Source organism: Drosophila rhopaloa, unplaced genomic scaffold (assembly GCF_018152115.1).
Source record: "Drosophila rhopaloa isolate 14029-0021.01 unplaced genomic scaffold, ASM1815211v1 contig_2, whole genome shotgun sequence".
NCBI lineage: Eukaryota > Metazoa > Arthropoda > Insecta > Diptera > Drosophilidae > Drosophila > Drosophila rhopaloa.
The window spans coordinates 6,601,788-6,723,683 of record NW_025335083.1 but is presented as its reverse complement, the minus strand read 5'-3'; the positions used below and the strand labels follow the sequence as shown (position 1 = coordinate 6,723,683).

The following is a 121,896-nucleotide window of genomic DNA, read 5'->3' as shown; positions in this document are numbered from 1 at the left end:
AAAAGTAGGTAAAAAAGTAATTTTCTACGTGAGGAGTAGTTGAGCTCCTGCAAAGCAAAATGATTATTTCTCACTATTCTTAAATTTGTTTGAAAAGTTTAATTGAATTAAAGTAAGGATTTTCAATTTTAAGAAACCTCTGCAAAATATTTATTTATATAGACATTTCCAAAGAAAAAAAATATTTAAAATAGAAAAAAAAGAAAATTGCATTTTAGTTATATTTTAATAAAATAAGCACTTGTTAGCCCGTTTAAGAATTTTCAAGTCTTATTTACAATTAAACTTTAGTATTTTTATAATATAAATGAGGTAAGCTTTCTTGCACAATAAATCTAATGATTTTCTCCAAAGGAACAGCGGGAGATATGCGAATCAGGGTTCATTGGCCACACAACACTTCTAGGCAAAAGGATTTCAGCTATTAATTACCCACTGTGGGTCATTTCAGAATGCAAATAGTAATTAATGCCAGCAAACTATAGTCAATAAACTAGAGAAAAACAAGTCAACAAAAAATATTCATTAAAATATGTTTTATTTGTACATTAGTATGTGAACCCTGTGGTTAACTATTATTTAATGACTATAATTAAAGGTGCGAATGAAATATTCAATAGCAAAGGATTTCTTAATTAGGTTTTAATAAATCGTTCAATTAAACATATAAAAAATATATATAACTAAGTAATTACTACATGTTGCATGAGATATTTTACTGTCCAGCTTAGGGCCATATAATTTAAAGGTATACATATACAAAATTGAATAAATTTTTTTTAAATCATTATTATGTTGAAAATATATCATTAGAAATGAAAATCATATTATAAATTTACTAAAAATGGTTTAAAAATTCATTCAATAAACAAATCATTTTTAAAGTGATTGATACATTTTTTATAAAACAAATTTTTTCGTAACATCTTCTTTGATTTTTCCTAATTAACTATTCTTTCCTGATTTCTTTGAGTGTGGTTTTTTGGGCACAGCATCCCTGGAGCATCTGTCACGGGCACGCGCCTGCGCCCGAACCACCCATCCGAGTAACGGGACTGTCAAAACACTGGGAGAGCGAGAGGCAGTAACCCAGTCAACCTGGAGCCTGCAGCCTCCGAGTTTTGCGGAACTCAGTGTGCGACGAGGAGCCAGCTGAAACGGAAACAATTCTGCAGTAATTCGCAGGGAAAGCGTGGCAATTGAAAACTCAAACAAAAACAACATCAAAAAACTGGGAGAAAACAACAACGGCGAAGAGCGAAGAATATGCAAGCAGCCGAGCGAGTGCAGTCGTGTGAAAATTGTTGTATCGAAAGTGCATAAAATGTGGCCCACAAACAATTAGCGGAATAAGCAGAGCACGGAGAGCAAAACAAAAGGCGGACTAACTAGAAAGCAAACAGGATGTCAAGGACTTGAGCAGGGGGGTGGGGGCACGGGCGCTAGAAGGGTGATACTAACTTGGGGACTTTGGGCGCATCAGGATTCGCAAGTGTCGGAAAGATGCGTACCTACTACACGGCAAAGGATATGCGAAAATACGGCGACTTGAGCTATGAGTAAGTACTGAAATGGGCAGCCCCCCCCCTTCATACATCAAAGGACAAAAAAAGGGGTGTGAAGGGGGTTGAGGACAGGTGTGTCATTGTGTGTCATCGCTTGTTTGCCTGGGGCTTTCAAGCCGAATGCCATTTCAACGCTTATCCTCTTCCTTCGCCCCTTAATCCATTCGATTCCCATCCTTTCCGTGTGTTTGCTCTAGTAAAATGCAATTCCAAGTGTCAATTGAAAATTTGTTTTTGTCCACAATCGGATGGATTGGAAAGAAAATTCTTTTGAATGGATTTCACCTGGCCCGAAAAAAAATGGCGTGCACTGAGCAAAAACTGAAAATACAACTTTAAGTCGTGTCTAATATTTCAAAGCAAACCCATGTTAATACTGTTAAGCCTTTAGATTTATATTTAACTTTTAATTCAGTTATTCAGGTATTTGGTATTTAATTTTGGTTACGACTATTTGAAACTAATGTTGAAAACTTAAATATTTTTAAATATTGTTTCATTTTATAATGTTAATATTTTTTAAGTACAATATCTTAATAATATATAGAAGAACAAGCATTAAATCTTATGTTAAATAGATAATACTATGTTCTATATGTTCTATTGTGCTATCAGCATAATAAAATGATTAAACTCATTTTAATTAAGTAACCCAAATCTTAAAAAATTTACCCTTTATTGCGTACTTTTTTCGCAGTGTGCTTTCCATTCTTACACTGCAACAGTATTTTGTTTGTTCATTTTGTATTGCCTACTTCTTTGGGCATACCTCGGCTGCATATTCATGAGCTGGCCCCGGCTTAAATCGGAATACATTGACAGCACTACGTTCTCCGGTTATTCTTGACAGAGGAAACCAACTTCTGGAGGGTGTGGTGGGTTGTAGGACCGAAAGTGGGTTGAGGATGGTCTAGGTGGGCAGTGAATTAAGGACTTTCGACTGAGTGGCCACTCGGAACGCTTCTCTTGTCTCGATTCATTATATTGTTTGTTGCCTTAATTAATGGCTGTCAGCATAAAAAACTGTAAAGCATAATATAGAATACAATGAACCTACCAGAAGTTTGCGGTAACCATAGAAAGGTCAGCGGTTGATGAAGGAGCTAAAGTGAATTTCAAAGTCAATGAACCAAACCAATTTATAAAATAATGGATGCTTTGCGAAGTTAAGAATATAGTTAGGCTGATTATATACACATTATTGAACTGTAAAAAAAATATGAGAAACGCCATTACCATCAATCTCAAATATAGTATAGTTTTTTAAAGATAAATTAAATAAATTAAAGATAAATTGATTTAAGTTTAGTTTGAATTTAATTTAATTAAACTTATTTATGTTTTCTGCACACTTTATTGACATTGCATTTGAGATTTATTTTTAAAAAATACTTTGTAGATAAATGGAATAGGAATTTAAAAAAATTGGGTGTTTAAATTTATAAGTTCACACACAATTTTTTGATACAAATTTAATGCTGCACATTCTTTAGTCTCTTTTAATATCAATCATTAATAATGCATTATTTTTACAGCATTATATCTGAGTTCCATTCATAACAAAATGTCTAGCTGAAAACAACTCAAAGTTACATTACGGACATTTTTTTTAAAGAAACCAATTTACAAATTCATAATAACTTGACCTGAGTTTTTTTTTACTGAAATCAAATAAGATACAACATTTTGTAACATTATTTGAACAAACTTTTTAAATTTTAGACTAAATATTTTTTTGTGATTAAAAATACTTTTAAAACCTATCGAATCCAATCAGACTTTCCACACGATTTTCAATGCACAATTTTTGACAGATCCCGACCTATTTTTAAACACCTCTGCATTGCTTTTCCTGCTAGACATACAAATCAAGTTAATCATTATCTTGTTGCTTTTCCACAGAAGCAAATACCTGCTGGATCCGAAGTTTATGACCAAGAGGGACTTGCAGCAATACTATCGCTACTACAACATGAACAAGAACCGTGGTCAGTTCAAAAAGATAGTGATTGTGATCTTCTGTCTCTGCGTGTTCTCCTACCTGTGCGTGGACTATAACCTCCGGACGAAGCTGCTCCGTTTCCGCGATGGCTTCGATTTCATGGCCCGCCTCGAGGACCACTACGGTGGAAATTTGACGACAGCCTATTTTGTGGACACTCCGGGCTGCCGGATGCCGCACTTCGAGGTCACCGACGACACCATCGCCCAGTTCATGTTCAAACCGCGTCAGTACAGCTGCAACAGAGCTCTGGTGCGGACCAGTGACACGGTGCCCGGGCAGCTGCACCTCAATCTGGACGCCAGTGAGCTGCTCGCCTACTATAACATCAGCGACCTATCCTCCGTAAACTGCAATTTCACGGAGGTTAAGCGGAAGACTGACTCCAGTAACAAGTACAGTCCGGGTGTTAGTTTTAAGCTGGACAGAGTAATGCAACTACCACTCGACCTGGAATTCTTTTGCATGTGGTGCTACGATTCCTCGGACAAACTGTTCCACAAGGACTGTCACTTTTTTGCGGTGGAAAAACCGCGGGTGAGACCTCCACTTAAGACCGGAACCGATGGGGACAGCTTTAACAAGAGCAAGGATGCACATGAGCGTCTTTCCGTGATGATCCTGGGCATGGACAGCCTTTCTCACCTGAACTTCCTGCGCCAGATGCGCCAAACATCGGACTACATTCGGAAGCACCTGTCGCACGTGGAACTATGGGGCTACAATAAGGTGGGCGACAACACCTTCCCCAACATAGTGCCCCTGCTGAGTGGCTTGGATGACCAGGAACTGAATCTGGCCTGCACGCCGAAGACATTGAGGTCCTACGATCGGTGTTCTTTCATTTGGAAACGCTACCAGCAGGCTGGCTATCGCTCCATCTTTGCCGAGGATGTGGCCCTGCTCTCGTCCTTTAACTATAACCAAAACGGATTCAGAAAACAGCCCACGGACTACTATTTGCGGCCCATGATCATGGAAATGGAGAAGAGTGTGGCCTTCAAGAAGGACCTCAACATGCACTTGTGCATGGGCAGTCGCCGGACGGCGGATGTTTTGCTGGATTACATGAAGAAACTGGTGCCTCGAATGAGCAGGGATTTGTACTTCTCGTTCTTCTGGACGGTCGCCCTTACCCATGACTACTTCAACTTCCCCTCACTTCTGGATAAGGCCATGTTGACGCAGTTGACGCAACTGCAAGACTCTGGAGTGCTTAATCGCACGGTGGTGATGCTGCTCTCCGATCACGGTTTAAGATGGGGCTCCTTTCGACGCACCTACCAAGGAATGATGGAGGAGCGACAGCCCCTGATGATGTTGCTGTACCCGCCCTGGATGAACGAGCGGTATCCCGAGGCGATAGCAAACCTTAGGTTAAATGCCCGCCGGCTGACCACACCATTTGATGTCCATGCCACGATGGTGCAGCTGTTGAATCTGGGGAATCTGGAGGCAGATCAGCTGCTGCGCAGATCAGCAGAGCTCGAGGAGCCGGACAGCACGCTGCCCCGTGGCCTCAGCCTGTTCCTGCCCATTCCGGCGGCGAGGACATGCGAGCAGGCGGGGATTGCCGCCCACTGGTGCACGTGTCATCAGCGCCAGGAGCTGGCGACGAACGACGAGCGGGTTCAGCGGGCAGCGCGGTATTTGGTCCGCCTGATCAACAACCGGCTGAAGGATAGCTCCCAGTGCAGGACCCTCTACCTGAACTCCATACTGCAGGCCCTGATTGCGGCGCCGCACTCGAAGATCGTGAAGAACATATCCACGGACTATGCGGTGGACATCACCCTGCGACTGCAGACGAAGCCCGGACTGGGTGTCTTCGAGTCCACGGTGCGGATGACGGGCTATACGACTGTCCTAACGGGCACCATCAGCCGGTTGAACCTGTACGGGAGCCAGAGCTACTGCCTCAACGATCCGGCCCTGAAGATGTTCTGCTATTGTCACAGATAAGGAGGCCATATAAACGGATTTTTTCCCGGGATGGGGTGTTTGACGTCAAAGACTTGAAACCCAATTAAGTAGCCTTAGCCATAAAACCTAGTTTATTTCTATGAAATAGTCGAAGTTTGTATAAATAATAATCCATTTTTAGCCTTTGCCGTAAGGAGTTCCCAATCTTATGCACCTACACACATAGTCACGGTAGAATAGCGGAATTAGTTTATTTCCCAATTACTTAGAGGACAATAAACCGAAAAAAAACTATTAATCGTAATATCCGCGGAATTACTTTGTGTATGTAAAATAAACAATAAACTATTGTTGATAGCGAGGAAAAAGCGAACTTATAATGGTGGTTTTTCAATGTAGAGGTTTATTTACTTTTAACCAATATCGGAGTTATGGCAGAATGACCGATTTGGAAAATGGTATTTGGATCAATTGCAAATGAAATGAATCAGGGCAAAGAATAGTAAATTGAACAAAAATGGCTTAGAATTCTCTGAATCAATATGTGAACTTCCAATGGCTGCTTCAAAGAGTTTTTACATTTTAAGGGGGTAATTATTTGACATTTATTTACCACCACCTTTTTTAAGTTTACCTAAAATGAAAACCGAAAGCCCTCGGTCTGAGTTTAAGCTGGGTGCTCCCTTATATTAAAAAAAGTCAATTACAAACACTTTTTTAGATTATAATATTTTTTAAAAACTCACATTAACAATGTTTAAATTGGCCAATATTTTTAGTTATGCTTTCAAATAAGTATTCTTTAAAATTATATATTTGATTGACCATTTTAAAATAAATAATAAACCAATTTAGGGATTCATTTATTTTTCAAAGCCTTCATAAAAATTACTCATACAACACGTATACCAGTTCGAATTTTAAACAAAAAAATCGAGCGCCCTAATTTAAATTTTGGATTTTTTTCCTTAATATTAGCTTTGTTGTCAATAGCGATTCGGTTTGGTGGAGTATTTGTACGGTTCAACAACAACCAAATTCAACAACCGATAACGATAAATGCAATCCCTGATGCACTTATTGATCTACGTTAAAATTTTAACATCGATAGTACTGAATAACTATCGTCTTTTGTTCCAGCTCTAGTTGTTATTGTGCATCGTTCTTATCAGTTCAGTTTCTTCGTTTTTTTTTTCGTTCGTTGCAAAAATGGATTAAATTGTAGATTTTATTTTTTTCGAGCACTTATAGTAGTAGACCAAATGCCACCCACAGAAACACTGCGACCGGGGGAACGCGGGGGAGCCGGTGGATCGGGGGGAGCGGGACCCGAGCAAACGCACATCATTAGGCAGAGCAGCAAATACTATGAGCACCGCGATTCCCAGGCCACGGCCATGTCGGTGGACTACACGGGTCAATGGGTGCTCCTCGCGGGACGCGGTCACCTGGCCCTGCAGCGCTTGGGACAGGACGACGGATCCTTGCGCCGGCACGAGCGGCAGTCCAAGTACGAGGTATCAGTGGCAGAATTTGCCATATGTCCCAGTCGCAAAGAGTACTGCGCCATAGCGGTAAGGCATAAAGAATGTTTATTTTTGGTCTATCTTAATCCATTCATTTTATCGTATTCCAGACCAGCCAACACATAGACATTGTGCGCTGGGGCGTTGCAGAGCCCCACTACGAGATGTCCTTGCGCGGGCACACTCGCACGGTGACTGACATCGACTGGCACAGCCAGGACCCGAACCTGCTGGTCAGCTGCTCCATAGACACCTTCTCTCACATCTGGGACTTGAGGGAACCAAGAAAACCAACCGTATCCTTGAATGCCGTCTGCATGTGTGAGTATTTTGTAAAGCATTGCAAGGCTTTCCTAGCACATTTTAAATTCCCTTAGCTGGTGCCACCCAAGTGGGCTTTAACCGCGTTTCTGGCAATCTTTTGGCTGCCGCCCACGATGGAGATCTACGCATCTGGGATCTTCGCAAGGGCAGCTGCCCAACACACTACATTACTGCGCATTTAAATAGGGTCCACGGAATCAATTGGAGCCACAAAAGAGAGACCTGCCTGGCCACCGCCAGTCAGGATGGGACGGTCAAGTACTTTGATGTTTGCAATCCACGCAGGGCCGAGAAAATCATCACCACCATGTCTCCCGTGTGGAGAGCTAGATACACGGTAATACATGGACCTTATAATAGTGCACCTTTAATTTGAATTTTATAATGCAGCCCATTGGCAACGGTTTGGTGAGCATTGTGGTGCCCCACTTGGGCCGCGGTGAAAATAGCTTACTTCTCTGGAGCAACAGCAAGCAAACGGATCCAATTTGCTCCTTTGTGGGTCACACCGATGTCATTCTGGACTTTGCCTGGCGTCCCAATCACGAGAGTTCAACAGAAATAGTGAGTATCAGAAGTATAAATAATATCTTCCTTACCATACATTGAGTTCCCTCTAGGAATTGGTTACGTGGTCCAGGGATCGCACCCTAAGAGTGTGGAAGATCGACGATAACATGCTTAAACTTTGCGAGCCGTCCGCGGAAGAAGAGGAATCCCGCTTTGAGCCGGACCTAAGTGAATTGAGAGTGCCTACTCCTCCGGAGTTCCTGCATCCACGTTCAATTTTGGTAGCCGCCTCGCTGCCGATTTCTACGGGTGACGGAGCATGCAGTACGCTGCCCATGGCCCGCTCTCCTAGCTTTGGAGGCGGTTACTATCGACGTGAGGAGCCCCACATGGCTAGATCTTTAACAGATCAGCCCACGTGCTCACTGCACCACGAGTTTTCGCTTCTCAACACAAACATGCCTCATGTGGAAGTGGACACGCTAGATGCTATAAAGCGATACGCTTGCTTCAAAATTTGCGCCGGCGGACACACTGTGATCCTGCAGGTTACATTTGCCACTTCATATCCGAGTCCCAGTGCTCCGCCAGATTTTCAGCTATGCCAAGGCACCACTCTCTCTAGCGAGGTGAGTGGCATTCTGCTTAAGGTTCTGCGTTGCAACGCCTTGCAGCGCGTCAAAAAATCGCGCACTTGTTTGGAGCAGTGTCTCCGCGCACTAGTTGGGGCCATGAAGAAAAAGGTTGCAGCTGTAGGAGGAGCGGATCGCAGTCAACTGCTCTTGCAATCGCCGCGTTTGGAAGGAGCACTGTCCAGCACCCTTCACGATGCCTGCATTCCATTTCCACGGACATCGGGGGTGCATTTTAATGCCACTGGTATGCTGACCACTTTTGCCCAGCCGGTGAACAACAAAAGGCTAACCCTGCGGCAACATTCTGCCCTAACTCCGAGGACTTTCTCTGCGATAAATGGCAGTGGGTTGCTTGGCAATGTAATGGCTACAGCCCAGCGGGATGCTAATGCCTCATTTTATCTCCAAGAGAGAATGATTTCGGGGAAACCTGGAAAACAACGAGCCATCCGGCAGATGAATGGAAGTCCGGTAGTTCACGTATACGACACCAGTAGCATGCTCCACATTAGTCGCAGCATGGCCAGGGAGTTCTCGCTGGATAAGCTGAACATAGCGGAGACGTGTCGAAAAAATGGGGAGATCTGTCGCCAGCATGGGCGCCTAGATTTGGTGCCCGTGTGGCTGTTGGCGGAACTTATAGCCACACCCCAAGTGCCCCATGAGACGCTCAACGAGCTGCTGTTTTACAAGGATCCGTTCAAGAAATCCTTACTAGAATCGCTGATTATGCATTATGCCAGTTCCGGTGATATACAGACTGCTGTCCTCCTGGCTTGCTTGTTTGACAAGTGTCCCACGGGCGGAAGTGCCATCATGGATATGGCCAGTCGACTTCCACCGCAGCTGAACTCGCAGATTTCCCCGTATCACACGGTGCTCCCACTGGACGTTAAGTCATCGTCCTCTTCCAACACTTGGCAGCAACTTAAGCAACTGCGGAGCAACTCTTGGTCCGACTCTTTGGATCAGGAGGTGAAGCAAGTCCAGTCTGATGCATATGCTTGCTCTTTGATTAGGCGAGCCAAGGTGCCACTGTTCGATCAATTTAAGCGCTCCTACGCCGAAATCCTTTTTGGTTGGCAGTTGCTTTCAAAACGGGCCCTGATTCTCAAACACACCCAGAATATGCCACCTCCCGTCCAGGGTGTGGAATTCGTTACCGAGTGCGGTTCGTGCGCCAAGCCCAAGCGGACGCCGAAGTGCGAGCCCTGCAAGCGACCAGTACTCTTCTGTGTCCTCTGTCGTTTGCCCGTGAAGGGAGCAGCCAACGCCTGTCTGGCCTGTGGACATGGCGGACATATGGATCATATGATGCAGTGGTTTGAGGTAGGTAACCTTTTTCTAAGTTTCACTATTGGTTCGTGCTTAGTTTCGTTTTATATTTCTGAACCAGTTGACGTTTTCACATATCAAAAGATTTATATAATATTTTAGATACATTTATTCAGAATTATTTATTTTAATTCGAAAATATTAGCCAAAAATTTAGCTGGTTAAATTTGCAACAATTTTAGAAAGTATTTAAAATAAACTACAGGGAAGTTTATTTACTCGATTTCTATGAATGTATAATTACTGCCTTAAAGGACTACACAGATTACGCATAGTTCCTAAAATGATTGAATATTTGATGAAAAGATCTTATTAAAACTATCAATGATATTGTATAAAGAATTTAATTGAAAAGTATGTAAGGTCAGACACTGGCCTCTTTTGGAAACGTTTCAGTAATTTCTATCTTTTTTTTTTAAGCAATACCAAAAAAAAAAATATATATATTTTTTCTTACAGAAACACCAAGTATGTGCAACCTGTGGGTGCAAATGCTTGGAGCGGACGTCGGAGCTGCTAGCCCTGCTCAGCTGAGCTGGATTTTGTCGCGTGGCCCTAAACTTTCTAAACATTTTCTCGTATCTGTGGATATCAAAATAGTTAGGTGTTTTTTAGTCGTTAAGCAAAAAGATTTTTGTACGATTTGCATACCATTCAGAAATATATGACCATTTACTAGCTAAGCTAAGGTGTAAGCTATATGGAGCTATACACATGACCAATGGAATGTGAGCACGAGACTTCGACAAAACACTATTTCTCGGTATTTTTCAAGTACATACATTTATTTTTTTATTATAAATTTTAGTTCTTTTCTTATTTTGTTTTTAGCTTAATATCTACGATTTACTTGTAGTTTTTGCATTTGCAATCATCATAATCATGTGTTTGTGTTGTTCGTCATACTCGAAAGTTTCCTTTCTTTTCGAAATCATTTTTGAAATACGTTTCTACAGCTCAGTTTCTAGTGTTTTTTTTCTTCAGTAAGCGTCATAATTATAAAAAGAAAATCTAAAGACACGAAACTAAAAAGGCAGCACATACGAACTGCTCGCAGATCGGTGCAAAAATTAAATTATAAAAAAACAATATTGCCATTTTGTAGGTAAATCTTTCTAAGGTTAATACAGTTTCGATAGTGACATTAACATAAGATATAAAGCCTTACTTAAAACAAAACACGCACAAAACAAATAAACAATAAAATTAAAGGCATAGATTAAATTGTAACTCTTTGAGGGATGAACTGAGAGTTTTTTTTTAGCAGGGATGAACTGCATTCTGTACTTAACTACAAGCGTGTATTAATTAATGTGTGTGTGGTCCTAGATTATCTATCTTGGATGGGGGACCGGGCCGGGCAAGGTCGGATTGGTAATCTATCAGTACCAGCCGCTAGCCAGGTTGTAGTTCTCTTGATATCATTTCAACTGGTCGCGGTACGTTATGATCGCCTTCATCAGAAGCCGGACGTTGCTGAACTGCGAGTTCTTAGGGCTGTTCTTGATAAACTGCTGGCAATTGCGATACAGCTCAGAAAGCACTTTGGGAGCGTGCTCGCGGGTGATGGGATCAGCCATGTTGATGGCCAGCAGCGCCTCGTTGAGGTACCTGTAGAAGAGAGATTTTACTTTGTAAATTATATACTCGTAGAAACTTAAAAAATGTATTTCATTAAAATTGTTTTACTGATTGAAACTAAAAAAGGATTTCAAAAAAATTTTAGATAATATATTTCTTAGCTTACCTCTGCTTAAGCTCATTGTGATTGGTCATGTCAGCGGATATCTGCTGAATGAGTGACAGCAATACCTTTTGCTCCAGCCTGCATCCCTCGGGAGCGAAGGCCTGGTTGCTGTCCGTGTGTCGGAGAGTGAACTCAACCAGGCCCAAGTCGTTGGCCAGCAAGGCCTGATGGAAGGCCTTATTAATCTGTCCAGCCAGCAAGAGCTGCTTGATGCTGTCTCTCAGGTCGTATGGTGGTGCCGGCGTGGCTGCCTGTGAACGCATAGCCATATTCTGGCTCTCCATGTGCTTGCGCAGCTCTGTTCGGATCGTTTCCTGTACCTGGCGTGCCAGCAAAATTTCCAAGCTCTTCACCTCTCGTTGCGTCTCCAGCATGGCGTCGGTAAGCTCAGTGCGGTGTTTATGCAGGCTGCTTTCGACTAATTGTTTCAGCATAGTTAGTTTGTTGTTCAGCTCCTCGGAGTTGGCGCCTACCGCTTGAGGCTGGGGCATGTGTTGCAGGTAGGTATTGAACTGGACCATGACTTGAAGAAAAAAGCGATACCAATAATTAATTAGAGAACTAATACAAATTATTTAACCTGATTCATGAAGGTTATTATTTATTATTATCTCCTGAGTTTTTAGTGCCTTTTTATACTTACAGTCCTTAATGCCCACGCTAAAGGCGTCATGCAGCTGTTTAAACATGTTCTGTGAGGACTTCTCATAAGCTGGAATCAAGGTGCTGCCCATGGATTCAATGAACGCGGTTTGGAGGCTGGTTTGGACACCAACCAACACAGACTTGCCAAAAGTATCCAAAAATTGCTAAAGGATAAGTAAGCTGTTAATTATAAGCTCCATAAAAAGAGTTCCTAAAAATGCATACCTTGCTCTTGCATACTTGGGCAATATTCTCTTTGACCGTCTTGTCAAACACGCTCAACTTCTGTACAATCTCGACCTGCATTTGGGCTTGGAGCTGATCCATCTTTGCATTCACCCGTGGGAGCAATTGCCGCTGCAGTTCCATGTTGAGAACGTTCCCAATAATGTCCGTAAAGTGATTCATTACGTACTGGTTTAGTACCTGAAGTACAGAGTCGCGTAGTTCACGATTTTGACTTTCACTGTAAAAGGAATTCATTTGGATTAAGGGATTCTATGCTTGGGAGCTGTTTCTTAACTAACCGCGCTGCCAGGAATTCGGTCAATTTCTTCTTGTGTTCGTTTTCGTAGCGCTTGAGGTACTGCTCCATCAGCTTGGACAGCTGCATCTCGATTTTATACGCCAGCTGATTAACATTTTTAGGTTCCAAGGAAGCATCCGGTTTACTATTCTGGGCTACCACTGCTTCCTGCTGTTGCTGTAGCTTGGTGACCTCGTGCTCTAGTTTGTTAATTTGCTTGGATTGGGCCTTAACCAGATCTGGAAAGAAATCAAGGGAAGTTTATGGATGTGTATTTTTTTATAATTCCTAATTCTTTAAATCAATCCCATATTATTGTAGGTATTGAATTGGTACTTTTTTAATCACTACTCACCGATAAGAAGTTCTAGCTTGGCATTCAGCTCTCCATTTCCATTTGAGCCATCCCCAGTTCCAGCATTGTTGTTGCTGCTGCTGTTGCTGGTGTTCAGCGTTGTGGCCGTGTTGTTGTTGCTATTGCTGCCCACGCTAGAATTATTGTTATTACCACCACCAAGCGTGGGTGGCACATTGCCATTGTTGGTATTCTGCACCGCCTGAGACATGATTTGGGCAGCATTTTGGAGCTCAGCAGAGTTGGTAAGGGATGGCAGCTTAACAATGGGCCACGTTCCATCCACAGCCTCCAACAGGGGCGATGAAATGGCCAGCTCTTCCTCCTCGTCGTCATCATCGTTGTCTAGATGCTCGAGCTCAGCTTCGTAGGCATCGGCATCCTCCTGAGTGGCCATTATTTCCTGTACCTCGCGACTCGGACTCGAACCACCGCTGGCCAAGTTCTCAGCCACATTACGCTCCGGATTTCGATCAATGGAAATGAACTTCTTGCGAGCGTCCAGCTTTTCCTTGAGCTTCTGCTGCTCACGGTCTTCAATTAGGGTGTTGTTCATTAGGTTGAGGAGAACCTCCGCATTGGGGTTTTCGGATGTCTTGGACGTTACTGTGGCCAGCATGCGAAGCGTTTGCAGAACTGCCGAATCAATCGATCTATCTTTCCCGCCGCCGGCTGCACAACTATCAGATCCTGTGGAAGTCGTGGTGGTGGAGGCTACCACTACTGCTGTGGCCGTAGAGGTTCCGCTTGCACTGAATGCATCTGGGGTCATGAGATTCACATGCTGCGGATAAGCACTGCTTAGTTGCGGAGACTCTGACTTGGCAGCCTCCTTGGCGGCATCCTGAAGAATGACCGAAGGGGCAGCAGCAGCCGCTGCCGCCACAGCCACTATGGCAGATGAACTGCCTGTTGAGGACCTCTTGGCGGATTTGGCAAAAAGAGCATCCAGCTGGACGGTGCCTGCCGATCCGTTATTGGGGGATTCCGGCTCCTGTTTGATCAGCAGATTATCCTCCGGCGTCTCGGAACGTTTGCTGCTCAGGCTGCGGCGCTCTGACTTTTCAGCCACCGCCACACACGGCTGGTAAATTATTTGACACTCCTGCAGGCTCTTCGCCTGCACCACAAACATGTGCAGTACAAGCGCACTGGTTGAGTTGCTATCGTCGTCGAAGTCATCAGGCTCCTCGATAGGATAGTAGCTCTCTATAGAGCTCTTCACCCGACGCATGCTGGCGTTCACGATAGAGAAAGAGAGAATGCCAGAGCTCAGCTTGAACTCGGCAACGTTCTGAATGCGTTTGGAGGAGTCGCTTCCGTCTCCGTCGCTATAACTGTCTACATCTCCGGAATCTCTACGGGAAGTGTTCCCAATCTGCATTACATAAACGGCCAGCGAGTCCAAGCAGGATAGCACCAAGTAGTTGGCACTGCGATCGATGCCCGCGATAAAGTTTCCGGGTTGCCCTGAAGACGGACTACTTGCCATCACGTTAATAGTCTGCAGACATTCCCAGAGAGAGCAGTTCCACAGCTTGATTTCGGTATTTGCATCGCTCGTAGTGATCACGTGCTGCCAGTAGGAACTAATAAAGAAAGTTATGTTAATTGCTTGATCTTCCATAACAAGAAGCGTTAAGCACAAAATTTTAAGACGGTAATAAAAAGTAACCTCATTATTCGCCCCCAATAAAACGTGATAAATCTGCTAATAATATTAGTTGTGAAACTTGGTTTACTTACTCTTCAACAGGCTTATTGATATTGTCCAGGAAAAATAGTGAGCAGACCTTCTTGCCATCATGTGGCTTCCATTCGTGCAGGCAACGATGGTTACGCACATCGAACAGATAGATTTGGTAGAAGCGGACCAAGCCATCAGCGCAGGCGGCGGCCACCGTAGTGCCATCCGGGGACAAGGCGGCGCAGGTGATTAGCGAGTCTTCCTCGATCTTTAGATATCCAGTTTCCAATGCAGCCGGTTGTATTTTTCCCCGCTGATTAGACAAAAAAAATCATATTAATATATTAATAGCTCAGAAATTAAAATCCAAACGCACCCCATGCTCAGAAACAATCATCTTGACATGGAAGCACTGAAACTGCGAGCTCCTCGACCAAATAAGCAGTTGATTCTCATCGTCCTCGTCGTTGATCGGCACAGCAGTGTTGGTGCTGCAGACATAGGGACACCAGGAGACCATGTCATACTCCGGCACATAGTTGGCGATTGGGTCCTCCACCTTCAGCACAAGATTGCACAGAAGATTGCCTTCGATTTGATCAACTTTGTAGACAAACAGCGAGCTGACATCGATCACAGCCAGAATGCGCTCGCGATCGGTGTGGGCGAACTGCAGATCTAAGACCTCGCCACTCATCCCCTTGATCAAGGCCCGCATGCTACTGCTGATGTTGCAGACGCGAACCATGCCCTCCATACCAGTGGCTTTGTTGTTGACTGTAAGTATAATGCAATTTTGATTAGTTTAGATAGGGGAATAGTTAAGTTTCCTCGCCAACGATATTTTCAGTAAACATTCAAAACTTGCAAGACAGACATTCAAATGGGACAAACCAATTTAAGCCAATACGCCCACAACTTAAATTGAAAATAGAGCAAAAACTTATCTTACATTGTATATCCCATAATTTTTAAGTTAGATTTGATTAAAAACGATTACTAATAGTCATGCGGATCTTTTATGAAAACATAAAACAAAGGAAAGATTAATAAGAAAATGACAACTCTTATTACTGCTGCCACTAATAAGAGAGAAAATCTTGCCCCATAAAATCTAATTGGCAATAAGGTTCCCGCGGTAGTATACAAAGCTCACCATTAATGGCGTAGGCAAGGTGCTTGCCATCGCGGTGGACGGCCACCAGATGTCCCGGGTAGTAGTACTTGCGCTCCCACTTGTAGTCGACAATGTTCTTTAGCTTGACCTTGGAGGAGCCGCGTGTGTGGACGCCGCCGGAGGTTAGGACCTTAGTCTGGTTGCTCCTGATTACACGACAGCACTGCTTCTCGTGCGGCAGGAAGTTGCTGGAAGGAATATTACAATATATTTTTACATACAGATGTTATAATATGGATGCGGAGATACTTACATGATTTCCACTTCCTGGGGCCCCACTGCGTTGCCATTGGCCGCTATCGGCTTGTCCTGGTCAGCGGTGTTACTCATCCCGGATGCTGCGTTGATGGCCGGAGCGCGGATGCGGACTTCTGCTGGCGGTGGATGGTGTGCGGAACTCGCTCTGCCACACCTTGGCGACTGGGGGGCAGACGACGGCGGCGACGGAGAGGCTGGGGGCGGCGTCTTACGAAAGATTGGCAAGTGTGCAAGCGCGAAGAGCGCGATTAACATTGACACATCGGCTGACTGCAGGTGGGAGGCGAAACGGCATGGGGGTACACATTAATTTTGCCAGTTTATACCCAGCAACGACTCGCACTAACCTGCCCAATCCTATCAATATGCAGCAGTTAAATCGCCTCGATTTCTCCTGCGAGTTGCACCCAGCCGGTACACTGAAACTCTGGCCTGCAGCAATTATTCGGTCGCCTTGCGAAACTAAACCATTTAAGTAGCTGTTCTTTGTAAACTCACAAATTTTCGCAAAAATTTTGCTCAATGCCGCAAAGCCTTAGAGATGTGTAGCGGCGTGTGCAGGACAATCGATAACGGCCAGCGTCTGTTATCGCCAGGGATGGACACTTTCGTATCGGCGGTGCTTTTTCGAAATCGAAATCAATGAAACTTCCGTTGCACTTTCGTTTTTATTACTTTTTTTTTAGCATTTCAACATCAACTTAATACATTTATCTTTATTCATAGAGATGTATATCCATCAAAACAATACACATTGATTACGCAGCCACGTAATAATATGCTTACATAGTGTTTCAATATCACTTTTTTCTTTTCATTACATGTCGTTTGTTTCGTTTTTCGTGTGATTGTGTGTGGTAGGTCTTTGAAAATGTTTAACAAGTTGAAGAAAAACTCATACATCTAGTGGTTTTAAGTATGCAAAAGAAGTGATATATGCCGGTATATCTGATAAATTCGAAGTTAGCATATACGTACACATTTAGTGGTCCGGGTAAATTAAATTTGTCTCCTGTTTCAATCTTATTTTCTTTTCCTTTAGTCGTAGACAGAAATTTTGGTAAATGTACATAATATCAAGTAGTTTGTGTATTCGTGTACACTATACAGATAGAAAATATATTAATAGGTATATATTTTTTGAAAAACCTAAGCTAAGCTTTCAAGGAAATTAGTTTGATGTCGAATTTTTACCTTTGACTTTTCTAATACTTAAACATTAAGCCAGGCTTTTTATTATTTTTCTTTTTAGGTTCGTTTTTGTGATTCTTTTTGTTTTCTAAGTTAGTTTTCATTGCCGGAATGAATAGAAGGGGACATTTTCGAGGCATACACACAACATTAATAAATAGCAAATTGGAAATAAAAATGCCCTCGCAGCAGGAAATATTACAGCTGGGATTGGACCACTTTGTGGCAGTTTCATTAATCACTAGGGTGAGGGTGAGATACGGGTGGCTGTCAAGCGAACAATTAGGAGAAGCGCATATACATATATCTCTTAATATACATATACATATATATATATAAATCGATCTGCATAAATATCTATAGAGGCGGCATTATTGTTGTTGTTCTCGCATGATTTGTTTGTGTTCTTGAGATTTAACTAGCCTACAAATTAAATTAGCAACTTCAATGCATAAACGGACGCGGTACCTGCTTCATCGGTTTTATCAGTTTAAAACTGAGCCAACTTTTGAGTAAGCAATTTGAATTCACGAAATATAAAAGTTTACTTATCTTGTGATCGTTTGTCCACAGACTGTGTGTAAACATTTTCATGAATAAGAAGCAATTTTGACGGAAATTTGGTTTGCTTACTCAAATGATTGCTCAGTCTTATCGTTGAGTAAATACCCCGATCAGTGAATTGTGCTTGCAACATACAGAAACAACAAAATAAGTGTTAAACATTAAGGGTGGATCGATTTGTTTGAATGAAAAACAAGTGAATGTTAGTCAAGGTTGAATTCATCACAACTTTTTTGATGTAATATTTAACTGTGCCATTTGTTAGAAAACACATTTAGCATTCACTTAGATATCGTAATATTCTTTTTTAGCATTTTTGGAAACCAAATAATTGTTATATAAAGGCAGTCTAAGGACCAATATAAGTCTAGTATGCAGTTTAGAAAAAAGATTTAGTTAATAGCTTTAGAAAAATGATAACACATTAAAAGGAATGTTAAATTTTTGGCTTTAGAGATAATAAAAATAGATGCAAGGTCTTAGACAGAAACGTGTCTCAAAAGTTGTCCAACAAGCAAATTGTCGAACAAATCGATTCACCCCAGTAAACATGATTATTTTTCGCTGCTCAAACGTTGGTATAAGCAGCACCTGCCGAACCAGAGGATCCACCGGTCACATTCGCTGTCACCGGGGCTGATATCGACGAGCTCGTTCGGCCGGTAGCATCACCGGCACTGAGTCCCTCCAGCTTGAGTCGCATCTCCTCCTTGCGCGTCTGGACGTTCAACAGCTCGTCGCTTAAATCGTTGCACAGGTGGAGCAGTGAATTGTTCTGCTCACGCAGCCTTTGCAACACCTCCGTGGTGCCGGCCTGACCATGTTTAAAGGACACGTGGCGCAGCGAGTCGCTTATGGCGGTCACCCGCTTCTCAAAGCTCTCAGCGCTGGGCAGCTGGCCGGATTGCGTGGCTAGTCCCAGAGCAGGAGCCGGCGGTGGAGGCTGTTGGGGCGGCGATTGCGATCCGCGCGGCGTCTGCGGCTTCCGGTAAACCTCGAAAGCGGAAACGCGCTGCTGAGCCTGCTGAAGAGTAATCCTCGTGGGCGGCACCACTGCTGCCTGTGGAGGAGGTGCTGTCGGCGGCAAAGAGTGTAGCTGCTGTTCGTCCACCTATAAGTTGTCCACAGATTAGGTAAACTTAAATACGGGTATGTGGATTACATTGTTAAGCTACTGAATTTGGAGACATGACACTAGAGGATCTACGGCCAATTTGAGTGGAATGCTTTACGAGTTGCATACATTTAGGATTGGACTTACGACGTTCGCGGCGCCTTCGTCGGCAAAGTGCGTGAAATCGGCAAACCCTGTTGAGGTTTGCATATCGAAGCTGGCCTGCGCAGTGATCTTAACAAAGAGTGGGGTTGCATATTTATATACATGTCACAGGTTATAGGTAGTTAAAAATACAGCAAACAAAGGTAACGAGGATGTTGGGAACTTCGACCGGCCGAAGTTTAAGATATCCTTGCAAAATCTACTAAATATTTGAGGAACTTGCTCTTACAGCAAATCATTTAAAGAAGGGACATATGTAGGTAAGGCTCGGACATAAAAAAAGGGTATACGTTTTTACATTCTTAATGAAACTGCAATATTTTTTTTTTTTTGCAAGGATACACCACAAATAATATTAATAGAAAAAAGGGATATGACGGACATTAATCTTTGTTTGTATCTTAGCCTAACACAATATTGCAGAGGATAGACAGGAGAAAATCTCCGTCCCCTGTATGGCTGTAATTCCAAGCCAAATAACACGACACAGATTAAAACACACAAGTACATTGTTGGTCAATAGGCCATAACTCACCTCCGCCTGCTGGGCACCACCCGTTGCGCCCATTTTAAACTTGTTTAAATCCAGGCTGCTGCTTCGCGCATGACGATGTGGTCTCGGCGGCGGCAAAGGCGGTGGTTCCTTCTTGGACGCCAACGATGACGCCACGAAAGCAACCTGTGGCTCCGAGGGCTCACTTGGTCCAGTAGATCCGATGCTCGGCTCTCGCTGTGGTGGCGGTGGCAATGCACTATTCTTGGCCGGCAGCTTTTTGGCCTGAGGCCGTTGGATGGCACGCAGATCGCTGCTCTCGCGATGGCAGCCTGTGGCTCCCGATACTCCCGTTGAAACAGCAGATCCAGATGACTGATTGTTGACTGTGGTCGAAGAAATGGCCTTGGGACTATCCTCGCGCAGAACCACAACGCTTTCATTGTCGTTGGATGACTCAGCCGAGGAAGCGATGGCGGTGCCTGAAAATGGGAAATATTACCATAATTTGTAAGATTCTTGCCGCCGCTAGCTTGCAGAAATATTTAACCTTGGTTTATTTAACTCACCTATGGGCGTCACTCTTAGCGGCACTGGGTGTAGGATCTGTGGATTGGAGACCACATCCTGGGCAGAGCGCTTCATGTCGAACAGGGCTGGTTTTAGCCCGGGACTAGAGACGGCAGGAGCAGCAGCTCCGGCAGCAACAACAGTGGATGTCTGCAACGGAGCAGCACTTGTTGTGGGAGATTCGCTGAACTTTGTCCACTGGGTGGAGGCGTTGCTCGCATCTACAGCATTTGCAGTAGATGAAACAGCCCCCGTCACCGCTTTTTCCACACTAGGTGAGTTCGAGATGCTGCGGTTCTTGGCCAAAGAATTCTGCGGTGTGGCCTCACGCCTGGAACTGTTGCTTGCCTGCGAGGACGTGGAAATGCTGCTCAGATTCATGATGTTCTTGTCGCTGGGCACGTTGGGACGCGGCTTGCTGGTGGAACTGCCGCCGCTGAGATTGCCGGCTATGATTGTATTGTCCGTGTGGTCGTCCTCATCGTCATCATTCAGATGCAGGAGATCAGCCTCAGGCGGCTCCTGAGGCAGCGCAGCTGACAATGAGGAGGTGACTCCCTGTCCACTGCCAGACGCAGCTGCTTGGAGCACGTTGGGATGCAGGCAGTGGGGCAGGCTGGTGGGCAACGGAATGTTGTTCCGTCTCAGAACCACCAGGTGCATGGCGGCCGTGAATTCGGACAAGCTCAGCGCTCCATCACGGGTAACGTCGCACAATTGCCAGATGTGACGCAACTCCTCTACAGGAATGCGACTCTTTTCGAAAAAGATTCTAAAAGGAAATAATTAGCGTCCGAAATAATTAAATAGAAAACTTTAATTTATTGAGTTTGAGAAACACTAAAAAAGATACGTTATTATCTGTTTGCTCACCTTGCTGCCTGGCCGGATAGCTGTCCATGTGGATCCCTTTGGACCGTTCTGAACTGCTTGTTATAGTACTCGCGCTGCTCCGGAGTTATCTCGTAGATGGTCACCAGCTCGCTCTCGTTATCCTCATCATCGCTGCTGTGGCGATCTGAGGACTCCTCCTCCGTGCCCAGTAGCTGGCGGTGCTCGTCGCCCAACAATCCCTGCCAGAGGGCCACACTGTTGGTGGGTGTGGGGCTGTCGCTGTTGGTGCTCCAGGCTTCGGGAGAACCACCAGCAGCACCGCCGCCTCGGCGTCGCTAAAGAGATAAGAAATGGACGCGGAACGGTCACTGACTAGCCTATTTGCATATGTCACATGATAAGATAGATTAACAAACCCCAACATTCTCGCGGCTGCTGCTGCTGACGATCCCGCTGCCATCCGTGCCACGTCCATGGCCCGTCGCCTCGTCCACGGATTCGTTTTGCTCCACCTCGGAGTCGGTGCTGGGCACATCAGAAGTGTCCTGCAGCTGCTCCTGCTGCGAGTTGCGACGCAGCGAGTTCCTACGATCTGTGGGCGGCGGCGGGGGCAAGGCAGCCAATCCATTTTCGACAGCCACCGGAGCTGTGACCGCCTCCTTCCAGCTAAAGTGCGGCAGTGGTAGCGGAAAAGTGGCCAAGATCAGCTCCTGGCGCAGCGGCATTGCCGCCTGGTGGGCGGCGATCAGCTTCAGGCATGAGTAGAACTGCGTCCGCGAGATGTGCAATGCCGTAGAGGGAATCCCCGCCAGCCCGGTGATCTGTAAGCCCAGCCCCAGATAATTAATCACTCACGATCACTCGAATTGGACCTACCTCAATCACAATCTCGTTGGCGATGTCTGCCGAGCGGAAGAGCTCGGTCGCCTTCAGCATGGGCACCTTGCCCGTCTTCTCCACGTCGCAGCATTGGAACAGCTCACTGTAGAATCGCGTCTCCGCTTCAGTGAGCGACACGTCCATGCCTGCCGCCTACTTGTTGCCGCCTCCGGTTTTGTTTGCCAAGCCGCTGGTTAGCGAGCCACGCCCCGTTCCTCCGACCCGGACCCGGAATCCGACCCGTTTGTTTATTTCCACGCTAGACCCAGCAGCCCAGTGCCAGTCCCCGCTGCCCCGCTGCTCGTCACGAAGTCTCTGCTGCTTTTCTGCCTTTTGCCCCAAGACGGAGTTGGAGGAGGTGGAAGATGGGAGCACTCCAGTGGCGAGGGTATCGCTAGCTTCTTGGTGCCACCACGGCCACGTGGATAGAGCACTCCACGGCACTGGTCGTCGGGCAACTCCTGCTTCCTCAAGCTGCGCGGAAGGCAATCAATTTATCTTTTTGTCCAGGTTTTTTCGCAAACTCTTTTGCACTATGTGTGCGCTGGCTGCCGATATCGATAGGTGGCGATATCGATTAGTCAGCTGGCGAAGCAGCCCTGTACCTGTTAGCGTGCCGTAGCCCTGGCTCCCGGTAAAAGTTTAGTTCTGCATGATGTGCAGCTTGAAGGGTGTCACGACGTTTTGATAATATTAAAAGCACTACATTTGGGTAAATTACAGACTTTTTAAGATCCGTTGCTCATTAAATTTACTTTTATATTAAAAAAGCGACTATTATCTCCTTATTTATCTTTAATAATGCAATTTCAACATGGTTATTTCTTAATCCTGATAACATGTGTTCATTTTAAAGGTCTGTTTGACTTTTCATTAGTTATAAAATTGAAATGGCAATCAAAACTATACAAATTTAATATTTCCTTCACATCATATATTTTAATAGGTATTATATTCAAACCTTGAGTAGCCCTGAGCCAGTGACGTACTTCTTTCCTGCGTCACCTTCATTTCTGTCCCAGTGATCCCCACGAACATTCTGTTATTGTTGTCTGGGGCTGAGTAGCTGCGACGCAATTAATTAGAGGATTTTAAAGGCTTCAGAGACACATTTTAGTTATTTTATAGCCTCTGAATAGCCTGGAATGTTCTCCAGAAAGAAGCCAGAGCCAGCGAAGCGAAGGCAACACGATTTATCGCAGGTAAGAGGAAAAACAAACAGACTAGGTTCGTCTATTTATTAATTATGAGTCATCGCCTGCACCCTCACTCTCTTTTCAGTTTGGCCTTACGGAAATCCCAGATGACTTTGATCCCAGCGCTGGATACGGGGACGACGATGGCGGCGACAGCGATCTGGAGGCGGAGCTGGCGGCCATCGCCGGCGGAGGAGGAGGTAGACCGAAAACCAAGCCCAAGGCGAAGCTGGTCCCTGCCAGTGACTTGGACAAAATGATTGCCGACAGCTTGCGTGATGTCAGCGACGAAGATGATGATGATGACAGTCTGGAACACGACTCGGATCTGCTGGGCGAACTGCGCGGAATTGGTGGCGTCGAGGAGACGGAGGAAGAGGAGCCTGCAGCCCTACCACCACCAGCTGACTATGACGAGCCCGTCCAGACCTTCCTGCCCACTACCACTGTGGACACGTTGGGCGTCATCAAGCAGCGCCTAGAGATGTACAAGCAGGCCGAGGCGAATGCCAAGGCTGCTGGCGATTCCGGGAAGGCGAGACGTTTCGGAAGAGGTCTAAAGACCCTGCAGGATCTGCACAAGCAGGCAGCAGCTGGCAAATCTATCAACGTAGATGATATTCCGCCGGAAGTCAGTGTAAAGCCTGCTGGCGGTCAGGCTCCTCCCGTGGCAGCCGAGGAACCGCTCGCTCCTTCCACTCCTGCTTCCCCGCCACCTGTTCCGAGTCGGGCAGCTCCAGCACCACCAACTCCCTCCTCGCCAGTCGCACCCATTACTCCTGTGGCCTCCACCACACCTCCAAATCCCCTAGTGGCACAAATGCGCAGCCGCCAAAACGAGTACAAGGCTGCTGCCCTGCAATCAAAGCGCAGCGGTGACACTGCTACTGCCCTTCAGTTCCTTAAAGTGGTTAAGCAGTTCGATGTTGTGGTAAAGATGTGTGAGGACGGTCAGGAAGTCGATCTCAGCGATATGCCGCCTCCGCCAGCTGAGTTCCTGGAATTCTTAAACAAGCTGAAGGAGGGAGCGCCGCCAGAAGTAGTTGCTGAACCTACTCCAGCGCCAGCTCCTGAACCAGCTGCTCCCGCTCCAGCTGCTGCCACAAACTTGATGGAGGCATTGCAGCAACGTTTGGAAAAATATCAATCCGTGGAGGCGGCTGCCAAGGCAGAAAACAATACCGGAAAGGCTAGACGCTTTGGAAGGATTGTAAAGCAATACGAAGATGCCATTAAGTTGTACAAGGCGGGAAAACCTGTGCCTTATGATGAACTGCCTGTCCCACCCGGTTTCGGTCCCCTGCCCACAGGGGATGCTGCTCCGGCCGCACCTACCCCTTCGCTGCCTACTTCCCCTACATCGCCTCCAGCGACGGCGAGTACTTCCGCCGGCGGAACTCCTTCCAGTTCCAGTACGACTACGCCTACAGCTCCCCGAAAGGCTCCTACACCTCCTCAAGCGAAGGAGCTTACCACTCGAACGTCTGGCAATCAGCAAAAAAACAATCTCGCCGAGCAGCAAATGAAACTTCTCCTTGAACGTCAAAAGGAGTTCAAGTTAGCAGCCATAGAGGCCAAAAAAGCGGGTGAGATCGATCAGGCCAAGGAGTACCTCAAGATCTACAAGGGATTCGATTCGCTGCTTAATGCAGCCAGCAGCGGACTACCAGTGGATCTCAGCACTGTAAGATTCGTGTTGTTTCTTCGTTTTTAAGCCTAAGTTTTCCATTATCTTCCAGCTACCAGTACCACCCTCCGAACGAGACAATCTTGAAGCCTCATTCGCCATAGTCTCTGCCGAGGAATGTGATCCGGGCGATGATAGCTGCGAGATTGGTGTTCGCATGGAGGAGCAGCTGGCCAAACAGCTAATGATGTGCAAAAATACTCGAGATCATCATAAGGCCATGGGCGATGTGGCAGGCATGAATCGGTTTGAAAATCTGGCTCTAACAGTGCAAAAGGATTTGGATTTGGTGCGGTACTCTAAGCGAAAGAATGAAACACTGCCAAAGTTTCACTATGAGAAACGTAGCTTTAACATTGTGCATTGCAACACGGATATTACGGACAGTGAGCTGGAAATTGTTGTGGTCCGAGGAATCAACTACAATGTGGCCAATCCCAAGGACGTAGATACCTATGTGCGCGTAGAGTTTCCCCTACTTAATGTAAGATTGTGACTTATATCATTGCTTTTAGTTAAAAATTAATTTTTTTCTCTTTTAGGATGAATCTTTTAAGACTAAAACCAATGTTATAAGGGACACTAGCAGTCCTGATTACGATGAGCGTTTTAAAGTTGACATTCAGCGAGCTAATCGTCAATTTCAGAGAATCTTCAAGCGCCATGGCGTTAAGTTTGAAATATATTCCAGAGGGTAAGTTGCTTGTAACTAATTAAGTTAGCACAGTTAATTAATCCGTACTAAGTCGCTTTCCATGCATATTAATCTCGACTAACAGATGTGGTTATGATTTTAATCAAGCGCATTTTAAGGATTTTCTAAGAGGGGTAGTATATTTTAGAAACTATATTCTGGTCTGTTCCTAAAGTAAATTAGGTTTATATTTAGTTTACTCATTAAATAAAGACACTTCCTTAAAATTGTCACCTTTAAAACATTCTAATCATTTTGGCATATAAATTTGATATTTAATAAATAGTTTTCAAATCTATGCATTATAGAATTCTAAACAATTTAATAGGCAATACATTACAACTGAAGAGGCACACTAAACTTATTTTAACTATTTTTAGTTTAACTTATGAATTGATTTGTTTCTTAAAATTTAGTTTCCCCTAATGATTTTCAAATAATTTAATTTTTTCCCCCGTAGTCAGCATGTTATTTTGGTCCCGTTTACAGTATCGTACCAGTCACGGCTTCAGCACACATATATCTCATATATGTATTCCCATTGAACTTCATTGATTTCCATGTGGAACATTTTAATAAAATATTTTTAAAATCTTTACGCCTCAAATCCCAACAAATCGCCAAACACTCATCCAATGCTACGCGTTTAATATCGTGCATATAAATAGCTGCAGTATAGATTGTTGTGGACTAAGTCGTAAACTGCCCCTGTGTTGTTTCAGAGGGTTCCTGCGATCGGATACGTTGATTGGAACCGTCAATGTCAAGCTGCAGCCACTGGAGACAAAGTGTGACATTCACGATACCTACGATGTAAGTAGTAAATAAAAAAATACAATAGGGAATTCAAGTTAATTGTTTTCACTTCCGAAACAGCTAATGGATGGCCGCAAGCAAGTGGGAGGAAAACTGGAAGTCAAAGTACGCGTTCGCAATCCGATTCTTACCAAGCAAATCGAACACATCAACGAAAAGTGGCTGGTTTTGGACACCTAAGGCAGAAATTGACTTGGATCCTTGGTTATTTGCGAAAAGCAAACAAAATAATATGTTGTTTTATTAGAAGACGTCTATTCGCGGTTGTTCTCGATTAAGTCACTAAGTAATTCCTTTGTATATACTCGTCACAGGAAATGAAAATGGTCTATATACGCTTTCGCCGATTCCTTTTCAGGATAAAGGCATATATGTATTACGAACACAACACATATAATAATATATCTATTTATATAATGTATATAAGATATTGCCGGCGTTAAGGCGTAGGCGCAAGTCCAGAAGATTGTGCCGGTGAAGTCAGTCCATTCCAAGAGAGACATAGAGAGTAGGATAAGGTCCACTAGCGCCTGGCCGAAGCCTGATTATGTTTGCTTTTACTTTGCCCAAATATGTTCTTTTGATTCCTAAACTGTTGAGCTACAGCTCCAAATATTCGACTATTTGCGAGAACGGGCTGGTCTCATTAAACGCATCCACTCCTCGAACTTTATAGAAACCTGTCAAGGAAAGAGAGGTACGGATATGGGAATATGTTTTAATGTTTTTGGAGATTTTCATCCAAAAAGTTATTGCAAGTGCAAAAATATGAGTTTTGAAAAAAAAATTTCACGTAATAAATCGTTGTTACCTTAACTGTCCTCTAATAAAATCAAATCTATAAAAATTTCGATTTTGAATAATATTCAGACTTAACTCAATTACATTAATTTAAAAGTTCCCATTAAATTTATTGAACTGTTCAGGAATCAGTTTTACCAATTGAAATTAACTTGGTGATTAAATTATTTTCTCTACTTCCTTCGTAAACGGCGTCAAAATTTTAATTTTTTGTTTACCCCTACTCACCATTGACGGATCCCTTATCCCCGGGCGCGTACTGAAACGACGGATACGGCAGGTGCCAGTCGCGGGAAATGAGCAGCCAGTCGGCAGAAGGGCCCAGGCTGTCGCGTTCCTTGAACCACACCTCGTAGCTGAGTAGGCACTGCGTGGATTTGGGGTGCTCCATCCAGCTGATAAAGACCTCCCGGTGGGTTACCTCCACGATAGAGAGTTGCTGCGGCCGGCGCAGCTTGGGCCACGATGCGGAACACACCCGGAGCAGCGCCACCCATGGCAGTGGGATGCTGGCGGAGTTGATCACCAGCTCGCTGTTGTACTGCCAGATGGGACCCGTCTTATAGAGCCTCGGAGTCTGCGCTCTTCGCATGGCTTCCCTTAAAGTGGCGTTGGGATAAACCGGACTTCCCGCCTGCTGCCACACGTGGTACGGATCCGTGGCCTGTGGCACCAGGAGCTCCGTGATGAAGGCCGACTCATTCGCTATGGACATGTTCAGCGTGTACTTGTGATGAAAGGCCGTCATCTTTGGGCCCGCCTCCTCGGGACTCAGAAATATGGTGGCCATGTACTGACCAGGACCGCCCACACCACCGGACACTGTACGAAGCACTTCGACGCTGTGCTTGGTGTCCATGTTGACCACTTCCACGTCCGCAGCTCGGCTGCCCAACTTCGCCAGCATTCCAAGAGCTGCGTATACGGGTTTCTGGATGAACTGTGAGTGGGGAGGATTGGTTTCGTTCATCTGGAAGTGGGCCAATAGTGTGCGCTGTGTGAACGCGTGGGGATGGTAGCTCAAGAAAGCGTTGTCATGACTAATAGACTCCAAGTTTCTCAGTGGACCGGCTGCAAGCTTGGCATGCCAGTACTGCATCACAGTGGACATCAGGGTAATTCCATAACGAACATCCGCCTGAAACTCCCGGGGAGTTTCCCATCCAGCCACGGGGTCGGCCTCACTAAGTGATTAATAGGGTACAATATTTAATTTATTATACATTTGTACATTTGATTAAAGAATCAAGAACGATAGTTTAATTTAATAATGCAGTTGTGGTATCAAGGAAATATTAACTTAATCGCCGAAATTCCTAAAGGGATCTAAATTCCGCTAGGTTCAAACATTTTTTAATAAATCCTTCCTGGCCAGTAACATTACCCAATCCATGACATATATCATTTTGCAGTTGCTTCGTTTCCATAACACTACAATATATTGTTTTGGGTTATTATGATTCACCAATATTATGCGGAATTTTAATTAAAGATCAAATAGACAAAAACATTGGTCCTACTAAAAGCAATGATTTAGGTAATGTAATTGTTTAGGACTGCATAGCTACTTCTGTAGTTAGAATTAAAACACGTCTTTAGTGACTGGACTTTTATCATAATAAGAACGTGTCGGACACTCTCAAAAAAGGTGATGAGATAACTTCAAAGAAATCTATAAATTGTCATAAAAAAACTTAGAGGTAATAACACTTGTAATTTTCTATAAACCACGAAAACCAAGCTCAGTTGCCGTGACCAAGGATATAATAAGTCTTTATAGATATACAAATTTAACAAAATTAACAGGTTTCGTTAAAAAATATTGTACTAAAAGTCTACAACTAATTTCTGTACCTTTAAAATGTTTGTTTGCTTAATTTAATTAATATATTTACTACATCAACTATTTTTAGTTACCCTCCCCTCTTTTGTAATAAATATCTAAGAAGTTATGAGCATTTAAATTTGAAAGCAATTGGTGTACGATTAAATTTTGTAGTTATAGTATATTCTTATACAATGCAATCTTTTACTTGCTACTCACTCATTGGCCACCGGCAGCTGCTGAAGATTGGGATACTCCTCGTAGATCTTTGCCATTAGGGACAACGAGCCATTTAGGATCTCAGTGGCAGTGCCGTCCACTCCCTTTCGGTGGAAAGTGAGTATATCTATTGGACAATAGACAACTCTTTGGCTACAATGCTCCAGCAGTTTCCAGCAGAGCGGATGGTTGTTGGGGTCCTTAAAGAGCCCAGCAGGACCTCGCAAAGAACGATACATGGACTGCTGGAGCTTTCCGTCGTGGGTGTCAGGATTCCCAGCTTTACTTAGACCACGACGCACCGCTTGAACGTAGTCGAGGTACGACTGAGCCGTTAAATTGAGTTTGTTGTACCCCCGAATGTCGGGTTCATTCCATGTTTCGTAGCGCCAGTTGGCCAGTCGGGAGGCTCCATGTCGTGCTGACGGGAAAGCTCGGATAAAGAAGCATTTTTGAGGGGACATACATTTCTTACCCAACTGGTGGTTCACTGTAGTCTTAACCAAATGCTCCCAGTAGAAGGATTGCTGCAGAGGGTTTTCCGAGAAAACCCCGCCCAGATTGCCCATCCACTCTAAAGCCGGAGACAGGCGCAGTTCCTCGTGCAGGAAATCAATAAAGTCATCGAACTTGGAGAAATCATAAATAGGAACTCCGCTGGGGTCATACTGCCAGAATTGGACTAGCTCCAGCATCCAGTGGATGCGAATGTGGGTCACCGCTCCCACGGGCAGGGCGGCAATCTGGCGGAGGTTGATCCGGAGAGCAGGATCGGCCAGGGCGGAGCTAATCCCCCCGTGATCGATCCGGCCGGCGGGACAGAAGCCCACGCCCGTCCAGAAGTGCGGCATTGGGTGGTAGACCACATCGCCGCTCGTGTAGTGGCCGTGGATCCTAGCGAAAGTCGCCAAAACCAGGAGGAGCGGCAGCATTCCGTGCGATGAGCGATGCGCTCGACTTTCTCTGCAAGATTAACGACGTTTTTGTTTTGTCTTCGATTTGTCGATGCCGCTGCTGATAAGAGTGGCTCTCTCACCTTCCCTCCTATCTCTATCTCTCGGTGTGTCTGTATCTGTCGGAGTGAGCTCAGCCGAAAGCTAAAGCCGTGACGTCACAGGCAATGGCACACAGTGGGTCAAGTGGATGCACTAAGTCACGCTTAACCTTTGAACTTGTTGAATGAAAACGTTTTATAAACCAGCGACTTATGAAATAAATAAATATTCCCAATCATACTGATAGGATTTAATAGAATTATTAAACTGAAACATTCCTAAGGCGAATTTTTTCCAACTTTACCTTACTTCATAATTTGTAGGGCATTGTTCTTTTTAATAATTACACGCAAAACTAAGCATCCATAGAAGTCATTTTTTATCATTAAAAGTAATGAACTATCAGATCTATCTTATTTAGCATGCCATAAACATTACCGTTTTAAACAACACATTTTTGAGATTGTAACAAGTTTCATTAAAATAGTCTACTTTGTTTTACGGAATTCAATTAATCAAACAAATCTCCAAAAAAATGTTGTAGTTTTATATGGGTCTATTTCTAGACTCGACCCACAGTGTGGCATGTGCCCGAAGCAACAGCGTGCCCGTTTGGCACTCTCTCTCTGTATCACTCTCTCCCCCAAAGGTAAAGTAATGCTGGGAATGACACAAAAAAATCAGCAACAGCCCAAGCCGCTTTGAATTGCAATCCCTCATTAGGGGTGGAAAAATACGTACACACGTAGATATGTATGTGCGAAGTGAAGTTTGTCCTTGTGTGGGTGCTATGGGGGCGGAAAAGGTGTGACAAAGATAATATTTCATGCATCTCAGTGATAATACACCCATAACACGCGTATGTCACATCCGAGGGTGGGCTGGTCTTCCGCTGGTTTTATATGTATGAAAATGTTCCCCATTCGTTTTTAGATTTATGGCATTTGTTTTGAGGGGATTACTAAGGGTTTAGGAAAAGGCTTATAAAAGGAAATGCAATATCGGATAGAAATCTAAGAGCTATTAAGAAGCAATTCTCGGAATTATCAGGACTATGGGGAACATTATAAAATGGAATAAACAAATTTTGATAAATTACCAATTGGGAAGTGATAAAAAGTTAAAAATCCAAAGGGGTGTACTAAACTAAAAAAACCAAAGTAAGCCCCCAAAAAATGCGAAGGAATCATAAAAAGTATTTATGGGGACAATAGTTACAACATTTTTTTGTTAAATTTTCTAATCGAGATTTAAGATGGCACGTCGCAGCTAAATATAGTCTTTCTCGAAAGTATGTTTTTTAAACCAGTGGGTGCACTAACTTAAAAAGTTATTTACATTTTCTAAAACATAATATCTAATCAAAGTATTTTGATTATTTTTTTTAAGTTTAATAATTTTTTTTAATTAGGATACCTTTTGTATTAATTATCAGAAAAAGGTTTTGTTTATTTTTTAAATAAATATTTAAGCTTATAAGATTACTTTCTGAAAATATAATATTTCATGTAGTAACGAAAAAAATTGTTTAAAAAATGATTGATTTTGGCCCTTAAATGCTTGGGTCAAAAGCTTAAATATATGATTGGTAACATTGTTTTAAAGATAACATAACAATAAAACTGATTCCGGAAGTGATTCAATAAATTTAATAAAAACGCTAGATTTAAGCCGAGGTTCGTTTAAGAGAATTTCACTCTATACATACTTTTTTATACCTTGTAAAAAAATTTAATAAAATAATTGATTCTTCAGTTCCCTTGAGTTGGCAATATTCAATAAGCCACAATGCCAAGCAATTACTCTAATGGCACTTGAAGTCCGACGACACCCGGGCCCGTGACCCCAGAGCACAATCAGATAACTCGGTCCCACTTAATAGAACGCCGGTCAATCCAGTTAGTCGTATCCTTTGGCCCTGTCAGTGGCTTGTTGGCCATGTCCCCGAACACTTGGGTAATCGAAATGCCTACACAAAAGGCACGCGCACATCCGTTTCCACGAAGAATATCTCCATACCGAACGCCATCCAGGGATGCCTTCACCAGGGATCCGCCGGCAATGGGACCTTCTCCTCCTTTAAAAAACCATGATCACCCCGTTTTCGAGGACATTCGCACCATAATGTCCGTGCTGAAGGCTAGTGGCTTGATGCCGATATACGAACAGGTTTCCAGCTACGAAGTGGGTCCTCCTACCAAAACCAACGAGTTCTACTCTTTCTTCGTAAGGGGCGTGGTCCACGCCTTGACCATCTTTAATATCTACAGTCTATTCACACCGAATTCGGCACAATTATTTTACTCGTACCGGGAGACGGACAATGTGAACCAGTGGATTGAGCTGCTGCTCTGCATCCTAACCTACACCCTTACCGTGTTTGTATGTGCTCGGAATACAAAAAACATGTTACGGATCATGAACGAAATCCTTGAACTGGATGAGGAGGTTCGTCGGCAGTTTGGAGCCAATTTGAACCAAGACTTTGGGTTCTCGGTGAAGTTTTTGGTGGGCATCGCGGCCTCCCAGGCCTACATTATTGTGCTGAAAATATACGCTGTGCAAGGCGTGATCACATCGACCTCTTATATACTGCTGGCCTTCTATGCCATCCAGAATGGGCTCACAGCCACGTATATAGTATTCGCTTCAGCTTTGCTCAGGATAGTGTACATCCGGTTCCATTTTATTAACCAGCTACTAAATGGATACACATATGGGCCGCAGCAAAAGCGCAAGGGCGGTGGGAGAAGGCGTCAGCGTGACAATATTAATAGTTACCCCAATCCCAATTCCAATCCCGCCATTATGGAACATTTCCCGGAAGACTCACTGTTCATATACCGCATGCACAACAAACTGCTGCGTATCTACAAGGGCATCAACGATTGCTGCAACCTAATTCTAGTTTCGTTCCTGGGCTATTCCTTCTACACGGTCACCACCAACTGCTACAATCTCTTTGTCCAGATCACCGCGAAGGGCATGGTGTCCCCCAACATCCTGCAGTGGTGCCTCGCCTGGCTCTGTCTCCACGTTTCCCTCCTGGCTTTGTTGTCCAGGAGTTGTGGTCTAACCACAAGGGAGGTGGGTAGCTATATCAGAGATAAGTTTATAACTAATCATCATGAGTGTTTTTATTTCAAGGCCAATGCGACATCCCAGATTCTGGCGAGGGTGTATGCTAAGTGCAGGGAGTATAAGAATATGGTGGGTTGCAAAACAAGTCGAATAAAGCTAATTGAATGACCCTCTTGCAGATCGATAAATTCCTTACGAAGAGCATCAAGCAGGAGGTACAATTCACGGCCTACGGATTTTTTGCCATAGATAACTCCACTCTATTCAAGGTATCCCAATCATTACCAGATACAGCTTTAAGCTTTTAATTATCTGCGTTTCAGATTTTTTCAGCCGTTACCACGTACCTAGTCATCTTAATTCAGTTTAAACAGCTTGAAGACTCTAAAGTGGAGGACCCAGTACCAGAACAAACTTAAACATAATAATTACAATATTTGACAAATATGTATTTATATTTTTTTCAAACTTTTCTCTAACTTTATTAGCATTACAAATATTACGACAATTTCACTATTCGCATATACGGGAGTCGAAGAAATCGAAAATTCTGTCTTTGTCAAACTAAAATGATATAGGCTGCCCGATAATACACTTGCCCGATAATACACTCTAAATGCATTACGTTGATTCTTTGATGCGGAATTTAAACATTTAAGAAACCGACGCCATTAAACACGTTAAGTCGTTTACCATTAGGGAAATACAAATAAAAAAGAAAAGGATTATCTATCTTTTGGAACGTAAGGTTATGAAGTCAATCCTTTTTAGTACTTATTACTAAATGGTCCTAACAGTTCAACACTTTAGATTTGCAACGCGTTTCCCCGAACAGGAATGAGCAAATGCGGTCCAAAATAAAGGCCCCGATAATATCCAAAATCAGTACACCGAGCAAAGTTTTGCGGAACTGAAAACAACCTCAATTAAAAAAAACGTACAAAATTGAATTCGGTAATACTTACTTCTGTTGGGAAATTGATTATCTCAAAGAATTCCGTCAGTTCGGGCGCCAGTCCCGTGGACAGAAGAATCACCAATGTCGCAGAAGCTCCGATGGCATACATCAGCATGCGGTTGGAGCGTAAGCTTTCCATGAATGGATGCCCCTGTTGAAATAGGTAAATATATTTCAGTTTTACATTGTGATTGATCCTTTATGGAATTCACCTTATAATTGACCGCAATGGTGGCCACTTGCAATGATAGGCAAATGATATACACAGTGCTGCTCACAATGTTCGGATCATATTTGGTCTTCTCCTCAGCATCCATGTCAATGTACAACTTTACTTTGCCCTCTCTACAAAATAGTATAATTATATTATAATCATTTTATAATTACACAATTATTTTGAATCCAAGAATACCTGGGTGGTGCCAGGATGTTGGCTTGGCTGGTCAAGTAGTAGAGCGTTCCAAAGTGCACTGCGAACTGGCTGAGAATGGTCGAAATCGTGTAGAAATTGAAGATGTTTGGCAGTGGGGCCACCTTGGACAGAGTTTTCAGTGGCTGGATGGAGAGTAAAAAGGAAGGGAAAATATTAGTTACAATCTTTAAATCTGAAAAATAGGAATCTTATAATTATATTATATTCAATTTGATCTTAATATTAATAATAAAATAACTAATTTAATTTTTTTACTTTATGACCTAGAAATATTTAAACGGAAGCGTTTTTTTTCCCTTTGTTGTTTTAAATTTAAGTTCGAGTTTACCCACCTTAGCTCGTGTGATAAAGAGAAAGCATGCAGCAATGAAGATGCCCTGCATGGTGGCCTGGGTATCGCTGAACTTAATGCCATCGATATAGAGCACGGACTGGCAGTAGGCCTGAATGAGAGCATTCAGGGCGAGGATTTTGAACATCTGGAGCGTGGTAACCAGCGTGCAGCGACCCTGCTTGATGATGTGGTTAACTGAAAAGTGGACAATCGAAATTAAAATATATCTTAATAAATAGAAACCATTTTACGCACCGCACGTGATCGAAGAGGACTTGCTGGTAAAAGGCGCCGCAATTGAGGCATCGCCCAACTTGACCATTGTCTGCTCCTCCATGTCGCGTAGTGCATTCTGAAGGCGAGCTTGAGTCTGGTTGATATGCTCCTGGCGCCGCCGCAGTGCCCGCTCCCTTGGCGTCAACTGTTGGTTAGCATTGGCAACTGCCTGAGCCGCTGCCGCAGCTGCATTGGCCGCAGCCGCTGCCTGCTGCTGCTCCTCCTCGGTGCGCTTTCGCTTCACAGGAGCACTGGTCAGCAGTGAGACGCCCACGTTGGCGTGCTTGAGGGCTCCCACATCGTTGGTGCCGTCACCACACATCAAAGTGCAGTAACCCAGATGTTTCAGCTGTGTGATCACGAACTCCTTTTGCTTGGGCGCGAAGCGAGCACAGACCGTTATTAGTGGCAGCAGATGCCGCATGTACTGTTGCTGATTTTGCTGCAGGTGCTGCAATCCCTCGCCGGTGATGCAAAGATCGTGCGTCCCCAGCAACAAAGAGATACCCTTGCTACCTCTCTTAATATCCAGATCGTAGGTTTGATCCCCGTCGATGGACACCCAACTCCAGGAGGTCCTCTCTTCCTGATCCGGCGGGGTCAGGATGAGAAGCTTCTTGCGTGTGAAACGCAGTTCTCGGGCCACATGGCAGGCGGTAAGCGGACTGTCACCCGTGATCATTACCACCTTGTGTGATGATTGAATGAGCTGCTTAATAACCGACTTGGAATCGGGCTTCATGGGACAGGAGATGATCACAAATCCGGCGAATATAAGATCGCATTCCACTTCTTCACGTTTCAATTCCCGAATCTGTTGAGATCCCAAGGTGCCGAACTCCTTAATTCCTAGAGCCAGAACGCGAGCTCCTCGGCGGGCGTACTCCAAATAAACCTAGAAGAAATAAGTAATTAATAATTGCGAACGTGGAAGTATAGTAAAATCAAATCTAAAGATTTATTAATTTAAATGTATCAAAATCGGTTATCATCATATTATCAAGAATATATATTTTCTTTATAAGGACGGAAACTTTTTTTTGACTGGTACACACTATTTAACGCATACATTACTATACCCGTTACAAAGTGTAAACGGAAACTTTTTTTTGACTGGTACACACTATTTAACGCATACATTACTATACCCGTTACAAAGTGTAAATGCTGCTACGTTTTGAAAAAATACAAATAAAATAATTAACTCACCTTCTCGTAGTCCGAGGGTACCTCGCGCAGCATCTTCTGGATGACCTCAGGAGCTCCTTTCACCGCTCCTATGTGCTTCACTTCGTTGGAGTAGGGAACCAGGTAGCCAGCCAACACCGACATCCGCTTCAGCGCCGATGAAAAGTGATAGCGCTGGCAGATCTTCAGGGGCTTGAACTGCGGACGCTTCGGAATGACGCTGTCCATCTTGGTAAGCGTCCAATCCACCGCCGCTAGTGTGGCCTTCTCCAGTGGATCTCCAACTAATCCGTCGTCCAGCAGCGTCAGTGAGTGGCAGCAGGCGAGTACTTGAACAGTATTCCCTGGCGCCTCCTCGATAGGCACACAGGCTCCGTTGGGAGCTAATCCAGCAATACCCTCCACCATTAGATTATCCGTGGTTAGAGTTCCCGTCTTGTCGAAGCAGCAAATTTGTACTTTCCCGGCGAAGGGAATCCTGAAGGGCTCTGTGCAGAACACAAACAACTTGGTTAGCTGGATCAGAGATGTGTTCACGGCTAGCGTCAGCTCGATAGGCAGATCCGGCGGGATAATGGACGTTAGGATGAGCGTGCACTCCAGGAAAAGCTTATAGCGATTGCGCTCCAGATCCTCGCTGCCCTTCACCCAAACATAAGATGCTGCGGCCACGGCAAAGACCATCAAGAAGGCAATAAAAGCGAAGGTCTCCACGTTATTCTCGGTGGCGCGATTTGCGCCGAACAAGATCGTCCGCAGAAGCCTGCCCTGCGATGTGTTGAATCCAGTGCGAATCACATAGCCAATGCAGCCACCATCAGGAGCACGAAGCGATTCTTTTGTGGGAGCAGTATGCTGAACAACTTTAGTGCCGCCAAACAAAACAAATAGCTTTCCATCTCCCTCGGCGTCCATTTCAATGTTCAAATTATCTAGGGACTCCAAAGACTCTTTCATCAGTGGCACAGATTCGCCCGTAAGCATGGATTCATCCACGATGCAGGAGCCCCGAAGGATGACCAGATCGCAGGGCACAATGTTGTCGTTCTGGGAGCGCGTCACCGACACCAAATCCCCGGGCAGCAGCTCATCGGAGCCGATGTGACGCCACTTGTTTTGCCGAAATGCGTAGATCAGGTAAGGCTTATTGCCCATCTTGCGGATCTCGGACATGTTTCGCAATTGCTGCTTGACAATGGTGCACTCGAATGCGACCAGCATGAAGAGCGTGAACAGGGAGTAGTACCAGTAGTCATCCATGCACCACAATCCGACGGAGAACACTTGGAACACAAAGAACGGCGCCGTGGCCCGTTCTATGAAGAGTTCGTGAAACTCAGGCACCACCATTTCCATTTCGTTGTTGCCGTAGGTAAGGGTGGCCCGCTTAATGGCCTCCTCCGTCTCCAATCCTCGCGATGACGAATAGCTGCTCAGCAGTCCATTTACCGGAAACTCGACGGCGCGGAAAGTCTTCCGATCCTCGTTCCAAACGTATTTAGTCTTTTGGAAAACCAAGAAATACTGTGTGGAGCCGTCCTCCAGCTTCGAAGATTTCACGGGCACGATCTTGGAGTTGCCGTTGTTGGCGGTGGGCACCACTTTAGCGAGCACGTTGGCGCCGGGCAACTTCACCCGGCGACAGGTGAGAAAGGCCAACACATGAACGCTCCAGTAGCAGAAGAGCAGGGTGAGGACGTGCAGAAAGGCGATGGCCACCACGGCGATGAATCCCACGTCATTCCAAGTCGTTGAATGGTCTGTGGTTGTCTGGTTTTCGCCGGAAATCTGGTCGGTCTTGGGAGATTCCTCGCCGCCAATCACGTGGATCCACAGGTAAAAGGCGGATAGGTAGAGCGGCACGAAAGGCAGCACCACGCCGGTCAACGGAGTGGGAATGCGCACATGCAGGCTCACATACTGCACCAGGTCGTCCAGCTTGGGAGGCTCCTTTGCTTTACCGGTCATTTCCTTGGCGTAATGGTCCGTGTCTCCTGCTTCGCCTCTCGGAATGTCTGCTCCTGCGGCCTCGGTCATCGGTCTAGGGTGAGTGTGGTCCTGTTACTTTGCGATGGCTGTGTGTAGTTCTGAGAAAATCTAAAGATCTTTTAATAATTTTAATGTCATAGCGGCAAAAGAATTCTGATGAAAAAAAAGCAACGTCACAACGCTTGCCCAACACTGACAGCCGTCAGCTGTTGTTATCGATAGGAACTTTTCTGTGTTGGGCAGGCGGTGCTATCGGATTTAAAATAATATAGGATTTAAAATTAGACAGATGTTACCAAATGAGGTGTAAAATCAGTGCACACTTGTATGATGGCAAACATCAAGTTTTATCTTTATAACAACCTTCTTCATCGAAATTATTGCTTACCTTTATTGAATTTATATGTAGGTTTATTCTACAAAATTATTAATAAATCACGGAGCCCGTAACCAAAGATGATCTCAGGAAAGTTTGCGCTGGATAAAATTGATGGTTTTTATTCAATAAATATTTCTAGGCTCAGCTTTGACTTAAAAAGTTTGGCGCTTATGGTGCAAGACTTGTATGATTTGCTTAATGAATGACGTACATAAATGCGACTGATGGAAGTTAACTTAATTTATTGCTTGAATTAAAAACTATTTTGTCAAAGTACAAATGCGCTTGTTTTTTAATTACTTAAGCTTAGTGATATAAATATTTATTTTCTTTTACCAGTTTATCTGGTCATTAGTTTTTTAGAACAGATACTGCTGTAACTAATTGACATTTTAACTAGCACTCGAAAATGGTTTATACTTCATCTGGTTAGTCTTCTTTCCTATTTATTTGTTAATTGGGGCATAAAATAAAGTAAAAAATATTTTCCTTATCCGTCAATTAAATACAATTACAAGTTTAGTCCTCATTTAATAAAGCAAACACCTGTAGATTTATTTGATGGAATAATAAAGTTTAGAACACTTAGCACAGTCTGAAAACGCACGCACAATTGCTCGTGAAAATATTTATGTGAGTACGCTTGAATAGGCACTTCTGCTCCTCATTCATCCAGGCTCTCCATTGGGGATTGGACATTCGGGTTTGGTCCTCCTGCCGCGGCGTACGCCTTCTCCATGCTGGCCTGCGACTCCCTCTTCGGGGTGGTCCGCTTGTGCTGGCTGGTGAAGCTTACGGTGATCCGCCCACTGCCGCGAACGGAGCTCATGGGCGGGCGCATGAGGGGCGTGGCCAGGCGACTGGCGGCCACCGACGACGGCGCATACTGAAGCGGATCGGGCTTGGTTGCCGCATTGGTCTCCTTGCGGACATCCACCACCAGAGTCTCGCGCACCGAGTTCTCCTGGAACTGCTTGACCCGCTCCCGCATGGCAGTCTCCCGCTTTATCTCCTTCTCGATCTCCGCCCGCCGCTTGTTCTCGTACCGCTCCAGAGCCTTTTCGTCCCGCTTCTTATTCCGCTCTACGATCAGGTCGGCGATCTCTAAGCGCTTCTGCTGGAGTGCCTCTTTGTCCAGCTTCTGGAACATCTCCGGCCAGAAGCCCTTCTCCTTCTTCACAAGAACGATGCGGGCTTCGTTCTTGAAGATGCGGCAGAAGCTGTAACAGATCGGTATTTCGTTACTAAGTGGCTGTTTAATATTCGAGCAAATCAATTTAAAAACAACAATTTTCGATTTGGTTTAGTATATAATTATTGTAGAAATAATTTGAATGAAAAATTAGAATTATGTATGTAGTTAGTTTTAAGATAATCACACACAAAAAAGCAACTAAGCTGCTAGACCGGAATTCGCACGCCAAATAGTTAAATTATTTTGGATACCTTTATTTCACATTAAAAATTTAATGAATTTGTAATTAAAACGTAATATAATATGCATAAGCTGAAAATAAATAACATGATTTTAACATTTTGTAACTCAATTTAGCCATGATAAACGTTAAGATAAGAAAATCCAAAATAACTGTTTGACTGGTAAATTATGAGTTTTTGTAAACACAGATTATTATTTAAATTATAGAACATTTAAATAGTTTAATATGGGAACCATTCGTAATTACATATGTACGTTATTTTTAAAAATTACTGAACATAAAATATCAATTCACCTTGCCATTTCGTCAATCTCCTGGGCTAGATGACGTTCAAAGAAAATGGGCGGATTGTTGAACTTTAAGTACTGCGGCAGGAGCACAACGTCCGGCTTACGGGTCACCAGTCGATTGAGTTCGATAGAGATCTTGATGTCCTCCTCCGTCTGCGAAATCTGCACCATGATGAGTTGCTTGCTTTCCCTGTCCGTTTCCGCTGATGTTGGTGTGGCTCTTCTGCTGTTGGTTCTCGACTGACAACGGGCAGGAACTTATGTTTTGGGACAGGCTGGATCTGGTGACTTTACGACGACAACTACGGCAGGGCCAGCTACCCACCCGACTGTTCACTTGCACCACATACTGGCCGTATTCCCCCTCGATTTAATTTGAATATTAACCGGGGTTCGAACCACCGAAACGAGCCGGCTGCGTTTTCAATCGACCAAACAACGATTGGTTGTTTGGATCCCCCGGTCCGGGACCCAGGACTCGCTCAACTCCCTGCCCACTGACCCACCTGTAACGTTTTTACTTGCATTTGCATTTTTCGGCAGGCAAGACAAGACCCGGTGGCCTAGTCCAGGAGAAGCGTACGGCTCCTGGCTCCCGCTCCTCTGATCGAATTAGTCGTTACTCCTGCACGCGAATCGAACTGCTATTTGCATAGGAATAGTCATCCATCAACAACAGCTCCCAGCGACATTGATTGGCAACGGGTTACTGTTTTTTTACTGCTCTGACGCCTGTACCCACATTACCTTTTATTTGCTTTATTTTATTTTTTTTGGGAACGCTTGCAATACAATGTAAGTGTAATTCCATTTGCTTGAAATAAGTACCTGTCATTCACTTCTAAACTTTATATGTTTGACACCCATAAAGTGCATGTGCCTGCCTATGGCTTTTTATACCCTCATGTTAACCATCCTATAACAAACCATCCTACAAACATGTTTATTAAATATTTCAAGTTTTTTTTTAAACTTAGGACGGGTCTATAAAAATTAATTTATTTTTGAACTAGCCATTCAAAAACAAACTTCACTCTTACTGTTCTTACCTTTAATTATTTACATTTCGATGTGCAATAAACTTATTTAAAAACGTCCAAATTATATTTTAAGTTTAAGGCGTTCTGCAATATTTTCAAACTTCACTGTATGCGATACGTATAATTTTTATACAAAAATATTCTTTTCCCGTTTTTAACCTTGTCAACTTATTGATTTTGTTCAAATAAACTTCCAAAACTAAAGCCATTAGAATGGTTATCTTATAAAAGTTTTCAATAGTAGTTGCATGATCTAATATTAAATTCTTATCTTTTGTTGAATCAGTATAACAACCGAAACATGAACATCTAATCCAAATTACAAACAAGCGTAGAATGCATAACTATGGAAACCACGATTTTTGGAAAGATTTTAACAGCTATATATTCACGGATTATTAACTGTAATTAGCACAATGCATAATGTCAGTCATAAAACTATTAAAAATATATATACAGCTGCTAAGAGCCTAAATACATATTACATTAGGTAACTATGGAGATAATAGCTAAAAAAAAATTGTAAGGCAATCGCATAATGTTCCTGAGCAGTGTGTGTTTATCTATTAATTAATTTCTATAACATTTGCAAAACATTTGTAGTTCCCAAATTGAGTTAAAAATATGTATATTTTGATTATCATTCGATCGAGCTTATTTCACAGCGTTTATTGAACTTTCTGGCAGGACTTTAGCCACTTTTCGAGGTTCCTTGATCGTGGTCTGGGGGCACTGCATCTCGCTCCAGCCAACCGGAACCATGGGAACTCGGGTCTTTCGGGCATCACTGGCATAGGCGATAACAACGCCGAGTTCATTTTCGGCAGTGGTCAGGAGGAAGGATTGATCCAGCTGGTTAATGACCCGGGCCAGGATCACATCGCCAGGCTTGAACGACTTGTAGATGTCCACCCGATCCTTCTCAGTTTCGCGCACATCCTCCTTGCGCAAGAGTCCGCGGTAGCTACTCTCCAGCAGGACATTCCGCACACAGAAAATGGCGCACTTGACAAACTTGGGAGTTGTGACAAGGACGCGTGCTGTGACCACGTCTCCGGTAGCTGGGATGGTCAGATGGAAGCCTGGTTTGTGAACACTCACCACCTGGCACTGAAATTGGTATGTAATAATTATTTTAATTCGTTAGACACCCAGCCAACTCACGTTTTCTCCCGAATCATCAATGTTCACGATTCCCGATTTGGAGGCGTAAATATAGCCATTCTGTTCGTAGGTACCTATGCCCAAAACTATGTTGTCCTCGGTCCTGCAGAGACGTTCTCCCGGCAGGCAGACTATGGTCTCATCTGCAAGGGCACTCATTTCTATGCCGGAAAAAGGTTTTAATTTAGAAAATAACAAAATAACAAACCAGCATCAACAAAAACACATGTGCAATAGAGCTGGGTAAAACTTAAGATAGTATCGATATATCACTATCAAGGATTAACTATCGATAAGAAGAAAAAATACTAATAACAAACATAATCAGTTTTTAATAAAAACCATTCATATTTAATATAATATGTGGAAAAAATGTAATAAACTAATTTTAGCTCTCTCAAAAGAGTATAAAAGATTGGCACACCTACATATGTGGGTGCGAAACGCCTAATCGACACTTTTGTGTGGTGCACCGCAAGAAGTTGACGGTTTTCAACACTTAAACCGAGCGTGTTTACGCCGGTGCCGCCAATAGTTTTCTGTTTCCCAGGATTTTTGTAATATTTTATTGTACTTGAAAGATGCCAACTTCCAAACTTCATGCTAACATGAGTTACCGCGAGGTCATCCCGAAGAACCTCAGTCCGGCGGAGTGGATCGAGGTGAAGATAAATACGGGTGAGTTGCCTTCATGATCACCGGTGGGAATTTTGATATGACCATTCATTTTGCTCTCGAATTAGGAACCCAGAGCACTCTGCAGGACCTCAAGACATTTGAAACCTCTGGCGGCTACTGCTACAAGAGCAGGAAAAACGTACAAACCAGGAATCGTTTCATTTATTGGTAAGTTTTCTTTGAAATATAAACACGAGACTTACCTTAATACTCTATTGCCTGCAGGCGCGCCTACCAGGATGTGCTGGAACTCTCAGAGGTCAGCTTGGACATCACCCTGCAGCGGAATCACCTGCGCCTGCGCTTCACCGACTCCGCCGTGCTGAACGTTTCACTCACGGAGCAGCCGAACTCCATCACCCTATTGGTGGTCACTGTTAGTAGTGTGCATCGCTATGTGTTCCCCCTGAAGATAGCTGGGCAGGATGGGGCCAACACTTCCCCTGAGGATCTGCTGTCCCAGTCCATTTTCTACGACGTCAACGAGAAGATCAACGATCCGAGCACCTTCTTTGTGACGGACGGCTTTGGATCAATGCCCAACGTGGCCGTGTCGTATCTTTCGAAAGACTCTCAGTCAGCATATTTTGCGGTGGCCTACCAAAGCAAACTGCTGCTTCACATCATGAACTGCGTCACCGGCAACACGGTAACCCATGAAGTCAAGGAGCCGCATCTGATGCCTCGGTTTCTTTCGAATCTCAAGGGGGCCCTTACGTGAGTCAATGAATCCCTCTAAAAACATTCCCACCCTTTACCCATTTACAATTTTTAAAGTGGCCGCTCGGAAACGCTAGAAGCAGCTACTTCCATGGCATTCAGCGAAATCGAAGAGGAGCTCTTCATCTTGGTCTTGTATCGCAGTAATGAGCTGAGATTGTGGTCAGTGAGTAGTCTACAGACTGTAGCCAGCCTTAACTGCTCTGCGGGATCGGGGCATGGAGGATCAATAGCTCAAGGACGTTAGTATATGCTCCTATATGCATTAAATTATAATGCCATTATAATGGTTCAAATCTCAAACCATTCCCAGAAATATTTTTAAAAACAAAATGTAACCATTATGGAACGCAGTTATTTATTTTATATATTTAAATGTACTTTTCTTTTAACTACTTTAATCGTTTTTCAGCTCAAAATAACCAGCTTCGAAAGATAAGCGATCAGAACTTTTGCTTATTTATCTCTCACGACACTCGAGCTGAGTTCATTTGCGTGAGCATAATGCCAGATTCCGACGAGGCCAGCGGTCTTAATTTGGTACAGAACTCGGTTCCGGCGCCACAAATGAATCTGGTTGACTTCGATGCCACATCCTCGCATATCTGGGCCCTCTGGAGCAACGCTGAAGGAGATTTCCACGTCTCTGCCATTTATTTAGGTTCAAATAACGCAATCAAATGGGTTTCCGCTGCTCTAGAACCTCCACCGGATCGCTACTGCCTGACGATGGAGCAGGGAGTGGATCCACGGGAATCTTATTGCTCCTATATCTTTCACCCTGGTCGGTTTGACCGCAATGTGATTGCTAAGGCTCTCTATGTAAGTATTATCAAATTGTTTTCTTATTGGGTAAGATTTTCTTAATAAAGCAAAGGAAAAAATCAAAGCTGGTATTTGGAAAGGTTGGTCATGATACTCGTCTTTAATACTCAGGTTTTAAGTTATTATTTCTATAACAAATACTTCTGTACGAAAATATATATTTTATTAGGACCCCAAGAAAATATCTTAGCTGTTTTTTAAGCCCTTCTTAAAATAAACAGATTTAAATTTTTCTCTTTTTTTTAATTTATCTACAAAAGTTCATATCACTTAAAAAATAAAACACCAATTTTAAGAAAACAATATTATTTATAAATTAAATTGTAAAAATCTACGAGTCTTAAAATTTTTATGAAATATATAAACGCATGATTTGTTTTCAATTTTTTAAACAATTTGTAATTTTCTTTCTTTTCACAGATGTTTAGGCGCGTTAACTTGCAGTTCGATGTGAAACAGCTTTCCATGTCAGTGCTTAAGGAACAGGTGTGTCAGGCCGTTGAGGACGAAATCCAAAACGAACTGAAAGACTTTGTGGTTACCGACGAGGAGTATTTGGAGATTTCTACGAGGCTGTGGGATCGCTTTTACTCCTGCTGCGAACAATACCACATTAAGTTTTCCGAGCCCACAGGACTCGCGGTCTTAGGTGGCATGGATGCAGTGTGTTTGGTTAGGCGGCAATCCTTTGCCCTGCTGCGCCCCTGTGAAGTACTGGAGCACCTTCTACTAATCGGGGAGCACAATGAGGAGGTGGCTACATACGTGGCTCCACTCTTCCGCAACGATCCCGAAATGGCCAAGGGCTTTGTTGACCTCATGAATGTGGTGACTCTTTTGGATAAGTTAATTTCGGAGGACATCAAAACAGATTTAGACAAGCAGCTGTATCAGCGGGAGTCGCCCATTGAGGTGATATCCAAACTGGTGTCTAGGATCACTGTAGGCGATGATAATGGCCCGATGATGCCAACGAGCTGTGTGAAACAAATTCACCAGAAGCTCCAAGAAATACCAAACCTTAAGCCCGCTTTGGAAATGCTGCTCGACGTACTTTGCATGATTGATCCAGATGCGCCACCGCATGGTAAAATACTTATCGGTTTAAAATTTGGAAATATTATTTTACCCAAATGTTTCTATACAATTCGTAGATTATTCCCTTTCTACACGCTTTTTGCAACCATCTGGAGCTCTGTTGGGCAGCGAATATGGACTTTCCATTTTGTCCGAAACGGTAAAGCAAATGGCATCAATACGGTAAGTTTTCAAAAAAACACATACTTAGTAACAATCCATTAAGATTTTTGAAAGGGTAGTTATAAAATTATTTTTGTTTCTTCCCTAGGTTTTCAGTTTGCCGAAACCTGTTGGTATTGCAGTACATGGTTTATGGCCAGGATGGAATGGACAGTGGAAACGTTTTAACGAACATAAATTATCTGAACTCTTACTTCACCCTTGTCTGGATTGCCGAGACGCCCATTTCATGGAATACCCCACCTGGATTGTAATAATATTCAAATAATTGTATTGATCAATGTCACATATTAATCACATCTTTCAGTGAGGCATCTATACAGCGGTTGAGCCGGGCACAACTATTTAGTGGTTATACACGGCCATATTCCAGCCATTTGCGTAATCTTGGCAATGACCAGACCACACTCCTCAGGCTGTTCCTGCAATCCAAGGGTCTGTTTAGCGCTCTGTCCATGCTTCTAAAGACGGACAGTATGCAACTTGAGTCGGAGCAATTAAACCTCCGACAGACTTTGCTCCAACTAGTGGGATACATAAATAAGATGCTGTAAGTATTAGGTACTCAGATAAATAAATATTTCTCGGTCTGATTTGTATACATTTTTCAGCTGGCCCGAGTCTCCGATTTACGTGTTTCCAGAGTGGTTGTTTGGCACCTGTCATCACATCATTGTCCAGGACTATGTGCGCATTTTGTCTAGTTGGTGTTCCGTAAAATCTCATGCCAGTAAGTACACTTTCGGGGTTAATTTATTTATTTACCTTTTTTGGTAATTTTTCTATGTTTTTCCTTAGGACGCTTTATGCTAGCAGTGTCTTTGTTGGATTGTGGTGAGGCCCACAAGGCCGTGCATCTTTTTCAACAAACGGCAACCGGCGTTGTGGAGGATGACTTCCTCTTCGAGCATGTACTTAAAAACACACCACTTTACAGTAAACTGCAGGAGTCCGTCACCCGGGGCGACAAAGTATCCGCTGAAGATACAAAACTTGCCATCGTTCACTATTATCTGAAGGTTATTCAGCTCTTTGAGCAGCATTCAGCGCTTGACTACGTCATTCAACTGGCCCATATGGCCATGAGTGTGCTGCAGCGTGATGATCCCCAATTGCCCATGTTTCAGTCGATTGTATTTAACAATCATCTGCAGTTGGGACACTATGAGGAGGCTTACTACGCTTTAGTATACAATGCCGACACATCAAGGCGCAAAGATTGCCTACGTCAGTTGGTCATTACGCTGTTCCAGAGCAAATGCTTGCCTCTGCTCATGCAGTTTCCCTACATAGGACTGCAGGATGAGTTTGAAAGCATTGTGGAATCCAGGGCGCGGTCAATGAGCATCGATCAGAACGACGTCTACAACTTTTTGTATGCATTCCATACGAACAAGGGTAACATGAGAAAAGGTTAATATCGGAATGTCTTAATATTCTTTGACAGCTAATGTAATTATTCTCTTTTAAAACAGCTGCTACGGTTATGTACGAGCAGGCCATGCGCTTTCAAGTAGACAGCGATGCCCCTAACGCGCTGGAGAAGCGCTGCTCTTCGCTCTTAATTTGTCTGAACTGTTTGCACTTAGTAGACAGCCGCTATAGGTGGATTGCCAAGCCCACAATTGGCGACGAGAGGGTTGCATCCATGGATCAGAATAATGACGACGGTGAACCCAAGGGTGATGACGATAAAAACAGTCAAGAGGTGATTGTCCTAGAGCTGGCCGATATTCGAAGGGAACTGGTGCACGCTGAAGCCTTACTTGAGCTCTCGCACTACCGCAAAGATGCTGCTGCTTATGAGCGGTCTTCACCAGAAGAGTTGTCCTACCTCCTAGCAAGCTGTGGGTTGTACACGGCCGCCCTGAAACTTTCCCGGGGTCACTCCTTTTCCGTGCTGCCTATATTTGAGAGTCTGACAGTGGCTTGTGTCACTGCCACCGAGGACAAGTCCGTGGATGCTTGGAACTGGCTTCAGAACAACGACATGGCAGGTTAGGTCTCCCTTTAAATTACACAAGTCAAATTCCTACTATTGTTATATTTTATCTTAGATCTCCCCCATCGAAGTAATGCTGCCGATATGTCCTGGACTTTGCTCCAGAAACTGGTGGTGGATAACGAGGCAAAGGACTCCACATTGATAAGAAAGAGCGTGGTTCAAAGGCTGCTTGTTTTGAATGCTTTCGTGCCTCAGTGGCTAGTGGACTCTTATAAGTTATCCCATTCCCGAGAGCTTCTCCAGTTGTTTGTCAAGCATAACCGCCTGCTGGAAGCCGCTGATCTAGCCTGTGAAATGATTGCCGGCATGCTGGGAGCAGGCAGCGAGTATTTCGATTTCAAACACTCGGTCAATGTTACAAATCCTCAGCTTTCCTTCCCCATCAACACAATCGATCTGCTGCTGCACGCACTAAAGATTAACGCCAAGGAGGATATTGAATATGAAATGGTAAAGATTTAAGAGCATATAATTTTTGGTCAAAGTTTGTCTAAGTTTGTCTAGTAAAGTTTGCTTACTAACTTATCAATTCCGATATATACTAAATAAAATCCGCTCTTTTAACTGTCATTTCAGGCGTACAACAAACTAGAGGAGGAGGTTCATAGGTACATTGATACCGTAAAGCGCACTACTGAGGACAAGATGAGTTTGGCTATCCTGCAGAGTCGAGAGGAACGACAGCAGCAACTACTTCATTAGTTCGTTTTATTCGGTTTATTTGATAAGTTTTTTGAAATAAAATCTAAAGTGTGTAAATGTGAAGCTCGTTAAAAATCATCCGTCATGATCAGCTCAGAAAGGAATTTTTTGTAGATGTTCATGAACTGAGCGACAAAGGCTTCCAGATGAAAGATGTGCTTGGCACCAGTCTGCATCCGATGTTCATACTCGGTAGCGAACTCGAGCGTCTTTGCCTTGATGGACATATCACACTTGTTCACCAGCTGCTCGACCAAACCGCGGAAAATGAGATTGGGCGGTACGCCCTGGGTCAGCAGCTCGTAAAGGCGTTCCCGGATCTTCTCCAGTTTGTTGGGCGTTTGCTCACTGATGATCTGGGAAGCTGTTTCGCGCAGAAACACCTGCCAGTCCAGGTCAGGAATCTCCTGGTTGGCGGTGAATGGCGCCTTGGCCACCTTTGCGGCCTCCAGCATCAGCAGAGCACGTCTAAGATTACGTTCCGACTTGTCCACCACTCGCTTGGCCAGCTCCACGGGCAGGGCGAGACCTTCCCGCTTGCAGGTGCTCTGCAGGATGGACACTATCTCCGTTTCATTGGGTGCGGCTACCCGGATGCCTAGGCAACGTGACCGAATGGCCGGTATGATCCGGGACGTCGAGTTCACCGAGATGATAATGCGGCACGTGGCCACATACTTCTCCATGGTGCGGCGCAGGGCGTGCTGGGCATCCTTGGTGAGCTCGTCGCCCTCGGAAATGACGATCACCTTGAATTCCCGCTGGCCACTGATCTCTATCTGATGCGTCTGGGCCACCTGTTTGATCAAATCAATCACCACCGTCCGGTCGTACATGCCGGCATCGGAGGGATTTACCTCCAGATGGTAGTTGCTACTGACTGTCATCACCTCGATCTTGCGGTTGGACGGCGTCGTGAACGTCATGGTCTCGCTCCTCAGGCGCTCAACGCCGGCTCCGTACATCTCCCTCAGCAGGCACATGATGCGGGTCTTCTTTCCGGCTCCCGAGGGTCCGTAAAACATGAGATGCGGAAAGTCGCTCTGCTTGCACAGGCTGCGCAGATTCTCCGCTTGCTCCTGTTTGAGAAACACGCAAAAAATGATGTTAAAACCAGGTGAGCTAATATTGGTTTGAAGGATCGTTTGCTCATTTACCTTGTGAAAATCCAGCTTAGAGAGTTCCCGCGGACGGTATTTATCCACCCAAAGTGCCATTACGTATAATCATGCAAGGATCTAAGAATAGTTAAACAAACAAATTTAACTCGCGCCTTTTTGCCCAAATACTGCTAGAGACGGAAGATTATTTAATTTGGAAATCGATTTATCGATAAAATCAATTAATAAATTAATTGTGGTATTCCCTTTACGACTAATTCCACAGAGTCCATACCAGTTGCGAAATTCTTTAAAAAGTTAAAAAAATCGTATTTCTTGATTCCTAAAAAGTTAATTTTACATAAATGTTGTTAAGCAGGTATTATTATATCGGTTTTCTAGACGCAATAGATTTATAGATCTGAACTAGAAACAAATAGTGGGTTTCTTAATATTTTTTTTATAAAAATTTCAATTTCTTTCTTTGTAACAACCAACCCGAAATGTTAATTAGGCCATTAAGAACCCGAAATATATTTGTTATAAATCATTAAAAAGACGAGTTTCCTATCGGCTCCCAGCAAATAGATATGAAAACTATGAAAGATACCAATATTTAAATAAAAGTGTATATAACTATTTAATATGTTCATATGTTTTCAAAAGTAGTTAGCAGCATAAAAAATCAATACATTTTAGCGAAACATCTGTTTAACAAAACTGGCAGCTTATTCCATTCAGTGCCAAAGTTAAAGTGTTATTTATAGTGTTGTTATCATTATATTACAATAAGTTTAAATTAATGTTTAAGTTAGTAACTAATAAAAGTAAGTTAGTAACTTTAAGTTTGCATTCAGGCTTATATGTTTTACAAAGCCGATCTGGCAGCATTGTTTTTTTCCCCGTGAAAAGTACCCGCGCAATGATAAAAAACCCGGTTTAGGGTTTCCCCAAAATAAGTCGCGGAAAACCCGACTGCTTTTCGTTTTGTCCTTGCTGGGAGCCGATCCTCCACTTTAAACACTCAAAAAGAATTGCAAAAACGGAAAAATTCGAAAAAAAAAGTTACTTCAGGCCAAGGAAGTGTGACCAGTTGCTGGGTGTTTGAAATTGCGGACCTGATCCGGCCAACCTCGCGAATCAATTTGGTATTCTAAATAGAAAAAGCTGCGACCTTACTGCATCCATCAGTTTTTTTAGTCGCAAAACTTGAGTATCTTAAAAGTAAGAAATCCGTGGAATTGAACAAAATTCGCGACGAGCACACATGGAAAACGGAGTGGAACATGGTGCAGACGATGCAGGCGAAAACCAGGTGGTAAGCAGCTCCGACGGCGAGGGCGACTGCGATGGCGATGGTGATGTGGAGAGGGAGGGGGACGTGCTGCAGCCGCCGCCGCCGCAAATAACAAACGATTGTGATGTAGAGGGAGCTAGGCAGGGGGAGGGGGAGCGTGGACTGTCGGTGACGGAAGCTATAGACGCCACTCCGGATTCCGGACCACCGCCCCTGGACGAAGCAGCACCTGGGGCCATGCTGGAGGACAACCTGTGCGACAAGGATGTGGACAGCGATGCTGGTGACGAGGACAACGACGATGAGGTAAGCACTAGTAAAATGTATTCTTTACAAAATATTTATTTACATTTTCCACATAAATCCTCTTCAGGCCAAGGAGAACTATGAGGGCTTCAATGGCACCGGACGCACCGTCACCCTGCAAACACTGATGGCCGCTAATGTCCTGCAGCCGGGCTTGGGCCTTATGACCATCGAATATCTCGGCCAGAAGTTCGTCGGAGATCTGCTAGCCGACGGCAAGATCAAATCCCATGAGACTGAAACCATATTCCTCACGCCCAGCGCCTGGGCTATGCACTGCAAGCGGATCATCAATCCCGAGAAGAAGAGCGGATGCGGATGGGCCTCGGTAAAGTACAAGGGCAAAAAGCTAGACGCCTACAAGAACACCTATCTGCGCAAGTGCGCCTTGCAAAAAGAGACGCCGCTTGATGACTGCGACCTGGGTACGTAAATGTTACCTGACCTTTCATGTGCCATCTGTGCTAATTCTATCCAATCCCCAGATGCCGAACGCAAGTCAGACTCCCCGGAGATTGTCGTCAAGCGAACTGTTTTCGCCCACAACACCGTATCGAACCGCAATGTAGTTCAGTAAGTAAACCTAGTGCAACATGAATATACAGAAGGGTTGTTTTTGAGAAGTCAATACTTCAGTCAATATTTTCATTCTAGATTTCAATCCTATTATTGGCATGAACAAATTATTAATTTATGAAATTTAAACTTTAAATGATTAATTTAAAGAATCTTGTTTTAGAGAAATGTAGTCAGTAATAAGACTATTTGTTTATTCATGCAAGTCTAATTTTACTTGTATGTAAGGTTGTACACTTAGGTAATGAATAAGATAGGTCGTCTAAAGCATTGCTTTTTACCCACAGTGACGCCAACATGCTTATTGAATCGGTGCCGTTTACTTCGGTGGGCAAGCTGCAGCCATTCCTCATCACAGTCAACTCCTCTGCTCTATTGCTGGCGGATTTTCACTGCCATTTGACGGTGCGCGAGGTGTGCGGCTATCTGGGGGGCACCTGGGACATGAACACACACAGTGAGTCCGGCTCAGCTTGCGATTCCCTCTGCATAAGAATTGCCTACAAGTTTGCTCATTTCAGCTCTGTCCATCACAAAGACATATCCTTGCCGCAGCACGCGCTTCGATCGACAGAGAGCCGGGGAAGTGGAGCGAGACATACAGAAGATGATGATCCAGGATCAACTGCTGTTGGTTGGCTGGTATCACTCACATCCCAGGTTCCAGGCGGAACCAACTCTGCGTGACTGCGACTCACAATTGGACTATCAGATTCGAATGCGCGGAGCCAGCGATCTCACCTATACGCCCTGCGTCTCTCTTATTATATGTAAGTAAAATCTAATGATTTGCAAACATTTTATGTTGTATATTAAAGGTTCAAGATAAATTACTAAAATCGGAAAAATAATTTATTTTTGCAGCCCCTTACTATGATGAGAATCCAACGCTGGAGTCGGTGGTTAAGTGCATTTGGATCGTGCCGCCCAACGAAAACAGGCAATCTATGGAGTACGGCAGGCCCATGCTGATGCAGTATTCGGTGCTACCGGACAAGGAGATACCCGAGGAGGTGCGCTCCGAGATCCAGCTGTGCGTGGACTATTACTCGCAGTACCGGAGCGAGGTGGTCAAGTTCCGAAACATCTATAACAACGACGTGACCTACAACGAGAAGCTGAAGAACACGCTCTACCCGAAGTTTCCCTCCAAGCAGAGCGACAAGGCGCTGTGGAACTGGATTTGCGCTGTGCTGGATTGCGAGCAGGAAGATGACTTCATTCCACCCAAGACCATAAAAATCATCGACAATGACGAATTAGAAGTAAAGGAGGAAGACAAGCCTGTTGTTTTGATGGATCTTAGCAGTGATGTAAAGATTGCTCCACCCAAGGAGGAGCTGTTCAGTGAGTCGATAAGCGCGTTGGAGGAGAGTGCGCGCAAGGCGGAGGAAGAGTCTAACGCACAGGCGGAGCAGAAGGCCAGCGAGCTGAAGGTGATGTCGCTCCAGGAGCAGCTCTGCATGCCCTCCGGACTAAATATGAACCCGGTGCGAATGCTTTCGCCTCTTGCCACTCCTAACCCCACGAGTCATCCGCCAGGACTGCCTAATTTGGTAGCTCCAACTTTGCCGGCAGCCACCAGTCAGCTGCTTCCACCACAAATGCCCGCAGCTTCCGCACCACCAGTCATCCCACCAATTGTAACGACATCGGCCCTGACCACCGCTCTGAGTGCCTCGCCGAGGGACAGTCCCATTACTATCCAATCGAACTCCGCCAGTCCAGCTAAGTTTGAGGTTCCGGTGAGGGCGTCACCATCGCCCGCGAAGTCAGACACTTCGTCGCACGCCTCCACCTCCCGCACCCGTAACTCTCCGGCGCCCAGTCCGGGCAAGTTCAGCGTCAGCGATATTGCTCGAAATAGTCCCAGCATCACGCCTAATAAGTATGAGGCGACCGCCGCTGCTTTGGTCCCTCCAGCGGCCGCTTGCCTACCCACGGCCAACGATCTGATGGCCGCCAGTTTGGCTCAGCTGGCAGGACAACTTCCTCCGAACTTCCTTCAAGGCGACCTGGCTGCTCTCTTCCAGCAGCAGCGTAAGGATTACGGCAGCTCCTCCCTTAATCAGCTGGCAGCGGCCGCAGCCAAGGTGGGGGGCTCCAAACAAAGCAATGCCACCGCTTCCTCCGGCTTGAGCGATCCCAATGTGGCAGCCGCTGTGGCCGCCTACTCGAATAGCTTCAATATGCCACTGCCCACGGGAGTAGGAATTGGAGGAACTGGCAACAATAACGCCCACAGCAGCAGCAAGTCTAAATCGGAGCGATCATCGAAGTCGTCGTCTTCTTCTTCCTCCTCCAACTCCAGCTCAACCTCCAATTCGTATAAAACGAAGCTGATGAAGGAGCTGGACGAACTAAAAAATGATCCACTTAAGATGAGCGAGCTCATCCGTTCTCCGGAATATGCTGCTCTGCTCCTTCAGCAAGCTGAAGCGCTGGGAGCCACTACCCTTGGCACTCTGGGTTTTGGATCCGACTACAGCTATCTGACAGGAGCGGGACTTGGAGTGCCCACTGCAAATGCTTTGACTGGTGGTCAGCCCTCAAATTCATCATCTAGCAAGTCTTCAAAATCTTCGAATGCTGCAGCGGCGGCAGCTGCTCTCAGTGCCGATTACAACAACCTTATCCAGGCATCGAAGCTACTCGGCTACGACTCCTACATGCAGCAAAGCAAGCAGAGCAACGACCTCAATGCGTTCCTCCAGCAGCAGATGGCGGCAGTGGCCGCCGCTTCGATTCCACCGCCATCTCAGTCTGCCTCCAGTGGCAGTTCCAACAGCAGTTCATCCAAGAAGCAGCAACAGCAGCAGCAACAGTTGCAGCAGCAACATCAGCAACAACAGCAGCAGCAACAACAGCAGGCGGCTGCTCAGGCGGATTACACGGCACTATTGCAGACCTACACCAAGTTGTTTGATCCCAACAACCAGTTCGCGGCGGCGATGTCCTCCAACAAGCACATGGCAGGAGCTCACAATGAGCTCTCCGCTCTCCTGTCCTCCGGAGTGGGCGTGTCAGGAGGTTCGAGTGGAGGTGGATCGAAGCAAAAGCAGAAGGACATACAGAGCGATATGCTGAATCAGCTGTTGCAGCTGGAGAAGCAGGACTCGGAGATCAAAGCGCTATTGTATCGTCAAAATAAAGCCGCGGCTGATTTGGACGCCCTGTTTGCCACGCCCTCGGGAGCTGTCGTGGGAGCTGGATCCTCAGCGAATGCCATGAAGTCGGGAAGCTCCTCAGGCAATTCTGCGGTTTCCGGTATTTCCTCACCCTCTTCCCTATCCAATCAAGCCGCTTACTACAATGCGTTGGCGCAGGAAAAGATGCAAGACTATGCTGCCTTCTTTCAGCAGCAGCATGGCAAATATGGCATACCTGATCCACTGTCTAAAACCACACTAGCGGCAAATAACATGTTCATGACTCCGTCGGCTTTGTTCAAAATTCAGCAGGAATCGCTGTCGGCCATGATGATGAAGCCACCCAAGTCCACGACGCCTTCATCGGCGCGCACACGCGAGTCATCGGCCTCGCCAGCTTTGGAGCGACTGACGCCCACCAAGTCGGCTAACAGTGGAGGAGGCGGCGGCGGTGGCAGCAGCAGCGGCATCAACTCAAACTCGGGCGGCAAGTACAACTTCAGTGCCGTGGACCTGGCCATCTCGAGTGTGCCCTCGAACACACCCTCTCCGGCGCCCTCCGACGGAAGCAGCAGTTCTTCGCATCGACGTCCCTCGCCGGACCTTAGCCGCCTCTACGGAGAGCTGGCACCACCTGGAGCACTCCTCGGCAGCGGTGGAGTGCCCAAGAAGCGCATGGAGTTCGCCTCGGTGGCAGATCTGGCTGCACCGCCGCCGGCCAAGATGCCCAAAAACAGCATGGGCGATGACATCCTGAACTTGTCGCACGACTAGAATAGATGAAATGGAATCCTTGCCAGCGCAATCGCAATCGCAGTCGCAGTATTTCCCCAACAGTATATATTCCCATACTTAATGCCGCGTAGCATCCATTAACATACCAGTGTCCGTCATTTTAATCGCCCAATCAGTATCTCTCGGGACAAATATTTTATTTTAAATCTTCCTTATTACTTATTTAAGTCGAATTCTTGCTAAGTGTAAAGTTCATAGATCAGAATTATGAATCTGATCACCAGCAATTTACAAACAATTACTTTTGAATACTTCTATTTTCAATTATGTTCTTGAACCCAGATATGCCGTGCATATCGAAACACATCATTACGATCTGTAAAGATTTTTTCAGACCTACGAGTGAATCTCCGCTTTTACTCATCTTACGAGCGCTGAATGTCCTTAAACGTTTAATTTAATGTACTCGTACTAATTTAGGTTTAATTACCGCATAAAAGTACTTTAAGTATTTTAATATACAGACAGCGCACAACACATCAACTGTATTGTATTGCCTACCGCATTAACTATAACTTTGAATCTTTGCCGCAATAAATTAAACGACTAGTTACTTAGTTTACGAAAATTTGTCTTTCTTGTTGTTTTGGGGATCCCTTGTTTCAGTTTTCTGTTCCTTGTTTAGTTTAAAGTAACCGAAATAGAAAACGGATTTGCATTAGTATTTCAAATTTATTTCTTTTCCCCAACTCAATTTATAATAGCAGTACTATAGTAGCCCTTTTAGATAAAGTAGTGTGAAGATATTTAAATAGGTATGCCCCTGATTTAAACCAGTAAAGCCGCTATGCTAAGTAAAACACGTATGATTCTCAGTTGTAAAGGTGCTGAGATTAAGTTGGGAACAAAATCAAAACAATCCACACGCATAAACAACTGGGGGCAGGTGTTTACCTCTCGTATCATTCGGCAGATTTTAGGGGGCTGGCTTTTTCTCGGAGACTAGTTTCTCCGGCGAGTATTCAAAACATCTGCTATCTAGAGCTGGAGAACAAGTGGCCTGACTGGATCGAGCATATATAAATAGGGGTCGCCTATGATTGGCAAACTTCAGTTATACTTTTAAACGCCGGGGGATCAGACATGTCGCAATATAAGGTAATCGTTTGGTAAAAAAGTGTGTCTGATCAATTTATCTGGAAGTGTATCTGTATCCAAGGTTGTAAGACATATTTGCAACAAATTTTATAACATATTTATAGAATCGGATTAGTGAATTGGTGAATTACTGAATTAATTTAACTGCTATGTAAATTAAAATAATTGTGCGAATACGAACACCAGCTTACGTAAAGAGTTTATTATCACTCCCAGTTATAATACGGATACGGGTATTTAACATAATTTTGTGTTCTTAATTTGTTCATTTTTATAAAAAATAAAGCAATGAGTTGGCAAATATATATCCCATTATTTTTCCGATTCAAGTTTTTCGGGTTGAATTCGCGCGTGCCTTCTTTAAATCTCCATTGTGGATATAAAAACAAGCTAACAACTTGAATAATTTTATAATATTATGCCGGTTTATTTAGTGCACTGTTTGTTGTTATTTATACAACGAGAATTTCTATTTTGGTTCTTATTTATGCAAATGTGCTATCTGCTTTCTCGGTCAATCTTCATCATCTGCATCTTTAAAGCTCTTTATGTTTATATGTTTGCTTTTATAAAACTTATCAGTTACCAAAATTCTTAAAAGTACAGCTAAGAAAAATTGTGTGGGTCTCTCTACAGAAAAAGAGATCGAGTAGAAAATGTATCATTTGTTTTGGTTCTAATTTTTTTTTATAACTATTCTATTTTAGTACCTCTCGGGTTTCGGGTCGCACTTCTCCTCCGAGGACGAGCGGTATCCCAATTCCTTGCCTGTTGGCCAGAACTCACCTCAGGTGTGCCCCTACAAGCTCTACGCCGAACAGCTCTCGGGAAGTGCCTTCACAGCTCCAAGAACCGAAAATGTGCGCACCTGGCTGTATCGGAAGTTGCCCTCAGCTGTCCACCTTCCATTCCAGCCCTTCGAAGGAGCCAAGTTCTTTAGGCAGAACTGGGATGAACAACCACCAAATCCCAATCAGGTGAATTTCATTTTACAAAATCTATATTTGACGGGTATTTATAATCAAATTCTTTGGTTAGCTTCGTTGGAAACCATTTGATCTGCCACCAAAGAATGGGAAGACTGTAGACTTTGTGGAAGGTTTGCATACGGTTTGTGGTGCTGGCGATCCCAGATCTCGTCATGGTCTTGCCATACACATCTACTCTTGCAATTTCTCCATGGATAACTCTGCTTTTTACAACAGCGATGGGGATTTCTTAATTGGTACAAATAATTGTCATTATCAGATGAACCAAGTATACTCATATTTTTATTTAGTTCCACAGCAAGGTGTTTTGGATATAACCACTGAGTTCGGAAGGATGTCTGTGGCTCCCAATGAAATCTGCGTTATACCTCAAGGAATACGATTTGCTGTTAATGTGGATTCCCCTTCCAGGTGAGAGCAATAAAATTAAAATTTATATGAACGAAGTTTGGTTAAAAATATTAAACATCTCATTTTCAGAGGTTACATCTTGGAGGTCTATGATGGACACTTTGTTTTACCGGATTTGGGTCCCATCGGTGCTAATGGTTTAGCTAATCCCAGAGACTTTGAAACACCTGTGGCCTGGTTTGACGATCAAGACAAGAAAGGTAATTAACAGCACACAATAAATCTGGAATTTAATATAATTAAATATGTATGATTCCTCAAAAGACTTCCAGGTAATATCGAAATTCCAGGGTAGCCTCTTTGTGGCAAAACAAAACCACAGCGTCTTCGATGTGGTGGCTTGGCATGGCAACTATGTGCCCTTCAAATACGATTTGTCCAAGTTTATGGTGATCAACTCAGTGAGCTTCGATCACTGTGACCCCAGCATTTTCACCGTGCTGACCTGTCCGAGCTTAAGGGCTGGAACAGCTATAGCCGACTTTGTAATATTCCCACCCCGCTGGTCCGTACAGGAGCACACCTTCCGTCCACCCTATTATCATAGTAAGTTACCTTAAAGATAAAAGTATAATTTCCTGACCATGTCCACCTATTTATTAGGAAACTGCATGAGCGAGTTCATGGGTCTGATTCTGGGCAAGTATGAGGCCAAGGAGGATGGCTTTGCTGCCGGAGGGGCGACACTACATTCGATTATGACCCCGCATGGCCCGGATGTTAAGTGCTTTGAAGGTGCCTCGAATGCAAAGTTAGTGCCTGAGCGCGTGGCTGAGGGAACACAGGTACGTCTGGCCAAAGGAAATTTCAAATATAGTATACAAATTTATATTTTAATTTGTGTTTAAAGGCCTTCATGTTTGAATCCTCTCTGAGTTTGGCCGTGACCAAATGGGGCGAGGAAACCTGTCAAAAGCTGGATGCAGCCTACTATGAGTGCTGGCAAGCCTTGAAGAATAATTTCCAAATTACTAAAAACTAAAATAATTTTACACACGGTGACAATAATAAAAGGACATGTAATTTCATAGGTAAATGTTTGTATTTGAAGTATTCTTTACCTACGGCACATAATTTCAATTCTATTGTCTAACTGAATTTCCATACTTGAGTTTTTTAAAAAATAAGTAAATTAAATGCAAATGGACGGACAAACTGGACTTTCATGGAAGTGTTCCATTAATTTGACCTTTTAAATTTATACAGTTAATAACGAATGTAGATTATTATATTATTATATTTTTAAACAAAAAACATATTGTCAAATTTAGTTCAGTAAGCCATTAGAATTTAAGAGGATGTTGCACTGTACAACACACATACATTAATGGACGCCAGTAAATAGTTCTAGCTTGATATTCACTACATCTCAAATGTCACTGAACAAATATCTTAGATATAACAAAGTGAAATCCTTATAGTCTAAATGTGATGCTTGGAGCAGATCGAGGACTTCGATTGCTGAACACTTGGCTGCTGTTTAACCGGCAAATGCATAATTGATTGCAGTTGACCTGCGTCGGCTCACTTATCTTCGGAAACTCTGAAGTGACATGGGAATTGGTCACATTGTCGTCTGATCGGCGGCTATATAAACACTTCGTGTCACACTTGCAGGATCCCAGTCTATAGTTATTCTGAGCTGGATTGCAATACTGGTGGAGTATGTGCTCCATACTTTCCCTTCCCGCGGAACAGTAGCTATCCAGAGTATCCACGGTACTAATGAGATCCGGTGTAAGCTCGGATTGGTGACGATTTGTCAGCCAATAGGTTCGCATGTCGCCCTTGCCCTAAATCAAAGATTGTTTTTCTTATCTATCAAATAATATTTGAAAATATTTGAACCCACCTTGATACTGGTCAGACCCCTTTCTATGCAAACATAGCTACCAATTAACTGCAGAAGTTGGTAGGTGGCCTCGGATATGTGTATCTTCATTGAATCCCCGGTGCTCTCCATCCTGGATGCTGTGTTCACAGTGTCTCCGAATAGACAATATCTGGGCATCTGAGATTTAGTTAAGGTTATAAACATAACATCAGGGACCATAAATAAAAACTATCTCAATTTAATGATTATTTTCTGAGTTTTACTTAGTCGCACCAAAGATGGTTATTATTATTCTGAGCGAATAAAATGTTACTTAAAAAATATCGATTATATTTTTAAATTAATATATTTTGTAATATTACTTTTTTCGATCAAAATATCTTTCATATTTATTGTTGGTTTGTCTTGATCAGTTGAAATAGCTAACATAAAAATCTTGTCTAATTATTAAAATTATTTTTAATAAATAAAATCTTGCTTCAAATAGAATATATTTCGTAATATTTTTTAGTATACGTTGCAAAACCCTATAAATTTTATAAAAAAGTCAAAATCACTGCACCTTTTGTCCCACAACTCCAGCTGCACATGGACCCGAGTGAACTCCAATACGGAGCTGAACAGTCTCAGTGGGCTTATGCCGAATTTTGAGATTCCCCACGGTCTCTAGGAGATGGAGAGCTAAAGAGGCTATCTCTCCTGCATGTCGATTTCCATTCTGCAGTGGCAATCCGGATACAACCATATAAGCATCTCCAATTGTCTCAACCTTAAACAAAAATTGTGTTTTAAAATATTTGTTATTGCTTGTTAGTACCTTTACTAACCTTATAGACATCGTAATTGGATATGATCGAATCGCAGCAGGTGTACCAGTCGTTCAGCATTTCTACCACCTCAAATGGGGTGCTTGTGGTGCAAAGTTCGGTGAATCCCACAATGTCACTAAATAATATTGTTACACATTCAAAGCACTCTGCCTCTACAGGATCCCCTCGCTTTAGGAGCTCAGCTACAGGTCTTTAGGAGATTAAATATTAATATATATATATATTAAATATTATGTTCATTGTTTTATATTATTTACCTAGGCAGCATTTGGTAAAGAAGCATGTCTGTTTTCTTTTTCTCTTCGTATAGTAAATTAGTTCGTTCCTGAACTAGACCCTCAAGATTGTAGGCATATTTTTCCATTATCGATAGCATGTTGTCAAATATATTGGGTTTTCTGGATTGGGTTAAAGAAAGTAAAAATAGTCCAAGGTTAAAATTATCGTCAGTGTCAAGATTTTCTCCAAAGATTGTCATTGTATTCAACCAAAAATAAGTTTTTTAAAAATCCGCAAAAATAACCTTAATGTTCGTTACTTACAAGCCAGCCTGGAGTTCCTTCAGATGCATGCGGACCAGTCTGATGTCGGGCCTGGCCTCCGGATCTTCGTCCCAGCACTGGCACAAACACTTACGGATGTAGTCCGGAATGTCCAGGTGAGTGTGGGTCAGAGCCGGACGAAATACGCCGTGCTGCAGCAGTTCCGGGCACTTGACAAACTGAATTATTTCTGCAAAAAAAGAAATGATTTATTTAAAATTACTCCCATTCTTTTACAGCTGGAAATCAATCGCATAAATACATTCGGAGATATAGGTTTTGGTAGTTTCTCCCTCTGTGTCATTTATCCTGCATACATATTCAACATGAAATCAACTCGAATACATCTACTGATAGAACGAAGAATTCTAATTTACTAAGTTGAATAATTGAAAAACAGTAAACAAAATGATGTTATAATTTGTATTTTTAGTTAGAGAACACTCACAATTTACAATTTTTTTTCAATTAATTAAATTTAAGGTTTACTTAAAACAAAAACGTAGTTTTTAATTTTCGGATAATTTTCTCACCAGGTAGGATGTCCACCTAACAAAGGAAACAACTACCAAAAATATCATAAATCTTTTTAGCATAAATAATGTTTAAAATAACTAAATTTTAAATGGCCTTCAACACTCACCCTCTTTTGAGTAGGCCGTATCCCCCCAAGGACCCTTGCGGCCAATCATCTCGTAGAGGAGAATCCCAAAGGAGTAGACGTCTCCCTTCTGGGAACCGCGTGCAGGTCGGTAGGCATCCCTCAAAAGCTCTGGCGCCATGCAGAGGGCACGTTTCAGTTCTAGTTCACTCCTGCAAATAGAAAGTTCTTTGACCTATTTGCATTGTATGAAAAGATTTCTTATTTTAGAAATACATTATACTAAAAGTGCAAAATTAAATAAATAATAAGATCAATGAATAGATCTCGAACTTTATTGCTTTACTTGTTGGGTTCTTCTTGGCCCGCATTTAGTTCGTGGAGTCCAAAGTCAGAGATTTGGCAAACCCAGCGGGAGTCGATGAGGCAGTTGCTGGATCGCAAATTTCCGTGGGATATTATCTCGGAGTCGTGCAGGTAGATCATGCCCTTCAGGATGTCAGAGACCAGAGAGGAGACAAACATGTGGTCCAGGTGCAAGTCCTCATTGGCCAGCACGTCCTCCAGACTGCCTCGTGCACAATACGTGGTGAAGATGATCACAGACCCGTGATCTGTGGATGCCCCAATGAAGTTGATAATGTTCTCATGCCGAACCTGTTAGAAAATCATATCGCTTAACTATATTTTCTTAATCTTTTATGGCTCACCTCTCGCATCAGTTTCAGTTCCTTGCGAATGGAACGAGTAATGTCCACGCTCTTTTTGTGAATCTTTTTCATGGCCACAATATTGCCCCGAAAAAGAGCTATTCAATGTGGAATATACAATACAATTTTATAAGCGACATTATTGCTTACTATATTTGTACTTATGTAGCTTACCTATATTTGTAAAGGACCTTTTGTTGGGTTCTCCAACCACTAAAATGCTTTGGCGACATATCTGAAACTAAAATAATAAGACAGTTTCATTATTATGATACTATATGTGGATAGGTAATGCTTCACTAATTTATTTCATTTGATTTTTTCAAAGCGATACTTACAATATTTTTATTACTGGGGTTGTTGTATTCGCCGAGATTAATGACGGTAACTTCCTTCATGTCCACTTTCCACAAAAGTCCTGCCAGTGTCTGTTCATAGCGGTAATGCCTCAAACAAAATATTCAAAATTGTTATTAAAATTTATAAACCCATGTAGTTTTACAAAAAATTAAATCCATTTTTGTGATCCGATGTTCTTCAAATTTTTTTTTAATGTTCGTAATGAATTTTATGAGTACTTGAACGATCGATTTTTTATGTAAACATTTTTATTTCACCGAAATAGATACTTTTGTAGGAATTCTAGCGTCCAAAAACTTTATATTTTGCATAAAACGTTCCCGTATGCACAAAAACAAAAAATTAAAAACGTTCTTTCAAGTACTGGATATTACTCTAAACCAATGAAATATTTGTATTTTTAAGGATTTAGTTGACCCGTTCGTCCTGGGGAATTATCACCGCTTGGCTTTTCCAAAAAAAGGTGTTTAAGGGAAACAGACACCCCTTAAAACCTTTTTCACACATTTTTGCATAAACATTGTCAACAATCTAAACTTTCAGAAAATATAATCATTCATTTAATAAAAAAAATTATTACATACGTAAAAAACATCCAAACTTTCCTATTTTTTTCGACAAAAAAAGGTATATACCCCCTTAAGCCTATTTAAAAAATAATCATACTTGATTAGCAGAGCGATGGCCACCACGACGACGAGGGCACTTAATGGACCCGTTACCAGATATCGCCAATCTAGTTTCTTTCGAGGACACAGTTCGCCATGGAAACCACAGAGGGGTTCTGCGAGCGGAGGACGGCCATTTAGCCACTGGATGGGTCTATCACTCTTTATGTAGCGGAACTCCTTTCGGATTATTCAAATAAATTGCTTTCACTACTATAATTTAAAATTAATGAATAATGAACTAACCGGTATTAGGGAGTGCTTGTTGTACGCAAAGAACCCCACTGGCTGCATGGACATCTTGGCCAGAGATCCGCCTGAGGTTCCACTGCCGACATCGTTTTGCAGAGTTATCACTGTGTAATTCCCCTCAGCATCCCCATTAGAGTCTATGTAGACCTTTGTAAGTACAAAATAAAATATAGGTTTTTATGAAGTTATGAACATAGTATTAGTAAAACTCTTATATATTTATATCACCACGCTTTACATATGTAAGTACTCACATCAAATCCTTGTATTGAATGATAGGACCTATTGAAAATATGACTCATTACCAAATTTCCATCGTATATATCACCGCCCTGTTTTAAAACTTCCGAAATGGCTCGAACATAGATCATAACACTATCGTAAAGATGTAGACCATATATGGGCACCTACACAATAAAAACATCGATAAAATGAATAATCTTATTAGCAATCTATAAAATAAAATACAAATTTATTTTAAAATAACTCAGACTTTTTTAATAATCTCCGATTTTCCTACCGATATGTTGTCAAAGACACGTTGATGATATGGCACCAGAAATGGAGTCTTTCGAGCATAATCTTTTATTTTCGAACAAATGTCGCTGCAAACATAAAATTGTACAAATAGATAAACTGTTATATAGAATATAATTTTAAATATTTAATTTTCATGCAAATGATTAACGTGAATTAAATAGATTTTTTGTAAGGGAATACCGCTTTTTAATATATTCTATGATCCTAATATTTTTAAAAAAATAATGAACATATGTGATTAAATCAAATTAAAATTAATCTGAAATAAAAATGTATAAATCTCCTCATAAAACTTCGAAGACATTCCTAAAACTACACTCACAAATATTAATTTATAAACTTTACAAATAACGCCTTTGAACCAAAAAAATAAAAATAATTGAGGTTCTTAATAATTTAACATTGAATTTAACATTATATTTGAGAAAAAATAACTGGTTTCTCGATACTTGACAAAATCAAGTGAGTATAATTATACTCAATATAATTATATTGGTCTTTGGTATGACCTTAACCGTGACTTCAACAATAATTTTCGTTTTAATTTTATTTAATTTTGTCGTTTAAAAGGCGATATTTCTATTTGAAGTACGATACAAATGAGAACCTATAAAAAAATTTAAATATAATTTATCTTGTTTTTAAAAAGAGTAAGCACTACTTTTACCAAATGAAAAAATCCAAGTGATCTTGGAAAATCAAGTTCCTAAAGATCGATTAGAAAGACGCAACAAAAATACGCACAGTTAGATAACTAAGAGTCAGATAAATTACCGAATATGGGGGTTTTGTGGATATGTCATGCTTATTTTTACAACTGAACGAAATGAGATTTTGTCCAGTGATTTGCTCTTTTCTTTTCTAATATAAGGATCTAAATAATCTGGAATAGATGGTGCATGCATTAGAACTCTATCCCGGACCGCCGATCCGCACAATGCACTTACTACGTTCCATAATGTTAACCCTCCGGTTGGAGTCGTAGATCTCGTCGTCCACGGAAACCACGATGTAGTCCCCGCTCTCCAGGAGCCTCCGATTCTGGAGGCCTCGCACAAAGTCCACCATGGCGATATGCTCCCCAATGAACACATAGACTGTTGGGTGTTGGGGTAATTCAATTTTTTTCAGTGCAATGTACAATTCAAATAAAGTTTAAAATCGGTGTTTCAATATTGTACAGTGCAATTAACAATAAAAATAAAGTTTGAATAGTTTATTTTATGTACCAGTACTTATTTATTTAATTTAAACTAATGAAAAAAGGTCGAATTTGGTCCATAATTAATGTCAGTAAATTGTATATTATTTTAATTAATTTTTAAATTAAGTATAAACAATTGTTTTTTTGCTTAAACACAAACTTCTTCCAATGCTTGCATTAAAAAATATTTTTTATTGAAATAGTCCTATACCAAACTTTATTTTATTTTCGTACATCATACAACATCAATCCTTACTGCGGGTTGTTGAATATGTTTCTTCGATAATTTTATCGATCTGCGAAAGGGTTTTGGTGGTCGGTATGTAGTCGGAGATATGTTTGAAGTGACTGATGGTGAAGTTTCTTGCTTCCGCCAGTTCCTGTTGTGCAAAGTCTCAAATAAGTTTATAATTATCAGGACGTCAGACTCACCTGAATTGCCCGAGCAACATCTAAGCCCCAAATGGGCTTTGAGCTGACAACTATGGCAAATTTATTCCAATGAAAGGCGTTTAGTAGACTAATTATACTTTTAGACACCTTTTAATATAATATTGTAATGCAATTAGTTAGAAAATATGTCATCCCACTGTCAATTACTAGAAATTACCTTGGAGGCCGGAGCCAATGTTCGAGCAAAGGTGTGAAACGTACTTTTGTTTGAGACAATTGAGTCGGAGCATTTCTAGAGAGCAAACAAAGCATTAACATGTTTAAACATTAAACAGAATCAAATAAATGGTTTTACAATTTCAAATTAGTTAGACTTATACTGTGAAGTTTATTGCTACTTTCACATGCAATTGCCAAATGAGGAAAAAACAAAAATAAAGTTTTGTGTTTTATTCTGTCAACAATTGAATTTATCTTTGCCTCCAGAGTTTATTTCACTTTTTATGTCAATGTGCTAATAAATTGGCATTAAAACCCCAAGGCAGAAGAAAAGTCCTTAAACTTTAACAAAATGGTCTGTCATATGTGAAGCCAAGGTATCCAACTCTTGAACTGGACCCTGGTGACCCAGATTTGAGTAATGGGTCTACTCACAAAGGAAAGCATCGGTGTGTTCCAAGCGGAGGCCAGAAGCGCCTCTGTGGTGCAACTCTCATCCGGACCGATGAACGCGGTCACGCCCGATTCACGCATCTGTGTCATCGCCCTGAAACGTTACACAGAACGGGTCAATTTCGCAGGTAAGGATGCAGGGAGCAATTTAATTTTGGAGTACCTAAGGGGCTTTACCCGGTAGGCGCTCATTTTGTGGCCTATGTCGACTGGTTTAAAGGCCAACTTCTTGCCCGGCAACAGGTACGGATTTTTGTTCACATCCTCGATGGCCAGTGGCAGTCCTCCCAGCGTCACCTAATATAAAGTAAGCCAAATTAAAGTCAGTAATGAGTAGTGGCTGGTTACGATGGAAACATGCTTCTTAAATGAACTCCCCGTTGTGCAATGCTACTTAATTTATGCATGTTGTCTCATTGTTAAAGGACCAAAGGGAGGGAAAACATAAGCAATGCAAGACAACTAATATTTTCACTTGGCTGCATCTTTGTCGGTGGGGGATAATTTAAGAATTTCTCGTTATAAATTTTTGTAATACAAAGAAAATCAGTTTCAGGCGCTGACAACTTTCTTGATAGAAATTAAAAAAAAACTTTTCTTGACTACGGAAACATGAAATTTATATTTATACATATCAAACCAAAAACACCTCTTAACACGGTAAAAAACTTGTGACGCCCACATCTTTAACATACAAAATTTATAATTTAAAATTTTTGGACATTTTACGTTAGACAATAACAAATACATTTCCTAAAATTATTAATTTTTTTATACAGGTATATTTTTTGCTAAACAAAAACCTTTTAGGAATTAGTGTTTATGTTTGGTTCATTGTATAATTCTTTTTCGTAACAAGATATTGTATCATAAATTTTGTATGTTGGTGTGATTGTCACATTGCTAGGCCTAAACAGGATTTGCCCGTTTATTTAAAATAAAATTTATTAAGACGTTAAATAGGGAGTGTGAACTTTTCGGCATTTTTTCAAGAAACGTTTGTTACTTTCAGCTGTAACAATTCCCAGTCGAACCTGAACTCATATGTGGAGAAATTCATGAGGAATAAGGTGGAATCAGAAATGCATCCCCAAATATGAATGATAAGCATAAGATTCAGGATACTTGTTTTTCCTTGGGATATTTGTGTAGCTGTGTGAGTGTGCAAAAGTCTGAAACTAAATTTGAATTTGCTAGCTAGAAACTTTTCCTTATGAAAACCGCGGTAAACGACTTCTTTTAGAAAGAATAATTGTAGAGGCTTTACTTATACAGTTTTAAACAAACTAAAGCGAAAAATAAAATAAATTGGATGAAATTTTTAAAAATTTCTTAGACCAAAATGTGCGTTTGTGCAATTTATTATGTAAATATAATTCTATGTTATTTAAAAAATGGCTATTAAAATTTTATATATTCTTATATTGCAATCTATAGGTTAAAAATTAATGATTTAATAAGAAGTATTTAAATTGATGGATCAGTTTACAACACACTCTCGGTTCGCTCCGTCACTACGTGGGCGGTCTTCCGAATTAAAGAGAGAAGTAAAAGTAGTAAGTATAAATATAAATAAATTTTAATTGAGATTTTGTAAGCATATAATTTTGGGGACCGCCAAAATGTAATATTTTAATTTCAATTTTAAATTTAGTAACAAAATATATAATATTAAGAGTACTTTTTTAGATAACACAGTTGCTAGATGTAGCCATCACACGGGCACAACTATCATTTCAAAGCCGAGTAGTTCGTTGATGCCCTGGGCATAGGCTCGCAATTCGTGATTCCTGCTTCCAATGTGCCGGGCACCTAACATCCGTAGGTTGAGCTTCACTGCGACAACGAGACTGGTGATGGCCAGGATCAGCAGGTTGCTCCAGAACAGGATCGACAGGATCATGAACAGCAGAAAGTGGTCGGCCTCCAGACAGGAGTCCTTGCCCAGGCACTCCCACAGGTGAGCGGGAAAGAGGCAGAGTCCCTGGACGACATTCAAGCACCAGGGCAGAAGCATCACTGTACTGCACTGCTGCCACACGGACAGAGCAGCCATCCGGAGTCTGGAGAGGAATCCGCCGAGGGGTCCCTTGGTGCGGAGGTGGATCAGACCGTATCCGTAGAACTGGGCACCCATTGCGAATCCGGAGAGCAGTGGACTGCAGGCCAGCTGACTCAACTTGCCCACTAGGTAAACTCGGGTCAGAGGTCGCTGAGGCTCCGGCGATGGGTCAACTTGGATTATAACCTCCAACATAGACAGCATCAATGTCAGTTGCAGCATGATGAATACGCAGAGGCAGCGATGCGAACGTATAAAGTTGGGAATATAATCGCGCATAATGTTAGCGTCAAAAATTACAAAATTTTGTAAGTATTTTTCAAATGGATTAAGCCAGACAGTCAACGAAACTGTTTAAAAAAAATAGCTAACTTGGAGCAGAAGTTTTTTTGTAATTTAAACTTAGAACCTTTACACTAAAGCTGACGTCAAATAAAACAGAAATTTATTTTCATTTAAATGTTTTTAAAATCATTAAAATATAACCAGCTTTAATTAGCTTTTGGCCCTAATTATTATTATTGGAACAAAAAAAGACATTTGTTTATTAATATTTATAATAATAATTTATTTTTTTCTGCCGGCCATACCATTTGGATTAGGTAAACTGTGGATGCTGATTATGAATAAACCATAATGAACTAATTATTCCTCTTTGAATAAACAGTATCGAAATCCCCTCCTCTTGTCACAGTATTTGGTTTAGTAAATTAAATTAAAAAGGTGGTGAGTCATAGAAAAAACCACTAATACCAATTAAAATACTGATTTATTTGTGGTTTTCGCCAGTCAATTCCAATGGAAACAAATTAAAATATTAAAATCGAATTGTCCCTCAAATTATGGTTTTTGATGGCTGATTGCGCAAATAACCAGACCATAAAATTGTGATTCATTTAATAGATGTGGCACCAATAATAAAATTTAGAAGTTGATTAATGTTATTAGTTCATAATGTTTATTAAAAAAACATTTCAATTTATATTAAAGAACTTGCACTGAATGTATAAGGGAGGAGTCTTTTTAATTGCACACATAGGCTTCTTTCATCTCCCACAAAAAAAATTAAAAAGTAATTAAGGCCATTGTTTTTTCACTCACAAATTTTCCAATTAACCATATCATAATCACAGGTCTACATATTTCTCTTAAGCAGCATTCACGTACCAGAATCTTAAAGGTCATGCTGCGAGTTTGGCAGGAAATTAAAATGGTTAAGCCACTTGTGACAGTCATTATTGAAATTTAGGTAGATTTCGTAATTATTAGGGCCATAAATTAACTTCCATTTATTTTTCGCCTTAAAGTCATATGTTGGTTAAACATTTGGATTTACAGACCAGTAGTAAGTAAGTGAGTATTAAACTGAAATCGAATTTAAAAAGACGTATTCATTTCATGAATTAAAGCTATTTAAGCAATTGTCATTTCAGCCGAAATTAGCTGACGTTATCAGCAAATTAGTACTTTAGTTTTTAAATTGTCAGATAGAACCGGCATGCACGTCAGTTTTTATCTTAACCTTAAGTAAATAAAGTATGTTTTTTCAACATCCTTGTAATGTATAGCTGTTATAAAATATCAAAATATACCTAATTACATTTAGCATTTACCCAATATGCACATATGTAGTTAGTGCTTCTAGGTCACTTTTAAGCACGGCTTAGAAAAATAGCATGAACGCTTTCCAATTAAGGACGAAGCTGTCATAGTAACTGTGAACCGTTGTTGAGATGAGCTTTAAGCTTAAGCATGGTTACAATCAAAGTGGAAATGTAAGAATTATTCCGTTTTTAAATATTCGCATCCTTTAAGCTTTTATACGGAAATATACTTTTTTGTAACAGGATGCTGATTTTAGATGAGGAGAAAGGGTAGGAAAAAGAATAGAGCCACCCACACAAAAACCAAAGAGGATTTGTTGCTTTAGTTTCTTGGCTTTGAAATTGTAGCCAGTACGCTACATAATATTTCGCGCGTTGAATTTTCATTATTAATTAATTACGACAAATATTTTAAAAGGAGTAATATCTAGTTAATCTAGCTTAAAGTTTCTGTATAAATCCTATTTTTTAAAAGGCAATACTTCTTTACCAATTACAGAATAATTAGAAAGGAATTGAAAGCCTGGCAGAGAAAAAGTTTTTCATCATCTTAAGTTTCTTTAATGGTGCCCAAACGAATTAAAGCTGTTTTTACGACCATCAATTAAGAAATCTCTTACTTCCAAATGTTTACCTTTCTAAAAATAAATTTCAAGCTTTGGGGTAATGATTTTGGTATAAATTAATTTGAGAAACAACTCTGTAAAAAGAAAACATCACTTTCTTTACTTAAAAAAACTAATTAAGAAAGTATGGTACCGACTTCTTTACAGATTAATATTTATTTTTCCAGCGAAGTCCATCGTTTGTCGTTTTAATGAAATAAAAGGTCAAGCAAGCATGAGTTTCCACTAAGGAAAAACATTTATTTACGAGAAAAACAAATAAGAGAACATAAATAATACTCGGGATAAACTGACCTACGGCCAACATGCGTTTACAGATCAATATAAAAGGCCTTAATTGAATTCCGCATTGCAGATTTATAACTTAATTTGGTTTCTTTATCGAAGTTGCATAAGTTTGCATAAAGTTAGTAGCTGCTAGTAAAAAAGTCAATAGTTGTCAATAAATTTGTAATATTCATTTTAATGAAACCCATCACTCCCATAAAAAGGATTTGGAAACCCTTGTCAGCTTACAGAAAACTGAATATATTTTTATGATCCGTATTTATTTATGTATATCTCGCAAGCCCAAAAAAATGTCGAAATATTGGGAGTCCTTTGGCTTTGGTCAGTTTATGATGAAGAGACGGACTTTTGATGGGTTTGCTTTTAAGCTTTCTATTTCGTGCAGATAAATTTGGGCCATCATAAAAAGTATGGAGACTACTATTCGCTTTTTCCGGGAACCAATTAAATTCAGAAAAAATGCATGCATGTATTTCTTTTTTTCTATCACAGACGAGATGAGCGCTGTCAATCCTCTTTCAAAAATATCTGAAAATCAAAACAAGATGGGAAAGCTGTTGGGAAAATAGCCCCAAGGAAAATACACTGCTGTTACTTTATGTTAAACTTCAATTTAGTCCTTATATTTAATGTTTCTTTCAAAGTGTTTTTTTTTATTTTATTGAGTTTTGTTTTATTAAATATAAAATTTTTAATGATCTATAAACACTGATTTACTTTAAAAACAATATGAATAGAACCGTGGCCATCATTGTTAGAGTATTGCAGTGAAATGGCTCAAGGGACACATGATGTGTTTGATTGGGGCAGCACAATCGTCAATCATTATGCTGAGCTATAAATTTCATGATATTTTTGGGACAGGTTGCGTTGACTTGTGGCCCAAAACGAGATTGGCATTTGAATTGCAAATGTGACAGATTGATGTTTTATTCATGAACATATATAATTACCGCAAGAATCAATTTAAAATAATTTTGGATAATTTTTGAGGAACTTTAGGCCGCGACCAGAGCTTCGCTTACTCACCCGCATCTGGGAGTATTCAGCCAGGAATCCAATATTTATCGTGTCCGACAGGCGACGCGTGGAGGCAGCTGCTCCGGAGGCCAAAGGATTGCTGCTGCTCCACTGACAGCCGAGAAGGACGAAGATGCAGAAGAGTGCAGTGGTGGAGGCGTAAAAGCGTGGCATCCTCAAAGGCAATAAAGTTTTATTTTCCACGAAACTGACACCGACACGGGCCACTGACAATTTGACAACCCGACTACCGAGCACCGACTGTGAAGCACTTAATGGTCGAGGATATTCACATGGTCCTGGCAGCTGCTGGTGCCCGAACGACGAACGGCAGTCATTTGTTTAGTCAAATCCCATTTCCTTTATCCCAACAGGTGTGCGTATATCTGGGTCCAAGATTCAACTTGTTGCTCCGCTTTTCCGTATTACGTTCCGGCAATTCAACACGCCCGTAGTCTGTCACAGACTGGATTCGTTTGGCAGTGGTCCTTCGCTTTTATAGCCTCCGTGCTTCGTGTCCTTCGGCGGGATTCGTTTCGGTTCCGGTTCGGGGGAAGGGGAGACTGAGTTTGGGGGCTGGGTCGCGCCAAAATTAAGTGGTCTATGAATGACAAAATCAGCAGAACCCGGGGATCAAAAACGGGACAAGTGGGCGGCCGGGTCAGCACGAGTATCACCGTCCGTGGGCATTTCGTCCATTGCCGTTGGTCAGTCGGACAGGATGCTAAGGACCTTGTTTATTTGTTCCTGTTGACGGCCAAAAATCATTTGTTTCAAATTTAGAGTGACCCCAATGATGACTTGTCAGACTTACAACGGAATCCATGATTGGGTCATGCCAGGTCGCTTAGATTCCCTCCTGTTGAGCACATTATTTCCCTGTTCCTGATAGCCATCCAATGACAATAATACCTTTCTACTGGCAGTCAATTATGGGAATAATCTTTTGTTTTTCCCTGGTTTTATTGCGTCACAGGCTTTAAGGAATCTACAACTAATGGTCTGGGCGCATTGCAAACAAAGTAGCTTGGGGTTCTTTTAAGGGGAAGTCCTTGTCTGGTTTTCAATATGGATAAATTCCGAAAAAAACATTTCGTTCGATTACAAAGCGTGGAGGTGAATTGTGTTTCAGAAAGCACACTTTTAATAAAACCCTAAAAAAATCGTTTGAAACCTAAGTATACATATTTATACATTTTAAACTGCGACCGTAAATAATAGTAATTGGGACTTATTTTTAAATTGACTTCAGTGGTTTGTTTTACTTCGTTTACCGATTTGGCTTGTTTTTAAAATTTAGCAATTATTTATTTTCCAAATTCGCAGGATTTTTTTTTAACATAAAAACACTAGTATCTTTTAATTTTGTTATATATATTCATTCATGGAAAAGGACACCCTTTATTTGGGTGCATTGCAGTAATTCAAGTTCAAGGACAGCGAACCTCCAAATTTGGTGGCAATTTTAGAGCTTTTCAGAGTAATCCGAACTTAGCTTGCCACGAGGACTCTTAACCGGAAATCCAAATGCAAATGCTTTATTGTACACTTTGCCATGTACAACGCAGACTTCTAGGAAATAGATGTCTTAAATATTGTCATGACTTGCGTTGTACAATTATCTACATGCTTTTGGTTTCGATTTCTAATTAAATTTCCGTAGGCTTCGCAAATGGCATCATATATCTTTTTATGTCATTTTCACAGCACCTGTCTCGAGTTTTTAATTTCAAGAGCCTCGTAAGAGGTAATTTGCAATTGAATTCCGATACACAATGGAAGCGGTTCAATTAGATCGACAGTACGGTTCATAATCGTAAGGCTATAAATGATTTATTACGTATATTTTAAATATATATTTTTGTTGTTTCTTCTATTACTTTGTAGTCCTTAAGCTTTAAAAATTACATAAAAAGACTTGTTAAAATAGCACAATGTACTAATAGGAGAATTTCATTACAAGAATTGAAAAACTAAACTCTATTTTGAAACGTTTTAAATTTAAATTAAATTGGTTTCAAAATTTAATTTAATTTTGATGTTGTTTATATCGTTGTACCGGAGTGTATCCAGTCAGCTATTCACCTAATATTTTGCCTAGAGTGTTGTAAAAGTCCAAGTTCAATTTCAATGCTGGCTTACAATTTGATTCCATTTGAGCCGACACGTAAGCTGATTGAATTGAAAATTTAATTTTAACTTTTGTCGGAGTGACTCCAGTTCCTCGTCGCCAATGGTTGGATACTCCTTTGTGTGTCGGCCAGAGAAGAACGATTATGGGACCATAACGATTCATATTACTCTTTGAGCCGGTTTGTTTGCATATGACAATACATTTTGCAAGCGAGTTGGCGCTTCCTGTACCGTGAATTATGCATTGACAGAAACAGTTCCTTTCCTGCTAAAATGAAGGCAGGACATGCGGAAACAGTTTGCACATTTATTTGAATATATTTGATACAACATTTTCCAGTCACTTAAATTCGTATTTATATTCAAAAGCCGATGTCACCTTAAATATCAAAAATTATTTGCATTTGTCACGATTTATTTAAATGTAAGCAGCTTCGTAAAAGTAATTTATTTTATTGCCATTTGCGAATAACTTTTTCACGCTCATTGAAATCAATTTTGCAATTCCAAAATTTGCATGCGAAATGTATTTTTTTTATTGTAAATTGTGTCTATTATTGTCCACTGATAACTGTAAAATGCTTTACTTTATTAAATCCTGATATACAAAACAGGACTCGCTTTTTAATATAAAATATATTTGTTAAATCGTAAAGTTTGTCCTAGAGGGATAAAGAGTAAAATAAGAAAGAAGTAATAAAATTAAATACAGTTTGTCTGCTAAATTTTGTAGTATTTAATAAACATAGAGGCAGACAACACAAGCAATTAAGAATGCCGACATAGCACTCTTCCCCTAATCTCCACAACTAAGTTGGTTTTCATTTTCCATTAGGCGGGGACAGTCCAAACAGAATAAATTATATATACTAGTATTCCCTGTTCAATTCTGTAATTGCTTTAGTTCATCAACAGAGCACTTCAAGTACTTTAAAATACTAGTGAATCGTTTGCAACCTGTCAATATTGTTTCAGTTGGAGGAATTCACTTTTGCTCAGGGCTTAAACTGCCAAAAATTGGCCAACAAAAGTTCTCATAACCGGTACATATTCATGCATTGCCATGTTAACACAAAAATAAAACTTGCTCCCAGGAAAACACAGACATGTATGCACGCACCTACAACTTCAAAATTACTCTTTATACAAAAATAATTTTTAGTATGAGCAATTATCCTATGCTGATTTTTAAATATGCACTTTAAAACGCGACTTTTTGAGCCACAGCAAAAATAAACTACTATTATGATAAATGATAATAATAAATAAACTCTATTATGATAAACAACTTTAAAGTTCCTGTATTTCGATGACAATTTTACGCTTAGATTAGTACTCAAGCCTTACATTTTTATACCCTTGCAGAGGGTATTATAATTTTGGTCAGAAGTTTGTAACGCAGTGAAGGAGACGTTTCCGACCCTATAAAGTATATATATTCTTGATCAGGATCAATAGGGGAGTCGATATAGCCATGTTCCTTCTGTCCGTCTGTCCGTCCGTCTGTCCGTCTGTCCGTCTGTTTCAATACCGTTTGCGAGTTCAGTTTAAAAGCTAGCGATCTGAAACTTTCACAGTCGTCCTAAAACAAGTGTACGCAGATCAAGTTTGAAAACCGCCCCGATCGGATGTCTATATCCTATAGCTCCCATAGGAACAATCGGATATAACTTGCAAGAATGGAAGATATTTCGCGCAGTGTAAAAGCTATTGACATAAATCTTTCCAAATCTTATTTTTTTATGCGTACCTTGATCAGAGTAAAAGCGCGTGACGATCGGACGTCTATATCCTATAGCTCCCATAGGAACAAAAGGGTAAAATCGGTTAAAATTTAATGATTTTTAGGATATTTCACGCAGTATACAAGCTATTGACATGAATCTTTCCAAATCCTATTTTTTTATGCATACATTGATCAAGGTGAAAGCGCGTGCCGATCGGACGTCTATATCCTATAGCTCCCATAGGAACAATAGGGTGAAATCGGTACAAATTTGATGATTATCAGAATTTTTCGCGCAGTGTGTAAGCTACTAACATAAAATTTTCCAATTCTTATTTATTTACGCATATCTTGATTAGGGTAAAAGCGCTTGCCGCTCGGAAGTCTATATCTTAAAGGAGATAGGAAAAATTGTTAAAGGCTGCGAAAGTATCCCTTTTTTTCTATTTGTATATGACATTTTTGCAGTATAAAAGCAATTGACTTGAAACGATGCAAATCTAGTTTACTTATACTTATACTTTATATACTGTATACCTTATTCCTTTCGCTACTTTTTCACTTTTAGCAATTTGTCAAAGTCTGCAAGGGTATTAAAACTTCGGCTTGCCGAAGTTAGCTTCCGTCCTCGTTTTAAATTGTCAGATTGTCAAACTATCAACTTTTGCTTAAAAAAAATTTTGGGAAATGAGATCTGTACTATTTTGCTGGCAATGAAAGTTTAAAAATTACATCCCCAATAAATAAATTGAAGGTTCCTCCGCGTACTATAATTTTTGAATGAATAAATCATTATTATTTTTATTTACAAATATCGTTGTAAGCTAATTAATAAATGCTGGCCAAAGAATAATGTGCTGAGGTTATAAAATTCGATTTTCATTCACTGGTAGTGGGCTAGGGCATCCTTGTTGATGACGCCCGCATAACTGGTGTATTTCGGCGAGGTTCCGTTGAGGGCGATAAACTGCTCCGCCACCTCCACAGCCACGCGAACCTGCGCCTCCGCGGTGCTAGCCCCCAAATGGGGCGTGGCCACCACCTTGGGGTGGCTAATAAGTGCCTTGGTGACCGCAGACTTTGGTGGCTCCTCGGGGTAAACGTCGAAGGCCGCGCCGGCCACTTTTCCACTCTCAAGGCCATCGAGCACAGCCTGCTCATCGATGATTCCGCCGCGGGCAACATTCACCACCTTGACGCCCTGCTTACACTTTGCCAGGGTCTCCGTCGATATGAGATCTGAAAAGATATAATCAATAATCATTATTATTTATTACTCCTTAAATAAATTACCTAAGATTTAAATATCACCTAAAAAATAATTGTTTACTTATACAACCATAAAAAGAAAAAACAAGATCTTAATTTTATAAACTCTTCTAATTATATGCCTGATTTGGTCTTTAATTATGTCATGAAATAACGATTATTATTCCTTGCCTTTATTATTTTACATTTTCTTACTCTGGACCAGTTTTACAAAAGAAAATTTGATTGCCTTTTTATTTGATCAGAGTATGAAAGTCGAGTCAAATAAAATAAATTTGTTTTTATATACATAATTTGTATTTTTACCTAATGAAATTTTAGCTTTTAATGTTCTTGAGTTGAGAGCAATTCGTCTTTCTTTAAGTTTATTTAGTTTGGAATACGGTATCCTAAATAAAAATAAGAAAGAAAGATAGCTTCAATTTTAGTTCCTATTTAAAAAGTTAAATTACTTTATGCTTCTATATCAGACCAGATAGAATTGGGAAATATTTTAACTCAGATTTTAAATTTACAAAAAAAACATATTACTTTAATTGAAAATTTATTTTCGTAGATTAACTTATCTTTTTTTGTTACCAAATAAATAAATAAAATTTTACACCATTTTGTCATTATTAATTAAAAGAGAAATTATGTAAAAGAACTCTTAAAATTAGAGAGACTTTGTCCAACAACCAAAGTGTAGCAATCAAAGGGAACTGATGCTATCGCTACAAACCTTGTAGTTAATCAGACAGAAAAGTTTAACTTACTTCTGGTGGCTGGGATCAGCGGTGTGTGCACGGTTATGTAATCAGCCAGTGGCCAAATCTCCTCCAGCGTCATCTTCTCGATGCCCGCCGCCTTGGCCTCCGCCTCCGTGGTGATGGGATCGTATCCAATAATCTGGGGAGCACTTGGAGTTCGATTAAAATTTAGCCCAAAGTAAATACCCAATCCAACGCACCCGCATGCCCCAGGTCTTCATGCGAATGGCGACCTCGCGACCAATGCGTCCAAGTCCGAGGACGGCCAGGGTTTTTCCGTAGAGTTCGGTGCCGGCGTACAGTTTCCTGTCCCAGCGACCCTCCTTCATGCTCTGGCCAGCGGGGACAACGGGACGGGCCAGGGAGCCAATTAGGATGCACGTCAGCTCACAGGCCGAAATAGAATTGCCACCCGGAGTGCTGAAAGCGACGAGAGTTTAGTTAAACATGCCCCAAATGGCTCGATAGACAGTGGCAGTGGGCTCGGTTTGGGTTTGCTTTTTGGGGAAAAGGGTGGCGTTTGTTGTGACTAGACAGCATTATGCAAATGCCGCCGAAAAGAAGATGGGAGCAAAATATGGCAATTTTCGCGCTTTGCTCCGTATCCTTGGCAATGTGGTTGGTGGGCCATCTGACATTGACGCGCCCAACACACAAACCCGATCCCCCAACCTCCTAATTGTTCATCTACATCGCCACAGTTGACACTCGTCGTTCCTTAATTATGCGTGTCAAACGGCGTCAATTGACCCAAGTCGTGGTTCTGGTTGGCGTTGCGATGCGATAGCAACTGCCAATCCCGCGATTCAGAATGCGCATAATTATTTGGGCGCAGGGCATTCGATGCTTACACTATGCAACATTCGTTTAATGCGCTTGTAGATTGAAAATATTCAACAGAATTTATATTTTAATAAATATATAAGCCTTGCATGCCAAAATTCTTTAAATTTAATTAGAAAAACGACGGAAATTTAGTATCTATTAGAACAAGCTTTTTTTAAAATTAACGAAGGTGTTTACAAACCCAAAAAGAGTTGTAAATAAAAATATATCTTAATGTTTTTTAACCCAAATTCCCGTTTCAATCAAAAATTGTATTGGTTTTAACAAAAAAAAAAATAGTGCACTTAAAGTCAGAACTTCTTAAATATATCCTCATTGTTTGTTTAATATTTTTTCGGCTTGCAGCAGCGATGTTATTCTATTTTTTTTGGAACTGTACAAATCGGAATAAAAATAAATATTACATTGGCTGAGAGAAGACTCTTCTTATTACTTATGGTAATTGTTCCGTTTTCCCTTCGAATTATAAACAAGTATTTTGGGTAGTTTAAAATCTTATACAAGATGGATAATAACTTGTTCGATTTCAACATTCGGTAAAAATAATTCCATTCAGCCCACACATACTGTTATTACTATAAAAATGCATATTATAAGCCACTTACACTACAAGTCAAGCCATGCCAATAGAAGTGTAAAGTTAAAATAATGAATGTATATTTTATAATAAAAATTGAGATATTTTTCGTGCGATTGTTTTTAACTTGAACCAAAAAGATACTCATTTTGCATAGTGTTGCGAGCATTCTTTTTCCCGCCGTGCATTGCACAAAGGGCTTAAGGAGCACTTACTTCAGGACAACGACATTGTTGGCCGTGGCTGCAGGAACATCGATGTTGTCAACTCCAGCCCCAGCTCGGCCAACAACCTTAAGGCTGCCTGCTCCGGCGGCTAGGACTTCCGCGGTTATTTTTGTATCCGACCGAACGATGGCAGCGTCGAAATTCTGGAACGGAGTAATTTAGTAATGAGCAACTGCGTAAACATAAATATTTTCCATGTAATTCCCTAAGCCATTTCGGGGACAAACCTAAGTGCTCCAATTACTGTTTTCATCTAGAAGCGACATTGATACCCCTTATCACTTCTTCAACCATAAGTATTTATCTTGGAAAATCTATTGGTATGCCATAAAGTTTTTGGTTCTATTTATTGGACCACTTGCCTACTTCCAGAATTTTTCGGTATAACTTGGAGCAATACAGTTAATGTTGAGCCGACATCGTCTGATCGGCAATTGCTTTGATAAGATTTATTCGATTAGGCCAACAAAAGTGCTGATAACATTGTCTAGCGCCGCAATCGGTCTCCCATTTAATTAATAATCATTAAACATAATTTTTAGTTAAAGTTTTAATTTAATTTAAATTTTCCATTCTGAAAAATAATAAAGTTTTTTTTAAATCTTTGGACTTAGACGATTATACACTTTACTGACTACTGGGTACCACATTTTTTAATGAAAATGAAAAACATGTTTGTCTTGCTAAATTGTTTATCTCGTTACCAAGGGCAAAAACATTTTTTCAATGAGAACGGCTTTTGACCCTTCAAATTGTTTTGTGCAATTGTGAAAATAACAACTCTCCTTCCAAATCAAATAAAATTGCAAATATGCATTAGTGCTACGTGCCCATACAGACGTGAATTGATTTAAATAGTAAAAAACATTCTTGTTCAAATTGAAAGCTGTATTCTTGCAACACGAAACAAATTCAAATAAATTGTTAGAACAAATGCTTTTGATTCAGTTGTTCTGGCATAGCTCAACAAAAGTGGGTTTAAATATTCTGTTAGACTTTTGTTTATTCGATAATAAAATTAAAGGTTGTTCACAGTGTTGAAGACGAATTAAAGTGCTCTCAATTCTGTACCATTTATTCCTCAATAAGGCTTTTACATTTTTAATTGCAAGCATTTTTCAATCCAGTTACTTGCAAAACTATCTGACTGTTACATTCTTAAGTTTTCGCCCATTCAAAGTGTGTGTCCTTACTCCTACAATTTGCTGTGAACTAGTGTAATCAAGTGCTTAGTTAAAGACTTCTTGAGATTTGTTGCCCATACTTAGCACCCACAATTACAAGCATATTTATGTAGTAAATGCACCAATATTTTACCTTACGGCACGTGTTTTTAAACCGCTCTTGAATTGTTTAGAGAGCTTTCAATTACACCGAGTTGTCTCTTACAGACATACGCACATTTGTGTGCACTAGCATTTGTTTCATCACTTACCTTAACTTCCTGACATAATTCCTCCACAGGGAGTTTCAGCTTGTAGGTAACCTTGTCAAAAACAAAAATAAATGGTCAACAATGTTGATTAAATTGTGCAATCAATTAAATGTGCAAGTGGGAGTATTTTCTGTTTGCCCAATACTAAACGCTTTTACATGCTTATAAATTCATTTACAGTGTGGCCTAGCTAGGAAATAATTTAAGGAATTTAATTTAACCAAATTTGTTAATCTTTAATTACTTTATCTTTATCTTTAATATTCAAATTGTGGTTTTAATGACAAACAAACATATTTTGTTCTTACAGTTTATACCGTTTTAAATTTAAAATAATAATAAATGCATTTTATTTTACGAATGAGCACTGTACCATACAGCACTTGTATGGGTGTAAGCTTAGCACATAATCGCATGTCACGTCAGGGGATTTAGAAAACTTACATTAATCCCGTGCTGTTCCAGCAGCTCCACGCAGGATTTGTCCACTGCATCGCAGACCAGCACTTTCTTGATATTCAGTGGCATTATTGATTTAAGGTTAAAAATGTTAATGAACAATCTGGACAACCGGTCGATTGTGTTTATTTTCGCCAATTACTTTTCTCCGCCAAATACGATCTGCGCCACTGAGCAAACAAATTGAACTGACTTTGAGAGCGGGAACGGCGGGCCATCGAACCTGACTTTGAATGCTTCTCCCAGTGCAGTGAGAATGTTGTTGTTCTGGTGATAGCCGACTGGAAAGATCAAAGAGCGGAGACCCACTTGGAACCTAAGTTCTCTCTTTCTCTCTAGAACGATTGGATTTTTTTGATGTGTGTGTGCGAGTTGTTTTCGAAAACAATAATTGCAAAAACAACAATTTTAACCCATGGTCAACCCTGTGATTAAAAACGTCAGCACTGTTGTCAAAATAAATAATTTTTGTTTATTTTTTTTATTTATTATACATACTCAACAATACTATTTATGATCTATGCGATATTTCCAGCTCCTACGATATATTGAATATGTTATGGTAGATAACTTAAAAAGCATTTATGAAGGGTTTGGTGAAACTTAATGACATCATGAAATGAATGACTGATTATAAAACTTAATATTTTGCTCCTGATGCTCGGTTAAAACTCTTTTAATACTTATTATTTTTTTCTTAGAGATTTTTAAATTCTTTAATTTTGGATAAGAAATTACCTACACATTTATTATTTATTATTATATTTATTTATTACCTTTTACCCTCCCATACATAAAACGAGTGCAATTTATTTTCAATATTTTTATTGTATTTGCTTTTATTTGCAATTTAGCTTTCATTTAACTACGTATTTTCCAAAAACATATTGTGAACAACATTTGAATGCGGAAAATGGAAACAAAAACAACAAAACTTGGCTGAAGAGATTGCAGAAGATCATCCATCATACCATTAAATTAGAGGAATATTACAAAGTTCGTAACAAAATAATTTGGTAACAATTGAAATATCATAAACTATTTACATACAATTCTTGGAAATTGCTGATTGGGTTTTAGTTACTGTTTCTCGTTTTTTACAATATGTATATGTTTTGCCTTGTATAAAATATTCTATATAAATTTGGACTTGGGTTGATGTTTCCACAATTAGTTTGCGTTTTTTTCTCTGGGTTATTCAATGTCGGGATCCTTTGGTTAATAATATTGAATAGGGGATTCTCAGGCGTGCTCTTGTTAATTTGTTCACTTTCTTTTTAAGTTTAATAAGGGATTTAGGCTAAAAAATAAGGTTTGCTTTTTATTAAAGTGGCTTGAAAAGTATAGAAGTTATTACCGCTAAATTTAATTATATATAGGCGTATCCTCTTTAAAGATTCAGTATTCTCGCTATAAAATTTGTTTGCATGTGTGTGTTTCTTTTAGTTTTTAAGAGTGTCAACAAATTTAAATTGCTTGGTTTTTGTTTTCATTTGTTTTTAATCGGAAATAAGATTTGATTATTACAAAAAAATTGCTATATATTAGAAGCAAACCTGTTTTTTTTCAAAAATGTATTGAGACTTTTTGTCCATCTGCTAGAAGGTTATGTAATGGAATATATGAATTTATCAAGTTTAGTTTTCCGAACCTTTCAAAGAATTTGAGTTGAGAAATTTAAGGCATCTTACAAAATAACTCCAACATATTCCTAACAGATCTGAAGAAATTTTCATGGCAAAGTTCGCCTTTCCGTTTCCAGAAAGTATTTAACAATATCTGGGATAATCTATTATTTTAATTCCATATTATTATTTCCATATTTTCGTTTTCACGCTTACAAAATGCCGGCTGATGTATCTGTATCGGTTTAAATTTTGTTAATTATAGTAAGAACATACATATTCATGTATAAATGTATATGTACTTTTATAAATGTGTGTATCTTTTTAATATATACCATTATCATATATTGAATTACCAGTTCTGTGAATTATGTGCAATACTCTAAAATACACATTCCCATCAACTGATCTTCTAAACTTAAGTATTCCGTTTGTCCCCTCCTTGGCTGCGAAGGAGCGTATCTAGTTTTGTTTTTAACTTTATGCTAGTATTAAAAAGTAATATTTCATTTAGGTTTAGCTAATACATAGATCATTTTTGTTTGCCACTTTTTACAAGAAGTGCTTGCGTGTCGTGTGTTGCTTTCCATTATTTTTCAATTTGTTGTTCCTCGTTAAAGCGCCTCCAGTGCCTTGGCCAAAACCCCATCCATTTTCCCTCAGGGAAAGGCATTCGTTCTCCAGAGCTGTATATTTTGAAATTAGTTTGGGAAAATGCCTTGCCTAATTTCTAAACCTTTCCCCTCGTGAATGTTGCTAACAATTTTTTTAAGGTATCTGTATTTGTCGTGCGCTGTTCAAATTTGCTTTCCAAAATTTAGTTATATCACCTTGTATCTCTTATATAAAAAAGTACTAGATTTGCTTTTATTTCCTGTCCCCAACACCGAACTACCAACTCTGTCCGCCCGGAAGTCTAACACTCCCCGCGAGGATTCGGCTGTAGTCCTTGGACAGTAGGATGGGTTCTGTGGGTGTGCTTACAGATCAACTAGCTACTCATCAACTCTTACTCGAGGTGGCGATCGATTTGAATGCAGTGCGGTTCATCATTGTTGGGCGCTAGCTCAGTTCGACAACTAATGATCGACAAATTTAGCATGGTGGTTGGAATTGTAAAAGGAGTGCTCGTTCGGAATGGGCCAGATCAACGTTTCTCATCTCGACATTACGTGTAGGTACTTACAATACTTGAACAATAATTTTGACGCAGTCGACTTTTTAGCGGTTGGTATATGTGAACAGGATGTTCTTGTTTTGGGCGGGGAAATGGAAGATTTCAGGGGTGGAGTGCGGCTGTGTAACTCGATTTGATGGTTTATAAGGCACTGGTAGTTTAAATCGCTATACCCAAACCTGGGTCATCGCAGTGATCTTTATTTCGATCGCGACCCAGGTTGGAGGCCTGTTCACGAGCAATCCAACTTCAATTTTGAACTGCAATCGCGAACTGTGCGCTTTGGCAGGTGTGTGGCATGATATGGTGTGACAAGGTATCTAGGTCGAAAGTATTGCTGTTGGAAGAAGGAAGTCTACACATGCATGTGCTTGCTAGACAGTGCGTTTCATTTAAGCTAAAATAATTACTTATACAAAATTCAAGGTCTGCCAAAGTTAAAATTAAGTTGAATATGACAAGGTTAAGACTAAGGTTAAGATGTGAAACTAATATTCCTGGAAGATACAATTTTTAATCAGTCACCAAATTTAGATATTAAGTAAAATCATTTTATGAATGATTGTACTAAAAAGATAAACAAAACCAATTGAGTTATTAAAATGATGTTAGGATATAATTTAAATTATTTATTTTAATTTACTAGCTTTGAAACGCACTGTGGTCTTACGTGGTTTATTTTCAACTAGAAGAATGCCTAGCAGATGGGCTGAAGAAAGTATCAAGACTTGAATTCTGTGTAGAGGAAGAATAGGATGGATGCGAGAAAAAGGCATCGGTTTGAGATTAAAGAGATTTCAATCGGTTCACAGTCAACGGAGTGTGTGTGTGTTGTGTGTTCGAGTGTGTTTGTGTGGCTCGACTTAGATTAAGACACGTTCACTAAATTATTAAAGCTGACACTTATTTATGTACTTAGTCAATCAATTGCATAACAAATACGAGACCCATTGGGGGACCAACAAATGTTGCTGGGTGGCTGCGGACTCCCTTAACTTTTAATTTTCAACTGTTGACTAGCTTAAATCTTAGGCTTAGACCATTTAATTTAAATTCACATTATTCAAATAAAATCTGATTACACTTAGCTATAGCATTTAAGACACATAAGGCCCCACTTGGCATTGGGCTGCTTCCTTGGTTTGCTTTAACGTTTGCTTTAACCGCCGCTTTAACGCTCACTTCAACTTTAACCAGCTACTTTGTGTGTTTCTGTTTCTGTTCGTGTTTGTGGAGTGTGGATTGTGTGCCTACCAAATTGATCTGATCATCGAATGGAACATTTACAAATGTGTCGTGTGTTTTGGCACTGCTGCATTTGCTTTCTTGCCCCCTAAAAAGTTACCCAAACCAAATCGACGCGGGGTGGCGACTGAAATCTCTTTAATAGAACCGATCCGTGCTCAGGATATCCTCCTCGTCCTCCTCCACGATGATCTTGTTGCGGATGGCGTGCGTGACAGCCTCGACCTTGCTCATGGTGGGACTGAGGAACTCCTCGCGCAGGGATCTAGGTGGGTGGGCGAAGGACGTGTCCTGCACGGAGTAGCGATACTGGGAGTGGGTGTGGGAGCGCGACTGACTGTGGGGGTGTTGGGGTGCGGCCGTGTACGAGTGGGTATAGTGGGATCGGGCCTGGGGATACGACTGCGGCTGGTGCAGCAGTGGATAAAGCTCTTGGCGAGATCGCACTCCCGGCTCCAGGGTGCTCTGGGAGGAGGAGGAGAGCCAGTGGGTGCCCAGGGAGGACTGGCGTGGCAGGTAGGACACGGGTGCCCGGTTGCTGGGCAGGGAGGATTGGCGGGGAAGGCCCAGTGGTCTGGACCTGGCCCTGGACTGTGATTGTTGTTGTGACTGAGATTGAGTTTGAGACTGAGACTGAGGCTGGTGTGTCATGTCAAGATCAAAACTATTGTCGCGTGCTTCCATCAAACCTGGCACTCTCGCATCGATCTGATCCCACCCCTATATCCACGATTCCTACATGGCATTAAGCATTCTCCTACTACTCCCACCACCTCTGTGCGGACTGTATTCATCGCGATCGACAACGGTGGCGCCCCGCGGCAGATCCCGGGGGTCGTCGATCCGGGTGGAGGGTCCGTAGCGGGAGCTGCTCATTCTCATCTGGGCCTCCTCGCGCTCAAAGTCCGGATCGTCCAGCAGGCGTCCGCCCCTGGACAGGTGGCCGTGGTGGGAGGCGCCGCTGGGACCGCTCCGCATCGCGGGATACTCGAAGTTGCGCTCGTCCAGCAGCTCGTCGCTGTTCATGTCGTAGTGCATGAGGTCCCGCTCTCGCCGCTCGTACCGCTCCCGCTCGCGGTCCCGCTCGTAGCCACCGCCGCCGCCGCCACCACCGCCTCCGCCGCCGGCGCCCACGCCACCACCGCGCTCCTGGTGGCGAACTGAGGTCGGTTGTCGGCGGCTGTGCTGGTAAGAGGTTCCTCCTGCAAGACGGGCAACACATTATGTTAGTAAGGTCGTAGTCGATATCATGCATTTAGGGGTAACGAAAAACGGAAAACAGAACCAGAACTAAAGCATTCGAAAAGGGGTCTATAGGCGAAAGTTGGGCGGAGATAACAGGCCAAACGTCTCCATGTCCGGAGATTGGTCATTTATGTGTTTGTGTTTTGTGCCATCTCTAGCTAAAGAACTATTGTTAAATTCTGACCTAAACTAATTTCATACCAAAAAGGTTAAGTTGGAGTTGAGCTCAACAAAAGTTGTATTAAAAACTTATTAATAATTTTCTTTGACTACATTTTTTTTCAACCAGTTTGGCTACAGCGAATTTTTGGTTTACTTTTAATTCGATTTGTAAAATACATGATCTTGTTCATTTTTATATAAACAATATTTTGTTTCCAAATAAATAATGAATTTTATATTCATTTAAAGTGAATTGTTATAAAGAAAACATAAGTTGGTTAATATCAACAATCCTACTTATTTTTATAAAAAAGATTTTGTGTATTTACTGAACTATATTTTAGTGGTAATTTAATCAACTCTTAAATCTAAAGTGTTAATGATAAACGAAACGCTTGGTTAGGATTCAAAATGGTAATACAAAGTCTTTATCTTTTATCGCTGAAAATAAGGGAAATAAAAACAGCAAACGAACGAGTCCTAGCGTCAGTTATGCATGGTATAAGTTTAGGGAAACAAGGATGATTTCAAGGGGCAGTAATAAGATAACCAAAATAGAGGGGGTCAAGTTGCACAAATAAGGTAACGTAAAACACATCACGGGGGTTCGGTACTCACTAAACCAGATCTAAACGATTTGGATGATTTGGTTTTGCAACTTGAAATGGTGATAACATAAGGATCGACAACAACGGAATACATGTACATATTATAACTGAGCTGATTCGGGTGTGGTTGAGCTGATCTAGGAAAACACCCGGAAGAATGTGAAAATCGAGTAGAAGAGCTTGGCGAAGATCGCGGCAGTTTAAAGGCGCACAACGCCCGGTGTAACTAAAAACACAAGTACAGAGATCAGTCGGTAAAACGCACGAATGGGTGATCGATTGGATCGATTGATGTCAGATGCTTGAGGAAGCGCTGGGGTTTCGACGATTGCGAGCGTTAATCGGTATTAGTCGGTTAGTAGAACTCAACGGCAAAGAGGTAATCTTAGTCAGCTAGAGTTAGTGGGCAATCTATGGGTTCTATGCATCTGTTATCTCGAGCATAATTCATCTGGAGTTCTTGGCAAAGAGTTTTACTTGTGGAGATCGTCGGAGATGTCGGTCGGTGGGTGCTTTTGCTTATTCCATTTCATTTGGTTTTGATTTTGATTTCAATTCGGAATCGATTGTCTTTTACTTTGTACTGTTGATGTCGCAGTTGTGTTGGTCTTGGTGGTTGGATTTGAACTCGTTTTGATCTATAGCATTGTTGTAAAGGGACCGGGTATGTCACGTGCTGTGAATGCTGTAAAGTGTGGTCACAAAAGAACAATAGAAATAAACGAAAAGTTGAGGATACCGGAGTTTCAGTATAGATATGTACAAAAGGTGTCTAGAAAGCTGGGATTTGTAAATATGCCATGAGCTGTAGCTACATACAATCGATGGGTGGAGATGTGGGCCGATATGTCGTTTTGGGGGTACCGAAGCTACTTTTGACCTGCATCTATGTACAATAATGTGTGAGAGTTGCAATGGACTACATATTCAACTGGCTTATATCGCGGGACAAGGTAGTTCTAGCTAAGCCTACGGGCCTTACAACGACCAAATTTAATCTTTCTAAATACTGACTCGAATCTAGAGGCATGTGATACTTAATGAGTTTACGTATATATTATCGGTAAAAAGGAAACGAAACGAAAAGAAACAGTATAAGCGAAATTTACCTTGGTCCCAATCGAACTCCCTATCCCAATCTCGTTCCCGCTCTCTCTCCCACTCGCGAGCCCTCTCCCGCTCCCACTCGAGGTCCCTCTCGCGATCCTTGGAGCTGCGATCTCGGTTGAACTCCCGATCCCAGTAATCCCGCTCCCTCTCGCGCTCCCGCTCCCTCTCCCTGCTATCGCGATCGCGATCTCTCTCCCGACTTCCCTCGCGCTCTCCGCCGGAGATGCCCATCCTGGGATCCTGCTCATCGATAAACTCCTCGCCATCTACTGCTCTCAAAAATGCCGCGCGGTGGGAAAGAGAGAGCCAGAAGGAGAATCGATTGGTTTATCGGTACAGTCATGGGAATTTGAATTTGAAAAAGACAAATTTTAGAATTGTATTTTGTATAATTGTGTTGAGTATGTTGAGAAGCAAATGAAAATTATTTACTGCTGATCTGATTTCCGGTATATGCATACATACAGCCGGTATATATATATACATATACTGATATGTGTTTAATGGGTCGGATAGTTTTCGTTTGAATTGGGGGTGAGACAATGGGTGACTCTGATTTCGATTTCGATATTGATTTGATTGAAATTTCGCAGCTTCTTGGGCCTGGGCTGGGACTTGGTGGAATCGCGCGAATGAAAATGGCAATGCGACCGTAAATGAGCCCGGTCGGACGGGCAGGTGTGCCTTTACCTGGAGGCGTCGGACCCAGACGCGCGGGATCGGCGGAGGGCGAGGCCTCCTGCGGCAGGGGGCGGGCGATGGGCGGCACTGCTCGTATATCCGGGTGGGTGGCCTTCCAGTAGGTCTGCAAAGAATCATATGTTGCTTTAATAACGTTCTATTTAAACAAAATTTTATTTAAGAAATTATATGGGGTTACTTCCATAACTCAAACCATAATCTGGGACAAAGAAAAAGGTATAGTTATACTGACTTCAAGTTATAGAATATGTTTCTAGTGCATTTACACTCCCGTTAGGCAATACAATTTGTTTGACCTATACAGACTTCGAGTCAGGGAAGCTCGGTTATGAAAGTTCAGCTGCAAAGCTTAAGACTTAAGTAGTAATATGCTCGATAACAATAATCAATTATTAATTATAATCATTTAATTAATATCTTATTGAAAAATAATAAACTTAACATAAAAATATATTTTACATTGTACCGTTATTAGCACTAACATTAAAAAAGGTTATTTCTAAGAAAAAAAATTTTAAGGTAAAACAGGTGAAAACAATTTTTATTCAGTAATAATTTGTCGATGTTAAAACATATAGGATGTTAAAACATATAAGTCCACACAATTAATAAAATATTGTTTATATATTAAAGTTCGTATTCAAATATATTGCCGATATTTAAAATTCGGATTTCCACTTTTACCATATACGTATACGTAATATATTTTATTGCGTATACGTAATATTTTTTCAATATATAATTGCTCCGGGAATGTTGATAAATAATTGTTTATGTAAAATTGTATTTTTGAATTATTGTTAGGAAATAATAAGACAACTAATAGGCATTAATCATTAACAATTACGAACTCACCTCCAAGTACTCGGCAATGTGCTCGCAGGCGTCTTCCAGCTGATTCTCGTCTAGGATTACATCGAACATATCCGGTGGACATTGGGCTAGCTTCTCGGCGGCGACCATTTGAACGGAGAGGTTTTTCGCCTGCGACTTGCCACGTGATTTGATCAAACGCTGTAAAACCTGCGTAAACGATCGATATTAGTAATCAGTAAGCTAAAATTATAAACAGTGAAGAACTCACCTTACTACTACTAATCTTTAAGTACACTACTGTTGGCGCTAATGAAGTTTTCGCTAGTTGTGACGGATGATTGATTGTATCACAATCGAGCACGACCAGCTGGAGCGAGCGGGCCAGCTCGAAGATCCGCTCGATCTCCTCCTGCACCTTGCCGAGGCAGTCGCTCCGGCTGGAGGATCGCTCCATGATGGCCCGCTTCGAGGGATTGTTCATGATGGAGCGCTTGGCCAGCGAGATGTCGGCCATCACCCGGGTGATGATGATGCGGCCCTCGAAGCGGTGCTTGAGGAAGTCGAAGAGGGCCTTCTGCATCATGTCGGTCACCTCGTAGCCCTTGAGACTGGGCCCCACTAGGACCACCGGGCGCATCGAGGGCACCACGTCGTAGGGACTGGCCGTCTCCTGCTTCTTGAAGAACGGCTTGCGCTTCTCCTTGTTGGCCGCCGCCACCGGGGTCTTGCCATGTCGTCCTGGTCCCATGGAATCTGATTCGTCACCTGAGCGTTAGTATCATGGCAAACAGGACGAGATAATGGCAACGGATGAGCGAGCTTATGATTGGTACGAGCCAGTGCGATCGATCAGTACGAATTGCTAGGCCAATTTATATATTATCGTAAATACGTAAGACGCTTGTGGGTTAGTCTATATATACAGTGTTTTGAATTGTCGCAGTGATTTCCTCTGCGATCGGTGGGTTTCGGTGTGTGTCTTGTGCCAGGTTGGTTCGGAATTTAAGGTTGATTTGAATTTTTGTCTCTTTTGTTTACCGGTCTACGCACCATTTAATGCTGTTCAAAATGCCAACTCGAGGGTGAGGTTTCTTCCTACGATAATTAACTTATTTCTACTCGAATATAAAGTGTTCTATTTGCTTAGACTTTACACAACTCTATAGATAATCGGTAACTAAGTACGGGTTTTAGTTAGTGGGATATTAAAAACTCTTTTTGGATTACATACAGCGATTAAATACGACAATAACCAGCGTGTTTCAGAGCTAGGAGTACATATTGTAAGGTTTACAGACAGATGTATTTTGGAATGAGAGTGTTTTTTACATTTGAAGATATTGAATTTATTACTTACGAAAATTAGATTGAGTTGAATTGTTTTAAAAGTTGAAATATAATAACTGGTTAATAAGTCTTTGAAAAATCCATTAAATTTCCTTATTTATATCTTATGTAGAATGACATAAGCTTTTAAAATTCAAATAATTACAAGTGAAGTAGCTTACTGCAAAAGAACCTTTGTTCTGAAATTAAGTCATTTTAAAGAACATAGGTATTACCCTAAAAGTATTCTAAATATCATTATCAAGCTAATGATTCGAAAGTGGTATCCCATTTTGATAAAGAGTTACATTTTTCAACAATTTCAGTTTTTATAGTTTCCTGAATCTCACTGCAAGAGCTAGCGATAAATTTTGCGATTGAGATGGATTTCTGAGGTTCTGATGAGAGACGTGGGCAAACCTGTTTTTTTCTTGCGCGGTGTTGTACTGTAGGGATCTTGGGTCGCGTTGTGGTTGTTCATTTTGTTAGTGTTGTCAACCGTTTGTGTTAGATAAAAGAGAGTTTGAGTGCATTTAATAGTGTTCACATTGGCTGGGTTAATTTACAAGCAGACCATGAACGAGGAGCTTTGATTTAGACAAACTAGGACGGAGAAAATTGTGGCTATTTAAGCTATTAAACAGGTGTGTACTTTTGTGTGTTTACAGTGGTGAATCGTGAAAAGGGTACAGGCAGTCTAGGCCGATCTGCAGAAGGATTCGGCTTTTCATGCTGGGATCTTGGACTAGCTCCAGGCCGATATAAAGACCGTTTGCATTACTAGGGTCGGATTCGCATCGGATTGCCAGGTGAACTCATCGTAAAGCATAAACTTGCACTCGTTTTATGGATGTCGCATGATATAATTAGATCAAACACAAAAGTACGAAATTACGGGAATTTAGCATGGCCCACTTTTTAGGTTCTGATTTGGTTCGCTTCAAATGAAAATCATAAAACACGCGTCCAATTACAATAAACATCGAAGAGCTCGAGTCGGGCTCTCGGCATCCGCCTGTCGGACCTATGGATGCTCATAAACATACTGGGCCTCCCGGAGGAGGCCCTTCTGTGACGATTTACAAAAGTAAACACATTACATAGAAGACAGCGAAAAAATATATAGATTGAAATTAATTCGATTCACAGAATTGAACAGATACGAAATAAAACCTCGCCCAAAAGAAATCAGGAGAATGAAATGTGTGTCATACCAGGTGTGGGGGGTGTGCTACCTCGAGATGGCTCCGCACCTGCTTGTCCGCCCGCACCAAGATTCCCGCTCGACGAGCCCTTTGTGCCATACAGTCTTGAGGGTCTGGTTTGGTTCTGGAATGGTTTCGGAAGTAGATTAGCACTGGCAATGATTACACAAGAGGTATTTCTTTGCATCCAACCTGCATGCGAATGTTGTCTAGCTTAGCGGGGCTGGGTATGAAGCCCACATCACAGCCCTCCTTGACCAGCCGGCCGATCCACCAGTTATTGTCGTACTTCTCTTTGATGTGCAGGAACTCCCGGATCTCGAACGAAACTGCGCCGCCCTGCACCGGGGAATCGTCGTCGATGGCGCCATCGTATGCTACGTTGGTTCGCACAGCGAACGCCACTGGTTTGCTCTGATAATGGAGGAATCGATTAGTAATTGGTTTTATATTATCTTCCGTTAAAACGCCACAAAATAAAAAATCATTTAATATGTATTGAGTTAACATATTTTTAACAAATTAATCTGTACTAATCTTTTAATAGATAGAGATACCTTAAATCTCCATTTGGATATGAATTCATTTAAATGATATTATGTTTCTTAAAGGTTCATTTAAAAATAAGTAATTGTCATTTCTATCTTTTAATAGAAAAACTTAGTAAACAAAATTGTATTTATGCTAAATAAATCAGCAAATATATTTACGTTTAATAAATTGTAATTGAGCTTAATAACATTTACAATAACATTTTGTACAAGTTATTAATCTTGTCCAATTCATTAATAATTGATTAAATTATTTTATTTTATTTTATGGCCATGTTTTGTAAGATTAAGAGTAAAGTAACTACTCACCCTCGCTTTATCCAACTGGCTTAAGGCCTGACGTTCCTTTTCTCGCCGAAGCGATTCCTTTTCCTCGTCTAGCGACAGATCGGATGACGGTTGTGAGTAGTTCGAGTCGGCAGAACCCTGGAAAAGGTAAGAAGAACGGTGGTCTGTAAATAACTTATTCTGGCTAAATAGGGCTGCACTTTAGATAAATAATTTTGCCTAGCCATCTGAAAATCAAAACAAATTAAATTGGCCTGCTGCCAAAAGCCCAGCCCAACCCAAGTGGCAAAACAATGCAGCGCACTATGTATGATTTTGATTATTTCTTGTTGCCGCTCATGAAGCAACAGTTGGTGGCAAGTACATGGGCCATATATAGCCAATGGAGAAGGCTAAATGTTTTGACATGAGTCAAGAGCTTGTATAATTACGTTTTCAAAGTAATTATGATTCACGCATTCAAAATTCCTTAGGGAAAACTTGTTCACTTTTTTTTTGGTAATGGTAATATATTTTGTTGGACCATTAAAAGCTAATCATGGAGTTAAAATTATATATGTGTAGGCCTTTTTTTTAAGGACTAACTCATTGCCCTATCCAAATAGAAATCAGAACTCCAAATTAAATTAGATGGATTAGCAGTTTTAATCTGGCTGCTGAAGTTTGGAAAAAATATCGGGCTAGATACGTTCCTTTGTCTTTCTTATACTCCTATGTACGATTTAAAAATACTTTTTACTCCATTATTATAATTCTATTTCAATTTTAATGTGCTATAAGTCGAATGTCAGGGTCCCACTCTCAACCCCTTGTGGAAAATATGCTTTAAGGGTCTAAGCTTCAAAGAGTATCACTCATACGCAGTGTTGCCTTTGAACAAATAGTTGAAAGCAAAAGAATAATCTTTGAAAACTTTAAAACTAGCTTAAAATACAATTTTTTTGTTTTCGAATAAAATTGTTGCCCACCAAAATGCAATAAAACGTTTGGTTTGTTTTACAAATGAAAATAGTGAAAATGTAAAACCAAATTATAAACATAATTTAAACATTCCCTATTTGCTCATCGATATAGATTATGGTTTACTATTTTTTTTTAATATTAAATCATTTCAATTCATAAAGATGAAAATAGTATTGTCAAAATGTTAACAATAAAAAAAATCACTCATATATATTTATATAACTCAGACTAGTTATTATCCTATGGATGTTGTTTTCAGCACCTGTGTGAATAGTTTGTTATATCCACTCTGGTAGGAGGGGTATCCAAGGCCAAATCGAGACTCTCGATGTTGGCCACCCTGAACGGAGGGTGCATCCGAGGAAGAGGCGCGCTGCACCATGGGCCTATCAGCCCGGTAGTCTTCTTCGAACGAAGATATCTTGCCGATGTTTCCGACGACCCGGTGCGACGACAACAGCAACAGCAACACCAGCACCACCAGATGGTGCGATGCTGATGATGGTGATGATGGCTGAGGTGGCACGACGTTGAGCTGGCAATGGTAACGTATGTATGTGTGTTCCAAGACTATTTTTACTATTAGCTTTCGGCGAGCTTAGAGTTGGCAAGACGAGTGTTTCGGGGGGATATTTTCGTACTTATTCGGAAGAAAAAAACTGCCTTTCTGCACACTTAACACGTTATGAAACCAATGCGAACTGGTTAGATTGCAATCACCATTAGTTTGTATGTTGTAAAAATACTATAAAAGCACACTGATTTGGTTGCTCAGGCATATACAAAATTTGTATGGCATATTCCACTTTCAACTGGTTTTTTTGGCAGGACACAAAAATTTAGTTATTGCACTTTTGCGTATGATTAGCATTGACATTGGCAATATTCTACGGTTAACGACTGTAATCATCGGGTTAGGCGGAATTCGATTTTGACACTGACACAAAAACACCGATACCAAGTGTGCGAGTGGGAAAGTCCGCGATAGAGAGGGACAGAGATAGAAAGCGAGAGAGAGAGAGAGGCGATTGTCAAACGGTCTGGAAGCCACAGGCGAAATAACTTTAAATTGTTAACTGGAAGGGATTTCCGCAGCCTTTTCTTGTCTTAATTTCAGCTCGATTTGCATATGGCTGGCGAATCGGAATTGATTCCGCATCGGTGGGGATTGGCCCCAGGGAAGTTAAAAATAGGAATTTATGTCAGTGGCGTCGGGTCGCGGTTCTCTGCTCACATCACTTTTTCTAGTATATGCACACAAAATGTACTGGAAAACTCGGGCGGAGGTGGGGGGTTGTGAACAGGCGAATAGGTCGCGAAAACTGATTTCCGTTGAGCGTTGCCGTGTTTTTGATTCTGAGAAAATCAACCGAATCCTTCCGTCTTTGAACCCTTTCACTAGCTATATCCTGTGCCGATTCGTGGGCTATCTTTAACAGGATTTCACTCGATCCACATCCTTTGATTTCGATTCGATTTGGACCCTCGCCTTTCCGACATTCAAACGGTTCTACTCCGCACGCAAACTGAATTGTTTCTGTATGTGGAAGGCGAAAAGTGCGCTCCGCTCTGGGAAAATCGTGTAGAGTTTTCTCGTCCGCTTCCAGTGCGTAAATGATCCACTCGTTTCGAGCGATATACATACATATGTAGATATATGGACATTCCCGCACACACACAAGCCATCACGAATGTAAACAAATTTAGTTTTCAAGTGCAAATTTTGTAGAATCGTCCCACTGTGCGACTGGAGTTGTTTGTGCTACAAAGGGTGAGATTTTCCACCCACCCAAACCTCCATAAAAACAAAATCTCCATTGAAATGAGCGCGCTGTCATCGCTGGTCAGCGGTATGCCTGGAAAATCGATAGCACCAGCACTTTCCCGGAAAAAACGGGGTGGAAAAGGGGGGTGGCAGTGCGTCCACCTGTTGGCAACCCCGACAATCGGCCGCGAGCGCCAAACGCTCCCAAAAGGGTTACAGCTGTTGGTCGCAGGCCATTCATACATCAGTATGAGTACGATAATAGCTGATTACAGATGTATGTAAGTGCAAAACGGTTTGTTCTAATGCTAGATTGTAGGTTTAACTAAATTTGATATGCCTCTTAAACATAAGGGGCCCTGGATTAAAGGTTTAACCTAATATGATATGTCTCTTAAAAGTTTAGTTATTTATCATTTTGATACTAAATTATAACTTGGAGTACCATTTAGAAAGCTCTTGCACAAGGTTTTACTTATGTATTAGTAAAGAGTTTTTAAAGGTGAAATGGAAACATTTTTATATCTTTCATTTTGTAGCTCTCCTTGTTGTTTCTAAATACAATTTCAAATGAATTAAAATATGATTGCAAAATAAATATTTTATCTTTCTGTTTGTTTTGTATCATTTTAACACCGCTAATCCTTTAAAACATTTATTTTAAATATTAACTGGAATACATTTAAATGGCAATGTTCCTCATATTCTAATTCCAAGAAGAAGAATATCTACAAAGAATATCTACAAAAATATTTCTATATTAGTTTAAAGATCAATGTCGGAAAATGTGCAATAATATACTTATAAGTCTAGTTTACACAAACAAGCATATAGATCGGCCTTAACATCAGGAACGCAAAAATGGTCAAAAATTTATAATTGGCATTTCCTAAAACGTATTTAAGATATATTCAATAGTCAATAGAAGTCAATTTGACTCCAATAAAAAGTCATAGAAAAATAAAATATTGATCTTTTATTTTTAATATTTCCGGCTTTTCAGTTTTTTTTTGTTTTAAGAGATAAGTTTTAAAGTTTATTTTGATTTGAAATAATAGCTCTCGCCATGTGAAAACTAAGGTAAATATAATCCTTACCAAGCAAAATTGTTTGGTTCTTTTTGTTCAAGTAAACAACAATTAAACCTGTCAAGCCGTAGTAGGTAATATCAGCCTTACAAAATATATTTCAAATTGGTAAAAGTTTTTTTTTTTAGGGATGATAACCTCTTTGTAGTTGGGTTTATTTCAATGTGTTTGCTTATCACACTGTGCCCATAACGTAAACATTCCGCTTTCCATTTTCTCACTTAAAGTGACAGGAGGCGAGAGAGCGCGATATTACTTCCAGACGAGCGGAGAGAGATTGACAGCTCACTGGGCGGAGAGAGAAAAAGAGAGAGGAAGCATGCGCAGGAGTCAATTCTCCACTTTTCCTCTGCGCAGGCGTCGGCTTTCACTGCTTTCTTCTCACTCTCGTTTCCTGGCTCTCCTCTCCCCATTTAACAGTTAACGGGGAAGGTCGCGGGCGATGGTCCCAATTTGCGTTTACACATTTCCAAAAGGCGATTCCAAAAACAAAAGGGGATCCCCCCTTAAATCGCTATTGCGGGGGTGGGGCGGGGTGTACTCGGTCGATTCTTTGTTTACCTTTCGACGAATACCCAAAAGCCCCATCAAACTTCGCAATGGGCAAAGTGCCCAACAACTTGTAATGAACTTTGGTTGCCATCGATACCTCAGCGCCACCCACATGCCACCCACCACCACCCTTTGTTTGCTAGTTTTTTCTGCGGGTGGGTCAACGCTCTGGATGCCAGTGCAATTTCCCTCCCAGCGCCCCTTGACAAATATTTTCATGGTCAGTTCGATTGCTTTCCACTTTTCCGGCTCTGCCGATGACCGCTCGTCAGCAAACCACTCCACATCCCCACCTGCCGTTTTGCATTGTTTCGCTGTCAGCGTTTGTAAGATGGCTTAAATGATCGCGGTGGCAATAAATGCGTTAGAAGGTGTTTGTTTCCTCCTCTGACAGTTAAATTAAAGTTGTACGCAACAATGGAAAATTAATGCATCTTATAACTTTCTAATGATTTCTGACCAGTTTATGTTTATACTAAAGTTATATTTTCATCTCAAGTGTGACACTTCGGAATTAAATATTTTCATATTATTTCGGTGGAGCTCAGCATTATCAATGACACTTCGGAATTAAATATTTTCATATTATTTCGGTGGAGCTCAGCATTATCAAAGGAATGGAAAGCATGCCATTTATTTGAAATAATACTTAAACTTTAAAATAATTTATATTTTATATCATGTGCTCTTTATGTAAAGCATTCACGTCACGAGTGAAAATTTGCAGAAGGGGAAACCGAGAATATGTAAAGTGGTTTACGAGTGCGGCAAAAATATCAACATTGACTAGGTTTATGAGCATGCCGTGCAGAATTCAAAGATGAGTAAGGCGAGTGATAGCCTCTTTGGCCCGCAAATTGTCTTTGAGAGAACCAAGAAAACGTAAAAAAACCTCACGAAAGAGTCATAGAAATACAGTGGGTATTAGAATTAAATAACTCGAGGAAATGTGTCATTTATTAGATAGCAAAACAAAATATTTTTAGATAACCATAAAATTTATAATTCTCTTTTTTCCTTATATTTATATTACAGCACTATTAGTCGAAGATATCTCAGAAATCTCTTAGGTTAAAATTCGTTTGGAATGCTTATGCTAATTTTAAACGAATTTCAACCAGAGATTTTTGTGTCACCACCGGACATACATTTTTCAGTTAGCAACACTTTTTAGTTTCTAGTAAAATTTTTTTTTAATTGAAGTACTTAGAGAATGTGAAGCCATCAGCTTTAATAAAATCAAGTGTCACAGGAAACTTTATTGTTAACGCTGTAAATATTGCAATTTGGACTCGAATTCTCTTAAATCACTAAAATTTTGACCCTAGTGCACGGAATAAGTGTAGCCATTTTAACTGCTTGTAATGTTATGCTTTTCAAAGAAGACATTTTAAGTCTGTACCAGGTCTAGTTAACGAATGAACTTTCTAATAACTATAATCAAATTATAAAACGTCTGTCACAATTGAAAGCAAAACTTTCTTGTTGATGAAACACCCCCACCATATTTTTCAGGTCTAAGCTTAGAAAAAATTAACCAGATGAAAAACAATAAATTAAAAAATATGTAATAATAAAAAGAAAAGTTGTTTTTACAAACTCTTTATTCTTCACTTTTAAATTTTAAATTATTTTTATCTATTTAAAGGTCTTGTTTTTGTCATTAAAGGGAAAGTGAATTATTTTTAAATAGAAAAACAAATAACTTAATAATTTATCGCCATTATTAATTTTCGGATCGGAAAACTGGTCGTATGAGCAATACCGCACCCGATAGTCTTTGGGTGATCGCTCATACGCCTGGTTGCCACTTCGTTCTGATACGCACTGTAGCCACTCCGTGTGCATGTATTTAAATGGTCGTGAACAGCCTGACAGGCTGGGCGAGCAGTCTGCGAGCGATCGAGTGGATAAAAATATACGGATTCCGCCCGGGCCCGGGGGCAGGGCCGCGACATTAAAATAGCGATGAGGGGGGGTTCTGATCTTTTACTTTAACTCACCCGACGGTTCTTGTTCCTAAAGGGCTTGTAGGACTTGCCCTTGAGCTTGGCCCCCAGATGCAGCTTCTTCATCTTGGACACTTGGAATCACAAACGAAATAGGAATCGAAATCGAAGTCGAAGTCGAAATGTGTGGTGCGTCTCGCGCGAATTGTCCCCACAAGTCAATTATGCAATCATTTTTGGAATCGCCTTTGCGGTCGCGCAGCAAAATAAACAAACACTCAGGCGTTATAGCCACTAATCGTTAAATGGCCAAGAAGCAAACACAAACACAAGCACACACACACGTATGCATATCAAATGGGGTCACAATAGGGCAGAGTTAGAGCCCGACACATGGCACCGATTTGAAAACGGGCACCGCCATCCTGCAATTTCCCCACTGCTGGAAAATGTGCACGAATATCGGGGGCTATATAGGCGATCCAAACGAGGGAACCACTTGCGACTGCTTTGGCCAGGCAATGTGGAGCAGATCAGAGCGGATCGCGGCGGAGACGAGAAACGACCGACCGCACAAGACAGCAATTTCGACTGACAATATTTTTGGCACCCGCGCCGCGTCCATTGACAAAAATCACCGAGAGCGGATCTGTGGGAGATTCAGTCGCAGAGACTCATTTAGTAATGGGAAATTCAAGAGGTGAAATGCTCGGCAAATGGTTTTCAATAATCTGTTTAATGACGGCTGCAGTAATAATATAAATACACCCGACGAGGTGACAATTCGTTGGCAGAGAAATCTAAGTATTCTTCTACTCGCGAGAAATTTTTACAAGAATCTTCGCTCAGAGATATAAATATTGCAAATTTAATGTTGGAACTGTTCGAGTATTTCTTCTTGAAAACGTTATTTAAGTGGGGATTCGCGTTCGAAAGCTTATAATATTTTAAAAATATTTTTAGTACAAAAATTTTATATTTTTGATAATCATTTAAAGTAACTTCAGAAAGCCTGTTTTGTAAGGAGTGCATTTGCGCCCTACCTTCTGCAGAGAAACAAAATAATTATTCTCTTCTTCAAATTCATTAAAAAACCAGACTAGTTTTAAGTTGTATGCAGAAAGCATAGTGATTCTAGTATTATAAGAGTAACATAAAATAAAATACTGTAAAAACAAAATTGACCAATTTTAAATAAATTCTAAACTGATAAATTTAGCATCTTTTTATGAAAGAATACTTTCATTCCAGGAATATGATAACTGATATTAAATTCGATTTATTTAATTGATTGTTCTTCTTGAAAATGTCGGGCTGAACAAAGAAAAGTAAAAGTGAAAAATAAAAATTATTATTTTTTTAAATAGCTTTATTTACAGTGGTATTTCCAGTTCAATTACAGTTTACACAGGTCAATCTACCGAATGTCCTTAAGTTATCCCACCACTAGAACTGTTGACCATGGATTCCCTGGCCCAAGCCGCGCAGTTCCTCCATGAGAGCCGCCATGCCAATCCTCTGCTGGAACTGCTCCCGCTGCTCCTTGTTGGGGTTGCCCACGTAGAGGGGCACGTGCTCCGTGTAGGCTCCGGAGGATCCGTAGGCGGCTGGCTCCTGGGCACATGGAATTGGCGCCAAGTTGGGCTGGCAGCTGAACAGGTAGTTCGTGGGGCAGGCAGGTGCCGGATACCCGGAATTCGGGCACGAGGCACCGACAAAGGCCACAAAAGCAGCGACAATCAAAGCAACGATCTTCATGTTGAATTCTGTGTTTTACAACTGTTACTTTACAACCTGACCGAGGCACTCTTATAGGGTCATGCGTGTGCCAAACTAAAACTAAGCATTTTTTATGAACGCTCGAAAAACTGCAGTGCCAACACAGAAAATTAAACTAGGTGAAAACTTGTGGAGATTGAGGTTTAGCGGTCTTGCAGACAATTAACACCCAATATGACAAAAATTCACTGAGTCTCCATGCAGTCTGTCCCTCTTTTGCACGTTAATCATAAAACAATTCAATAATTGTTCTTAAGTGCAAGGTGCTATTAAATTAATAAGAAATAATCTATTGAGCCGGTATGGATAGTATGAAATAAATAATTACACGGTTCTTGATTTATGTTAGAAACGAATATACATATATAATAAGAATTCATTCTCAAAGGTGTCCCAGAAATGACCAACAACCAAAAGTAAAATCCTATTGAAAATTTGTTTAAAAAATATACATTTGAAAAACCAAATATGGAAAAACTGGTTTCAAGACATTTTTTTCATATTTGGTTTTTTTCTTCCCATTTATAAAGACCATCGACAATTTTGAAATATTGAAGTCATACAAGTCGGTGGGAGTCTTTTTATGAAGTTGAAAGGACGTCCAGGACATATATTAATATGAGCATATACTCAAAAAAGCTGAATCAAGTTTATAACTGAATAAAATCGAAAGCAAAGTTGTGAAACCATAATCAAACTATTAAAACAAAACTGTGACACTTCACTATTTTGAAGTTTCGCTTTGGCATTTCCATTCTAACTAATTAAATTACTTCCCGCTCCAGGCCAGCTCCAGCTTCTGCTGAGCGTTGTGCTCCCGGAAAACTATCCGCGTGTGGATATTGGGCAGGAGTTGCAGCACATGCTTCATGTCCGCGGCGACTATTTTGGCCAGGTGGTTTAGGTCTGCCATCACCGGATAGCCACTGTGGACATGAAGCAAGGCGTTGTTGGGGCAATCGTCCACAATAATTGCAATTAAATGCTTTTCAAACTCCACTAATGCGATGGCCTCCCGCACCTGCTCAAACGCCGCCATGATCTGCATGGCCGTATATGTACTTTTCTTCTACATAGGTAAATAAATATATTTAAGTACATATGCATGAGTTTTAGATATTTGGGGCTACTTACCACTTCGGTGTAAACAACCTGTTTCACGGACCCGTCATCTGAGGTTCCCATCATTAAATTCTTTAATTAAATTGTTAAAAAAAATACACAAGACTTGGAACCCACCCCAGTCAGGTGTATGACGTCTACCATCAGGTAGAAACACCTGCCGTGATCCTTAAAACGATTTACGCCGTCCAAGTTTTTAAGGATCCCGCTTGGCCGGAGCGGATCATCCACCTGTGGGAGGTGCTTTTCCACCTGGGCGCGCAGGTGCGGCATGGCAAAGAATTTAAGCCTGAAAAGGTCCATTATATAAAAAACGCAAGTATTGTCACTTAAAAAGTTTAAACAACGGCGTAAAAACTGTATGACCACATTGGAGAAAACGCAGAAAGTCCCGTAACGCCATTCGAAATTGGCCAGAAAGCGCCTATATTTGCGTTAAACCCAAAGGTGGTCACACTGCCTGGACCTGAAATCTGTGTGTCGCGAAATTCTCCGTTCCGCCGCATTTTCCGCGAGAAAAAAGTGACGACGACGGGAGCCGGGGGTGGGGGGCAGGTCCCCGCGATCAGTTTTCCGTGGAAAGTGATCGAATACACCAGTTTTCCCGTCGCGTGTGTTACCCATGTGCAAAATACAGTGCTGCCAGACCGTCAAACTGAACTTTACCGGTTTTTCCCCAATTTCTCAGTTTTCCGAACTCGGCCACCAGCGTGAGGCCCCCCAAAAGTTGCGCCCCGCTCCCCCACACCCGCCACCACCCTGGGAGACCCTCAGAAAAGCGTAGGAAACGCTCCCAAGCCTCCCGACTCGAAATCAGACCCTCAAGACGACCCTCCCAATCCCGGCGTTGCCAGCCTCCCCATCCCGGCGTTGCCATTTCACTGTAAGCAGTAACATCGTATTACAGTTTTCTCATCAGTGTACACAGACTTGTGGCGACATCTACCAGCGTTTCACAGAACAGATCAGTCGCCTTAGCGAATACAGGAACCAACAATAAAATTTGGCTTTGGAGACTTCGTTTTTTATACAACTCAATTTTTAATTCAACAAGAGTTTCTAAATACTCAAAAATGAATAATAAGAATAACCAGTGAATCATCGTTGAACAGAGTAATAGTATATAACTTTTATTTTAGCATTTATTATGCAATGGTACCAAATTTTATAACCAACTTTTATTTCATATTGATTTATTTTAATATCAAGGTCAATATGACCCTTTTTTGTCTGTGTAGTCTTCTTTGCCACAATTGAGAAACAAATGTAAATTTTTATTGTCAATTTATGCCGTCTATAAGTCATAACTCGTGTTTGACCTGCGTTCAGTTATTATGAAAATCCTAATTGACCCAAAAGAATATATCGTAAATTTGTATATAGAGTGCATAAATTGAAAGTCCTTTTTTTAATGTATCATATGCAAACGAAATAAATTTCAGTTTCCTGGAACAATATCAAATACAGTTTCTTTTTAATGCTGTTCTTCGAAGAAGAACATGAGTAATTGGATTTAAAATAACAATAAACAATTTCTTTGTTTTCTTTTTCTTAATTATTTAATTTATTACATTTGCTTGTTCAATAATTTAGTGGTTAATGTTTATGCATTCGTGAATAGCCCCAATTGTGGCGATAGGTATACAATTTGTTGATGAAAACAAACCGTATCTCATGCGAAAGCCTCCTAAATTTGATATTGTTTTGGATCTAACTCCGGCCGCAGGTAACTTTCCCCCTAACGAAGGGAGGAGTAAACTTTAATTTGAGAAGGATCGCGACCGCTGGATTGGGACGGGCAATTACGCACATGCACCACATACTACACACTACACACTACATACCACATACACATACTACATAAGATCAGACCTAAATTTTAATAATAGGCTTTGTGCCGATCGATTGCCTGCCGCTGGCCTTCAAAGTGGGGCACCTTCGTTTTGGATGTGGATGTTGGCTGTTGGATGTTGATCCACCTAAATTCGAGGGGATTGCCGTTTTGATTGCCCTCTCTAACGGTAAACAAATACCTGAACTGTGTGTGTGAGCGGTCCAGACATGGCCCGAAGATATACATCTTAACTGGAACTCCAATTGAAGGTGCTCGTGCACTCGCAGGGGGAATATTTTATTCAATGGCCTTGGGATATGTCTTAGGTAGAGTTTTAATTGGTTATTGGCTCAGCAAATGATCAATGAATATTAAAGCCCGACTTTGGTTTATTTACTAAGCATAAAAGCGTTAGTTCCCCCTCCACTTCTCTCTTCTTGTCTTCTGCTCCTTTGTGTTCTCTTACATTTTTTTAGACAATGCCCAGGGATCGGTGGTTTTAATCGGCATTGGCTCGAGCCACCTGCCTTCGCTTAGACAGCGACTAAGTCTGACCCAGCTGCTCCTGCTTTGGCTCCTTGACTTGGTCCTGCGGCTCAGAAAAAGGAGGATCCCGAGCATACGCACACACGGAGACAAACACCAAGGGCAAAAAACAGACAAGCCAATAACATGTCTCGGTACTTAGCGGAAGGTCCGGCGCCGGATCCACCATGGTCCCTATTCCTTGGCCCACGGGCGTCATCCTTGCTCTTGCACTGAGAAAATTGAATTTTGAAACATAAGTTTGAGAAGGCTTGGCTATACATTTGTGTCTATATAGATGTTATAACATCACTAATCATTTATCTAAACTAACTATTAATCTGTAGAAAAATGTTAAATTATTTGCCAAATTGTAAAACTTTAATTTTACGTAAATCAAGATAATAACTTCACCAGAATTACCCATTTAATAAAATCTAATATTTTTGTTTATACGCAAAAAAATAATGAATATTTGGTATAAATAGGACTTTTTAAATTTGACTAAAATTTCAAATTATATAACAAAAATCATAAGTCATTCAGAAAATTTCTCGAGGAGTAGCTTTTTTATGAAATTTAAAGTGTTTACTTATACGTAAAACGAAATTGAATAGACTTTTAATAAATTGCGAACTTCTGCAAAAAATAAATAAATAAATACGGACAATCGGGATCTAAAGTTTTCTTTTGCGAATTTTTTTTCTAAGACCCAAGACTTTTATTTGTTAAGGTAGCTTACCACTTTCAACGCTTAACCAGCTTTCATATCTACAATGCTTTTGGATGTTGCACCAAATAATTACTGCTGTTATTTTTTCAGTGTTTCAAGGTAATACGTTTTGCGGAATCTAATTTGATTGGGCAAAAAAGCCGAATGTGTTGCCACACTCTGCCTGTGGTAATTTAAGACTCTGTTTCCTCGCCACCACCAACAGCAGTCGTCAATTATGAGATGGCAATAGGGATCCTCCGCTCGAGGAGGAACGTTGACGAAATGCCGAGCTTTGTTTTAAATTAAATTTAATTAGCGGCAGCTCAGGCGAAACACCTTCCAGGTGCCCGAAATCCAAGGTGCGCGTCTCTATAATTCATGCCTTCGGAACGGGGCACGTGTCGTCTTTGGCCAAAAACAGAAGCAGCTGCAAAGGCTCCAGCGGTCGGCTAACAAGGTTAAAAGCGATGGATAAGGGGGCTACAAAGGGGCTCGGGGGGCAGAGGAAACCAAGATCCGTGTGCAACCAAACCAGCACTAACAATGCCGTTATAAGTGGCCCATTAACACGGTGTCAACCGCCATGCAACAGCAATTTCCGTCGCTATTGCCATTTATCGATTTTCAAATTCCATTCAACGCGGATTTCAATGGCCAGCGGAGGGGGATGGGGAAGGGGATGAGGAAGGAAAGGGGGGGAATAGCACTCCTGGGATATAGTCGCATTGAATGCGATTAATGGGGCCAACTAGTTGGCGGATCCGGATGCGGATGCACAGGGTTCGAATGCTCGGGATGCAAGGATGTGCGGCTTAGGCTACTTGTGGGTCACAAACACAATTCGAGACAATTTATTTACTAAAACTTTATTTATTGACAATAAAATGAATTTCAGCTTATCGAAATGAGGCCGTGCACAAAAGCCTTCTAATAAAAACGGGTTTAAAGCAGATACATCCAAGAATGTTAAGTTAAATAAGTTTTAAAAATGGCTATTTTGTAAGTTGTGCAACATAAAAATATATTCCGATACCCTATCATTATCAATTAAAATTCTGCTTCTATTTTGTTCTTGACATCAGCAAGCAAATTCACGCCTTCGAGAGTAAATGAAGAAATGAATTGAATTATCTTAGTTGGACATTAACATATCAACAATAGATTTTTCAAATTTTGAAATAATAAAAATTAAATAAAATTACATATACATATGTGGGTTTTCAATACCGACTATTAGCAAATGTTAAAAATGCTGTCAAAAATAGTGATGGAATATATCGAGGTCATATTTGAGCTTATTAGTTCTGTATTTTCGGAGCTTATTAATGTTTAGTGTTAGGATGTGGTGTTACTGTTCAATGAGTGAACAAATATTCGATTTCCCTTTTTAAAACAATACTATGTTGCTATCGAATTGCATTTCCACTAAAGATTTTAAAGTTCATATTTTAGTATAGTTAAACGCTCCTTAAGAATTGTTTTAAAGCTTAAAGTTCTGAATATATTAATTGGGTTCATTACCTGTTGGCTCCGCAATTCTCACGGCGTACAAAAGTGCTGCAGTTGGCTCCTAAATGGAGCTTGGCTTTAAACGCGATTCCTTTTCCCCCTGTTTAGTGCCGATCCTCTAGCTACTGAGATCAGTTTGAAGACGTTTGGCTTAGATTCATCTGCAAAAGGTAAGAGAAGAAGTGATCATTAAGTAACCCAAGGGCTGGCTGAACAGGAAATCGAAAATACAAGTAAGAAGAGCCGCGAACACTATAAATATTTATGTGGCTATGCCTGCGTACATTCTTTGGCATTCGCAATGAGAATTTCAAAGTCAAGGTTAACTGAAACATTTGCCCGTTTCTCTGGCTTGTCTCCTTTTCGCGATCGCTTCTTTTCCCACTGTCCGCGGGCAAAACGCAAGTGCAAGTGTGAGTATCTGTATCTGTAGTTGTAGTTGTTGCCGTAGCTGTATCTGTATTTGTATCTGTGTGTGGGTCTAACAGCTACGCTGCACATGCGCAGTACGCAGTTCGCAGTTCGGGTTTGCGCTGCTGGAAGTGTTGTCCGCCGTCTGTGTCTGATGTGTCTGATTCCAGTCTGCCAGACGACGAGGACAACAACAACTGCAGAATTTCAAGAGTCCGTCCTAAGTCCTCGCAGCCCGCTGTTCACTTGATCGGACTCAAGTACAGAGCAGCCTCGGGAATTTTTGGCATTATGGCAGTATGACACTAGGTAAATTAAGGAACTTTAAGTCTCTTCAAAATTTTTGAGAACGGGTAACTTTAACATTAAGGGTTCTGAATATAAAAGATAATATTCCAGCTTATCAATTTGAAATTTTCTATTAGACTAACTAGTAGTACAGCCAACAAAGTAAGCCATTAAGTTGAATTTCTTATGTTATGAAAACTTTTTGATTAATTTTTCATTAAAATAAAAAATCAACATTATATATTTTAGATTAAACTAACTTTTGAATCTCTTTTGGTTCCTTTTATAATTAGTAGTAAGATCTTATGGTTTTAGCAATTTATAGACATTTAATTGTAGACTTGAATGGAACACTTTAACGTTTTTGATTTTTACGAAAAAAAGGACCAGTGTCATACAGACTTATTGAAGAACATCTCGTGCTGGTTGCCAAAGTTCTTATTGTTGTAGCTACTGTTACCGTCGAAATGGATGTCATGTGTTGGCCGGCGCAGTCGCGGAATTTAATTTTTTTAAACAACTCTCCGAAAAACTTGGGAATAAAGTGAGTTAAGAGGCAAGACGAGGCAAAAGTAAAAGGAAGAGGGATGCAACTTGTTTGGCGTGGCAGACAAGTCCCAGACATGTTCACATGCCATTAGATGCTGGTGCGCCTTTTTCGGTATCTCGTGGATATTGGCAATTGCATAGGGTTGTCACCTGCGGAGGAGAGAGCCAGGTAATGTCGACAGGGTTCATTGACCTGCCACACCCACCACCCCACCCACACGAGCACTAATACCTTCTCATTACGCCAAATTCCGTGCAAAGTGGCATGACTCGCCGAAAACCTCTCAGTCTTCCAATGCGAACTGTCCGAATCGATCAGCCTTGATGAGGGTCCAAGTGCACAGGTTCAGTTAAGGTCCACGAATCATTTTCCAATAATGCCCTTTACTTAGCCCCACAATTGTATTAAAAAGGTTGAGAATTAATCAGGCATGTTGGAGATAGCATTTGAATTTATTAATCCAATATATTTGGAATTAAAGGCCGTTTTCAAAGTTGGTTTATGAAAATGATTGTTCAAATTTGAACCGTTTTTTAACAATGCGTAATACTTATCCCCACAATTATATTAAAGAAGGTTGGAAACGAAACAGGCAAGATGGAGTTAATCTTTGGATTTGACAATCAAATATATTCGGAATTAAAGTCAGCTTTCTTCGGAGTTACTTAATAAGTTTTCCTCAAAGACAATTAATATTCTCTTTTTCTTAATTCAAAGTTTTTATAATTTCTAACATCATACAATAAAATGTAAAAATGTAAAAGTTTCATTTTGAAATATACAAAATATTTGTATATCCATTACTTCAATTACAAACTTTATTATTATTAAGAAAGTAAGATACAAGATAAGAGGTTAACAAAATTGAAGGAGCTTAGCCAACAAAATTAAACGTTTTCTTCACAACCGAATATATTGAAAACAGTTTAAATTATGTATTTTAATTGCAAATAAAAACCGTAGATGCAAAAAAATAGAGGAAATAATAAAAAAAAGTTATAAAATGTGCGCGCAAAAATGCCAGGTTAAAGGAACAGTTCCAAATCTGTATGCGAACGAAGATTGTAGCCTCCAAAGGCCCTGTTCTCGGACCCGCACTTGAAGCTCCCCAGTTCCTGCACTTTATGTGTTCCCTGCAATTAAGATTTTAGGGTACACACCCAACAACCTCAGACGGAGGAGCATTAAGGAGCCCCTCATTCGCAGGCCATTTGGGGGAATTCTGCGGTGGGGCTTTGGTCTTTGGGCTTTGGACTTTGGGTCTGTGGGCTGGATTCGGCGAAATATTTCCGCTGCCGTCGACGGTCCTGCATGTTAAGTGCGCTTTATATTAATTTTATAATTCATAATTGCATCATGTTGCTCACATTTCTGAGCCAAAACGCAATGGAATTTAATTAAGTTAACCCTGCAGGTGCCGACGGTCCTTTGTGTGCAGTTTTGCACAGTTTTTGCTGTGTTTTTATTTTGAAGGCCTCAGGTACTCGGCTTGAATTCTGATTAGTCACGGGTATATCAAAGGGTATACAGTCGTTCTGGATGTACACATACATGCATTGTTTATTGAATATCGCTTTTAATAAGTCAAATTTTAAACACTACTTGCTAGGTTTCATGATTTTTAAAAAAGAAAACTGTTACATTTTTGAACATGATCAATATATCATTAAAGAGCAATTCTATATTTATTATATTTTAACTGATTGGAAAAAATATGGCATACTTTTGGGTTTAAAACGTTTGTCTTTTAATTTTCCATTTTTGCGGTGAAGTTTTCGTTTAATTCGTTTCACAAAGCAGGTTAATTTCATTTAGAGCTCATATCTCGGATAACTTAAAATTTCGACTACGTATTCTTAAATATTAAACCATTTTTTTGAAATAAAAGTTGCTATGTTAAAAACCCCACGCAATAAAAATTAAGAATTGTTTTTTAATTATAGGTTGATTTAAAGTTATAGTTTTTTTTAACATTTTTAAATATTTCATAGAAGTATTCCCTCTTTTTATACCCTTGCAGAGGGTATTATAATTTTGGTCAGAAGTTTGTAACGCAGTGAAGGAGACGTTTCCGACCCCATAAAGTATATATATTCTTGATCAGGATCAATAGGGGAGTCGATATAGCCATGTCCGTCTGTCCGTCTGTCCGTCTGTCCGTCTGTCCGTCTGTCCGTCTGTTTCAATACCGTTTGCGAGCTCAGTTTAAAAGCTAGCGATCTGAAACTTTCACAATCGTCCTAAAACATGTGTACGCAGATCAAGTTTGAAAATCGCCCCGATCGGACGTCTATATCCTATAGCTCCCATAGGAACAATTGGATATATCTTGCAAGAATTTATGATATTTCGCGCAGTGTAAAAGCTATTGACATTAATCTTTACAAATCGTATTTTTTTATGCATACCTTGATCAGGGTAAAAGCGCGTGGCGATCGGACGTCTATATCCTATAGCTCCCATAGGAAAAATAGGGTAAAATCGGTTAAAATTTAATGATTTTTAGGATATTTCGCGCAGTGTAAAAGCTATTGACATAAATCTTTCCAAATCTTATTTTTTTATGCGTACCTTGATCAGGGTAAAAGCGCGTGACGATCGGACGTCTATATCCTATAGCTCCCATAGGAACAATAGGGTAAAATCGGTCCAAATTTGATGTTTTTCAGAATATTTCGCGATGTGTAAAAGCTATTGCTGTACATTTTTTCAAATCGTATTTTTTTATGCATACCTTGATTAGGGTAAAAGCACGTGACGATCGGACGTCTATATCCTACAGCTCCCATAGGAACAACAGGGTGAAATCGGTCCAAATTTGTTGGTTTTCTGAATTTTTCGCGTAGTGTGTAAGCTACTGACATACATTTTTCCAAGTCTTATTTATTTACGCATATCTTGATTAGGGTAAAAGCGCTTGCCGATCGGACGTCTATTTCTTATAGCTTCCGTAGGAAAAATAGTTAAAGGCTGCGAAAGTATCCCTTTTTTTCCATTTTTATATGACATTTTTACAGTATAAAAGCAATTGACATCAAACGACGCAAATCTAGTTTATTTATGTATATCTTATTCCTTTCGCTACTTTTTCAGTTTTAGCAACTTCGGCAAAGTCTGCAAGGGTATTAAAACTTCGGCTTGCCGAAGTTAGCTTCCGTCCTCGTTTTAATATACATCCCCACAGTAAATTAAAAAAATCAATCCAAATATATGCGAATGAGTGAGTTCTGAACAAATAATAATTAACTATTAATAATTCAGAATGACCCACATTTATTAGTCATTACAGAATTGATTGGACAGACGAAATAGGGCTTCATCCTGGCACCTCCTGAGTTGATTTTTCCTTGCTTCTTGACGCAAGCTTATGTCCAAAATGGAGGCTGCATGTTAGCATAACACTGACCAACTTGGATGAAGGTGGATGTGAAGGGACAGGAGAGGTTCCAATGCCCGCAGGCATCGCATCGGCCATCGCATGCTGAGTCAGATGGGAGTGCTCCTCGAGCACTTGGAGGAGATGGAGACGGAGATCGAGAATGGAGGATGGATGGACGTGGATGCTTGCACTTATTAATGCTTAATAAATGGCATTTCATTTCTTATTATTCCCGGACTCGGGACGAAACGTGTTGGAGGATTTTATTGCACTGCCTCGCCGACTGCAGTTGTTGTCGTGGTTAATGCGAGTCGATATATTGGCCATGACTAAGGATGCAGATGCACGAAGGGCCTGCAAGCCCAAGTTCGAGTCCGAGTCCAAGTCCAGTTCCACCAGACGGAGTCAGACAGTCGCTGTGTGCTAAAGTAATTATTTCATTTGAGCCAACAATGAGGCTGCAACTCTGAGTGCCGGCCAAGATCGCCGAGATGGATGATTGACGAGTGGAAATTAAAGAAGCTGGCGGCTGGAACTGTCCGCTCGCAGTTGCAGTACTAAAACAGCATCTTTTAACGACCCGCGTTTCGACCGCGTCCGCTTTAAAAGTACTTGGAATGTAAATGAAGCGGGTGCAACTCCGCCACTCCTCTCCACTCCACTTCACTCCACTCCACCCATCATCCCATCCGTCGACCAGCTCCATTTGCCCCGTTTCGAGGTCACCGCGGTGGTCGTTGCACCCACGCACTGATTTGCCAGACACCTGAATGCTCCCACCCCGATTTTATATGCAAATGCCCCATTATACCCCTCTGCGACATGCCTAAAACTTGACTGATTTCAATTGATTTTTCTTAATTTATTAACCAGACAGCCTGATGACTTTGGGGTTTCATACAAATTGTATCCTATTCAATCTGAAGTTGAACATTTAAAATGGTTTTTGTTGGTTAATTGCGACAGGATATGTAATTATTTCTTAAAAATTAAATTCCCTTTTAATATTTAATATTGAGGAGGTGTAACCTATATTTAAATAAGACAAAATCAATTTATAGAACGTCTTTCACGAGACCAATCACAGTTAAACTTTCACAATTAAAACATTCGAGACCAGGAGTTAAAGAAAATATTTTATTGTTTTTTGAGTATTACATAAATTTGCATTCATACAAATATCTATGCTTAATTTTGTTTAAAACAATTGGCTTTTAGCGAAAATAAGAGAAAGCTTAAGAAAGGGACAGACATTCTAATGTCACCTCAAAACAATTTTAAGCACGTATTCTCACATGAACTTGCTGTAAATCTTAATTAAAAACCATTATTAAGAAAGCTAGTATAAATATGTTGTTTCTGTAACCAAATTTTCAAATTACCCGCCCAATTTTTATCGGTCTATCGGCATGCGCACTAGCGCGCTGGTATTTTTCGGTATTTTCTTATGCTAAGCAAAAGAACAGCTTACAATGCACTAACGCCTGTTTCTCACATTCACACTACGTAAAAAAAAACGACGCCGATTTTAGCGAATTTGGCGAATTTAAAACATTAAAATAAGAGTAAAAGCTGAATAAAAAGTTTGTGCGTGTGTAGGAAGAGCAGAAGAGCAAACATCACAATCATTACAAGAACCGACAACGAGAAAATTAGCTGGTGGGCCCAAGAATGCAGCAGTCCACTTCCACACAAGCCACAAATGCGGCTTCTGGTGGGGATGCGCTGCTTCCGTTGCGCGCCTGCAGCACCGCCGGATGCAAGGTGGCCACCGTGGTGGACAAGACTAAGCGGAAGTGCTCCCAGTTCGTCTCCTCGCCGTACATAATGCCCAAGCCCCTGGTCGTCAACGGCCACACATCGATCTTCCAAGTGGGCGGCGAAATGGCCAAGATGGGCGACATTCCGGCTCTTTCGCAGGCCACCGGAGGCGATGGCGGCCAGCCCATATACCGCATAAAGCCGGGCACTCACGCGCACGTCATCAACTATGTGCTAATCGACGAGGGATCCGATTCGCTAGAGAAGGCCAGATCCGGGGACCAGGAGGCCATGCGTCTGCTGCTGGAATCGCAGCGGGAAAGTGCGGTGACCAAGCTGCAGAAGCTGATAGTCAACCACCGGGGCATCCCGGCCCCGACCGTCGCAGCCCATTCCTCGTCAGCATCAGCACGTCCTGCGGCCACCATCTCAACTCCTGGAGCCACTTCCGTGGGCAGTGGCAATGTAACCACTCCCCAGATTCATCCCGACTTCTCCATCGCCAGTGTGGAGGGAGCCGTGCCATTTGTCCGCGCAGTCCCCGCTCCCGTGGTGAATCCTCCAGCTCTAGTTCCTCTAGGCGCTCCACCAACTGCCAGTGTAGTTCCAGTAGACTCCGTGGATCGGCTGCAAGCCGAGCTCATCGAGCTGCGACGCACGGTGGCTCGGCTGGAGGAGAATAGTCGCCGCTAGTTAACCGACTTTGTTGTTCCCGCAAAGACACTTTAGTTCAACCAAATACGCTTAAGGTAACTAAAGGCGCCATAGATGTAATTAATCTAAGAATATTAGACATTATTAATTCAAATAAATTATGTATTTCGTAAATGTCCTTGTGTATTGTGCTCTAAAGTTGTTTTGGAAATGCATGTTTTACTAACCGAAATCACATTTTAAAGAGGAAGTGATAAAATTGATGAGTTCCAGTTCATGCAACAATTACAATATGTTCTAGTAGTCTAAAAAAATATAAAAAAAAACATTTTTTTCAAAGTTATAGTTAGTGAAATACATATACATATATATATAGTCTAAAAAAAGTCTTAGAGTTCAACATGCTTGCTGTGTGTTCCTTCTTTTATATTCGGATACATTATTATTTTTGCAGAAGTTTGATTTTTGCAATAAATGCTAATAATATCCATCATATGGTAGGTTGCGAGTAAAACGACTTGCAATTTTAGTGATGTCTTTAATAGTCATAAGTGGAAACGAGCAACTAATAAAATATTTTTATGCAAGTCTTTTGATCTTTTAAAGATTTATATTTATCCAAATATATAATTTTATTTTTAAGAGTTTATTTCTTAAACACTAAATTTTTTGACATATATTCCGAAAAACTCTGATCTTAAATGATAACATAGTTTTCCGTGGAAAGAAATCAAAAAAAAATTTAATTGTTTAATGGCAAAATGTTGGCATATGGGGTTTCAACATAAGCCTCTTCCCACCAGATTCGGTTGGAATTTATATTGATGTTCATACAGTTGATAGAGATTTTCGTGTAATCCGCAATATAAACGATCTTGTTTATTGAATTATTGCGTTTTCGTCAAACGGCGTGCTTGTAAAATCCTCTTGTTGTCAAAGTAACCTCATTTTCTGGTTTTCATTAGCTTTCTTTGGTCCTAGCATAATATATTATTTTTAGCATAATAGCATAATATTTTTATTTTTTTGCCAAATTGTATCAGTAACGATTCGCATATTAATTTCTGGCAGGCGAACGGGCCAAACATCAAAGCAATGAGGTTCAAGGTGGAAGTGCCGATCTCCAGAGGGAAGATATTAGCAGCAGTCAGGCGGTGTGCGGTCGATCCCAGTTTCCGATTCCTGGAAAGGTTTCACGATCCGCTGGCCACCGAGAGGGGAGACAAGAGGAGGGGCATTAAATCCAAATGGCCAACTGCGCCAATGGCGGTTACTCTCGGTTTTAGTCTTAAGGTTTTAGGCAAGTAGTGCGCAATCTGAAAGAATGACTTTGAAAGGTTGCTTGTGCTTCATCCTCTTCCCCTTGAAATCGCCATTTTTCGAAGTTAACATTTTTATGTTGGCAGAAAGTGAAGCGACCGAGTGAAGTCTTAAGGGGCCGTAAATGTGGCATTTTATGTGTCATCAACGGAGGCGGCGGCGACGGCGCCCTCGTTGCAAGCGCGAAAACCTTGCAATCGAACGTAAATTAATTTTTATTGGTTGCAAATGCGGAGACTGCCCCGACTCACTGTTCAGTCATCAACTTATCCCGATCCCAGCCACATGAAAGGTGTCCCGATGTCCGTTCTTCCGACAATGGGCAAACAAAATTACTGCGTCGAATCAAGCCTTCAAAATCTTAAGAAATTATATGTCTTAAAGGTAAGCCAGGATTAAGAATCATTAAATTAAGAATAATGAACAGAATTGGTTGCATACACCGAAAGTACAGTCGAGTCCCAATAACTCAAACTACCATCTGTCATCAAAAAAACTTCGAGTTATATAATAGGTTTACGTGCCTTTATACTCCCTATTGCCGATGCAATCATTTCGACTTTTAAAGAATAATGGAAGTTACAGCTGAGAATGTTCCCCTGTATTTTCCACTACTTAACATTTTCTAAGTCGTACAAGGTTATTTGTCAATACAAAGTTTAATTTTAGCAAAGGCATCAACAATACAATATGATTTAATAATACAAAAAATATTATTTTATAATTTATGCTGAAATAAAAAAAAATATATAAGAAAAGGTTTGGTACTTTGAGATCCATGAGTTATTGACTAATTTTTGAGAATGTTTTTTGATTGAATATTTATTAAAATGGTTTAAAAATACCTGATAGTTCCTTTGAACATCTTAAAAAAAGAAATTGACTACAGAGCATTATTTTTAGTTAATTAATTTTATAAGAAGGTTGGAGGAGTTTTCACTTAAATTAAGCTGGCTAGCTCGTTAGCGTTTCCCTATATTGATATTTGCAAAAGAGGTAAAATCGTTGAGTCAGTGACCACCAACTATATCAAAGGAATGTGTTTTTCTCCTGGGATAAGTAAACATATAAATTTATGTGTGTTTGTATAGGTGGGCAGCAGGTACAGGCGCAACTACTTAGCCGGCGAAGATCAGGACCCAATTGTGGGGACACGGCGGCCGAATCAAATTCGATACGCCAGCGAGGCTCCAGAGGTGATCCTCGCCGGGGATGTATAAAAAGTAACGAATGTGCGCAATAATAAAAATCATTAAAATAAAAATGTTTATGAGAAGGCATAAACACGACTTTATGGAGGGAGCGCAGAGGAGTTGGAGGCGGCGCGGGGGATCGGGTTTGGAGTTGGGGTACTCGATGGAAAGATGGTCGAGATGGCTGGACAGAAAGTCACCTGAGGAGCAGAGGGCAGCGGGACGCGAGTGTCAATGGGCAGCCGTGCCCGTGGACTTGGGAAGCGAAGGGTCCGCGAAGGGACACGAGAGCCAGCCGGCCGGGTTTTGGGATGCTAACTCATTTTGGCGGCGGCTTCTGCCGAGGCACTGAGACGGGACTTCGGCTTGAGCCCCAGCACCAACCCCTGCCCCAGGCTCCAGCTCCAGGAGCTGGGATCGGGAGCAGGGGACTGGCGGCGCGAGGAGCAGGCGCAGGCGCTCGGCTCAAAAATAATTTGCAATTTCTTGGAAATACTCACTTTTGCGCTGCCTGCGCGAACTTCGCTGCTGTCGTCGCCGGCGCAGCTTCTCAAGAACCTTTAGTGGATAAAAGGTGGCGGCGAAAAGTGCAAAGAGCACTGCGAGAAATACAGGTGACAATTTAAGGAAAAGTTAGTACTGTGCCAGAACAATTTCAATGGATGTCATTCGTTTGTACTCACAAATTAAACAAACTCAAACAATTCGAAGAAAAGTAGTGTATATAAATTTACAAAAGTTTGGAAAAAATTTCATTACATAATTTTAGATCATTAATAAACTCAAAAACAAATCTATTACTCAAAAACTATGGTGGAAGATGGTTTTTAGTTAAAATAAACAAAGGTAATCTAACGATACCTTAAAATGTATAAATAAGTATGTAGATGAATAATCAGACTTTTCCTTTCTTGTGATCTTTGAATGTCACAAAAGTAAGGTTTCCCAAGGTACCAAAACATATAAACATGGAAACATATATTTTTTTTAATTATTAATGTGCTTAGCAAAGCTCAAAGTCGTCGGTAAGAAAAAGACTAAATTAAAAATTAGTTTTTTCCCCGCTATTTAGAACTGGAAATGTTCAACAAAAAATGCTTAGCTAAATATTTAATACGGTTTTTTTTAACACCATTCTTTGTATTTACACGACCAAGATTACTCCATTTATTAATGCATTTGGGCTTTATTTCTTCCAGTGTAGGGAGGGTAAGCCGAGGTGGCCGTAATGAAAATTAAAATACGAAACACTCAGCCAAAGGTCGGTTTGCTCGGCTTGGTCGGGAGAGTCAGGAGCCAATGAGCGGTACAGGGTGGTGTCCCCTGGCCGAGGAATCCCTCATCCTCCTTTCCTTCCCCCCTCCCCCTCAAGGGGCTCCGGCTGGTGAGTCGCTCGGTCGGATTGCTTGTCGTTATCTTGTCATGTCAAAATGGTCTTACGAAAATGTATCTTTTGTATTCCAAGTGCAAATGAGCAGCACAGATACAAAACAACGTGCTCCCCCTGCCCCTCCCCACAGAGTGGATCACCATCATCACACCCCCCACCCCCCTCCCATCCCATGGACAGTGGTCAGCATTTTGTTTCGCGTCTTTTTCACTCTGCTCGATTTTTATTTGTTTTGCTCACTCGCAATTTTTATGCCTTTATTGTGTTTACTTTTTGCCTTCGCCGCTGCCTTTTCGGCCGCAAATGCTTTTAAGACTTTAAGACTTTTTAGTTTGTAGTTGAGCGTACAAATTTGTGAAGGAACAGGATCGCCGGTGTGCGAGTATCTGTATCTTTTGCAGTGACGCTCGCTCAGTGGCTGATGCCGATGCTGATGATGACACAACATGAAAAGGTAAAACAGGCTGAAAAATATTAAATACGCTACGTAGCTGCCTCTTGACAGCGGACGTAAATTTGCTTTTGCCAGAGCACCCCCCTCATCCCCCCCACCTCCCCTGCCATCGGATTGTTTAATTGCACATGAGATCGGCGGGTCTGGGATTGGGACTTGGACTTAACCAGGGACTGGAGCGGAGGAAGAGCCTCCGAGGATCGGGCGGCAATTAAAATAGAGTGTAAGTTAAGGATGCATAAAACGCTCATCTTTATGAAGCCCTATATTGTCATTCCCAGTCCGGCTGCTCGTATCCCAGATTCCCTGGTCGGGATGTAATGGCCCGATTTGCCGGTGGCAATAATGCATAGTTGGGGTTTCGTCGGATTCAGATTCAGGGAATTTAGATTCACAGATAAGTAGCTGATTGCTCTGACTTCGAGGACTTGGATTAGCAGCTCCTTTGGACGGGAAGTAGGTAAAGTCTGTTTAAACATGAGATAACTATCACAACTATTTAAACTTACGTCAGGGAATTTGTTCATAAGAATTCTGAAAAAATTCTTACAAAAAAAAAGTATAAAGGCTATTAAAAACTATTAGTAGAGAACAATAATTGATTCACTTAGGCAAACACACTTGAAAAGGTTTTATGACTTAATATTAATTGGCTAACTTTTTTTATGAATTGATTAGTAAAGTATTTAGAAATAATACTGGGTTTCTTCTCTTCCCCTTTTAAAGGAAGTCATTAGCCGTAATGAACTTGTATTTCGTTTATAAATCGAAATTTCCTTTCCTGCAATTTGTTACTTTCGCATATTTCATGTTCGCGTTGCTTGAAGGACAGCGTCGCAACTTCTCTCGGGTTCAATTTTGAAATGTGTCAAATTTTCGGGCAGATAAATGAAGTTAATTAAATTTTGAACGAGTCGCAAACGACCAAGTATTCATTCTGCATGTGAAGTCAAATTCAAATCTTGCATATCGCCGCCCCCACACAGACTTGGCAGCAAAACAATTCCCAAAACTAAGCCAAAAAAAAGAAATACACACATGCGGATGAGTTTAGAAACAACAACTTGCTCTCATTTCCCACAATTGCCCAAATGTAGTGCGAAATGAAGCCAGAGCTACACTGGAACAAATATATATGAAGAAGTGGGTCGGAAAAGTAAATAAGGTTTTGGATAGAATCGTTGGATTGCAAACTAAGTTAAGTAGTTCCTTAATAGTTCTTAAGTAAATAACATTTTAAAACATAATTTTTACGTAGTTGAATTTTAAATTATATCAAAATATAGCGTCATTATTAATTAAATTTTTAAAACATATTTTTTTTTGGATTTAAATAGATATGTTTCTGAGATATAGAGTATATTTATAAATGAAAGGTTTTCTATAATGTGTTTAGTTAAAGTAACAGAAATTATAGAAGAAATTATCAATCACTAATGTGATCTTTAGTAAATGAAAATTCAATTAAAATATTTATCAATAAAATTTTAATTTTTTTTTATTTAAAAAACTTGTATAATTAACCTTTTTTAGAGTGCACTTTTAAGTTAGGGATCGTTTCCTGCAGTGCCCCACAAAACGGAGGCAACAAAAAGAGCAACAGCATCGGGAGAATAACAAGTTGCAGGGGCTGTCAGCATCGTTATTCGCCTTCCCCATCTTCATCTCCGACCTCGTCTTCGTCCTACCGCATTCTAAGTTCTATTGGCACAAAGACCGAGTTTTGCTTTGCGGTTCTTCGCTTTGACTTTTCCCATGTATCTCGTCCCGAGTGTCTGCGCTGTGCAGATACGGATGTATCTGTTAGATACGCTCCGCACACACAGATGCAGCGAAACTCGTTTTTTTGCGATCTGGGTTTGGGGCAGCGTTGATAGGACCTGGTACTCCCAGGCCCCCCCCTCTTTAACCCCCCATCCCGCCGAAGTCCCCATCACTTTTGTAGCGCCTTCTTCAGCCGGCATAGTTTGCATTTTCAAGGTCGATCTGCACATGTATCTGTATCTGACGCTGGTTTCTTCTGCTGAATTTCGCTCAAGCCGGTGGGGGTGGGGGGAGGGGGTAGGGGGTTGTATCCCACACATATATCTCATGTGGTCTAACGAGCCTCGGCCTGATATTGCAATCTGCTGCCAAGTAATCTCGACCTTTATTGCTGTTCTCATTGCAGCTCAAATTTGTTCAGACATTTACTCCTTCTGAAATAAAGAATCTTTTTTATTATATCCCCCCGAAAGCCCGAAGATATGCGCAATCCCGCCATCGGAT

At 41.2% G+C, this 121,896-nt stretch overlaps 20 protein-coding genes across 43 annotated transcripts; 8 read left to right on the top strand and 12 right to left on the bottom strand.

Moving 5' to 3' along the window:
• Positions 1-1,147: 1,147 nt before the first annotated feature.
• Positions 1,148-5,851, top strand: LOC108044175. The gene is made up of 2 exons (XM_017123072.1): positions 1,148-1,559; positions 3,468-5,851. The coding sequence occupies exons 1-2, from the start codon at positions 1,504-1,506 to the stop codon at positions 5,527-5,529; spliced, it is 2,118 nt and encodes a 705-aa protein (XP_016978561.1). The 5' UTR covers positions 1,148-1,503; the 3' UTR covers positions 5,530-5,851.
• Positions 5,852-6,637: 786 nt separating this feature from the next.
• On the top strand, positions 6,638-10,503 carry LOC108044165 (GATOR complex protein Wdr59). Its single transcript, XM_017123060.2, has 6 exons — positions 6,638-7,064; positions 7,127-7,337; positions 7,394-7,677; positions 7,731-7,904; positions 7,961-9,814; positions 10,280-10,503. The coding sequence occupies exons 1-6, from the start codon at positions 6,753-6,755 to the stop codon at positions 10,352-10,354; spliced, it is 2,910 nt and encodes a 969-aa protein (XP_016978549.1). The 5' UTR covers positions 6,638-6,752; the 3' UTR covers positions 10,355-10,503.
• Positions 10,504-10,584: 81 nt separating this feature from the next.
• On the bottom strand, positions 10,585-16,780 carry LOC108044164 (enhancer of mRNA-decapping protein 4 homolog). The gene is made up of 11 exons (XM_017123059.2): positions 16,563-16,780; positions 16,211-16,485; positions 15,937-16,145; positions 15,157-15,557; positions 14,840-15,093; positions 13,094-14,682; positions 12,740-12,977; positions 12,438-12,678; positions 12,211-12,376; positions 11,568-12,090; positions 10,585-11,431 (listed from the first exon to the last, which is right to left on the bottom strand). The coding sequence occupies exons 2-11, from the start codon at positions 16,468-16,470 to the stop codon at positions 11,242-11,244; spliced, it is 4,071 nt and encodes a 1,356-aa protein (XP_016978548.2). The 5' UTR covers positions 16,471-16,485; positions 16,563-16,780; the 3' UTR covers positions 10,585-11,241.
• An 84-nt stretch (positions 16,781-16,864) lies between these two features.
• LOC108044167 (ralBP1-associated Eps domain-containing protein 2) lies at positions 16,865-22,587 on the bottom strand. Of its 2 annotated transcripts, XM_017123061.2 has the most exons (7): positions 22,023-22,587; positions 21,563-21,967; positions 21,186-21,481; positions 20,312-21,084; positions 19,785-20,224; positions 19,232-19,318; positions 16,865-19,081 (listed from the first exon to the last, which is right to left on the bottom strand). In XM_017123061.2, the coding sequence occupies exons 1-7, from the start codon at positions 22,167-22,169 to the stop codon at positions 18,539-18,541; spliced, it is 2,691 nt and encodes an 896-aa protein (XP_016978550.1). In that variant the 5' UTR covers positions 22,170-22,587; the 3' UTR covers positions 16,865-18,538. The 2 variants fall into 2 exon arrangements, with proteins under 2 accessions (XP_016978550.1, XP_016978551.1); XM_017123062.2 differs by lacking the exon at positions 19,232-19,318.
• Positions 22,588-22,655: 68 nt separating this feature from the next.
• LOC108044168 (coiled-coil and C2 domain-containing protein 1-like) lies at positions 22,656-27,408 on the top strand. 2 transcript variants are annotated; one of them, XM_017123063.2, is made up of 7 exons: positions 22,656-22,737; positions 22,972-23,227; positions 23,307-24,905; positions 24,961-25,392; positions 25,451-25,602; positions 26,271-26,415; positions 26,479-27,408. In XM_017123063.2, the coding sequence occupies exons 2-7, from the start codon at positions 23,171-23,173 to the stop codon at positions 26,596-26,598; spliced, it is 2,505 nt and encodes an 834-aa protein (XP_016978552.2). In that variant the 5' UTR covers positions 22,656-22,737; positions 22,972-23,170; the 3' UTR covers positions 26,599-27,408. The 2 variants fall into 2 exon arrangements, with proteins under 2 accessions (XP_016978552.2, XP_016978553.2); XM_017123064.2 differs by having other exon boundaries at positions 22,657-22,737; positions 26,325-26,415.
• Positions 26,991-30,399, bottom strand: LOC108044169 (alpha-L-iduronidase). Its single transcript, XM_017123066.2, has 5 exons — positions 30,300-30,399; positions 29,739-30,226; positions 29,264-29,684; positions 27,448-28,403; positions 26,991-27,098 (listed from the first exon to the last, which is right to left on the bottom strand). Exons 2-5 carry the CDS (start codon positions 30,193-30,195, stop codon positions 27,019-27,021), a joined length of 1,914 nt encoding a protein of 637 aa, XP_016978555.2. The 5' UTR covers positions 30,196-30,226; positions 30,300-30,399; the 3' UTR covers positions 26,991-27,018.
• Positions 30,400-32,167: 1,768 nt separating this feature from the next.
• LOC108044174 (gustatory and pheromone receptor 32a) lies at positions 32,168-33,768 on the top strand. The gene is made up of 4 exons (XM_017123071.2): positions 32,168-33,345; positions 33,406-33,468; positions 33,519-33,608; positions 33,663-33,768. Exons 1-4 carry the CDS (start codon positions 32,197-32,199, stop codon positions 33,756-33,758), a joined length of 1,398 nt encoding a protein of 465 aa, XP_016978560.2. The 5' UTR covers positions 32,168-32,196; the 3' UTR covers positions 33,759-33,768.
• On the bottom strand, positions 33,768-38,717 carry LOC108044173 (endoplasmic reticulum transmembrane helix translocase). Its single transcript, XM_017123070.2, has 7 exons — positions 36,550-38,717; positions 35,320-36,235; positions 35,063-35,259; positions 34,710-34,852; positions 34,510-34,642; positions 34,305-34,448; positions 33,768-34,249 (listed from the first exon to the last, which is right to left on the bottom strand). Exons 1-7 carry the CDS (start codon positions 38,563-38,565, stop codon positions 34,130-34,132), a joined length of 3,669 nt encoding a protein of 1,222 aa, XP_016978559.2. The 5' UTR covers positions 38,566-38,717; the 3' UTR covers positions 33,768-34,129.
• A 697-nt stretch (positions 38,718-39,414) lies between these two features.
• On the bottom strand, positions 39,415-41,057 carry LOC108044163 (dynein axonemal assembly factor 4). The gene is made up of 2 exons (XM_017123058.2): positions 40,630-41,057; positions 39,415-40,116 (listed from the first exon to the last, which is right to left on the bottom strand). The coding sequence occupies exons 1-2, from the start codon at positions 40,794-40,796 to the stop codon at positions 39,561-39,563; spliced, it is 723 nt and encodes a 240-aa protein (XP_016978547.1). The 5' UTR covers positions 40,797-41,057; the 3' UTR covers positions 39,415-39,560.
• A 1,219-nt stretch (positions 41,058-42,276) lies between these two features.
• On the bottom strand, positions 42,277-43,067 carry LOC108044161 (exosome complex component CSL4). The gene is made up of 2 exons (XM_017123056.2): positions 42,830-43,067; positions 42,277-42,775 (listed from the first exon to the last, which is right to left on the bottom strand). The coding sequence occupies exons 1-2, from the start codon at positions 42,986-42,988 to the stop codon at positions 42,320-42,322; spliced, it is 615 nt and encodes a 204-aa protein (XP_016978545.1). The 5' UTR covers positions 42,989-43,067; the 3' UTR covers positions 42,277-42,319.
• Positions 43,068-43,293: 226 nt separating this feature from the next.
• Positions 43,294-49,082, top strand: LOC108044170 (nuclear pore complex protein Nup160 homolog). The gene is made up of 14 exons (XM_044460003.1): positions 43,294-43,507; positions 43,573-43,675; positions 43,733-44,224; positions 44,285-44,469; positions 44,640-45,049; positions 45,473-46,139; positions 46,207-46,312; positions 46,401-46,562; positions 46,620-46,862; positions 46,924-47,042; positions 47,111-47,725; positions 47,788-48,309; positions 48,370-48,767; positions 48,894-49,082. The coding sequence occupies exons 1-14, from the start codon at positions 43,411-43,413 to the stop codon at positions 49,017-49,019; spliced, it is 4,245 nt and encodes a 1,414-aa protein (XP_044315938.1). The 5' UTR covers positions 43,294-43,410; the 3' UTR covers positions 49,020-49,082.
• Positions 49,009-50,327, bottom strand: LOC108044171 (replication factor C subunit 3). Its single transcript, XM_017123068.2, has 2 exons — positions 50,177-50,327; positions 49,009-50,098 (listed from the first exon to the last, which is right to left on the bottom strand). The coding sequence occupies exons 1-2, from the start codon at positions 50,234-50,236 to the stop codon at positions 49,088-49,090; spliced, it is 1,071 nt and encodes a 356-aa protein (XP_016978557.1). The 5' UTR covers positions 50,237-50,327; the 3' UTR covers positions 49,009-49,087.
• A 955-nt stretch (positions 50,328-51,282) lies between these two features.
• On the top strand, positions 51,283-56,810 carry LOC108044172 (MPN domain-containing protein CG4751). The gene is made up of 6 exons (XM_017123069.2): positions 51,283-51,722; positions 51,790-52,147; positions 52,208-52,295; positions 52,586-52,755; positions 52,820-53,068; positions 53,163-56,810. Exons 1-6 carry the CDS (start codon positions 51,387-51,389, stop codon positions 56,219-56,221), a joined length of 4,260 nt encoding a protein of 1,419 aa, XP_016978558.2. The 5' UTR covers positions 51,283-51,386; the 3' UTR covers positions 56,222-56,810.
• A 494-nt stretch (positions 56,811-57,304) lies between these two features.
• Positions 57,305-59,776, top strand: LOC108044162 (homogentisate 1,2-dioxygenase). The gene is made up of 8 exons (XM_044459603.1): positions 57,305-57,340; positions 58,048-58,317; positions 58,379-58,565; positions 58,620-58,740; positions 58,810-58,940; positions 59,005-59,286; positions 59,344-59,525; positions 59,591-59,776. Exons 1-8 carry the CDS (start codon positions 57,326-57,328, stop codon positions 59,720-59,722), a joined length of 1,320 nt encoding a protein of 439 aa, XP_044315538.1. The 5' UTR covers positions 57,305-57,325; the 3' UTR covers positions 59,723-59,776.
• Positions 59,777-60,126: 350 nt separating this feature from the next.
• Positions 60,127-73,145, bottom strand: LOC108044159 (guanylate cyclase 32E). 3 transcript variants are annotated; one of them, XM_017123052.2, is made up of 23 exons: positions 72,956-73,145; positions 67,510-67,643; positions 67,329-67,440; positions 66,892-66,966; positions 66,714-66,821; positions 66,538-66,661; positions 66,025-66,174; positions 65,852-65,960; position 65,394; positions 64,792-64,944; positions 64,532-64,684; positions 64,284-64,465; positions 63,596-63,704; positions 63,432-63,498; positions 63,258-63,355; positions 62,894-63,204; positions 62,590-62,759; positions 61,947-62,136; positions 61,662-61,802; positions 61,402-61,594; positions 61,137-61,343; positions 60,593-60,751; positions 60,127-60,533 (listed from the first exon to the last, which is right to left on the bottom strand). In XM_017123052.2, exons 1-23 carry the CDS (start codon positions 73,118-73,120, stop codon positions 60,156-60,158), a joined length of 3,489 nt encoding a protein of 1,162 aa, XP_016978541.2. In that variant the 5' UTR covers positions 73,121-73,145; the 3' UTR covers positions 60,127-60,155. The 3 variants fall into 3 exon arrangements, with proteins under 3 accessions (XP_016978541.2, XP_016978540.2, XP_016978543.2); XM_017123051.2 differs by lacking the exon at position 65,394 and adding an exon at positions 65,058-65,142; XM_017123054.2 differs by lacking the exons at position 65,394; positions 65,852-65,960 and adding exons at positions 65,058-65,142; positions 65,380-65,383 and having other exon boundaries at positions 66,028-66,174.
• LOC108044160 lies at positions 68,970-69,762 on the bottom strand. The gene has a single exon (XM_017123055.2). The coding sequence runs from the start codon at positions 69,685-69,687 to the stop codon at positions 69,061-69,063; it is 627 nt and encodes a 208-aa protein (XP_016978544.1). The 5' UTR covers positions 69,688-69,762; the 3' UTR covers positions 68,970-69,060.
• Positions 73,146-77,567: 4,422 nt separating the features above from the next.
• LOC108046005 (D-3-phosphoglycerate dehydrogenase) lies at positions 77,568-82,556 on the bottom strand. Its single transcript, XM_044459750.1, has 6 exons — positions 82,353-82,556; positions 81,909-81,959; positions 80,462-80,616; positions 79,024-79,243; positions 78,830-78,962; positions 77,568-78,044 (listed from the first exon to the last, which is right to left on the bottom strand). Exons 1-6 carry the CDS (start codon positions 82,434-82,436, stop codon positions 77,689-77,691), a joined length of 999 nt encoding a protein of 332 aa, XP_044315685.1. The 5' UTR covers positions 82,437-82,556; the 3' UTR covers positions 77,568-77,688.
• Positions 82,557-83,175: 619 nt separating this feature from the next.
• LOC108046006 (voltage-dependent L-type calcium channel subunit beta-2) lies at positions 83,176-101,331 on the bottom strand. Of its 20 annotated transcripts, none has more exons than XM_017125554.2 (10): positions 100,799-101,331; positions 94,449-94,565; positions 93,781-94,002; positions 93,619-93,712; positions 91,326-91,810; positions 91,097-91,264; positions 90,230-90,344; positions 89,539-89,808; positions 87,154-87,616; positions 83,176-86,994 (listed from the first exon to the last, which is right to left on the bottom strand). In XM_017125554.2, the coding sequence occupies exons 1-10, from the start codon at positions 100,868-100,870 to the stop codon at positions 86,553-86,555; spliced, it is 2,448 nt and encodes an 815-aa protein (XP_016981043.1). In that variant the 5' UTR covers positions 100,871-101,331; the 3' UTR covers positions 83,176-86,552. The 20 variants fall into 20 exon arrangements, 18 of the variants coding, with proteins under 18 accessions (XP_016981043.1, XP_016981042.1, XP_016981045.1 ...); XM_017125553.2 differs by lacking the exon at positions 100,799-101,331 and adding an exon at positions 95,653-95,885 and having other exon boundaries at positions 91,326-91,822; positions 93,598-93,712; XM_017125556.2 differs by lacking the exon at positions 89,539-89,808 and having other exon boundaries at positions 91,326-91,822.
• Positions 101,332-102,092: 761 nt separating this feature from the next.
• On the bottom strand, positions 102,093-102,507 carry LOC108046009 (vitelline membrane protein Vm32E). The gene has a single exon (XM_017125558.1). The coding sequence runs from the start codon at positions 102,500-102,502 to the stop codon at positions 102,191-102,193; it is 312 nt and encodes a 103-aa protein (XP_016981047.1). The 5' UTR covers positions 102,503-102,507; the 3' UTR covers positions 102,093-102,190.
• Positions 102,508-114,343: 11,836 nt separating this feature from the next.
• On the top strand, positions 114,344-115,445 carry LOC108051800. Its single transcript, XM_017134019.2, has one exon. It carries the CDS (start codon positions 114,528-114,530, stop codon positions 115,308-115,310), a length of 783 nt encoding a protein of 260 aa, XP_016989508.1. The 5' UTR covers positions 114,344-114,527; the 3' UTR covers positions 115,311-115,445.
• Positions 115,446-121,896: the final 6,451 nt, after the last annotated feature.

What these genes read in the sequence shown, in the direction of transcription:
- LOC108044162 (XM_044459603.1), top strand. An exon ending in AACCACCAAATCCCAATCAG is followed by an intron (nt 58,318 to 58,378) that starts GTGAATTTCATT and finishes TTCTTTGGTTAG; the next exon opens with CTTCGTTGGAAACCATTTGA. An exon ending in CCGTCCACCCTATTATCATA is followed by an intron (nt 59,287 to 59,343) that starts GTAAGTTACCTT and finishes CCTATTTATTAG; the next exon opens with GAAACTGCATGAGCGAGTTC.
- LOC108044169 (XM_017123066.2), bottom strand. Translation starts at nt 30,195, where the DNA reads ATGCTGCCGCTCCTCCTGGTTTTGGCGACTTTCGCTAGGATCCACGGC. An exon ending in TACAGTGAACCACCAGTTGG is followed by an intron (nt 29,685 to 29,738) that starts GTAAGAAATGTA and finishes CTTTCCCGTCAG; the next exon opens with CACGACATGGAGCCTCCCGA. An exon ending in CAGCTGCCGGTGGCCAATGA is followed by an intron (nt 28,404 to 29,263) that starts GTGAGTAGCAAG and finishes TTAATCACTTAG; the next exon opens with TGAGGCCGACCCCGTGGCTG.
- LOC108044172 (XM_017123069.2), top strand. Translation starts at nt 51,387, where the DNA reads ATGGAAAACGGAGTGGAACATGGTGCAGACGATGCAGGCGAAAACCAG. An exon ending in ACGAGGACAACGACGATGAG is followed by an intron (nt 51,723 to 51,789) that starts GTAAGCACTAGT and finishes AATCCTCTTCAG; the next exon opens with GCCAAGGAGAACTATGAGGG. An exon ending in CTGCGTCTCTCTTATTATAT is followed by an intron (nt 53,069 to 53,162) that starts GTAAGTAAAATC and finishes TTATTTTTGCAG; the next exon opens with CCCCTTACTATGATGAGAAT.
- LOC108044168 (XM_017123063.2), top strand. Translation starts at nt 23,171, where the DNA reads ATGTTCTCCAGAAAGAAGCCAGAGCCAGCGAAGCGAAGGCAACACGAT. An exon ending in TACCAGTGGATCTCAGCACT is followed by an intron (nt 24,906 to 24,960) that starts GTAAGATTCGTG and finishes ATTATCTTCCAG; the next exon opens with CTACCAGTACCACCCTCCGA. An exon ending in TAGAGTTTCCCCTACTTAAT is followed by an intron (nt 25,393 to 25,450) that starts GTAAGATTGTGA and finishes TTTCTCTTTTAG; the next exon opens with GATGAATCTTTTAAGACTAA.
- LOC108046006 (XM_017125553.2), bottom strand. Translation starts at nt 95,772, where the DNA reads ATGGTGCAGCGCGCCTCTTCCTCGGATGCACCCTCCGTTCAGGGTGGC. An exon ending in GCCAGTTGGATAAAGCGAGG is followed by an intron (nt 94,003 to 94,448) that starts GTGAGTAGTTAC and finishes CTCCATTATCAG; the next exon opens with AGCAAACCAGTGGCGTTCGC. An exon ending in GGAGTTCGATTGGGACCAAG is followed by an intron (nt 87,617 to 89,538) that starts GTAAATTTCGCT and finishes CCCGTCTTGCAG; the next exon opens with GAGGAACCTCTTACCAGCAC.
- LOC108046005 (XM_044459750.1), bottom strand. Translation starts at nt 82,436, where the DNA reads ATGCCACTGAATATCAAGAAAGTGCTGGTCTGCGATGCAGTGGACAAA. An exon ending in AATTATGTCAGGAAGTTAAG is followed by an intron (nt 80,617 to 81,908) that starts GTAAGTGATGAA and finishes ACTCCGTTCCAG; the next exon opens with AATTTCGACGCTGCCATCGT. An exon ending in AACAATGTCGTTGTCCTGAA is followed by an intron (nt 79,244 to 80,461) that starts GTAAGTGCTCCT and finishes CGTCGCTTTCAG; the next exon opens with CACTCCGGGTGGCAATTCTA.
- LOC108044170 (XM_044460003.1), top strand. Translation starts at nt 43,411, where the DNA reads ATGCCAACTTCCAAACTTCATGCTAACATGAGTTACCGCGAGGTCATC. An exon ending in CGAGGTGAAGATAAATACGG is followed by an intron (nt 43,508 to 43,572) that starts GTGAGTTGCCTT and finishes CTCTCGAATTAG; the next exon opens with GAACCCAGAGCACTCTGCAG. An exon ending in AGGATCAATAGCTCAAGGAC is followed by an intron (nt 44,470 to 44,639) that starts GTTAGTATATGC and finishes ATCGTTTTTCAG; the next exon opens with CTCAAAATAACCAGCTTCGA.
- LOC108044174 (XM_017123071.2), top strand. Translation starts at nt 32,197, where the DNA reads ATGTCCCCGAACACTTGGGTAATCGAAATGCCTACACAAAAGGCACGC. An exon ending in GTGGTCTAACCACAAGGGAG is followed by an intron (nt 33,346 to 33,405) that starts GTGGGTAGCTAT and finishes TTTTATTTCAAG; the next exon opens with GCCAATGCGACATCCCAGAT. An exon ending in ATAACTCCACTCTATTCAAG is followed by an intron (nt 33,609 to 33,662) that starts GTATCCCAATCA and finishes TCTGCGTTTCAG; the next exon opens with ATTTTTTCAGCCGTTACCAC.
- LOC108046009 (XM_017125558.1), bottom strand. Translation starts at nt 102,502, where the DNA reads ATGAAGATCGTTGCTTTGATTGTCGCTGCTTTTGTGGCCTTTGTCGGT.
- LOC108044164 (XM_017123059.2), bottom strand. Translation starts at nt 16,470, where the DNA reads ATGTTAATCGCGCTCTTCGCGCTTGCACACTTGCCAATCTTTCGTAAG. An exon ending in ATCAATAAGCCTGTTGAAGA is followed by an intron (nt 14,683 to 14,839) that starts GTAAGTAAACCA and finishes TTTCTTTATTAG; the next exon opens with TTCCTACTGGCAGCACGTGA. An exon ending in CAAGCTAGAACTTCTTATCG is followed by an intron (nt 12,978 to 13,093) that starts GTGAGTAGTGAT and finishes ATTTCTTTCCAG; the next exon opens with ATCTGGTTAAGGCCCAATCC.
- LOC108044175 (XM_017123072.1), top strand. Translation starts at nt 1,504, where the DNA reads ATGCGTACCTACTACACGGCAAAGGATATGCGAAAATACGGCGACTTG. An exon ending in TACGGCGACTTGAGCTATGA is followed by an intron (nt 1,560 to 3,467) that starts GTAAGTACTGAA and finishes GCTTTTCCACAG; the next exon opens with AAGCAAATACCTGCTGGATC.
- LOC108044159 (XM_017123051.2), bottom strand. Translation starts at nt 73,120, where the DNA reads ATGCCACGCTTTTACGCCTCCACCACTGCACTCTTCTGCATCTTCGTC. An exon ending in GTGTCTTTGACAACATATCG is followed by an intron (nt 64,945 to 65,057) that starts GTAGGAAAATCG and finishes TTTATTGTGTAG; the next exon opens with GTGCCCATATATGGTCTACA. An exon ending in GCCATCGCTCTGCTAATCAA is followed by an intron (nt 63,705 to 64,283) that starts GTATGATTATTT and finishes ATTTTGTTTGAG; the next exon opens with GCATTACCGCTATGAACAGA.
- LOC108044173 (XM_017123070.2), bottom strand. Translation starts at nt 38,565, where the DNA reads ATGACCGAGGCCGCAGGAGCAGACATTCCGAGAGGCGAAGCAGGAGAC. An exon ending in TACCCTCGGACTACGAGAAG is followed by an intron (nt 36,236 to 36,549) that starts GTGAGTTAATTA and finishes TATTTCTTCTAG; the next exon opens with GTTTATTTGGAGTACGCCCG. An exon ending in TCTTTATCACACGAGCTAAG is followed by an intron (nt 34,853 to 35,062) that starts GTGGGTAAACTC and finishes CTCTCCATCCAG; the next exon opens with CCACTGAAAACTCTGTCCAA.
- LOC108051800 (XM_017134019.2), top strand. Translation starts at nt 114,528, where the DNA reads ATGCAGCAGTCCACTTCCACACAAGCCACAAATGCGGCTTCTGGTGGG.
- LOC108044171 (XM_017123068.2), bottom strand. Translation starts at nt 50,236, where the DNA reads ATGGCACTTTGGGTGGATAAATACCGTCCGCGGGAACTCTCTAAGCTG. An exon ending in CTAAGCTGGATTTTCACAAG is followed by an intron (nt 50,099 to 50,176) that starts GTAAATGAGCAA and finishes TTTCTCAAACAG; the next exon opens with GAGCAAGCGGAGAATCTGCG.
- LOC108044167 (XM_017123061.2), bottom strand. Translation starts at nt 22,169, where the DNA reads ATGGACGTGTCGCTCACTGAAGCGGAGACGCGATTCTACAGTGAGCTG. An exon ending in CCAACGAGATTGTGATTGAG is followed by an intron (nt 21,968 to 22,022) that starts GTAGGTCCAATT and finishes CTGGGCTTACAG; the next exon opens with ATCACCGGGCTGGCGGGGAT. An exon ending in GCAGCCGCGAGAATGTTGGG is followed by an intron (nt 21,482 to 21,562) that starts GTTTGTTAATCT and finishes TTATCTCTTTAG; the next exon opens with CGACGCCGAGGCGGCGGTGC.
- LOC108044165 (XM_017123060.2), top strand. Translation starts at nt 6,753, where the DNA reads ATGCCACCCACAGAAACACTGCGACCGGGGGAACGCGGGGGAGCCGGT. An exon ending in AAGAGTACTGCGCCATAGCG is followed by an intron (nt 7,065 to 7,126) that starts GTAAGGCATAAA and finishes ATCGTATTCCAG; the next exon opens with ACCAGCCAACACATAGACAT. An exon ending in ATATGATGCAGTGGTTTGAG is followed by an intron (nt 9,815 to 10,279) that starts GTAGGTAACCTT and finishes TTTTTCTTACAG; the next exon opens with AAACACCAAGTATGTGCAAC.
- LOC108044161 (XM_017123056.2), bottom strand. Translation starts at nt 42,988, where the DNA reads ATGAGTGCCCTTGCAGATGAGACCATAGTCTGCCTGCCGGGAGAACGT. An exon ending in TTGATGATTCGGGAGAAAAC is followed by an intron (nt 42,776 to 42,829) that starts GTGAGTTGGCTG and finishes TACCAATTTCAG; the next exon opens with TGCCAGGTGGTGAGTGTTCA.
- LOC108044163 (XM_017123058.2), bottom strand. Translation starts at nt 40,796, where the DNA reads ATGGTGCAGATTTCGCAGACGGAGGAGGACATCAAGATCTCTATCGAA. An exon ending in GAGATTGACGAAATGGCAAG is followed by an intron (nt 40,117 to 40,629) that starts GTGAATTGATAT and finishes GATCTGTTACAG; the next exon opens with CTTCTGCCGCATCTTCAAGA.
- LOC108044160 (XM_017123055.2), bottom strand. Translation starts at nt 69,687, where the DNA reads ATGCGCGATTATATTCCCAACTTTATACGTTCGCATCGCTGCCTCTGC.